Source organism: Pyrus communis, chromosome 3 (assembly GCF_963583255.1).
Source record: "Pyrus communis chromosome 3, drPyrComm1.1, whole genome shotgun sequence".
Classification (NCBI taxonomy): Eukaryota; Viridiplantae; Streptophyta; class Magnoliopsida; order Rosales; family Rosaceae; genus Pyrus; species Pyrus communis.
Genome location: NC_084805.1, coordinates 21,481,199 through 21,625,377, shown reverse-complemented (window position 1 = coordinate 21,625,377; position 144,179 = coordinate 21,481,199). Strand labels below are relative to the sequence as shown.

General features: G+C 37.4%; 7 protein-coding genes, 1 long non-coding RNA gene and 5 pseudogenes across 8 annotated transcripts; 10 read left to right on the top strand and 3 right to left on the bottom strand.

Moving 5' to 3' along the window:
- Positions 1–342, top strand: part of LOC137728429 (stemmadenine O-acetyltransferase-like) — a 6,793-nt pseudogene extending 6,451 nt beyond the window's left edge.
- Positions 343–21,462: 21,120 nt separating this feature from the next.
- LOC137727492 (BAHD acyltransferase At5g47980-like) lies at positions 21,463–23,164 on the top strand. Its single transcript, XM_068466344.1, has 2 exons — positions 21,463–21,685; positions 21,804–23,164. The coding sequence occupies exons 1-2, from the start codon at positions 21,463–21,465 to the stop codon at positions 23,162–23,164; spliced, it is 1,584 nt and encodes a 527-aa protein (XP_068322445.1).
- A 655-nt stretch (positions 23,165–23,819) lies between these two features.
- On the top strand, positions 23,820–25,152 carry LOC137728426 (stemmadenine O-acetyltransferase-like; annotated as a pseudogene).
- A 569-nt stretch (positions 25,153–25,721) lies between these two features.
- Positions 25,722–36,193, top strand: LOC137728425 (phenylacetaldehyde reductase-like; annotated as a pseudogene).
- A 19,644-nt stretch (positions 36,194–55,837) lies between these two features.
- Positions 55,838–60,391, bottom strand: LOC137727766 (stemmadenine O-acetyltransferase-like; annotated as a pseudogene).
- A 12,486-nt stretch (positions 60,392–72,877) lies between these two features.
- LOC137728424 (stemmadenine O-acetyltransferase-like) lies at positions 72,878–77,284 on the top strand. Its single transcript, XM_068467215.1, has 2 exons — positions 72,878–72,883; positions 75,884–77,284. The coding sequence occupies exons 1-2, from the start codon at positions 72,878–72,880 to the stop codon at positions 77,282–77,284; spliced, it is 1,407 nt and encodes a 468-aa protein (XP_068323316.1).
- Positions 77,285–93,292: 16,008 nt separating this feature from the next.
- Positions 93,293–98,681, top strand: LOC137728422 (stemmadenine O-acetyltransferase-like). The gene is made up of 2 exons (XM_068467214.1): positions 93,293–93,367; positions 97,281–98,681. Exons 1-2 carry the CDS (start codon positions 93,293–93,295, stop codon positions 98,679–98,681), a joined length of 1,476 nt encoding a protein of 491 aa, XP_068323315.1.
- Positions 98,682–103,273: 4,592 nt separating this feature from the next.
- LOC137728421 (stemmadenine O-acetyltransferase-like) lies at positions 103,274–112,945 on the top strand (annotated as a pseudogene).
- Positions 112,946–114,871: 1,926 nt separating this feature from the next.
- LOC137730089 (pentatricopeptide repeat-containing protein At4g33990-like) lies at positions 114,872–117,155 on the top strand. The gene has a single exon (XM_068469153.1). The coding sequence runs from the start codon at positions 114,999–115,001 to the stop codon at positions 117,057–117,059; it is 2,061 nt and encodes a 686-aa protein (XP_068325254.1). The 5' UTR covers positions 114,872–114,998; the 3' UTR covers positions 117,060–117,155.
- A 1,405-nt stretch (positions 117,156–118,560) lies between these two features.
- LOC137728884 (pentatricopeptide repeat-containing protein At1g79080, chloroplastic-like) lies at positions 118,561–121,727 on the top strand. The gene is made up of 2 exons (XM_068467679.1): positions 118,561–118,606; positions 118,900–121,727. The coding sequence occupies exon 2, from the start codon at positions 118,933–118,935 to the stop codon at positions 120,634–120,636; it is 1,704 nt and encodes a 567-aa protein (XP_068323780.1). The 5' UTR covers positions 118,561–118,606; positions 118,900–118,932; the 3' UTR covers positions 120,637–121,727.
- A 120-nt stretch (positions 121,728–121,847) lies between these two features.
- Positions 121,848–122,488, bottom strand: LOC137728885 (uncharacterized). Its single transcript, XR_011067946.1, has 2 exons — positions 122,304–122,488; positions 121,848–122,126 (listed from the first exon to the last, which is right to left on the bottom strand). It is a non-coding gene; the product is annotated as an uncharacterized lncRNA (long non-coding RNA).
- Positions 122,489–122,604: 116 nt separating this feature from the next.
- LOC137727518 (uncharacterized) lies at positions 122,605–123,515 on the top strand. Its single transcript, XM_068466365.1, has 2 exons — positions 122,605–122,849; positions 122,952–123,515. The coding sequence occupies exons 1-2, from the start codon at positions 122,627–122,629 to the stop codon at positions 123,155–123,157; spliced, it is 429 nt and encodes a 142-aa protein (XP_068322466.1). The 5' UTR covers positions 122,605–122,626; the 3' UTR covers positions 123,158–123,515.
- Positions 123,516–139,570: 16,055 nt separating this feature from the next.
- On the bottom strand, positions 139,571–141,452 carry LOC137727884 (uncharacterized). Its single transcript, XM_068466720.1, has one exon. The coding sequence runs from the start codon at positions 141,269–141,271 to the stop codon at positions 139,982–139,984; it is 1,290 nt and encodes a 429-aa protein (XP_068322821.1). The 5' UTR covers positions 141,272–141,452; the 3' UTR covers positions 139,571–139,981.
- Positions 141,453–144,179: the final 2,727 nt, after the last annotated feature.

Genomic DNA, 144,179 nt, shown 5'->3' with positions numbered 1-144,179 from the left:
AAGAGCTTTGAGGAATTTAAGGTAAGCTATGCTAATGGAATCACCGTGAAGGATTTATTTCAACTTTTCAATGATTTTGCTAAGCTCATTCAAAACGATGATATGACAAATAATTTTCCACCAATTGGGGCAGGTTTCCTTTCTACTCAACCAACTATGGATGGGGAAGGCCGTCATGGGCAGTTATCGATGGTATTGTAGACATAAAAAACATGATCTTGTTGATGGATGCAAGATATGGCACTACCATTGAAGGGAAATTGACATTGAAAGAAGACCTTGTTTGAAACCAACAAGGAGCTTCTCGCATATGCTTCTCCGGATCCCAGAATCGTCCTATAATGAATAGTACCAAAAAACCACTCTCATGCTTCTAGAATTGGGAAATTTTTTATATGTGATTGTCACACTTCGAAATTTCTCCTTTGTCTCCTTGAAGTGATACTAATATATTTGAACATGTATTAACTACTCAGATATATTTGTTAGAGAATAGGATCCCACATCGGTAATGTGACAAAATAATACACCATTAATATATGAGAATTTCCATCACTAATATTTTCGAGACATTTTGTGATAAAACTCAACTTCTAGCAATAGGTGGTTACCTGCATGAGCCTATAAAGTTCATCAATATTCACCTACTATATATGCCTCTTAACTATTGGGCTGCATTTCATGAAGCCATAGTCAACTGTCCTTTATCAAAGTTTTTGGATAACCAGATCACGGGACGCAGATACAATTGCTTCATACATATTTTGATAAAGGTTTATGTGAAGCAATTTTTGAGATGCATAATTGAGAGTCCCATTACATGTTGGGTGATCTGCATTTCTTTAAATCCAAGTATCGTCTTGTAATTAGTAGTGTACCAAAATAAGTACATTTTCCCACAAGAAGCTCTGTACACTTGTTCATGATGGAATCAGCGGACGACCATGATGAACGGTCATAATAAGATTTGGGGTGTGATATCCACACACCATTTTTTACTTCTCACACACCCTTCTAATTTTCGACCGTCGAATCAAATGAATTGAAGAAGATCAACAGACGGAAATTAACAAAGGGTGTGTGAGAAGTAAAAAGGGGTGTGTGGATAGCACACCCCTAAGATTTTACTAGTTCACCAATTCAGACTAGATAATTAACGAATCTCCTTTTCTTTTTCATACTTCCTACTATTCGGACGGTCATATAAGGTTTGATGTGAAAATTACTTGACACTCAAATTAAACCCTCTTTTTGTCAAATTGTAGTATAGGTGCAAGTAGGGATCGTTCTGGACCGGGGATTATGAGGGATTGCAAAACTCTTGGAAACTGACTCAAAAACGTAAAATAAAGTTTAAAACACTAAACTAGACTCAAAGAATGTAAAACTAAACTTTAAAACACTAAAACAAATCAAAAGACTCAAAATGCTTTAAAAACACAAACTAAATTGAATTCTAACTAAAATGAACATTAAAGCAAAAGGGGGATTGAGGTTTTTACGAAAATTGAAATAACGAAACAAGTTAATAAACTAGACAGAATGTAAATATGGAATTGATGAAATGGAATGAATGGATGATAGAATAGCTAAGGGGTTCATCTCCATACATGTTACACTTGCATACAAGATTGATTCTCAGTTGGTCTTTCGATAAATTATGAAACTCAACGCCCCGGGTTAATTAGGTCCGCTTAAATTAACCGTCAAGTTCTCCTTAAGTTAATGAATTGGATGGGTTAGCGCAACGCAATTCACCACATTCTCCAAAAGTCCTTTACGTGAAAAGCACAATAAAGATACAATCAAAGATCATTAAGCATTATGAAAACTATAAGTGTTGACGAGGCATTCGTTACTATGGAATACGCATGAAACTTATGCCAAGAATTCGTTTAACGCGATTGTTTATGAGCAACCTCCACTACTTGTGAATATAAGTTCGTAACGTTTAGGTGAAACTCACTTATATTCTAGCGTCATATTCATGCATGAAAATTAAGCTTGCAATCTCAATGAACATACATAAATAAGTTATCAATCAAACAATTAAACGAATTGAATCCACAACTTATGAAATTCCAACGAAAGTTTAATCAATTCATATGCAAGCATAAACATTTATTTCGAATCACCCCCTAGCTAAAGGGGGTTTTAGTTTCTCATTACGTTGAAATCAAAGAAACACCTAAACATTCCAACAACTCAAACTTGAATTGTATGAACGTTTAGGCACTCTTCTCTTTCATTCCTTATACGTACAAAACAAAGAGAATTAAAATGAAACATTGAAATCAAAGAATCACCTAAACATTCCAACAACTCAAACTTGAATTGTATGAACGTTTAGGTCCTCTTCTCTTCCTCTTTATTATGGCACAAGGTCTAAGGTGAGGTTTGGGGGATTATGGAAATGGTAGAGGAGTGGTTTGGAGGGTTGGGAAGTGGTGGAAATGGAAAGATGGTGAATTGCATGTGGAATGGCTGCAATGATGAAGAATGAAAGCTGGAAATCTGAAAATGCAAATGGGAATCCTGAAATGCAAAGGTGGCCACGGTTTTGAGTGTGTTTTGTGTTGGAAATGCATGTGAATGCATGTGAATGTTGTTTGTGTGAAGTGTGTGTGGGTTAAAGAGTGAATGGTGGTGTAATGATGAAGTGTGATGGCTGAAAATGTCAAGGGAAATGCATGTGATTGCAAGGCAAAGAATTTCAGGATGCATGTGTGTTGGTGTGTTGTGTGATTTGTTTTGTGGTTAATGGGAATGTGGTTGAATGATTAAATGGACATGTGGGGTGTAATTGCAAAGGGAATGCAAAGTGAATGAATCATGAATCATTGTGGATGAAAGGTGGTTGAATGATGAAAGAATAAGTGAATGATTATGATAAGTGATAAGTGAATGATTATGATAAGTGTATGATATGTTAAGTGATAAATGAATGATATGTTAAGTGATAAATGAATGATATGTGGTGAGTGATAAGTGAATGGAAGTGATAAGTGAATGGTTTGATAATTGATAAATGAATGATATGCTAAGTGATAAATGAATGATATGTTAAGTGATAAATGAATGATATGTGGTGAGTGATAAGTGAATGGTTTGATAAGTGATAAATGAACTAGTTTAAAGGGCTAGGGTTTAAGTACATAGAATGGGCCTAAAATAGGTTGGTTTGTATGGCATAATGTGTTAAGCTCATAGCAAGGTGTTATGTGATTGGGTTAGGGCCATTGTTTTGTGTCTTCAAGTGCATACAAGGCCTTCAAATTCGTCCATCCTCTTGGCTCCATGGATAAGCTATCCAATCCATGCCCAAAAATGCTCCAAATGGCCTCAAAATGCACTTTCTTGCTCCCTAGGCCCTTAGAACCTGAAAACACACAAAAGAAGCATAAAGGACTAAAATAACGAGAGAAACATAACGTAAATGCACGAGAACAAGCCATTTAAGTCGCATGAATATGCTCCTATCAAATACCCCCACACTTAGCTTTTGCTAGTCCTCGAGCAAAACAGAATAAAAACAAATAAACAAAACGACACTAAACACGTAAAACACAACCTAAACCTTCCAACAACCGTCTTTAGGGATTTCCAATGCACATGACAAGTTAAAAATCATCATTCTCACAGATTTTAGTCATCTTCACACTTAAGTACATTCTTAATCATAGTCACCATATACTAGTTCACAATTAAGCATTTAAAACCATGTTTTGAATGTAGTAACATGCCTTAGAGAATTTGCTCAATTCCTTACAAGATATGCACTCGATTTTCACTCAGAATTTCTAACTACACACCCTAATCTAGTTATATGTGAGAAGATTGATGTAAACATGTAGACGAACACTCACATATGTTATAACAAGGAAAGCATTTTCTGGATTTACGATAATGACATGAATATGATCTCATGAATGGAATGCTACTACTTAGAATGAGAACCAGTGATTCCATAAGCTCATATCAATTTCAAACTCCACATTATTGAACACATAACGATCAAGAAAGAAGTCAAAGGGGTGTAACGGGGCTAAAGGTGTTTGGCTAACAAAGAAGGTATATGGAAAACAAAGGTTCTTAAAGAAATAGCGAGCAAAGCATTTGAATTAACGTAGAATTCACTTTTGAATGAAAACTCAACTTTTGAACAACAAGGGGGAACAAGCTCTTTTTTCTTTCTTTCTTTCTTTTCTTTTCTGTTTTTCTTTTTCATATGTTTTTCACAATTTTTTTCTTTTCTTTTGACTCTCAAAACATACATAAACGCTTAAGAACAAAACATTCTCTCCCCCACACTTATTTTCTTTCATAATGTAACTAAAAAGGAATTCAATTAAGTCATGCTCACTATCTTTTAAGAACAAGGGTGGGGATTGTCCTAAACTAGGCTAGGTGAGGAAAATGTGGGTAAACAAAGAATAAAGGCTAAACAAGGCTCAACGGGTTAAAACTTACAACAATACGAAGTATGGGAAGTAAGGCTATTTGGCTATGGTGGTGGTCACTACACAACTTCTTCTTGAATATGTGTTATGCAAATCAATAACATGCTTTGAATGAAATGGGCATGAGTTCTAGCATTTGGAACTATATGATGAAACGCCTTCTAAGTAGTAACCAAGCAAAGAATAATGAGATCATGCAACGACTTTAGAAAACAAGAAATCACAGATTATACTCTCCAAAGAACGTTATAGGCTCAAGTCTCTCAGGGATGTAGCGTTATTATGAGTTCCTTCCTTCAAGCATGTTACAAAAACGAATTTTTCTTTTATGATTGCATGTGAAGTCATACATTATAACCATAACCAAGCATATACCAAGAGTAAATCAAACTTTTCTCTATGTTCATAACTCTTTTTAACAGTCATGCAATTAGAAACCAAATCCTTATCATTGTGTTGGAAGGTAACCTACGACACAAAAACAACTCAAAACACTCTTTTTAGGCTTTTCAAAACATTTTTTTCAAATTTTTATGTGTTTTTCGGAGTTATAAAACAAAACACGCTAAAACAGTTTAAAAACACCTTCAAAACATTTAAAACAGCAAGGAACAACACTTGAAGTTATGGGTGATAAAATTCAACGAATTTGCATCAACATACTTAGTTACCCCCCCCACACTTAAATCAAACATTGTCCTCAATGTTTGAAGCATAGATTCACACAAAGCATAAGTAAATACACAAAAAGCACTTAAACATACTAAACATGGCAAAATGTAATTAACAAAGAGAAGAGTTTAGGGACGCAAATCTGGTTATGGAGTGTAAATTCCATCTTCTCCTTGGTAATTGCATTGAGGCTTTTGATCTTTGTGATTCCACAGGCTTACTCTTGAACTGGTTTCTGCCCATCGTTGATTTTCCTTTGTGCTACTTTTTGAACTGGGCAGCAGGATGGTTCTTTTGGTCTCCCCCGAAGGTCTGAGCATACCCTTTTGGTCTGTTTCTTTGTTCAATCTTTCCAATTCGTATTGAAAAGGGTTGGAGGATAACTCAGCCTATGTTTGTCTCCACATGCTTCAATGTATCATTTTCACTTGCCTTACTCGCTCCCCTTTGCAGAAGTGGTCCCTTCTCCGGAAGTGTATCAACCGTTGAAGATGACTACTCGAGAGCAACGCTAGGTAAGCAATCAGGAATAGATTCGAGGCAGTTGGCTCCAGATCGGAAGACTGACTCCAAGTGCCGGCTGATTGCTTCTTTTACTTTGCCATGCGAGTAAGAACAAGGACAAAGAAAAAGACAGGGAAAGAGCATGATATGAGATACTTTTGCTTTAGACCTTGATGATATGAGATACCTTTGCTTTTGAAGAAGCGGTGAATGAATCAGCACATTTATTTGTTGTGCTGCTTCCTCCTGGGTCATCTGTACTCCAGGCATCTGGTATCATCTTTGGGGAAGAAGAAAGAATTGAGTATTTCGAAAGGCCTTGCTGGGAGTGCACCCTCAGAGGTAAGGGAGAGTTGGGCATTTTCTTCAGGTTTGCCCTGCCATAAAAGACGAAGGTCGACATATATAGAGATAATATCATGTGGTGGTACTTTTTACCTTTGTCGACAAACGTTTTGATCCCGCAAATCCGGCTTTTTGAAATAGTGGCGCCTCTTCGATCTCTGAACACGCCTCTTCGATTTCTGAGCAGGCGCCCCTTCGATTTCTGAACGACGCCCCTCCGCTTTCTGAACGACACGTGGTAGTGCAGATGCGGCTCCTTTTGACAAAGCTGCACGCGTCTTGTGAAAAGCTGAGAAAGCGTCGCCGAACTTTGCGCTTGTCGGCTAAAGATGTGTAGTTGCGATGATGGCCTCCACGTGTTGTCTGAAAAGAAGAACTCTTTTGACAAAGTTGAACACGTCTTCTGAAAAGCTGAGAAAGCGTCGCCTAAATTACGCCGGAAATTCCGGCTTTTTGAATTGGTGGACGCGTCGCCTTGGCTTTTTTATTGAGCTATCGATCACCACAACAAACACACTCTGAAGATTTCCCATTCTTGAAAACCGACTCCGGCCCTTTGAAAATTTACTCCATCCACCCATTCTCTTTGAACACTTTTGAAAAAAATGGCAAACTCATCGAACCTTAGCTTAGATTTGAGTCTCAGCAGCGATCCGGTTGCGCCCCGTCAAGGTAATGTATGGCGCCCTTCTTTTTTTTCTTCTAACGGTCCTCTTTCAGGTGAAGACTCTGTGATGCAGGACGCCACAACAGCTACAATAGTAGCTAGGAACCTCCTCACACCAAAAGATAGTAGGCTGCTGTCAGGACGGTCCGATGAGTTGGCCGTTCAAGAGTCCCTCGCACTTAGTGTTCAGTGTGCGAGCTCTGTGTCCAACATGGGCCTACGCCTGCTTGCTCGGTCCCGCCAAGTGGAATCGTTGATGGCAGAGGTGGAAAGTCTTAAGCAGGAAATCAAACAGCTTAAGTACGAGAATAGAAGTTTGCATGTGCTTGCAAATAACTATTCGGCGGGCATGAAGAGGAAGCTTGATGAGCTGCAAGAATCTGAGGGTCGAATTCACAATGACCGCCAAAGGCTTGCGTCTTATCTCCAGAGGCACCTTTTTCCTGGGTCATCCAGCTCTTGGCCAAGTATTGAGGCCTGGAATGCTCTAGCTCCGATGCCTCCCGCTCCGATGGCTTCCGCTCCGATGCCTCCCGCTTCTATGCCTCCCGCTTCTGCGCCTTCCGCTTCTGCGCCTCGTAGTGGGGCTTCACGTAAACAACCTTTGTGAAGCTCCACCTTTCTCCATGTTTAGTATCTTTTTTTTTTTTTTTTTTTTTTTTTTTTTTTTTTTTTTACATAAATAAAATCAAACGGCATGGAATTTATCTTTGAATGGGCGGTGATACTTGAAATGATCCGGTAATAGTTTAAATTCCAGATTGGGTGCCTGAATCATTAACCACATGTTAGTATAAAAGAAAATTGAAATTCGGGGAGGTGGCTTACCTGTGTGCTCCAAAATGAACTCCAGAATAAACACCCATTCGAAAGTTATGACTTGTCCCGTGTCATAAAATCCAACTTCCTTGGGAATTGTGGTTTCAAATATGTCCTCTTTGATGCCTTCTACATCTTCTCCAGCCACTACCTTCTCTTGAATCATTCTTCTTGGTGTACAAAGTCCTTTGAAGAATTCAACACCATCTAAAACTTGCTGTGTTGCACCAAGAATTTGAATAGCATTTTGCTCCTTTGGGAAGGCTTCCACGATGTCCTTTTTACTCTCTTCTTGGTTGGGAATCAAAAACCTGCTAGGAAAAGGGACATTGGGTGGAATAACATCAGAATAACATGAAATTGGGACGTCCTTACTGGTGGTGGGTGGTTTAGAGGGCTTAGGGGGCTGCGGCAAGGGTTGTTCTACCCTTGCCGTGTGCATGTTTTCTTCCTCCTCCTCAATTAGCAGCTCTTCATCCACTTCTAGGCTATGTTTGGACATTTTTAGGTCAGCTCCAACCTCCATAGCACTTCCCAAAGTGATAGCATTATGGATTTCAAAATCTTCCTTCGAGTTTTCAATAGTTGAGTTGGAAAGTTCACTTTGCTCTTGAATTTGTTTCATGAACTCCATAATCTGCCCAAATTGCTCGTCCAATTTACCCAACTTCTTGTCTTGATTTTGTTCGTCCTGCGTCAAAGAGGTTAGTAATTGAAAATTTTTATCATTATCCATGGACATACTTGAACTTGATTGGAATTGTTGTGGGGGAGGTTGTGGTGGCTGCATAGGTGTTGTATTGAACTCCTCATATGGTTGCCAATATGCTTCTTGTTGAGCCTCCTTGGCTTGATTTTGTGACCCCTGCGCCAAAGAATTTATTTCATTAAGAATTTGAATATAATCTATTGGCGAACTTGAATTTAATTGAGCATATTGCATATGAAGTTGTGGTGGCTGCATAGGTCTTGAACAAAACTCCTCATATGGTTGCCAATATGCTTCACGTTGAACTTGTTGATCTTCCCACCATATAGAGTTTGAATGATCCCTCCAATCTCTTTGTGGACATTGATTGGCTTGAAATCCTTGCCTATATGAAGCACCAAATGTAGGGACACTCTGCATTGTGGTCCTTTCGGCATACGGCGACAATTTAGAAGTAAGATTTGCCAATTGAGCTTGAATGCTAGCAAAATCCATATCTTACTTCTCTAGTACCTAAAATCAAAGAAAGAGAACTAAATCAAATATCAAAAGTAACAACAAACAAAGAAAACAACACTAAGTTTAGAAACTAAAACGAAAACAACTAAACAAAAAAAAAAAGAAAAGAACCAAGGGATTAGCAAAGTTGCTAATCCCCGGCAACGGCGCCAAAATTTTATGTGAAAATTACTTGACACTCAAATTAAACCCTCTTTTTGTCAAATTGTAGTATAGGTGCAAGTAGGGATCGTTCTGGACCGGGGATTATGAGGGATTGCAAAACTCTTGGAAACTGACTCAAAAACGTAAAATAAAGTTTAAAACACTAAACTAGACTCAAAGAATGTAAAACTAAACTTTAAAACACTAAAACAAATCAAAAGACTCAAAATGCTTTAAAAACACAAACTAAATTGAATTCTAACTAAAATGAACATTAAAGCAAAAGGGGGATTGAGGTTTTTACGAAAATTGAAATAACGAAACAAGTTAATAAACTAGACAGAATGTAAATATGGAATTGATGAAATGGAATGAATGGATGATAGAATAGCTAAGGGGTTCATCTCCATACATGTTACACTTGCATACAAGATTGATTCTCAGTTGGTCTTTCGATAAATTATGAAACTCAACGCCCCGGGTTAATTAGGTCCGCTTAAATTAACCGTCAAGTTCTCCTTAAGTTAATGAATTGGATGGGTTAGCGCAACGCAATTCACCACATTCTCCAAAAGTCCTTTACGTGAAAAGCACAATAAAGATACAATCAAAGATCATTAAGCATTATGAAAACTATAAGTGTTGACGAGGCATTCGTTACTATGGAATACGCATGAAACTTATGCCAAGAATTCGTTTAACGCGATTGTTTATGAGCAACCTCCACTACTTGTGAATATAAGTTCGTAACGTTTAGGTGAAACTCACTTATATTCTAGCGTCATATTCATGCATGAAAATTAAGCTTGCAATCTCAATGAACATACATAAATAAGTTATCAATCAAACAATTAAACGAATTGAATCCACAACTTATGAAATTCCAACGAAAGTTTAATCAATTCATATGCAAGCATAAACATTTATTTCGAATCACCCCCTAGCTAAAGGGGGTTTTAGTTTCTCATTACGTTGAAATCAAAGAAACACCTAAACATTCCAACAACTCAAACTTGAATTGTATGAACGTTTAGGCACTCTTCTCTTTCATTCCTTATACGTACAAAACAAAGAGAATTAAAATGAAACATTGAAATCAAAGAATCACCTAAACATTCCAACAACTCAAACTTGAATTGTATGAACGTTTAGGTCCTCTTCTCTTCCTCTTTATTATGGCACAAGGTCTAAGGTGAGGTTTGGGGGATTATGGAAATGGTAGAGGAGTGGTTTGGAGGGTTGGGAAGTGGTGGAAATGGAAAGATGGTGAATTGCATGTGGAATGGCTGCAATGATGAAGAATGAAAGCTGGAAATCTGAAAATGCAAATGGGAATCCTGAAATGCAAAGGTGGCCACGGTTTTGAGTGTGTTTTGTGTTGGAAATGCATGTGAATGCATGTGAATGTTGTTTGTGTGAAGTGTGTGTGGGTTAAAGAGTGAATGGTGGTGTAATGATGAAGTGTGATGGCTGAAAATGTCAAGGGAAATGCATGTGATTGCAAGGCAAAGAATTTCAGGATGCATGTGTGTTGGTGTGTTGTGTGATTTGTTTTGTGGTTAATGGGAATGTGGTTGAATGATTAAATGGACATGTGGGGTGTAATTGCAAAGGGAATGCAAAGTGAATGAATCATGAATCATTGTGGATGAAAGGTGGTTGAATGATGAAAGAATAAGTGAATGATTATGATAAGTGATAAGTGAATGATTATGATAAGTGTATGATATGTTAAGTGATAAATGAATGATATGTTAAGTGATAAATGAATGATATGTGGTGAGTGATAAGTGAATGGAAGTGATAAGTGAATGGTTTGATAATTGATAAATGAATGATATGCTAAGTGATAAATGAATGATATGTTAAGTGATAAATGAATGATATGTGGTGAGTGATAAGTGAATGGTTTGATAAGTGATAAATGAACTAGTTTAAAGGGCTAGGGTTTAAGTACATAGAATGGGCCTAAAATAGGTTGGTTTGTATGGCATAATGTGTTAAGCTCATAGCAAGGTGTTATGTGATTGGGTTAGGGCCATTGTTTTGTGTCTTCAAGTGCATACAAGGCCTTCAAATTCGTCCATCCTCTTGGCTCCATGGATAAGCTATCCAATCCATGCCCAAAAATGCTCCAAATGGCCTCAAAATGCACTTTCTTGCTCCCTAGGCCCTTAGAACCTGAAAACACACAAAAGAAGCATAAAGGACTAAAATAACGAGAGAAACATAACGTAAATGCACGAGAACAAGCCATTTAAGTCGCATGAATATGCTCCTATCAAGGTTCAAAATTATTTGTACAAAGTATGGAGAACAAATTTCGTGATTGATATAAAGCAATGTTTTAAAAAACGCAGCCTGAGGCTACTTATGTGGCTTTGGAGGCGGGGCAGGGGTGAAAACGCCATGCCCAATGAAAGTAGGCAAAAACTCGCCTAGACATGATCGAGGTGCACCTGGGTGAGTGAGGTGCACCTGGGTGAGTGAGGCGCACCTTAGGGCATTATGGACGGGTTTCGTCAAATTAAAAACCCAAAACAACATTGTTTTGGACAAGTTTTTTTTTAATTTTATAAAACTTCTTCTGTCTTCTTCATTCGACATTTAAGTCCTTGACATCCTCATGTTCTTCTTCTTCTCAGTGGAACATTAAAACTGTCCCTTCTCTTCTTCGTGCGACACCACCAACCGAGCAGCACTGCCACCACCCAGCAAAAAGCACCACGACCACCCCCAGTGTCACGCCCACAAATTTCAACTTTAAGGTTAGGATTTATGAGTTTCTCACCTGATTAATTTGATTTCAACTCTATTTGATTGTTGATTAATTTGATTTTTTTTATAATGAATTTGTTTTACAAGATTTTTCTATAATGTATTTGTTTTACAAAATATTATATTATATGTAATTATATATATATATATATAATATCGTTGTTCAAAAAAAAAATATATATATATTAAAAAATTTAGCTTACCTCATGCCTAAGTTTTCGCTTAGGTGGAGATATCTATGAAACGCCTCACCCACGCCTTTTCAGAGGGAGTGTTAGGGGTGTGCAAAAGGTGCGGTGGCATAGGGCTCTGAATTTTTGAGGGTCCCAAAAGTTTTGATCCTGCTATATATTACACATGAGTATAATCTAATAAAAAAATATAGAAAATTCCATTGTAATCTTTGCCTAAGATTACTTTCTGAATAAAACCTTGTCTACGATTAAAAACTAATTCTAATCATTGGCATTTGATTGTAATTTTTTAATATTACATAGGTTGTAATAATTATTGAGTTTTTTGTTTGTGGGTTATATATTGATTTCCATAAATAATAAAAATGTTATTCATCATTGATAGTTATTATTAGGGTAAATTACATAGAACTACCTCAACTATTGGATCATTAACAGTTTCATACATCGTCTTTAAAAGGTTTCAATGTCATACCTATCCACGAATTTGTTACAATTTCATACCTTCCGTAAGTTGTCTGTTAATTCCTCCGTTAAATGCTGACATGGCTTAAGGCGGGACCCAAGCCACTTCAACATATTAAAAAAATAATTAAATATTAACTAAATATTAAAAAAATTAAAACAAAAAACCACAAAATTCCAAACCCAAACCCAGATCCCCCCCTCGGGAAACTCCCCATCGACCCAGATCCATCAACTACCTCTTCAAGGAACAACGCCTCCTCTTCATCCTCGTCGGCATTCTCATCGGCACCACCTTCTTCATCCTCCAGCCCACCTTCTCCCGCCTCGGCCCCTCTGGTCCCAACTATGCCGCCAACTTCGTCTCTAGAACCATCTCACCGTCCACGACCTTGTCTCTAAGCCCACCCATGCCAAGGTGGGTCGCGTCCCTATTGTGCTCGGCTAGTAAAGGCTACAAATCGTCATCACCAGCGGAGTTGGGTTCATTGAGTCCCACCTCGTTGACAAACTCATTGACAGAGGTAATGGGAACCCTCTTATTGTTTTTTATTTATTTTTTATTTTTTAAGTTTTGAATGGGATGGGAGGTGAAGATAATGGAGGAAAGAGAGGTGGTTGGGAGCCTTTGAAGGGAGAAGAGGGGTGGGGGGTTGCAGGGGAGGTGGGTGTGGGGTTCTGGGTTTGGAAGAAAGGTTTTGGGGGGCGGAGGGGATCGATAAGGAAGATGAGAAAGGGATGGGGTTTCCCTGGGGGAGGGAATTTGGGTTTGGTTTGGTGTTTTTTTTTTTTTTTTTTTTTTTTTTTTTTTAATTTTTTTTTAATTTTAATTTTAATATTTAGTTAATATTTAATTAATTTTTTATAATATTATAATATTTTTTAATAGAAAGTAAGCCCCGCCTCAAGCCACCTCAACATTTAACAGAGGAATTGACAGGCAACTGATGGAAAGTATGACATTGCAACAAATTCGAAGATAAGGTAATGACATTGAAACTTTTTAAAGACGAGGTATGAAACTGTTAATGACCCAATAATTGAGGTAGTTCTGTGTAATTTACCCTTATTATTAAGTTCCTATAATAAGAAAAGTTATATATTATCATATATTTTTCATATTATACGTGAATTTCTCCATATGTTATATGCATATTACGTACATATGTATGTTTAGATATTATAGTTACGTACCAATACATTTGTACCTGTCACATCCCGACCCGGGCTCCACCACATCCAGGGTCCGACTCCGCCGTAGCACGATATTGTCCGTTTTGGGACCCGACCACGGCTTCACGATTTTGTTTCTAGAAACTCACACGAGAACTTCCCATTGGGTCACCCATCTTGGAATTGCCCTTGCACGAACTCACTTAACTTTGGAGTTCCGATAGAACTCGAAGCCAGTGAGCTCCCAAAAGGCCTTGTGCTATATAGAGGTGGGCATGTACATATAAGGCATAGAGGATCCACTCCCTTGGGCGATGTGGGATCTAACAATACCGATACATTCGTACCGAAAGTTATGTACTGATACATTCGTACCGAAACTTACGAATTGATACTTTTGTACCTATGAGTAAACTAAGGTACCTAAAGTTATGTATCGATACATTCGTACCGAAACTTATGTACTGATACTTCCATACTTATGAATAAAATAAGGTACCCAAAGTTATGTATAAATTGTTTTTGTTTTGTTGTTGAATTTTTTTAATAATAAGAATTTGAATTTTGAATAAATTTTTATCTATTAATATGATTGGAGCACGATAAATAAATAAATAAATAAATAAACATTAATTATGGATGGGTAAAGAATTTGGAATGGTAAGTTTAAAAATAATATGGTAAGTTTTAAAAATGAGGACTTATATTAGATTTTGAAAACCATTCAGGTTAAAATCTAAAAACAATCTTATTGAAGCCCTAAAATCTAAAAGCCCCTAAATATGGTAAGTTTTAAAAATGGGGACTTATATTAGATTTTAACTTTAATCCTTCAAGAAGATTGAAAATTAAAATAAACCTAGTGTTAGATTACATATTGATTATAGTCCCTTGATATGTCCTTAATTCAAAATAATTAATGTGCATTTTATTTAATCTCTCTCATTAAATATTTAAATTTATTAATATACAAATTTTAATTTATTTTTTGACCAAAAAAAAGTTTTTTTTTTAATTTATTAATTTTATTTAACATTCTTCAAACTTGAAAGACTCAATTAATGTTTGAAAGACTCAATTAATGTACCTAAATGTTAGTACTGAAATGTATGTACTAAAATATATGCACTGATGTCACATCTCGACCCGGGCTCCATCACATCACGAGCTCAACTCCGCCGTAACACGATATTGTCCGCTTTGGGCCCCGACCACACCCTCACGGTTTTGTTTTTGGGAACTCACACGAAAACTTCCCAGAGGGTCACCTATCTTGGGATTGCTCTCGTGCGAACTCGCTTAACTTCAGAGTTCCGATGAACTCCGAAGCCAGTGAGCTCCCAAAAGGCCTCGTGCTATAAGAGGTGGGCATGTACATATAAGGTATAGAGGATCCACTCACATATGCGATGTGGGATCTAAGGCGATGTGGGATCTAACAATCCATCCCCCTTAGGAGCTCGACGTCCTTGTCAGCACACTTCCAGGCAAGGATTGGCTCTGATACCAAATTGTTATATCGCGACCTGAGCTTCACCACATCCCGGGCTCGACTCCGCCGTAGCATAATATTATCCGCTTTGGACCCCAGCCACGCCCTCACGGTTTTGTTTCTAGGAATTCACATAAAAACTTCTCAGTGGGTCACCCATCCTGGGATTGCCCTCGCGCGAACTTTCTTAACTTCAGAGATTCAATGAACTCCGAAGCAAGTGAGCTCCCAAAATGCCTTGTGCTATAAGAGATGGGTATGTACATATAAGGCATAGGGGATCCACTTCCCTGGGCGATGTGGGATCTAACAACCGAAATGTATTATATTAAATTAATGTACCTAAATGTGTGTACCGAAATGTATGTACTAAAAGGTATTATATTGAATTAATGTACCTAAATGTTTGTATCGAAATATATGTACCGAAATAAGTGTATCTAAATGTAAGCGCTGAAATGTATTATAATGAATTTAATGTACCTAAATAAAGAAGACAAAGTACTTCGAAGTATATTGTATAACAAAAATTAGTTTATCTAAATGTTTACAACAAAATATATTACGATAAATGAAATGAAAATTATAATTATAATGAAATAAAATTAATACACTAAAATGTATCAATGAACCAAAATTATATTTTGATCTTCATCATGATTTTAGTTTAAAAGTCATCTTTGCCAAGAATTAGAATGAAGTTTTCTATTTTCCCTTCACAAGTGTTCTAATAATATTGAGAATGTTGTAAAATCGACGGTGTGTACACAGTGGAATAAATAAAACACAAAATTTATAAGGTTCCTCTATAGTAAGTGTGACTAGAGTACGTCCTCGAGGTAGCAGTGGTGCTTTCCTTTATAATCTGGAATCATAAAAATACAAAGATGACTCTCCCTATTTTCTCTCTATTCCTCCTTTCTTCTCAGCCGTTTGGCTTCTCTCCTCAATCGTACCTCTCATTTATTTTATAAGCAAAGAGAACATTATTCACTTTAAAAATTTTCCACAAATGAATAGTGAAAATACTATGCATAAATAGTAACAAACTATTCATGTGGCCCATCCACATATTATTCAAAACACCTCTTGGATGGCCACAAGTCTTCGATTGACTCGTTAAAATCTTGATCTGTTTTGGATGCTCCTTCTGATGAGTATCTCCCCCTGATTTTAAATCATTTAGGCCGATCATTGATCATTCTGTTTCAGTCTCTTAGCAAGAAGAGTTGTCGAAAGAGGTGCTTTACTTGTTGTTAACTTTCCACAGGCCTGTTCTTGAACTGGGCTGGAAGGTCTTCTAATTTCCTCCTAAAGTTTGAATTTACTTCATTTATTTAGAGCTAAATTTGATTCAAGGGTGGTGAATACTTGATCTTGAATCAGACTTGTGATTTCTTTAAGGACCGTCGAGGCTTGATCTTGAATGAAATTGGACCACGAGGAGCTTCATGTGGCAAGTGATCTTCGGCTCTATCGGGGATAAATCAACACATGTTTGTTGCGCTTGTTGATTCTCCACGAGCTTTGATGTATCATTTTCAATTGCTTTATCTGTTTCCCTTGCATAAGTGGTATTTCCCTAGTTTTCACATGCAGGAGTGGAATGCAACCTTTGCATTTGAATGGTTTTTTAGAACATCACTTCTCAGCGACTCATCATGCTTGGCAGCTTCAGTGTAAATAGCCAACATCATATGAATAGTTGAAGATATGTACTCGAGAGCAATTCAAGGTAAGCAACCAGGGAAAGGTTTCGTGCAATCAGTTCCAGATCGAGAGCTTGATTCCAAGTGGCGACTGATTGCTCTATTTCTCATTGTCTTTCAATTAAGAACAAGGACAAAGGAAATGATAAGGAGAAAGCATGATATGAAATACCCTTACTTTCGACCTTGATGATATAAGATACCCTTACATTCGACCCTAATGATATGTGACTTGTTTTGAAGAGGTATTCTCGGAGAGAAAGAAAACTGAGTATTTCGAGATGCTTTGTTGAAGATGCATTCTCAGAAAGGAGGAAAAGTTAGACATTTTACAGGTCAGCCTTGCCATAGAGAACGGAGGTCGACATATATAGGGATTTAAGTAAATAGTGATGATGTTCCTTTACTATTGTCAACAACTGTTGGGTAATTGAAACAGTAAGATTTACGCGTTTTAACATATGTCAGAGATCTTTGACAAAACCGCATTTGTAATTCGAAAAAGCTGAGATCGCATGTGAGAAATGTTGACGAACTTTGATCCAGGAAATCCGGCTTTTGAAATTCAAAGAGCGATGCCTCTTTGATCTTTGAACAAGTGGATTTGCTGCTTCTTCTTTTTATAGAGGCATTAATTGTGCTCAAAATGTATGCTTGAAAAACTGCTGCATGTAGACTTTTCCCCTTCTTGCCTTTTTGAGATTTTATCTGACCTCATTTTTTCTTCATCATTTCTGAAAATGACTTGCCCATCTAACCTTTGTTTAGATTTGAGTCTGAAGGGATACATACCAGTCGCGTTAGGATAATATATGGCACCCGTCATTCTTATCTTCTAATGGTCCTCTTACAGTTAGAAACTCTGTGATGAGAGATAATACAACTGCTATAGTAGTAGCTAGGAACCTTCTCACTCCAAAGGATAATAGAATCCATTCAAATCGGTCTGATGAGTCGGCTGTTCATAACTATTTGTCTCTTAATGTTCAGTGTGCTGGCTTCGTTTCCGATATAGGTCAACTCTTATTTGCTCGAACTCACCAAGTTGAATCATTAATGACTGAGGTGGTAAGTCTTAAACAAGAGATCAGAGGACTCAAGCACGAGAATAGAGTGTTACACATGCTTACAAATAATTACTCAACGAGCATGAAAAAAAAGCTTGACCAGTTGCTGGAATCCAAAAGTCAGACTCAAAGTGACAATCAGAGGTTTTAAGGCTTTATTCCAAGGGCATCTATTGCCTTCGTCATCCGGAGTTTTACCAAGTATTGAGACTCCAAATAATTAACCTTCGGTGCCTTTTTGAGTATTCAACTCATAATCTTCAATCCATATGATTATTATCATAAACATCATGGATAAGATTCATGTTGGCATGTTGTTCAATCTATAGTTCGAGACAAAATTTCTCTCGACACATTATAATCTTTCTTGACTTTTTAGGAGTCCTAATTTAATATCGTCGACTTCTTGTAAGAGATTTTATATGTTGCAACAATATAATAATGATAGTACTCACTAAGGCAATTTATACCATCCATTGATATTGAGTACATAATTTATGCTTTACCCTTTTGGGGCTTCCTTCAAGCAATCTGAATCCTTCAGGGATTTTTTACACTTTATGACACATTTTCATTTGGAGTTTATACAGAGCAATTTTCTGCCATGTATACTTGAGGGATTTACTTATGGAGATATGATGTGGGCGACTCACAACCCTTCGTATATAATTCTCCATTCATATGAACTCGTTTACAAAAGTATAACTTCAGGTTTCAATTAGTAACCTTGTGTCATATCATGTGAGTGTATTTAACTGTATTACAAATGCCCATATGTAAATTCTTTGGTTCAACGTCTTTTGGTTATTTGTATTGTATTCAAGTATATAGATCCATTTTACCACGTTCTTACAAAATTGTAATGGAATTGCCTTCCTCCATTCTTGGTCAATAATTTTTGTTGACGAAAAAAAAACGGGACTCAATATCAACACAGCTCATTGATGAATTTAGTAACAACTTGCAAAAACCAAAATTACCATTGGTTATCATCAATCCGTGATCCTATATTCTCATGTGCATGCGCATGCATTAAAAATTTTCATTTCTTTGGATATCCTGTGCCTCTTCAAGGGCATTACATTGTCTCTTCCAGGACAGTCATAGTTTAGAGAATGTGGATCATAACCTCTTCTGAAGCGTTATAGAGCTTGGATTTTATTCTCCACTTCCGAGAGTTGAGTCATTGGGACCTATACATCTATCATGCTTCATGCATAAGACATCAACATTCCCATGTCTGCAGATTGTTCTTTCTGGGATGTGTATCCATGCGGCAACTGTCATGCTTTCGACATGCAACAGTTATGCTTCAGGAATGCAATAGTTTAGTAGTGTCATATTCTTCTTCTTTCGAAGGACTAAACCTGTCACATCCCGGCCCGGGACGAATCACTTCCCGGGCCCGCTCCACCACCGTAGCACGATATTGTCCGCTTTGGGCTTACCATTCCCTCACGGTTTTGTTTTTGGGAACTCATGAGCAATTTCCCAGTGGGTCACCCATCATGGGATTGCTCTAGCCTCCTTCTCGCTTAACTTCGGAGTTCCTACGGAACCCGAAGCCAGTGAGCTCCCAAAAGGCCTCGTGCTAGGTAAGGATGAGAATAAACATACAAAGATCACTCCCCTGGGCGATGTACGGAACCCGAAACCAGTGAGCTCCCAAAAGGCCTCGTGCTAGGTAAGAATGAGAATATACATACAAGGATCACTCCCCTGGGCGATGTGGGATGTCACAATCCACCCCCCTTAGGGGCCCGACGTCCTCGTCGGCACACACGCGGCCAGGGTTAGGCTCTGATACCAAATTGTCACATCCCCGCCCTGCTCCACCACTGTAGCACGATATTGTCCGCTTTGGGCCCCGACCACGCCCTCACGGTTTTGTTTCTGGGAACTCACACGAGAACTTCCCGATGGGTCACCCATCCTAGGAATGCTCTCACGTGCTACTCACTTAACTTCGGAGTTCCTACGGAACCCGAAGCCAGTGAGCTCCCAAAAGGCCTCGTGCTAGGTAAGGATGAGAATATACATACAAGGATCACTCCCCTGGGCGATGTGGGATGTCACAAAACCTTTTCGAGTCTGAAGGTCTGCCATGCTTCAGGCGTGCAACAGATAAATCATTTATTGCCACATTATCTTGTCCAACAGGGACATCAATTCTTGTAAGCATATTTGCAGCAAGTATATGTGATTTTATCACTTTCGTTGCATCATTCAATTATTCTTACTTCATTTTCTCATTGATTTCTTCGTGAATCAAAATAAGACAAATTCTCTACGTTCTTCTGGAAGTGTCTTTTCTCATCATTCTTGTGGAATGATATTTTCTCTTTGTTCTTCTGGAACGATGTTATTTTCTCCCCTTAACGGCGAGAAAATTGTCTTATCAAAATGACAGTCTGTAAACCATGCAGTAAACATATACCCAGTCAAGGGTTCTAAATATTGAATGATAGATGTTGAATCCAACGTAAATTCTCAGTTTGCGTTGATGCCCTATTTTAGTATATTGTGGTAGTGCAATAGGCACATAGATAACACAACCAAAAACTCGTAAATGTATAATGTTTGGCTAGTAGTCAAACATGAGTTGTACTGAGAAGTCTTGATGGTTGGTAATAGGTCTTAACCAAACTTATAATGCATCATGTAAAATTTACATGTCCCTATGTAGAAAACAGACAATTTCGTTTTCATGAGTAGAGAGCGGGTAATCAATTTCATCGGCTTAAGAGGCCTATGTGGAGTCAGTCCTGCCATCACCATCTCAGACAACCGAGTATTCATGGGAGTTCTAGAGATCCATTGAAAACGATGCGATCTGAGTTTCCAAGTCTGATGAGATTTTTCTGGATCTCTAGAAACTAGTTGTCAGGCATGAGTTTTCTTATCTCATGACGACTACAAGTTGTTGTAAATTTCAATTCTCACCGGAATTCGATGGGACGCTTCTAGTGCGATGGGAGAGACAGAAAATGGACATACCTTTTATTCTGTGAGATTTTGGCTGGCAGAGGTGAAAGGTAGGTAATGCTTCACCGGATTTATGGCGTTGTGCTTTCCACTGACATAAAAGCTTCTCGTGCTAATAACGTGTTGTAAAATCGACGGTGTGTGTGCAGTGGAATAAACAAGACACAAAATTTACCCAGTTCCTCTACAATCAATGTGATTGGAGTACGTCCTTGGGACAACAGTGGTGCTTTCATTTATAATCTAGAATCATAAAAATACAAAGACGACTCTCCCTATTATCTCTCTATTCCTCCTCTCTTCTCAGCCGTTTGGCTTCTTTCCTCATTCGTATCCCTCCTCCTTCTTCACCTCTCATTTATTTTATAAGCAAAGAGAATGCTATTCACTTTACAAATTTTCCACAAATAAATAGTGAAAATACTGTGCATAAATAGTAACAAACCATTCATGTGGGCCATCCACATATTATTCACAACAAATAATGAATTTGGTGATTGCTACAAAAAAGAATCAAGAGACAGGATTTAGTGGCTGGGTCGATGAGTGTACAAGGTCAAAAGGGATTTCAAAAAGGCAATCACTTTCCCCATCTTTTTTGACACATCAATCATGTACGTATATATAATATTTAGGAAATATAAATAAAATGAATAAAACAAAATAATGAACTTGAATTTCATCGCACAGGAACTGCAGCCGTCTAAATCTGTGTATATATGCAGGGTCTTTGTTATGAAATTTAAGTGTGAAGCAAAAGATGCCTTCAGAAATGAAGGTTGAAGTCCTCCACAAAGAAACAATTAAACCATTTCTTCACGCGTCCACGCGCAGCTGCGGGGCTCAGACTGCCAAGATGCTGGCCTATTTCTTGCTTATTATTTATTTTTTTCATCCTGGACGTATGTTTAAGCCTACCATCGGAAGCAAAGATGTTACGGCGCCTAAGGCCAATAACTTTTGGCCATTGGCCAATGGTTGGGGTTGATTATCACCTAAACCCTTCTAGTAATTGTTGATGAATACAATAAGCTGAATAAAATAAATAACTTTGATTTCATCCCCCAGGTACTGACTTTTTGTGTTGAATTATATATGGAGGAACTCTGTTATGCAACTCAGGTGTAGAGCAAAAGATGGCTTCAGACATCAAGGTTGAAATCCTCCACAAGGAAACAATTAAGCCTTCCTCTCCAACTTCTCACCACCTTAAAACTTGCAGCCTCTCTGGTTATGATCAGCTTACTCCTGAAATTTATGTCCCACTAATTCTCTTCTATCCCAACGGCGGTGATGAGGCCAGTATTGATCACCATGCTTTGTTTGCTGATAGATTCGGCCTTCTAAAAAGATCGTTATCTGAAGCCCTCACTCACTTCTACCCCTTTGCAGGAGAGTTCGTATTTAATGTTTCGATCAGCTGCAGTGACCATGGAGCTGGATTGATTGAAGCCCAAGTCAACTGTCCCATATCGAAGATTTTGGACAAACCTGATTTCCAGATCTTAGGACAGTTGATTCCAACTTCAATAGATTCCAAACAAGCAGAGACAGGCCATCTTCTGCTAGTGCAGGTCAGCTCATTTAAATGTGGTGGATTGGCAATTGGGATGAGTATTTCACATAAGGTCGCTGATGCTTCTACACTCAGCGCATTCATCAAAAGCTGGGCCGCAATGGCCCTTGGCTCGGCAGGTGCTACTGACCATGCAGTGCCTTCTCCAGAATTTGGCATTGCAGCTACTCTCTTCCCACCGCAAGATATCTTAAATTCGCAGCAAGGAACCATGGAATTTCCTCCAGATAAGGGTATAGGAAAAAGATTTGTGTTTGATGCCTCAAAGATTGCTGCCCTCAAGTCCAAAGCTGCCAGTGCCACCGTGCCAAATCCTACGCGAGTTGAAGTTGTTTCAGCGCTCATTTGGAAATGCGCAATGGAAGCTTCAAGATCAAACTTGAGTTTTACAAAACCATCTGTGTGGTCTCAAGTGGTGAACATGAGAAAAAGATCAGGGAAAACCTTGGTGGAAAACATATTGGGGAACTTTTTGTGGTACTTTGCAGCAATGAGTACGGAGAGTGAGGTGGATCTGGAAATCTTGGTTGCAAAATTCAGGAAAGGCATCGAGGAATATAAAGAAAAGTATCCTAACAGTGTTGGTTGTGAGGATGCACTTCAAAGTGTCAAAGAGCACGGGAATATCCTGATAAATGACAGTATAGTGACCTATAGTTGTAGCAGTTGGTGCAGGTTTCCCTTCTATGAAACAAATTTTGGATGGGGGCAGCCGTCATGGGTGAGTATTCCTAGTAGTGAATTCAAGAATACGATTATATTGATGGACACAAGTGATGGTTTTGGCGTGGAAGCGTTGTTGACTTTCACAGAAGAAGACATGGCCATAATTGAAAGACATGAAGACCTGCTTGCATATGCTTCTGTGAATCCGCCTGTCATTTAATTAACATCCTCTTGCGGTTCTTAGATGGATGTGATTGTATAGGTTTAAATTGTTGTCTCGATGCTTCTACTGTCTCTGCGTTTTCATTACTTTTTGCTCCTTATCGGTTCTGTAGTGTATCTTCAATAAAATTGATATGTTTTCAGCTTTATATTAGAACAATTAATGAATGAAGGAGATATGTTTCACCCTCTGTGTATTTCAATTATTATCTAATACATGAACCGTGATCTTCGAAGATGGCAATGGCATACCAGTTCAGTTGGCTTCAAAAGTATTCACGGCCATAACTAAAAGTAGTCAGGAGCCGCTTGCTTGCAGATGCTTCTCTATATGACTGTAATTAATTAGTATCCTCTTGTCTCTTTCAATTATTGGGGTGATGTCGTTCCCTTTGTGGAGTGGTTAACATTGTGTTGCTTTTAGCCATTGACTTTTCTTAATAAAAGACCGGATTTGTTTTTTAATTATTATGCATACCATAGTAGAGTTTGGCACTACGCGTAGCATCGCTATATGTACAAACATGTCTAGTGCCGTAAACAGTAGCTGAGCGCTCTTGGTAAATACTAAGGAGAGTCTATACATATTTTATGATCAGTTCACAAGTGTTTACATGATCTAGCAAGGCATCAGCTACCTAGATCTAGGTAAGATGGCCACAGAAATCTAGGTAGAAATTATTGAGTGGCAAACAATTAAACCATCCACCTCAACTCCTCATCACTTGAGAAGTCATAAACTCTCTGTTTTTGGTCAGATGGCTATTGTAATTTACACCCCACTCCTCTTCTATTCTATTACCTGTACTACCACTACTACTAGTAAGGTCAGTACTCGCCACCATGCCATGCCGTCGATGAAAGATGGCAGCATCTAATAGAATCATTAGCTAAAACTCTCACTCACTTTTACCCTTTAGCAGGAAAGATTTTGGAAGGTAATTCCATAGTTGAGTGATGGAACTGCATTCAGCAAAGTGTGAATCAGCTGTTGCTTGTTGGATATTTTGGAAAACCCTGGTGGCCAGATATTGAAACGATTCCTTCCAATTGGAATTGAATCCAAAGAAGCAGGCACAGGCTGGTTGCTTTTTGTCCGAGTTAACTTGTTTGAGTGTGGTGGAATGGCAATTGGGTTGAGCATTTCACATAGGATTGCTGATGCATCCATACTACGCACATTCATCAATTGTTGGGCCACAATAGCCCTTGAGTCAAGTGACAGTGATCAGGTACTAAACTTTTTTGGTGCTGCATCTGTTTTTCCACCAATAGGATTTTCAAACTCATCACAACCACCAGCAATGGAAGTCATCAAAGAAAAATGCATAACACAAAGGTATGTATTTGATTCCTCACAGATTGCCACTCTCCAATCTGAAGTAGCCAGTTCAGTTGTTCCCAAACCTACATGCGGAGAAGCGGTTTCAGCACTCATTTGGAAGTTTGCAACCAAAGCATCGAGAGCAAACTTGGGGAAGCAAGGGCCTTCATTTTTTCTGTCAAGATGTGAACTTGCGCAAAAGGGTTGTGCCTCCCTTTCCAGATAACTTGGCTGGGAATGTTTTGGGTTCCTTTACATAAAGGCTGATGAAGAGACTAGTGTGATAAATCCAAAAGACTTGCTTGCTAAATTGAGAGAAAGCATTGAAGGAATGAAAAAAAAATATGCTGCAAAACTTGTCTGATTCTGATGAGGCATGGCAAGAAATCAAAGATAAGCACAATATGCCAAAAAATATTGACAAAATGGAGATCTATAGCTGCACAAATTGGTTTAGGTTTCCTTTCTACGAAGCCAATTTCGGATGGGGAAAACCGTCATGGGTGAGCGTAGCTTGTATTGCAATTAAGAACATAATTGTATTGACGGACAAAAGAAATTGCAGTGGAATTGAAGAATGGGTGACTGTGAGTGAAGAAAGCATGGCCTTATTTGAAAGCAATGTGGAACTGCTTGGATGTGCTTATGTAATTCCAAGGTAATTCCAAGTGTGATCAACACCTAGTAGTGACCAAATTAAGAGGCTACTCCTCCATTTCTAATGTGACTTAAAACATAAATTGATAGGTTTTTAATTTGTTAACAGCTTAATTATTTTTCTTACTCGACGGAGAAGTTTTCAATTTGCAAATACTTTTTTGCTTTAAAAAATACACACCACTTTTTAATCATCATGCCAAACTCCAACCACTTCGTTTCATTTGTCTTTGTATTACAATTCAAACTTTTATTGTGGTTACATCATGATAATTTGATTTCTTAATCACAACCTTCTTTTCTATAATTTGATTCCTTGATCACAAACTTCTTTTCTCCTTTTGACAACGACTTGGTCATAAACTTTATTTGCGGGTTTTGGCATATTCTCTTTTAATTAATTGAATACTCTACTGTTTTTTTCTACATTCATAAAAGATGATGGCGAAAAGACAGTGTGACAATTATTGGCATAAACTATATTAAGTTTTGCGTGTGAGTGATGTGGTCATATTTTATATATTTTTGTCATATATATTTTTTTCGATTTTGTATACCTGGCTAAATCGGATAAATGATCTTTGTTGTCATAAGGTATTTAGAAGATAAAAAAATTCGAATTTAAACCAATTTATGATAAAATCAGTTAAAATTTATGTCAAGAATTAAAACTTCCGCCCTTCCTTCATTAGTAAGCCTCACGTGTGAGGCTAAAATAGTAGCCTGCCCCTTACTCATTGGTTTCCGATTTCAAGGGTTTAAATGGGACATTATTGACCAGGTTCAGCAAGTCTGCGTTATCGAATGGATGGGTGAAGTCCTCCTATGGGAATATGACAACTGCCATTACAGTCATGAGAAATAACCGTGCTCTTCCAAAGGAGCAGTTCAATCGAAGAATGAGAGCGACTATAGAATGGATGAAATTTTCAGCCTCAAGCGTGAGGCTCACTTGCAAGTTACTAACAGAGGGACGCTAAATTAATTTTGGGCATAAATTTTAACAGACTTTATCATGAGGTTTATATCCGAATGTTTTTACTACTTAGGCTATCTTTCAAATGCCCATGACCACGAGAACCATTTATCCAATTCTGCTTGTATATTTGAATAGTTTAAATGCACTAATTATATTGTTTTGATCTTTAGGCATTCGATAATGGAACTATAGGAAAAAGGAGAACAAAAAGATGATTTCGAGTGTCTAGAGTAATTCTAATGGAGTAAGAGTCTAATTAATTGCATCAATATACTTGCATTACAATAAGAAGAGACTATATCGATTTTAGAGATCAAATTGACATGAAAATGCTATTCAATTCTTGGAGAAACTTAATTACAAGTTTAATTCTTGGAGATCAAATTGACATGAAAATACTATTCAATTATTGGAGAAACTTGTAAGTGAGAGGAGGTGGGTTAAGCCTCAGAATGGGCTAGTAATAATATGGTTCAAATTAGCATTTAATGAAAATCAAACCTAAGACCTCTTATTTACAAGTGAAGAGAACCTGAGTCTATTAACGTTAGGATATTAGTGGACTTCTAATTCGCCTTTAATACCCTTTAGTGCCGTGGGGTTTTATAAGGAGATATCTTCTCCTTATTAAGGTGAGGGATGATAACAGTTCGGTTTGGGAAGAAAATGACATATCCATCTCCATAACCATGAAAATTAACCATATTCATAACTGCAAATTAACCATCGAGTATTATCCATAACTATACCTACCGGCTAACGGATTTCTCATCCGTTAACGGTTATATCAATCTTCATCAATGAAAAAATATTATTTGTTTACGTATTATAATTGAATAGATACTAATCTCGTCATCAAATATCCACATCCAAATCATAAAAATAACAATACTCTATGTAAGTGTTCATGATAAGCCAAATATGATACCAAATTAGTCCTATGAAAAAAAAAGGAAAGGGATGACGAAAGCATATAAAGCAATCACGAGAAAGACTAAACAAATTATCAAATAACTTCAATCCTTGAAAATATATATACACAATATATTATTTGGGGTGGTTTCGGGGATGGATATGGATCAGAGACCCCTATAACCATATCTGAAACCGTAACCAAATCATATTCCTAGTTTTTCCCCATAACCAAAAAGTAACCGAATTTTCATACCCAAATCCGCTCCATTCTGACGGTTATCCACAACTATCGGGTTTAACGGATTGAATCGTCATCCCTAATTAAGGTCCATCACTACTAGACAAAAAGTTGTGGCAATGAAGGATAGGAGGGAGAGTGATTTTAGAGTTTTTCTTTTCTAGGGCTACGATGTAGTATGATCATAATTTTTTTTTTTTTTAATCTTTTTTTTTTTTTTTTAGCATTGTTCTCCAACAACAGCATCAAAAACTTGTCATGAAAATTAGATAATTAAAATTAACCTCATTTTTTGTCTCAAGTTTTAGTGCTCACAAGTGTAGTAAATAAGCACAATCATCGTCCCACAAAGATCGAAGAGCTTTACTAACTAAATTGAAACATACTATGATTGAGAACTTTTAACGAAAAAATATATAAGATTTTGAATAAACTAAAAATTAAATAAAGCTTGAAAATTAAATGCATGGAAACATAGATTAAGAACATAAACAAACAAGACCTAGGGCATCTAAATTCACCACAACTAATTTTACTTAATCTCCTTAATATGTTATGAACAAGTAATTCCCCGCTATCGATGGTCTATTTTCTCTAAATTATTTAATAGCCACGACATCTGGTTGCATCAAAAGCATCCTCTTAGTGGCATCTAGACGAATTTAAACAAGTAAGAATCCATTAAGAATCTATTGAAACATAGAAAAATCACACAAATCCTAATTGCATGACATCTACAAATAGAAATTCATGGTATCACTGTAAGAAGCCAAAACTCAAGTTAAACAATACATATGACATCTACTCTTACTTGCATCAAATCAACTTAATCAAGCATCTAAATAAAAATTAAGCGCATTACGAATAACAAAAGATACTCAATAAAAAAGAAAAACTTGTTAATAACAAGAGAATTAAATATTCATATTCAGGATATATCGTAGACCTGGCATTCGTGTCATATTTTTCGTTTTCGTGTCATACCTAATATCTTAATGGGTCGTGTCTTTTAACATCCGTTAAAGTAAACGGGTAATATGACCCGACCCGAAATCGACCCATTAATATTATCAGGTAATATGACCCGACCTGTTGCTCGTCAAAGAAATATGTTTTAAACCAATAAATAATGAAAATAAAAAACATAATTTGACCCCAAAAAATAGAAAACATAACACTAAATTAGTATATACATATCATATTGTCACATAAATATTACTTCAAAACGTGTAAAAAAACAAAAACAAAAAAAAACTAATACTTGTCTTTCAAATATTATATACTCCAAAATAAGAGCCTAATGAAAAAACATTAGTACATTACTATAAAATACCAAATGTTCAAAGATATGCAAAAATGAAAGAGTTGCCTTTCAAGGTTGAGGAACCTTGCACATTTATATGTGCTTTCACATTTTTTAGACTTGTACATTAATGATCATGAATTTTATTTATTTTGAACTCCCTTAAAAATACTATTCATGAGGGTTTTTATGGTTTTAAAATTCAAACGACGATGTACCCATACTCATAGCGTAAAGGATGCGATCATGAGCCTTTGCATATTTTTTTTACTTTTTTCACACTTGTAAATTAATTATTATAATTTTTTTAATGTGTTTGATATTTTTAAATTACTTTATACTTTTATTTTAACGTGTTTTATAATTTTTTTTAATCTCATTCTTTTCCTATAGTATACTAAAAATAAATAAATAAATAAAACATATATTTTTAATTTATATGTAATAATAGTACAATTATACATATTTAATATACAATATATTCATATACTTTAATGTAAAAATATCGATGTACTAAAAAAAAAATATAATTTTATTGTTTAACTCATTCGAATACATATAATTTAAAAGAAATTGTAGACATCAAAATTTCGATGAAATGAATGTTGACCAATAATTAAAATTTCAACACTCACGTGTCACATAAATTTTACATGTAGCGTGTGACTCAACGAAAAAACGAAATAAATTGGAAAAGTCATCAAATAGGACACGTGTCAATACCTGGCATAAATGATTTATTTCATCTGATTATTTAAATCCAAAAATCAAGTTTTGGAATTCTATAAATAGGAAGCCCAGGCATTCATTTGAGGGGGGGAAGAAAAAGGAAGGAAGAAAGAAAAAGAAAAAAGAAGAGAAAGAAAGAAGGGAATTCACATCACACCAAAACCTTGAAGCCTTGAAACTCTAAAGCTCTCAAGCAAATCCCGAAGGATCAAGAAAACACTCTTCGTTCTTCGTCAAATCCTCCTTCAAGGTCAAGCCCCAACGGCCCTTGAAGAACTTCCATCGACTCAAGATCAAGCCCCGACGGCCCCTTGAAGAAAGTGTTCATCATCCGTTCATCCTAAGATCAAGCCCCAACGGCCCTTGAAGAACTTCCACCGACTCAAGATCAAGCCCCGACGGCCCCTTGAAGAAAGTGTTCATCATCCGTTCATCCTAAGATCAAGCCCCAACGGCCCTTTGGATCAACAACCTCAACAAATTCACACATCCAATCATTCTTCAAGATTAAGCCCAAAAGCCTTGAAGATCCGTTCATCCATCAACCTTCAAGATCAAGCCCAAAAGCCCTTGAAGAAATCCACACAACCATTATTCAAGATCAAGCCCCGACGGCCCTTGAAGAAAGTGTTCATCATTCATCATCCGTTCATTCAAGATCAAGCCCAAAAGCCCTTGAAGAAATCCACATAACCATTATTCAAGATCAAGCCCCGACGGCCCTTGAAGAAAGTGTTCATCGTTCATCATCCGTTCATCCTAAGATCAAGCCCCAACGGCCCTTGAAGAACTTCCACCGACTCAAGATCAAGCCCCGACGGCCCCTTGAAGAAAGTGTTCATCATCCGTTCATCCTAAGATCAAGCCCTAACGGCCCTTTGGATCAACAACCTCAACAAATTCACACATCCAATCGTTCTTCAAGATTAAGCCCAAAAGCCTTGAAGATCCGTTCATCCATCAACCTTCAAGATCAAGCCCAAAAGCCCTTGAAGAAATCCACACAACCATTATTCAAGATCAAGCCCCGACGGCCCTTGAAGAAAGTGTTCATCATTCATCATCCGTTCATTCAAGATCAAGCCCAAAAGCCCTTGAAGAAATCCACACAACCATTATTCAAGATCAAGCCCCGACGGCCCTTGAAGAAAGTGTTCATCGTTCATCATCCGTTCATCCTAAGATCAAGCCCCAACGGCCCTTGAAGAACTTCCACCGACTCAAGATCAAGCCTCGACGGCCCCTTGAAGAAAGTGTTCATCATCCGTTCATCCTAAGATCAAGCCCTAACGGCCCTTTGGATCAACAACCTCAACAAATTCACACATCCAATCGTTCTTCAAGATTAAGCCCAAAAGCCTTGAAGATCCGTTCATCCATCAACCTTCAAGATCAAGCCCAAAAGCCCTTGAAGAAATCCACACAACCATTATTCAAGATCAAGCCCCGACGGCCCTTGAAGAAAGTGTTCATCATTCATCATCCGTTCATTCAAGATCAAGCCCAAAAGCCCTTGAAGAAATCCACACAACCATTATTCAAGATCAAGCCCCGACGGCCCTTGAAGAAAGTGTTCATCGTTCATCATCCGTTCATCCTAAGATCAAGCCCCAACGGCCCTTTGGATCAACAACCTCAACAAACTCATACACCCATTCTTCAAGATCAAGCCCAACGCCCCTTGAAGATCCATTCATCAACTGTTCATCCTTATATCAAGCCTCGACGGCCCTTTGGATCAACAGCTCATCCACAAACCTACACCCTACGAAGATAGAATCAGAGGATCAAATTACAAAGAGATTGTAACCCCAAAATCATTAACACAAAAATATATTTTGTACACGTATTCTTGTTTCTTGTTGTAGGAATTTTTCGTGTTTACAAACTTGGCACGCCCGGTGGGACTATCTCTACCTCTCATCTCTGTCTCCGTTCAAGATATTCAAGCACAGTCCATGGCTTCAAACAAAGAACAAGTCATGACTATCGGCACTACCTCCATTGAAAGACAGCTGGTTCAGATGAAGGAAACAATTGCAAGGCTGATAAAGACTGCAGAGGAGAAAACTTGCAAACCGATGGACTCATCAACCGTCTAGAGGCACAGCATGGCGTCAAAGTGAAACCAAGCTCTCTTCCAACTAAGAGGACCGAAGAAGGCTTCAACCCAAATGCCTACGAACTCATGTCAAAGGCTAGGCATGACTTTGCTTCCTCTTCAAATCTTGGAAAGAAGGTTTCAAACACCGTCAACGACAAAGATCGCGACCTCACCGAGACTCAAAAGAAGTTGAAGGAGCATGATTATGGAGTTGACAACAAAAAGGCTGGACTTGGCTTCACACCAAATGCACCCGTGAAGATTTCAAGCAAAGTGAAGAAAGCTAGCGCTCAACACATCAGCGTGAGCATTGAACAAGACCAAGAAGAGCCTAAACCCTCCCCTCGGACGTCGGTCTTCAATAGGATGAGCCATTTAAGCTCCAGAACTTCAGTGCTTAATCGCATTGGTGGTCAAGACCGAACCTCTGTCTTCAAGAGGCTTAACACGCCGACATCCCAAAGCTCTGTTTTTGAAAGGTTGTTAAAGCCTAAGAAACAAAGCAACACAGCTATCTCTCCTCTGCGACGATCAGCTTCAGAAATATTTGAAGATAATGGTAAGCCTTTTGGAAAGAGGAAGACAACCCCAAAGGGAGAAAAGCTCGATGGGTTAGGAGAAAAAGACGACGCTCGAAGCTTGATTCCTTCAAGGATGGAGCGCCAAGCAATCCTAGAGGTCGATACAAAAGGACCACTGAAGGTAAGGAGGCGCATCATCGTCCACACTGGCAAATCTTCATGCCAACAAACTCAAGAGAACGGCACTGAAGAGGAGATCCAAGATGTTTTCTACATCACGGTTCAAGAAGGTAAAGAAGACGAAAGCCCGACGAAATACTCAGAGTCCCTACTCTCCGACCTTGATCCAAGCGGCAGTACAACCATGCAAGTCATGACCACTGGAGCAACTTCAATCGAGGAGCAGCTAGCTCAGATGAATGAAGCAATCGCAAAGCTCACACGGACTGTAGAAGAGAAGGACTTGCAGATTGCCGCACTTGTCAACCAACTAGATGCGCTGCCCGACGTGAAAGTCGACCCAAATATTGGCCTATTAAAGAAAGAAGACGACGAAGAAGAGGAGCCACCAGCGGAGAAAGTTGAAGAGAAGCCGAAGCTAGACCAAGCAACGGCATCCATGAGATCTCTCTCTATCCAGCAGCTACAGGAGATGATCGCAAACACTATCAAGACACAGTACGAAGGAAGCTCGCATGACTCCGTACTGTACTCAAAGCCTTACTCCAAGAAGATTGATGCTTTGAAGATGCCAAGGGGTTATCAGCCCCCAAAATTCATGCAGTTCGATGGAAAAGGCAACCCGAAGCAACATGTCGCCCATTTCGTTGAAACTTGCAACAATGCTGGGACAGAGGGAGACTACCTCGTCAAACAGTTCGTGCGTTCGCTGAAAAGTAACGCTTTTGACTGGTACACTGACCTCGAACCTGAGTCTATCAACAGTTGGGACCAGCTAGAAAGGGAATTCCTCAACCGTTTCTACAGCACTCGTCGTACTGTAAGCATGCTAGAGCTGACCGGTACGAAATAGTGGAGAGATGAACCTGTCATCGACTACATAAATAGATGGCGTTCATTAAGCCTGGATTGCAAAGATCGGCTTTCTGAAACCTCCGCCATCGAGATATGCGTTCAAGGCATGCAGTGGGGACTACACTACATCCTTCAAGGCATCAAACCACGAACATTTGAGGAGTTAGCCACCCGTGCCCATGATATGGAGTTAAGCATCACCCGTCATGGGAAGAAAGAACAGATCGCCGACTACAAGAATGACAAAGTTTTGGGGCCCAAGGTGGATAAGGCTGCGTGGAAACCCACCAAGGAAGCAATGACGCTCAACACAACTCCAGTCAAAACCCATACACGAGGCAAGGCGATTCAAACCGAAGCTTTTCGTGATCAAGAGATACGTAGACACACTTTGAAGGAGCTTGAGGAGAAGACTTATCCATTCCCCGACTCTGACGTGGTTGCCATGTTGAAAGACTTGCTTGACAAAAAGGTGATCGACCTACCTGAGTGCAAACGGCCGGAAGATATGAACCGTACTGACAGTCCAAGGTACTGTAAATTCCACCGCTTCATTAGTCATCCGATGGAAAAGTGCTTTGTGCTAAAAGATCTCATCATGAAGTTGGCTCAGAAAGGGATCATCGAGCTAGATCTTAATGATGTGGTGAAATCAAACTATACCTCCGTCACTTCTGGCTCTTTAAACTCAAAATCTTCACCTCAACCGCTGGGGGCATGCTCCAAAACCATGTCAGTCAAGTCAAGTGAAGTTGAAGGATGGACTTATGTCACTCCAAAGAAAATGCACAAGAAACATAGGTCTCCTCCACAAGTTCACCAATCGGAAAGGGGGCAAAGCAGCTACCGTCAACCTTCAAAGCTACATGAAAATGTTGAGGATGATGAAATTATGACACAAAGATCGCCCGTTTCCATCAAGATGCGCGATTTCTTCCCAAAAGACTTCTTCAATCACTCAGTCAAGACTCCTTGCTATGAAGATTGCAAGGAATGCCTCTCTAAGATCGTTTGACAAATTCAAAACGCTCCTCGTTCGCACAAGCCTAAAAGGCGATAACCAAAAGCTCCTCGTTCGCACGAGCCTAAAAGGCGACAATCAAAAGCTCCTCGTTCGCACGAGCCTAAAAGGCGACAATCAAAAGCTCCTCATTCGCACGAGCCTAAAAGGCGACAATCAAAAGCTCCTCGTTCGCACGAGCCTAAAAGGCGACAATCAAACGCTCCTCGTTCGCACGAGCCTAAAAGGCGACAACCAACGCTCCTCGTTCGCACGAGCCTAAAAGGCGACAACCAACGCTCCTTGCCTGCATGAGCTGAAACTGCAAACGGCAACCAAAAGCTCCTTGTCTGCATGAGCTGAAACTGCAAATGGCACCAAACGCTCCTGGCCCGCAAGAGCATAAACTGTGTACGGCAAAATCATCATCAAAACCATCACTCATTTGAACTACGTTATGACTTGATCTCTTCTTTGGAAGAGTACGTAGGCAACTTGAAACTTCAAAACTTCAAGTACAGTCACATCAAAATAAATAAATAAATGTTTCATTAAAGAAAGTCAATTTTATTACAAAAAAAAAAAAAAAAAAAAAAAAAAAAAACGAAAAAAAATATATATATATATATATAATATATATATTTCTATATTATATATATGTTGAAGTGTCCACTTAAAAGCCGCATGGATGGAGCAAAACAATCTTAGTCGAATTCTACAGCAGGCCTAGGTCCAGCTCTCGCCACACGCCACAGGCCGGCCCAGTGCCGTCATCATCCCCACAAACTCCCCAAAGTCTTTGCCTTTACTCTCTTCTCCCTCTCCGCCCTGTTCTCTCTCTCTGTCTCTCTCTCTTCCGTCTGCAATTTTCGATTTCTTCAAAGCTCCAAAACAACCAAGAAACTACCAATTAGGGTTTCGTCTTCGGAGCTCCGATTTTGTATGCGGGATTGTATGAGCGTTTTGTATAGCATTCGGTGGATTCATTGTGTTGCAATTCAATGGCAGAGCGGAGGTTCGGTATAGGCTATGGTTTGGCGCCCAAGAAGCAGCAAAGCTTCATCCAAGAGTCGCTGGTCATTACACCGTCCACACCACCGTCAAGGATCTTAAGGACGAGGGCGAGACGAAGCATCTAGAAGCGTTAGTAGAGGGAGCAGAGTCGCGCCTCCGTCTCTTCCAGATTGACCTCCTCGACTACAACTCCATACTCGCCGCCGTCAATGGCTGCTCCGGCGTCTTCCACCTCCCATCTCCCTGCATCGTCGATCAAGTCCACGACCCCGAGAAGGAGCTTCTGGACCCGGCGATCAAAGGAACGCTCAATGTTCTGACGGCAGCGAAGCACGCTGGGGTCAGCCGTGTGGTGCTGACGTCATCCATTTACGCCATCACTCCCAGCCGAAGCTGGCCGTCTGATAAGATTAAGGGCGAGGATTGCTAGACAGACATTGACTACTGCAAGCAGAAGGGATTTTGGTAACCATTATCAAAAACGCTGGCGGAGAAAGCTGCGTGGGAATTTGCCAAGGAGAAGGGGCTGGATGTGGTTGTGGTGAATCCAGGCACGGTGATGGGCCCTGTTATCTCGCCCAGGCTCAATGCTAGCATGTTGATGCTCGTTCGCCTTCTTGAGGGTTGCACTGAAACATATGAGGACTTCTTTATGGGATCTGTGCATTTTAAAGATGTAGCTCAAGGGCACATTTTAGTGTATGAGAACAAATCAGCAGCAGGTAGGCACTTGTGTGTGGAAGCTATATCACATTATGGTGACTTTGTGGCAAAGGTTGCTGAACTTTACCCTGAGTACAAGGTTCCCAGTTTGCCAAAGGACACCCAACCGGGCTTGCTGAGGGAAAAGAACGGAGCGAAGAAGCTAATGAACTTGGGTTTAGAATTCATTCCCATGGATCAAATTATCAAGGATGGTGTTGAGAGCCTAAAGACCAAGGGATTTATTTCATAAATAAAACTGCAGGGATATGAAACTGATCAGGGATCTAGTACTGTGGAAGCAAAAGCAGCAGCAACAGCTCCTCCATCTTCGGTGTTTGATATAATGCACCACCTTGGCGGGGACGTTAGCAAAGTGGATTCCAATCTTCTCGAGAAAATCCTACCAGATTAAATGTACGGTCGAGCAGTCGAGGTGCGTGGAGAAGAGTACCAGAGGCAGAGATTTGAGTCCAGTCACTGATTAAGTTGTGGCGGAATTTCTACATGGAGGAGTTCGGTGCTTCAAGGGCTTATCAGGCGGTCAAAAACACCAAGAAGTCGAATGTCGCATTCAAATGGAATGAGCTCTACAAGACAAAGCTGGAGGACGCCAACAAGAAAGAAAAGAAGGCAGCTGAGAGGTTGAAGTCGGTATCAAATGGAAGCTGCTCGGAAACAAAGCCGGCAAGTTGTTGTTTGCACGGAGGCAGAGGTTGCGTCATCATCAAGGACCAGCAAAAGAAGTAGAAGCAGAAGAAGCTGCAGAGGCTGAGCCGAAACGTGTCTGAGGTCATCTCGTCGCTCAAGAACTCGCTGAGTCTAGACTGGGCGAGTGACTTAGTTACGGCATCATTGGATGGGCATCCTGCAACGTTGATTCAAGATGTGTCTGAACAGGAGCCTCAAGGTCGCCAAGTCTGGTGTGAAGAAGAGGGAATCTCTGGCCTGAGAGAGGAACTTCCTGATAGAGTCGCACATCGCCTCTTTCTTCAACCTCAACAGTGTGGACTTTGCTGCTTGCCTTGCACGGTGACGCTTCATCAAGACCCTGCCACGCTTGCCATGCACACTCTCATTTTTCCTCATCCTTCACTCTGGCCACCGTGGTCAAAATCGGCGAGGAACTTCAGTGACCGCTGTCAAACGACTAGCCGATCGTGAAGCTCTACGCTTTGCACTACTTCAAGCTTTGGCTGCTTCTGCACCTCCGCCATGGCTGCTGCCTTTGAATGTGATCAACAAAACCAAAGTTTGTCAACTCACATCTGCTTGCCTCTGCTGCTGCCTTTGAAGGTGATTGACAAAAGCAAAGTTTGTCAACTCACACCCAAAGATCTCATCCGTCTGCTTGCCTCTGCTGCTGCCTTTGAATGTGATTGACAAAAGCAAAGTTTGTCAACTCACACCCAAAGATCTCATCCGTCTGCTTGCCTCTGCTGCTGCCTTTGAATGTGATTGACAAAATCAAAGTTTGTCAACTCACACCCAAAGATCTCATCCGTCTTCTCTCGGACTCGGCCTGGGTTTTCACCCACAAACTCAGCCTTGCAGATCACCATATAAAAGAAAAAAAAAATGATGGAATCTGGGTGGACAGCACCATGCACAAAAAAAAAAAAAAAAAAAAAAAAATATATATATATATATATATATATATATATATATATATAATAAAAACAATGATGGTGCTTCTGGAACCATGTGCAAAAAGAAAAAAATATATATATAATAAAGAAAAAAACAATGGTGGTGCTTCTGGCACCATCTGAAATATATATATATATATATATATATATATATATATATATATATATATATATAAATGAATGGTGGATCAGTGCCACCGAAAGCAAAGAAAAGTAAAAAAAAAAAATAATAAATAATAAAATAAAATGAAAAGGAATGATGATGGACGGTGATGTATATGTTTTATCTGTATTTAGCACAATACACTGAATAAAATAAAGCATGTCCATTAATCTCCAAGAAATTACAAGTGCGTACAAAAAAAAAAAAAAAAAAAAATGGAGCTTTCACAAAGGATGTTCACTTGAAGCCCCATTACTTGGCAAAACTCTCGGAGCGGGAGGCATCGGAGCAGGAGGCATCGGAGCGGAAGACATCGGAGCTAGAGCATTCCAGGCCTCAATACTTGGTGGAACGCTGGATGACCCAGGAAAAAGGTGCCTCTGGAGATAAGCCGCAAACCTTTGACGGTCACTTTGAATCTGACCTTCAGATTCTTGCAGCTCATCAAGCTTCCTCTTCATGCCCGACGAATAGTTATTTGCAAGCACGTGCAAACTTCTATTCTCGTACTTAAGCTGTTTGATCTCCTGCTTAAGATTTTCCATCTCTGCCATCAATGATTCCACCTGACGGGACCGAGCAAGCAGGCGTTGGCCCATGTTGGACACAGAGCTCGCACACTGAACACTAAGAGCGAGGGACTCTTGAACGGTCAACTCATCGGACCGTCCTGACAGCAGCCTACTATCTTTCGGAGTGAGGAGGTTCCTAGCTACTATTGTAGCTGTTGTGGCGTCCTGCATCACGGAGTCTTCACCTGTAAGAGGACCGTTAGAAGATAAGAAAAAAGGGCGCCATACGTTACCTTGACGCGACGCGCCCGTATCACTGCTGAGACTCAATTCTAAGCTAAGGTTCGATGGGTTTGCCATTTTTCAAAAGTGTTCAAAGAGATGGGGTGGATGGAGTTAAATTTCAAAGGGCCGGAGACGATTTTCACAAATGGGCAGTCTTCAAAGTGTGCATGTTGGAGGTGATCGATACCTCTATAAAAAGCCAAAGCGACACGACCACCGATTCAAAAATTCGGATTTTCCAACGTGAAGTTCGGCGACGCGTTCGCGGCTTTTCAGAAAACGCGTTCAACTTTGTCAAAAGATATCTGACAAAGTCGAAAACACGTGGAGGCCATCATCGCAACTACACGTCTTTAGCCGACAAGCGCAAAGTTCGGCGACGCTTTCTCTGCTTTTCAGAAAACGCGTGCAACTTTGTCAAAAGTGGCGCTCGTTCAGAAATCGAAGAGGCGTCGTTCAGAAATCAAAGAGGCGTCATTCAGATATCGAAGAGACGTTTGTCGACAAGGGTAAAAGAACAGTACCACCACTTGCTATTAAGAAATCCCTGTATACGTCGACCTTCATCTCTTATGGCAAGGCAGACCTGAAGAAAATGCCCAACTCTTCCTCACCTCTGAGGGCGCACTCCCAGCAAAGCCTCTCGAAATACTCAATTTTTTCTTCTTCCCCAAAGAAGATACCAGATACCTGGAGTACATATGAGCCAGGAGGAAACGGTAGATCGAAGCATGTGGAGACAAACACAACAAATACATGTGCTGATTCATTCGCCGCTTCTTCCAAAGCAAAGGTATCTCATATCATCAAGGGCGAAAGCAAAGGTATCTCATATCATGCTTTTTCCCTATCTTTTCCTTTGCCCTTGTTCTCACCTGCCAGGACAAGGACAGAGAAAGCAATATGTCGGAACCTCCACTCAAACTTGCGCTGCCACCAAGAAGTGATGGTCTATTCAAATGCGAGGTTTGCATTCAACTCCTGCATCAGAGGACAAATACTACAAGAGTAGATGCCAAACCTGCATAAGGAAATACCACTTCTGCAAAGGGAGCAAGTAAGGCAAGTGAAAATGATACATCGAAGCATGTGGAGACAAGCACAACAAATATATGTCCTGATTCATTCGCTGCTTCTTTGAAAGCAAAGGTATCTCATATCATGTTTTTTCCCTGTCTTTTTCTTTGTCCTTGTTCTTACTCGCATGGTAAAGTGAAAGAAGCAATCAGCCGGCACTTGGAGTCAGTCTTCCGATCTGGAACCGACTGCCTGGAATCTATTCCCTGGTTGCTTACCTAGCGTTGCTCTCGAGTAGTCATCTTCAACGGTTGATACACTTCCAGAGAAGGGACCACTTCTGCAAAGGGGAGCAAGTAAGGCAAGTGAAAATGATACATTGAGGCATGTGGAGACAAGCAACAATTGCATATGCTGAGCTATCCTCTAACCCTCTTCAATACGAATTGGAGAGATTGAACAAAGAAACAGATAAAAGGAGTAAGCTCAGACGATTGGAGGAAACCAGAAAATCTTCCAATCGAACTCAAGATCAAGCCTCGATGGCCCTTGAAGAATCCTGCTGCCCAGTTCAAGAGTAGCACAAAGGAAAATCAACGATTGGAGGAAACCAGAAAATCTTCCAGTCGAACTCAAGATCAAGCCTCGATGGCCCTTGAAGAAATCACAAGTCCGATTCAAAATCAAGTGTTCACCACCCTTGAATCAAATTCAACTCCAGATAAAAGGAGTAAGTTCAGACCTTCGGAGGAGACCAAAAGAATCTTCCAGCCCAGTTCAAGGTTAAGCCTGTGGAAAATCAACGATTAGGGGAAACCAGAAAATCTTCCAGTCGAACTCAAGATCCAGCCTCGATGGCCCTTGAAGAAATTTCCAGCCCAACTCAAGATCAAGCCCCGACGGCCCTTGGGTTGACATCTACATTAAGGGACTTCAAAACGCATCTTCTGAACGTGACAAGCACATGTCTACGACGCGCCTTGAAGTGGTGGCATTTGTAGACATCAAAATTTCGGTGAAATGAATGTTGACCAATAATTAAAATTTCAACACTCACGTGTCACATAAATTTTACATGTAGCGTGTGACTCAACGAAAAATCGAAATAAATTGGAAAAGTCATCAAATAGGACACATGTCAATACCCGGCATAAATGATTTATTTCATCTGATTATTTAAATCCAAAAATCAAGTTTTGAAATTCTATAAATAGGAAGCCAAGGCATTCATTTGAGGGGGGAAAGAAAAAGGAAGGAAGAAAGAAAAAGAAAAAAGAAGAGAAAGAAAGAAGGGAATTCACATCACACCAAAACCTTGAAGCCTTGAAACTCTAAAGCTCTCAAGCAAATCCCGAAGGATCAAGAAAACACTCTTCGTTCTTCGTCAAATCCTCCTTCAAGGTCAAGCCCCAACGGCCCTTGAAGAACTTCCACCGACTCAAGATCAAGCCCCGACGGCCCCTTGAAGAAAGTGTTCATCATCCGTTCATCCTAAGATCAAGCCCCAACGGCCCTTGAAGAACTTCCACCGACTCAAGATCAAGCCCCGATGGCCCCTTGAAGAAAGTGTTCATCATCCGTTCATCCTAAGATCAAGCCCCAATGGCCCTTTGGATCAACAACCTCAACAAATTCACACATCCAATCGTTCTTCAAGATTAAGCCCAAAAGCCTTGAAGATCCGTTCATCCATCAACCTTCAAGATCAAGCCCAAAAGCCCTTGAAGAAATCCACACAACCATTATTCAAGATCAAGCCCCGACGGCCCTTGAAGAAAGTGTTCATCATTCATCATCCGTTCATTCAAGATCAAGCCCAAAAGCCCTTGAAGAAATCCACACAACCATTATTCAAGATCAAGCCCCGACGGCCCTTGAAGAAAGTGTTCATCGTTCATCATCCGTTCATCCTAAGATCAAGCCCCAACGGCCCTTTGGATCAACAACCTCAACAAACTCATACACCCATTCTTCAAGATCAAGCCCAACTCCCCTTGAAGATCCATTCATCAACTGTTCATCCTTAGATCAAGCCTCGACGGCCCTTTGGATCAACAGCTCATCCACAAACCTACACCCTACGAAGATAGAATCAGAGGATCAAATTACAAAGAGATTGTAACCCCAAAATCATTAACACAAAAATATATTTTGTACACGTATTCTTGTTTCTTGTTGCAGGAATTTTTCGTGTTTACAGAAATATATGATAAAAATATAGAAAATATGAACACATCAGTGAGCCAAGTCTTTCCACCCCACGATGTTGAAAAGTTGGGCGCTAGCTTATATATGTGAAAATGTTACATTGGATAAAGGATACCTTTGTGCATGGTGGCTTTCCTTGAGGTATACCTCAATTAAACTCTTTTTCTTCGCTCGACCTCAAATAAGTTTTTTTAAAGGGTAATAAAAGTGATTCAGCTTATATTGTAGTTAATATGGGACATTTTGGATGCTCCCTAACTACCAATGTTCTTTAACTAAAATCTTTGTGATTTTTAGTTTTTTATCGAAGTCTCTGGCATTAATGTAATAATATATTTCTATATACGTTATTATATTTTTAAATTAAAAATGAAATTTGTAGTTATTTATATTAATGAGATTTTAAATAAAACCCATAATTATGGGATTAAAAATATTAAAGATGAATTATACTCTCCAATATATTGTGTGTATATGACACACCCCAACCCAGAATGTCCACCTGTACTTCGAATCGAGTTGTACTGGTCGACACTGGGAGGTGATGAAGTCATGAAGTGCAGTGATGTAGAAATTGTGAGTAAATTTAAACCTAAAAGTGCCCAAGTATAAGAGTGCGCTTGTGAGCAGGAATGAACCCATTTCACACGTGATGTCAGAGCATAAGTACAGTACAGTAAGATAGGGTGAGAATTATACCATCGGGGGTAATCATCTACACCAAAGTTTGCCAAGAATCCTCGTCGATACGAAAGCTGAGCTGCTAAAACCTGGACAGGCACAAAACAAGGGTGAGTGGGCCTGAAAATAAAGTTTTAATAAAAACATTTTGAAAACGTTATAACCCATCGCCGTAAAACAAGTATAGTTTCAAAAATATACATACTACATATAGTATAAAAATGCTTACCATAACCAGCAATATTTCAAGGATGCCATACGTTACAACTTTCGTAAATAAGTACATGACGTTCGTAATCACATATTTTCGCCTAAATAAACATATCACATTGAATGCTCATCGACAAATGCTGACACAAGAGTTCATGCAGAGGTATTTTAACATGAATAAGACTGGGTGTAATAATGATATACACTCTAGTACTACAATCACGTGAAGATTGGCACTATGCACAGCACATACGAGTCGGAGTTGCCTATTGCAACCTGTACGACAGGACTGGCACCTACAATGGATCCAAAGTAAGTGTACGGTACGATGTGCACATACACGTGAAAGTCTGGCCCTGGCCCGGGTGAGTACTAACACAGTTGCAACAATGATGAGCAAATAACTTAAATATAATCATGCCACAATAATTCAACAATTCTAGTCAATATAATTATATTCATGACCATAGATATAATTAAGGCATCCCCTTTATAGTAAGCTTACCTATGCATCCCGTAGGATTATTTCATCATTTCCCAACAATAAGGCATTTCTTACGAACCTTAATTTAACTACGGCAATCACGTAGGAAATTCATTAAGAAATGTATATATGGAAACTAACCGATATATATATACAAAGAAAAGACCCACTCACATTTCATGTCGTCAAGTCGACCCGCCTCATAGCATTGAGAGTCTTTGCGATGCGTTTCACCTAGAAACGAAACCATTAATATAAATACGTAACGTACTAACGTATAAACGTGTTTTCGTACAAAGTATGGCTAATAAAGAAACTATTTTAAAACGGTTGAATTTCGAAAAACGGAGGGTGGATTTGGGTCCAGCACGTCGAGAAACCTTGTGAAACCCTACCCCAAATTAAATTGTATTTTCATTTTGTCCCTGAAACTTTATAAAAATGTGCAATTAGGTCCCTTATCCTAATCTAATCTAGACCCTCCATCAAGATTGTCTTTTTCCCCCACGCTGCCACGTGGCAGGCCACTAGTCCACTTGTTCTCTCTCTTTCTTCGGTCTCTCTCTCTCAGCACTCACTCTCTTCCCTATCTCAGATCTTACTCATCTCTCTCGCTCTCACTCACCCCAAGCTAACCACACACATGTCGAGACAACACCACCCCAATGGCCTCACCACCACCACCATCAACCTCATGGGAACCTTCTCACTCTCTCCATCGCTTTCATGGAGCTTCAGGACACCCAGAAGGTACCCAAAACCAGGTCTGGTGAACCCATGTGGGTTTCGAGCAAGATCTGACCACATCCGATCATTTCTCGGTGAAACAAAGGTAACAAACCTCCCCCTCTCGACTTCAGCTTCAATTTAGTACCTAATTTATGCCCTAGGTTGCTAGCTTAACGGTGACCAAAGCTAGAAAGCTCCGGCTTTCTTCCTCGGCGAGAAACCCAAGGCCAACGCGCCACAGGCCTTCAAGCCGAATGTGTAGCACAGGCCATTGGCCCAATTCTTGGGTCAAGCTTCAAGCCCTAAACCCTAGAACCCAACCCAATCTTTTAAAACCCAAAACCCACTTAACTAAGGCCCAATACCCCTAATCCCAAACCTTAGGCCCGTTAACCCTAAACCCAAAACCCAGCAACCCTTAAGCCCAACCCGTTAAGCCTCAAAGCCCAAAAGCCTAAAGGCCCAACCCGGTTCTAGACCCAAGCCCAAACCCTTGACCCGGTCCAACCTTAAATGATCTAGCCCGGTTGACTTTAACCGACTTGACCCGCTGACCCAATTGACTTTGGCTTTTTGACCCTTTTTTGGGTTTTCGTCTGGGACCCCTCCTAGGCTAATTTCGACGTTCTGGACCCATTTATGACGTCCGTTTTCCCAAATTCAATTTTTTAAGTATAGTTTTGCTAATTGTACTCTTTATGTGTCTAGGTGAAATTAATATCAGCGATTCCGTCATTCTTATTTCATACGGCTCTACGACGACAGCGTATATGTGAGTGGACCCTTTCTAAAATGATGTTTTAATATTAGAAATGCATACATGAAAAGCATGATTTAATGATTACGTTTTATGAAATGTTTTATGAGATATTACGCTTACTTAGAATATTTTGGAATACCATATTTTCTATTGAACCCATGTTCTTGTAGGGTATCTGATGGATGACAATATACTATTTAGAACATGTTTTCCACACTTTTTTATAGTATAGATGATGAATGACTTTATACTATGAAGATGCTTTTGAGATATATGTACCTATGTTTGGAAAGATTATGTTCAATGTTTTTGTGCGTATCTAGTGGTCACTATTCCGCCAGGGGCAAGGATGGTGCTGGCATGTAGACCAGGAGAAATAATCCCTGGCTTCGGGTCAAGGGACATGAAGCTGGCAAGGGGCCTAGAGAAATAATCTCTGGCTTCGGGTCGAGAAACATGGAGCTGGCAATGGGCCAAGTGATATTATTATTTGATACCACTATTTAGCACTATATACGACTTATGCTTTATGAAAGATTTTATGGCATGCTAGGGTTTCGGAAACCTATTATATATTATGCCATTAATGTTTTCGGAAAACTTTGGGGGTTAGTATGTTGATAATTGTTTCAATATTATACATACATACATATATATATATATATATATCAACTTGGTCCACTCATTTTTGTTTTGCGTCCCCTCAAGACCTAGGTACGAGGAATACAACCCGAGCTACAAGGCATTCCCATACCGATGACATCGTGTTACCTCCTCTGCTTTGACCACTCTTGTAATAACACCTTCTATTGTAATCTATTTTATAATATGCTCTAAACATGTCATACATTATCATAACAATTCATTGTTGGCAGTTGAATATTAGTATTGTGATAATACTCTACTATTGCATGAATAGTCACATTCTTTTATCTTGTTACAATTTAGGTGTATGTTCGCAGCATTTGCATTCTTAAATGGCTTACATCACCTTCGGATGTCGGCCAGCATGTGGCCATCTCGATGTTCCCCGGACATCAGGATTGGGGCATGTCAAACCTAAGGAGGGACCTCAGCCAATTTTGTAAAAAGTCAACGGAAAGGTCAACGGTCAACCTTAAAAAGTCAATAGAGAGACTCGGGAGCAGTGGCGGATCTACAGAGGGACTTGGAGGTCCCAGGACCCCTCGGGGACCTCTTGTACTCAAACACGAGGTCTGTTCAATGTGCTATGTAATTTCTGGGTTTCGTGGTTTTGTTCTTGCGAAGACGAAAATTTCAAAAAATCAACATAAGGAATATTCTTTGGAATATTCCTAGAATATTCTCAGCCCATTTTGGAAATTGGGCTGGGCTGGGCTGGAGCAGTGACCCAAAGGTTTGGGCCAAGTTTGGACTTCGGCCCTTTTTTTTTTTTTTTTTCCCTTTTCTTCTTCTTCAGCCGGTTGCCACTACAATCGTCGGATTCCACCCAGTTTCGACCACATCAAAAACTTAACTAAGCATAGTCTTCCACTATATCAAATGAAAGCTCAAATAATAAGGAATCGAAACATATCTTTGGTTTCCTTGACCGTGGCCGGAGGTGGCCAAAAAATGGCTCGAAATGGCCGGATATTCGCCAAAAAACTGGGAAATTTCCCCCCACACCATTTTTGTAGCAAAACGTCACCAAAACATCTCAAAGTTACCCTAATCGTATTCTAAAACGTGATCCAATAGGGTTTAAAGAGTTTTCGAAACATACCCTCGCTGAAAATGGCGAGAAATCACCAGAGAGATTTTTAAATAGTGGCGGTGCCACTGTGCAGAGAGGAAAAATGGGGAGAGAGTGGCCAGGTGCGTGACTCCATCATCATTCATCAGTGGAGAGTTCATGAAGGATGTGTACACCAGCAAAGATGGTGTGCGGTGGCCGTGTTGCCGTCAATGTTATGGTAGAGAAGAGACTCGGGAGCAGTGGCGGATCTACAGAAGGACTTAGAGGTCCCATGACCCCTTAGCGACCCTAAATCATTGCTAGAAATTTTTCGGGGACCTCTCGTACTCGAACACGGGTATGTTCAGTGTGTTCTGTAATTTCTGGGATTGATGGTTTTGTTCTTGCGAAGACAAAAGGAGGAAGAAGATGATTAAATGAGTCTTTCTCATCCTTTCATTCACATGACCACCCTCAAAGTTTCCCATTTAATGTATTTTTTAATTGGTCCAATCACATTTGGACAGCTAACATCAAGTTGATCTTTTCGAAAAAGAAAATGGGTTGTCACTTGTCAGACCCTATGTGTTTTTGCTAATTGGTGTGGTTGCCTCTTTATGCGTCCAGTGCCTCATTTTACCTTCTACACCCACATATTTAACACACTTATTTGTCTTAAAATTCAATATAAATCAATATGATCTCTAAAAATATTATGTAAATTACTATGAACTTGTAATTATTTGAACTTTTATCTTATACCTTAAATTCACCAAAATACTAAAGGTATATAATAAATTTACTTAAATTCACCTAATCCGCCTAGATCGCACACGGAGAAGAAAGAAAATAGGACCCTTTTTAACAATTGGTATATGTTTTGTATTTTTTTTTTTGTTAAATGTGTGGTTATTTATATTGAGAAATATGTTTTTTTATGTATTGGTAATGAAGCTATCATAGAACATTTTTAGACTATGAAACCCCCTAGTGTACTCTTAAATTAGGATTTTATAGCTTGTAATGTTGTTTTGCGTATGATTTTTGAATGAAATGTATTATATTTAACTTTTCAATGTTAATTTTGTCTATAAATTTTTTTACCTTTATTAATGGGACCCCCCAAATTTAAAATCTTGGATCTGCCACTGCTCGGGAGAGGTGAGAGAAGAGTGAGGGAGAAGGGAGAGAGCATGAGAGTTTGAGTGAGAGGGAAAAGAGGGAAAGAAAGAGAGTGCCCGAGATTGGGGGAAGGGACATGCGGGAAAGATTGAGAGGTGAGTGTGGCCCCCACGGGCCACAAAATAAATTAATAAAATATTAAAATATCCTTTTAAAAAAAATAAAATAAAGAGATAAAATATAAAAATTTGAAATAAATATATAAAATATAAAATAGTAATTTTTACAAAAGTATTTTCAAATTCGTAGTTCTGTAAAATCTTCATCGTAACTCTGATTTCGATTTCACTTTCACCTACGCATTCGTACCATCAAGTACTTTGAGACTACGGTAAAATAGTAGCTCGCACACGTCACAAAATGATGGTCAACAAAAGTCAACAATCTTGTCTCTAAGGCATTTTTGTCAATTCACTTTTTAAAATTAATACAATCGTAAAAGTAGGGACGGGTTGTCACAATACACACACAGATGGGTACATTCATCAAAACTAACCAAAAATTATTGTACCAAAACATGGGTACATTTTTCAAAAGCAAAAAAGTAGATATTAGGCTTAATAACATTATTAAATTTCTTCTAATAAACTTGACATAGATACATTCTCGAATCAAAGAAATAGAATGTAATCGTATAAGTTTAAAAAATGGATTAGTGAAAAGATTGAATGAAATTGTATATAAAAAAATGGGTACATTTTATATTAAAAAAGGGTACATTTTTAACAATTGGTATATTTAAGAATGGATACATATAAGATTGAAAAATTGAAAAATTTTTATAAAAATTTTATGGGTACAAACTTATTCTAATTTTATTTTTTATATTTAGAAAATGTTTGAATTGAAAATTAATTAGGAGTTTCATAAGGGTGTGAGTATTAAAACTCTAAATCAATTACTAATTTTTTTATATAAAAATTATGTAACTTACATGTAATTCATTAATATATTAATGCTAGGGACTGTGATCAAAATTTTAAAACTAATAAGGTCTTAATCAATGAACATTAGAAACTAGGGACCAAATACTAATTGAATGTCCACTGTTTGGAAGTGTATCCTTTGCCAGATTCTATTGGTCACTACACATGCTTGTAGCCGTCAACTCTTAATTTCAGGTGCAAAGGTGAATGAAACATTAAGACTTGATTAGAAAACAATTCTAAGATTCAGAATCAATTCTTGAAGAAATCACATATCATAATCACTTTAAATGGAACACCAGCTGAACTACAAGGGTGCGTTTGTTACATCAGACTGGACTAGCTTCAGGGACTAAGCTGGACTGGCTTAAACTAGACTAAGTTGGACTAGCTTAGTGAAACATTTGGTGCAGTGTTGGACTAAGTAACAGACTATATTTTTTTTGGCATTTTTAATTCACTTTTGGCTTAAAAATTAAACAAAAATTAATAATTAAAGGGCAGTGAAGTCTAGAAATGAATGGACCCAAGCAAATTTTCTTTCCCCTCCCTTCCTTTACCCTTCCTTGTTTCTCTGCTCCATCATTTTCTCTCTATCAAATTATGCATCAATCTCTTACTTTTCTTATTTAATTAAGAGAATTTGTTGGTTAACCATTCGCCAAGCCTTCAGAGATTCCAAAAAGAAAGGCAAGCCTTCTAGTAACCAATTAAACCTGCAAATCCCAAAAAAAAAAAAAAAAAAAAAAAAAAAAAAAAAAAAAAAAAACCTAGAAACCAGAACAAAAAAAAAAAAAACCAGAACAAAAATCGATTTACTGAGATTGCGAAGCAGTCATGGTAGAAATGACCCAGTCGATGAGGAGGCAAAGCCAAAATTAGTAGCTTCAAAGCCACAACCATGGTAATAACAAAGCAGCGAAGGAGAAGAAGATGGCAGAGATGACCTAGTCGACGAGGTCATCGTCGCAGATGAAGAAGTTGACGAGTTCGTCATCAAAGATGAAGCAGCGCACGAAGCTTGTGCTGTCGAAATCGACGTCCAGGAGGTGATTCGAGTAAGACAAAGAAGTTCTTAGCTAGTCCAATGGTTTTCGAGGGAACACGCTACATCTAGTGAGGTTGTTAGTGAAAGCGAGTCCTGGCTAATCTCATTAAAACTAGTCCAGCCAGGAAACAAACATGGGACTGGACTAATCTTTAGTCTAGTCCAGTCCAATGAACTTTAGTGAGGGGAAACAAACACCCCCCAAGCTCGTTGCAACTCTTATATGTAAACTGATATTTCTATTTTATTTTAATTTTGGAAGAACCTCGTGGTATGACGGAATTTTATTAATAAGAAAATAAGAACTTACACTTATGGCATAAATGTTTTACTAAAGAGGAATGGAGGGGACCTAATGGAATTGCACGCTCTTCGATGGATTCATGTGTTTACTAGTTGTCTAGGAAACAGCTTACGTGTAGGACCCGCACCCAATTCTGGAATTGAACTCCTGAAATTGGCGGAGCGAGATTCTCTAGATTAAGCTAGTATTTGAGTTCCACATACTGGAGGCCATCTGTAATACAACTTTTCTTATGAGATTGCCTTCCTATAATTTTTCTTATTACAAAATAATCTACAACTTAACCATCAGCAGACATACCCTATATCTGTCTTCTCCAATCCCACCAATTTCCATTGGAGGATTCAGGCTCAGGGCTCAAGCCACCAGTCCAATCCCACCAATTTCCATTGGAGGATTCAGGCTCAGGGCTCAAGCCACCAGACCTTGTTCTCCTGATTGCTTGCAGAACCTATTGATGAAAACGATAATTGATTGAGGATGATAGGAGGCGTTGTGAAGGTTTATGCATCTAGGCAAGTGGAAGGGCTGTTGGAAAAGAAAAGACGAGAAAGAGAAGTGATCAAAGTGAAAGGGGAAGGCATGGGGTCTATGCATATGAACAAGTGAGAGGGTAGTTGGAAAAGAAAAGGTTAAGGATGCATCTGGACAAAGGGTGGAATGAGGCTGATGAAGATCAGGAAGAAGAAAGAGTTTTTATCAAATAACAAATGGGTGGGAATGGCTGAGGATGCATCTGGGCAAAAGGGTGGGATAAGGATGGTATAATATTTTTATTTTTTTATTAAATAACTATACTTTTCATTAACACAAAACCTTATGTGATAAAATTTATTAATAAGCTTAAATGTCCAAATGGTCCCTATGTTATAGTCATATTACCAATTTAGCCCTCGTGTTCTTGATGTGGCTAATTTAGTCCTCGTGTTTGTCTCTTTTAGCCAACTAAGGATATTTCATTTAATCTCTTTAAAATAAAATAAAAATTATAAGAAAAATTACATGAGATATAATTACCCTTTCTCTTTGCATAAAAATGAAAATCAATGAGAAATAACACATATAAGAGATAAAACTTCCAATCTGAAAAACGATTGAGGTTGCGACATAGAAAAGAGAGGGGATAATGTTAGGGAGGAGGTCAGGGAGTTTGGAGGAGAACAATTTTTCTTTTAATTTTCAAAATATTTTAAATCAAATAAATAATTTATAAATTTTTCTACAGAAATTAGATGAAAATGTCATTAATTGGCAAACAAAGATAAACACAAAGACCAAATTGGCCAAATTTAAAACACAGGAACTAAATTGACCCCATGAATAAAACACATGGACCATTTTAACATTTAAGCCTTATCAATATGTAATGGCCAATCAGATTCAATATCAGTCAATTCACAGAAGCTCAAAATCTTAACCAGACAAATTCATTATCATTCTTTGACAAAAAAATAAAAAATTTATTATAGTTCAGTTCGGTGCTTAAATCATTTAACATTCTCTTTGCTCGAAACCAAACTAAACCGACAATTAAAATTCAAATTGGCCGGTTTGGTTGGACTAAAATATCCCTATTTTCCACAGTCTATTCAACCCTATAAATAAATAAGTTCGATTCTTTATTCGACCATTTTTCTTTCCTCTTTTTATTTTATTTTTTTTATTTTATATTTTTTTTAAGAACACAACCATTTTTAATGAGTGTTGTCATGCTTATCCTTATCATATTTTTCATCGCTTTATAACTAATATATAAATAAAAAATAACATAAGGTAGGTGAAAAAATATATAAAAGAAAACTATTTTACGAAATGTTACCGAACACACTCTGAATTAAAGTCATTTCAGAGATTTTCCAAATCCCCGTATTGTCTATCTTCAAGATCCAACAGTCTGTAGATTACGAACAAAAAGACAAGGCAAGCTACATGTTTATTTTTTATTTATTTATTTTTTTGGTCTACCCCCTTTAACTGAGGTTGGGCTCCAAGAAATTAGGCCTTGGATTGGTGATACCCACCATTCCTACGATGTCTGGCTAATGCCAAGAGTGCAATGCCTTAAACCAATATAAACTAGCATAGCTTACATATGCACTTATCGGGATAGTAAAAAAAAGGGGCTCTTATTTTGCTTAAATGAATAAACTTGAATCCATTGAAAAGATTATAGTCCAAAAACCATACGAGGAAACTGTTGGAATAAATATAAGAAATACTTTTATTGCAAATGATTAATTGTATGTAGGCCTTTGAAGAATATATGACATTGTATGATTGTATTTAATTAGTTCAAAACACACTATACTTAGATTAACACTAGAACTTTCTTCTCAATTTTGAAACAGATATCTATTTCAAATCTCATCTCTTTTATATAGAAATAGAGGGAAAAAAAAAATTTAAGGCAGGATAACTATCTAACTTTTAGGGGTGATTCTAAATTGATCACAACATTTCAAACATTCCAAATAACTACCTAATATTTTGAAAAGTGGACATTTGGTAGGTTCACTAGTCTTAAGTGATGATGGACATTTATTACAGCAAGTTTTTGCTCTCATATCATCTACAAAGCTTTAAATTTTCAATCGACGTAGTTTCACTAAGCAAATTTACGGTTTGGCTAAAGGAAGTCAACTTGGAGAATTAGAGCTCCATAACCCACTTTAGTATTTGTCTACATCATCATTTAATGCTTGAAACATTAATTCCCCAACCTCCTCCCTAACATTACCCCCTCTCTTTTCTATGTCACAACCTCAATCATTTTTTAGATTGGAAGTTTTATCTCTTATATGTGTTATTTTTCATTGATTTTCATTTGGCTTAAATGTCAAAATGATCCCTGTGTTATAGTCATATGGCCAATTTAGCCCTCGTGTTTTCGATTTGGCTAATTTAGTCCTCGTGTTTGTCTCTTTTAGCCAATTAAGGATATTTCATTCAATCTCTTTTAAAAATAATTCATAAGAAAAATTACATGAGATATAATTACCCTTTCTCTTTACATAAAAATGAAAATCGATCAGAAATAACACATATAAGAGATAAAACTTCCAATCTGAAAAATGATTGAAGTTGCGACATAGAAAAGAGAGGGGGTAATGTTAGGAAGGAGGTCGGGGATCAGTTGGGAGAAGCACAATTTTTCTTTTAATTTTTAATTTTATTTCATATTTAAATATTTTAAATCAAATAAATAATTTTATAATAATTTATAAATGTTTCTACAGAAATTAGATGAAAATGTCCTTAATTGGCAAACGAAGATAAACACAAGGACCAAATTGGCCAAATTGAAAACTTAGGGACTAAATTGACCCAATGACTAAAACACATAGACCATTTTAACAATTAAGCCTTATTAATATGATATAAAATTAGGGAATTGTTATTAGCACTTCAAAAATCTCATTCTACACTCCAAAACTTTCTATATTAGGAAAGAAAAATACACTTATGAAGAGTATAGAATGAGATTTTTGAAGTGTCAATAACGCTTCCCTAAAATTAAATTTCATTAACTAGCATGAAAAAAAAAATTATGTTATACAAGGGTAGTTTAGTAATCAAGCTAGTTTTAATTCCAATTCAGGTGAACTAGCAAACAAGTTATATGAAATTAATATTATTTTTACTCCGATTCCAGCTAGTATAATAAACAACTTTAATAGGAATCTAATTCTCTTTCATCCTCAATCTAATTCCTCTTTAATCCAATTCCTTCTCAATTCAGTTTCCCTCAATCAGATTACGAATCAGTAAACGAGTCATTAGTCCGATGGGATGTAAACCTTATTTCTCATAAAGCAAGAAAAATAGAATATAATAAAAGAGGGGAATATAAACCAACTGTATTACAAGCTCGTTGCAACTCTTATATGTAAACTAATGTTTCTAATTTCTACATATTTCTTATTACAAAAAAAGTAATAATATAATACATATAAAAAGTCAAGCTAGCTAGGTACGTAGCTGGCGGATACAATGCTTAAACGATAATCTTATCTATTCAGAAAGCCAATGACAATTATAGAATTTTGGTTTGATTTATCATTATCTAGAAGCACGACGTCGTCTGAACTTGACATAGTCAGTTGTATGAGGAAAGATTCATACAATGCTTCAAACCTAATGTGTTATATGCCGCCGAGTTATTAACTGTTTTGTAGTCAATAAATTATCTAACATAGTGGTACACGATTGGATTGTTACTTAAATATTGATTAATGTACTTATATTTTTAATTAGTAACACATCCATAATTTATAAATTTAATCTAAAAATCTAGTTTACCTAGCATTCCTCTTATTATCAATTTTCTTTTATAAATTGGCGCATGTTTTCATCCATATCCATAGTTATGCAAGTAAAACTAGGAAGGAGACAAGGATCCTCAACTAAGATGCGTCTCTTCCTCAACTAATCTCTTCCTTTAAAGACCTCCCTTTTATATAGAAGTTTTAAAGAAATGAACTTTGTTTCTGAACCTTATGTATGTGTGTTGTATATACATGTTCAAAAACTTTATATGCATTTTTCTGAAACAAAAAGTTTAAATGCATTTTTTAGAACGAAAATTTTAAATGCACTTTTTTTTCAACGAAAATTCTAAATGCATTCGAGTCTTATAATCACCTCAGTCAACGAACCGCACCAATCCGACCCACTTGATCCCTGCTCTAGCAAGTCGCAGTCGCAGGCATCGGTTCGAAGTTAAGGTAGATTTTAAACATATCATCAAGTAGTGTTTGCCCTACAGGTAGGGTTGGAAAAAATTCCCAAAAATCCCGAACCAAACCAAAAAAATCTCGATCCCAAATCAAAAAAGTCCCAAACTAAAATTCTCGAAATTTTGGGGATGAAATACCAAACCGATCCCAAAATTTTGGTATGAGATTCGGTATTGTCTACTCAATTTTTTGGTAATCCCATACTGAATTGAAAACAAATATTTTATATATATATAAGCAGCCTGCAACATAAATAAAATAGCAAAAGGTTAGCTTCTTTATGGTTGCAGATTGTATTAAAGTGCAAATTCCAGATTAGAAGGAAAAGGGGCGTGGCCACTTAAAGAAAAGGGCTGCAATCAGAAACATATCAAAATTTTGTTCGAGCAATGCAACTAGACTCCATGTTATGCCTAGGTTAAGATTCAACAAATAAACACTATGCTTTATGGTTTCATATTTTAATTTATAACTTGTGTTGTAGTTAGTTTTGGAAGTGGGATCCCGAATATATAACTTGTGTTCATCTTCAAACTACATGTCCATATTTTCGACAACAAAATGGGGTGCGGAGCACAAGAATCGTCAGCTTCTACAAGTTATTTGTGCTTCCTTGCTTGAGCGGCGTCTTCCGTTATCCTATTGGAGAGAGCTCTCACCTCAGCTATCTTATATATTAATTGTCTTCTATCTTGATCAGTTGATTTTCAGTCACCACTTCAAGTTCTCTCTTGGACATGTTGATGCTCTTGTAATCCCCATATTCTACCTCAAGTGTTTGTCTATGTGGCATTCATTCATCTTCATAAGCTGCAAAGGAGTAAGTTGGAACCTCGGGCCTTTGTGATGTGTGTTTGTAAAATATGCCTCAAATAAAAAAGGATATTGATGTTATCATCCTCTGACGAAAAAGTAGTTTGTCACTATGAATGTTGCATTTCATGAGAGAGATTGTTGACTTTTGTGTACATTCTTGTAATCTCGAGATTCTTACCTTAGTATGATTTTATGTAAATTAGTTCTTTCCTTATCAATATGATTGTAACATCTTATAAATTCATTCTTGAGAGGTGAATAGAATTAGCACAATACCATTCTAATCGAGCATTCTCTTCTCGGCTAAGTCATTAAATTGTTTAAGTTAAATGTGATCAGGCTGCATTTACCATATCAGGTTTATTACACATCCTTGTAAAATCTGAGCTAAATGGCGCTTTAAGTTTGAAAGGAAAAAAAATATTAACCTAATTAATTAGTTTTCTATGCAGATGACGTTTTGCAGTAGTGGTGGAAAAGTAATTATGTGTATGCACTCAGGTGTGAGTTTGATCTTTACTAATCCCCTCCTTCTAATAATTAACAATTTAACCTATAAAATAAAATAAAACTTGTTTATTCAAAGTAAAACAGTAAAACACAGTAAGTAGTACATAAATTTAGTATACAGTCGTCCGCCCTTATTATACACTTGGACTAACAACAACATATAGCGGAGTTAATAGAATGAGAATAATAAAAAGAAAATAACTTTCATGTGGACCCTAATTGTATGGCCATTTACTTTTCCAAAACCTTGAGAAGCAATCGTAATGAAACCGAACCCGACCAGAGGATTTTCATCGGTTTGGTTTGGATTGGTCTCTCGCAGCCTAAACTTGGGCGGCTTTGGGTGTGATACTTTGTGACCTGACTAAATCGGGCTTATTGGCGGGTTAAGCTTGAAGTTGGCGAACTAACTCGACTCGTGCCCAGCCTTGGTCGGAGGAAGACGTCAGTTTCAAATTTAGCCATAACTTGCTTTTCCAGGCTAACGTATGCCTCTATTCCACTACCACCACCACCAGCCTCTTTGGTGTCGAGGAAAACTATTAGGTTCTTGAAGGTGAGTGCCGGTAAGCCCACCCATGTAGGTCTCCCCCAACCAAAATCATTGTCATAGAGATGATATCTGCACAAACTAGTGAAGTTATATGTAACCAAGTGTTCTCTGGTAAAACTGTCAGCATTTTTCTTAATGGAACTCAAGTGCTCATCTCCCTCTTGCAGTCGCTTCACGTACTCATTGTCAATCTTGCTCATTGCTTCTCGTATATGCCTAACCATGCCATAACAAGGATCATTATCCAAAATAGTATTACTAATTGTGAAGGGACCAGTCATGGAAATACGATAAATATTTCCAAAAGAAGACCGCGGCAAGGGGGATCCATCCCCGGGCGCAAGTTCACAGCAGATCAGCATGCAACTTATTCTCAACATCAGTATGATCACCATCGTTGGCAGCTTCCACAATTCGCCTCCATATGAAGGCCGATAAGGTCTCAATACGTGATGGCCGTATTTTGTTGCTTTCTAAGCCTGTATATTTTTTCCTGAGCTCCTCTATCGTTGACGCATCGAACACAAACCTTTTTGTTACCTTATTTCTTGTGATACCAACGTGTTCGTCATACCCAGTGATCTCCATAGGTGGGAAGAGTGAGGCTGAAACAATTTCCGGTCGCTCTATTTTCGCTTGATTATCATCATGGTCATGACCACCACGGCAATTGTAGCCCAAGTTTCTGCATCAATAGATCCATGTTCATCAATTTGTACACCATGTTTAGAGGGAAAATTTACCAAGTTACCATTTGTTTTTCCTGTAAACAAATATGTAATACCATTAGAGGGGACCTGCCCCCTTACTTTCATATGAAGGATTTAGGTATTATGTAACCTTCATAGATGATTGTACTCGATACACATGGATTTTTCCATTAAGAAATAAATCAGAAGTGTTTGCAACTTTAGTTCATTTTCATGCCTATCTGTGTACACAGTTTTCTGCTATAGTTAAAGTCTTCCAATCTGATGGGGGTGGTGAATTTACGAGCACTAAGTTTCAACAATTTCTATCACATCATGGTATTTTACATCAAAAATCATGCCCCTACACACCTGAACAGAATGGCTTCGCATAAAGAAAACATAGACATCTTGTAGAAACATCAATTACACTTTTTCAAACTGCAAAATTGTCAAATCAATTATGGTTTCATGCATGTGCTACTGCTTCTTATTTGATTAATAGGATGCCCTATGCTTCTTTACATATGCAGTCACCCTTTTAAAAACTATACAACACAGTTCCTGAAATTAAACATCTCAGAGTCTTTGGGTGTGCATGTTTTCCACTTTTAAAACCTTATAACACTTCTAAACTTCAGCCTAAAACTGCAACTTGTGTGTTTCTGGGGTATGCAGGTCAATATAAGGGGTTTATCTGTCTCAACATTGCAACTGGTAAAATTCATGTGTCTAGGCATGTATTATTTGATGAAACTAGCTTTCCATATTCCACTTCAAGTATGTTTCAACAGTCAAAATTGGTTTCTGCATCATCTCCATTGAATGTATCACATACTCCAATCCATTCCTCATCTTTCACTCCAGTCATTACATTAACCAATCAAACATCTATACCTTCATCTCATTCATTGTCATCTCAAACTACAGACTCATTGACTATGCATTCATCTAGTGCCTTAGATTCATTGTCTGCATCCAGAGCCTCAAATTCTTTGGAAACAGTTGCATCTAGTGCTCCAGAGCTTGTTTCTTTCCCCACAAATAATATCAATACATCACATATATCTTGTGATCCTGCAATACATCAGTTGCCTCCAACCAGCTCCACAACATAGCACTTTATCCCTATGGATCCTGATTTTCAACAGAAGCAACTAAGTGTTGTTTTGCCAATACCAATGAATATACATCCTATGCAAACCCGATCTAAGAATGGGGTGTTCAAAAATAGAGCTTTTATTGCTACTGTTGTTTCAAAACCTAAACCATTCAAAGCTGCATCTCAAGTTTCAGAATGGCAAGTTGCAATGCTAGAGGAAATAGTTGTTCTTCACTCTCAAAAGAATTGGTCTTTAGTTCCCTTGCCACCTGATAAGAACTTAGTTGGATGCAAATGGATTTACAAAATAAAGAAAAATGCAGATGGGTATGTGGCAAGGTATAAGGCAAGACTTGTGGCACAAGGGTATAGCCAAGAGGAGGGTGTTAATTATCTGGAGACATTCAGTCCTGTTGTCAAACCTACAACTATAAGTCTATATGGCACAACCTCCAGGATTTGAGAGTGCAACACATCCTTCAAACCATGTGTACAAGCTCCAAAAGTCATTATATAGGTTAAAACAGACTCCCAGAGCCTGGAACGAGAGATTTACCAGTTTTTTTACCGAGTCTTGGTTTTCAAGTTTCTCCAGCAGATTCTTCTTTGTTTGTGCAACAGTCTTCAAAAGGGACTGTGTTATTGCTCTTGTATGTTTATGATGTTATTCTCATCGGTAGTAGTTCACAATTAATCAGTCAAGTTATACAAGCTCTTACTTAAGAATTTGAAATGAAAGACTTGGGACAGTTGAATTTCTTTCTGGGATTGCAGATTAATTATACATCAGAAGGCTTGTTTGTATCACAGACAAAGTATATCACTGAGTTGGTTGATAAGGTGGATTTACAAGACTCTAAACCGTGTAGCATAGCATGTCTACCCTATCACAAGTTACTCAAGGATGATGGACAACCTTATCACAGTCCTGCACAATATAGGAGTGTTGTTGGTGCACTTCAATATCTCACTTTTACGAGACCTGACACAGCTTTTGCAATTAATCAAGCTTGCCAGTTTATGCATAATCCTATGGTCTCTCATGTCATTGCCGTCAAGAAAATCATTCGATATCTCAAAGGAACATCTACATATGGTATTCATTTCAAACTAGGACCACTGCATCTGCACTCTTATAGTAATGCAGATTGGGCAGGTGATCCAAATGATAAAAGATCAACTTCAGGTTTTGTTGTGTTTCTTGGTTCAAACCCTATTTCGTGGGCATCTAAGAAACAACACATTGTGTCTCGATCTTCCACAAAAGCTAAGTATTGCGCACTAGCAATTACTGTTGCTGAACTTGCCTGGATTCAACAACTATGCTGTGATATGCATATACCTTTACATTCATCTCCCATGATATATTGTGATAATATATCAGCTATTGCACTATCTACAAATCATGTGTTCCATGCTAAGTCCAAACGTATTGAAATAGACTATCATTTTGTACAGGAGAGAGTCACTCGCGGATATCTTCAAGTTCAACATGTGTCCTCAGCAAATCAGTCCGTAGACATACTTACCAAGGGCTTATCTGCACCTTTGTTTCAACAGCATTGTGCCAATCTAATGCTCAGTACCTTCAAGCATCAGATTGATGAGGGATATAAGAAGAATGAAGTTGAAAATAATGGTCCAAGTAAGAAAGATATCAATGGTTAAAACAATGCCACTTGTCAAGAGATTACAAAGGCTGGTATATTAGTTGGAATCTTAGTTGCTAGAGATATAGTTAGTTGGGATAAGGAGATAGTTGGTTGACATAAGGAGTTAGTTAAAAGGAGGATTACTTACTCTGTAAGATTGGGATTGAAAACACCTATATAAGTGAGGATTGTAAATCAATACGAACAATGAAGGAAAACATTTAAATCTGAAAATCTCTCTCAATATTTCGCATTATTCTTCTTTCTTTTAGTTCTTCGGTTCTGCTATCTTTACAAACATGAGCATGGATAGTCCATCTACAATCTTATGAGAAATACATAGACCAATGGCGAAGCCTCCACATTCAAACATATTGAGCTAGACACCCAGTAGAAATTCACCAGCGACATCATCCAGTTCAAACGGGCAAGTTTGTTGAGTTCATCAGGGATTGGATTGTTGAGAACCCACCCCAGAAAGTTGACAGTTATTGACTTGGGCTTCAAGGTAGGGAACACCTTCGTCATTGCAGTCTACAAAATGGTTTTTGAGTCTAGCTCGTCCAGCTAGTGGATAGTAAAGGGTTAAGACATATGCTAATGACTTCTTAAGGTGTTGGGATATTTCATTAATTATGGGTTGTCTCTCGCCATTGAATTCAAAGAAGTATACACTGGGGGATTTATTTGATCAAGAAAGGAGAACTGGTAATGGGAAATGTGGTTTAGGGTTGGAGAAGATGGCTTGATAATCTCCTTGGAGATTACTTCCACCTTGATGTCCTCCATATGGATCAAGAAATGAGAATTGGTAATGGCAAAGAAGTTTGGGGTTGGAGAAGATGGCTTGATAATCGCATAAAGTTCTATAATAAGTTAACTTGACTAAGTTGTGTGATCTATATTCTCCTATGTGTACATACACATATAGACTATGTCGCAACTCCCTTCTTCGTGATCCTGGTGGTTTTGGATTATTCTCTCACTGGTGTTACTGTAAACATGAAATTTCCTGCAACGAATGAAACAAGAAACACGTGTACAAAATAAATTTGTATTGATGAATGTTTAGGGTTAATATCTGTGTAGCAATTCTTTTACAAGAATCTTCCTTTGATTTGATCTCTAATCTTGAGTTTGATGAGTTTGATCCAAGGGTAGCAATCACTTGATCTTGAACCAAGATATGCTTTGGTCAAGGGTTGTTGAGGCTTGATCTTGAACAAATTGGGACAGCGGGTAGTGTTATGTGGTGGTGGATGAATCGGCACGTCTCGGCACGTGTGTTTGTTGTGCTTATTGATTCACCGCGAGCTCCGGGAAGAACACGAGTGTTTGAGTATTTTGGTGTTAGCCTTGGTCAGAGAACTTTTGAATTTCTCTGAGGCTTGGGCTTGCTTCATTTTCTTTCTTGAAGTATTTCTCTTAAAAATGAGACTAGTATTTCTAGGCAAGGGATTGAGTCTTAGTTTTGAATTTCCAATCTGAATCTCGTAATTGTGGGATTGATTTTCTGATTTGATTTAATTTAGCTGTTAGTTAAATTAGAATCTTTAAGCTAGGAAATTAAACCCCAATTGGTATAATTTGATCAAATTTGAGTTAATTTGTCCCATTTTATATTTGATTTGTTTTGTTTGACAGAGGTTTCATATAGGAGCAGGCATCGGGTTGGTCGAGTTGGACTTCAACCCGAGCATGTTGGATTGTCAATGGATTAAAGTCCAACTCTCACTTACAAGTGATCACTACATATTACTAACACATATTCAAATCAAGAAATAATTAATAAACAAGCACGTTTAAAAGTTACTAAATCCTTTGTGTATATTTATCTAATATATATGTATGCTTAAGAACTAATGTTTTCGGGTGGGTCGGTTTCAATCGGGTTAATAATAATTCAACCCAACCTAACCTACTTATTGAACAAGTGGTAGGGTTTTATCCATTGATAGATTGTTAATATTTAGAACCCAACCCAACCCAACCTTTATCGAGTGGGTTGGTCGGTAGACCCACTAAACTACCCAAACCTAGTTTCATATGTTGATGTGCCTCTCTTGATAATTCATCCAGTTTCGACGAATCACATACTATGTATGCAATTTGGTGGGATCCATAGTGTGCATCACATGTGTTCTGGCAAGTTTGGGTTTCTTCATTTTAATCCTTGATAAAGACTGAAATTCAATTAAAACCTTATGTTAGATTATATATTCATTATAGTCCTTTGACTAAATTTCCACGTCATCATAAATATTAAAACTCATATTTTTTTTTGTTTTTAAATATTTAATGCGTTTTTTTGGTTCCTATAATGCCCCTATTAAATATATGATTTTAATTTGCTCCATATTTTTTGGCATTGATTATTGTTTGACTTTCTAAAACGATAAGCACAGTCCAAAAAAATATTAGTGATACGTTACAAGAATTAAAAAAATACCTAATTCAAATTATTCATTATCACCATCCAAAGCATAGAGGAAATGCAAATAGCCAAATCATATATTATACAAAATCGAATGCACTTAAACCATGTCCTAATGTGCTTAAATCATAGTACCTAGTCAAATGCACATAAATCATAGTACCAAGTCAAATGCACCGAAACCATGGTACCTACTACAATGCACCTAAATCACAATATCTAGTCAAATGCACCTAAGTATGTAATCATAGTATCTATTTGCATGCACCTAAATCATAGTACCTATACAAATGCACTTAAGTCATAGTATCTAGTCAAATGCGCATAAATATTCGTACCTTAGGTCCCATGATTAAAAAAAAAAAAAAAAAAAAAAAGTTGATGCTATTACAAGATACTACATACATAGTCCTCTTAATTTTAGAAAATGAATTACTAATTTCTCGAATATGAACTAAAATCAGTTTGAAATTTGAATAAGAATAAAAAAAAAATTACTACAAAATATCATATTCATCCTAAAAATAAGATATAATAAATGACGTCCTATATGATTGTTAATCAAACAAAAAAAAAAAAAAAAAAAAAGGTCTTCATTACAAACATTGACAAAAAGGTATAATTAGAAGAATAACAAAGAAATAAATGACAACTAATGTTGAATGACGTCGGCCAGGAACTTAATTCAATTGTTAATCTAGCATACGGTATTTGTCTAGACTAAATCTTTTTCAAGGATTAATATGTAGTGGGGTTTCTCTATTTTAATCCTTGATAAAGATTGAAAATATTAAGATTCATATTTTCTTGTTTTTAAATATTTAATGCGTTTTTTTGTTCCTATAATGCCCTTATTAAATATTTGATTTTAATTTGCTCCATATTTTTTGGGATTGATTATTATTTGACTTTCTAAAACGATAAGCACAGTCCAAAAAAATATTAGTGATACGTTACAAGAATTAACAAATACATAATTCAAATTATTCATTATCACCTTTGGAGATGGTCTACATCAGGCAGGTTGGGATTTTTTTTTCTTTCTTTCTTTCTTTCTTTGTCTAGAATTCGCAACATGGGTGCCTGACTTCAGAAATTAGTTAGTCATTATAAATTTATATTGAAGTTGTTATTCATAAGATTAATTTAATTAAAATATTCTAATTCAAAATAGAGAAAAATAGCAATTATACTATTACCACGAATAATTAGAAACTAAAGAGAATGGTGGACCTTAAAAGATTCGTTAGACTTTGACAAAAAAGAAAAAAAAAAAAAAAAAGAAAGATACGTTAGACAATTAGTTGAGAAAATTATACAATAAATATATAAGAGCATCTCCAATAATACTAGCTAAATTTTTATTATTGTAGCTAACCAAATGACTCAATTTGGTTAGTCATCACATCGAGAAATATTAGTTATTTTAGCTTAAGTTAAAATATTTTAATATTTTTTTTTTTGCTGAATTTAAAACCCAAACCCTTTCTTGTCTCTTGAAGCCCATAAACAATATAATTTTATAGTTTTCAACGTTCAACAAAAATTGAATTTTTCTCTCCTAGCTAAAGTTAGATAGCTATTGTTCGTACAAAGTTAATATAGATAGTCCGTTAGGTAGCATGTTGAATTTTAATTTTTCTATATTTTATGTGAAAGTAGTAAAAAAAGTCTTATTTAGCTAGGCTATTGGATATGCTTTAACTTTTGTTGGAAACGTCATGGCTCCGAGCTGCTACCATGTTAACAAACTACAGAATGGACCTCGTTTTATCAAAATTTGTAGAATTATGTGTTTTATTAATTTAAATATCGATGTAGAAGGGGTTGATTTATACACAAAGTTATAAGCTATTTCAAGTAAACAGAAGCTATAATCAAGCTAATTTACTCTAGCCCAAGAGTTGACGAATCCCCAAATATTGGAATTGCTTACAAACAGATCGTGGGTTTTTGTTTCTTTAACAGCCAGGATCATACAAGTCAACTGGACAGTTAAGATGACTCTATCATCCCAAAATAATATGTTACTCTATGAAATTAGTATTTAGTTTAACAACTTATAATTGTAATGACGACTTCATAAAATCATATTCTCCATCAAATATGGCCCGTCCATTAGATTAAAACTTATAGCAACGATTAAGATGGCTGAAAATGCATCACAACATGTTCTAATACGGGAAAAAGGTGATATTGGGGGTAGAAAGCCGTAAATGGTTGCAGCTGTGAAATAAAGCAGCAGAGTGTTTGGTAAACTTTTTTTGTAAAAGTGCTTTTGAAAAAAAAAAAAAAAACAGTATTATAGTGTTTGGTAAACTTTTATGTAAAACAAACGTGAAAAAAAGCCAGTTTTTCAAAGCTGGGTTTTGCAGCTTCTTGTTTTTGGCTTTTTTTCATCAAAAACTGTGAAAAAAAAATGAAGCTGAATGTTTACCAAACACAAAAACATCTCCCAGCTTTTTTTTATACCTGTTTTTTTCAGAATCACCTCAGTACCAAACCAGACCTAAGAGTGTTCTATACAGAGGTTTGAAATTCAATTTTTCTCTTCCTCTATATTCCTTTTAATAAAACAAATTAAAAAATTGTCATTAGCACTATGTTATGTCATATCTCGATTTCGAGATATGCCCCAAATCGATACACCACAATATAACAATAGCGTGCAGTAATATATAAAACATCTTACTAAATTCAATACTTCAATAAAACACATACTAGATGGGTCTCTCCCACATAAGTATGCAAAGTATCGAATACACAATGCCCATATCCTCTCAAATGAAGTACTGAAATGAAAGAAACCTTGGTCGTCTTGCCCTTCAAGAGTTGTGCAACTCATGTAACAAAGCGCCTCTGAGCTAGTTAATCGTAAGCTTTGAATCATAATCGCGAGGACAAATGAATTCAATATCAGATTTTCAAGAAACCTTTGCTGTAGCTTGCATGGCCGTCTAAGGGGGTATGGCTGCGGCATCGATCTGTTAATTATCAGATCTTCATCCTTAAGTTTTGGCAAATTAAGACTGCGAAAATCAATGCAAATTCAAATTGTGCGATTCTTCTTTATGATTGGCACAGAGTCTACTAGGCTAAGTATCTCTTGATAACTCCAAGTAAAACAATCTTTGTATTCAATAGGTAATATACAAATTTCGGTCCTTAACTAAGGGCCGAGGTAACAAGGATCTAATAAAAAAAATCGGGGATCATCGACCTCCGGTACATAAATTTCTTCCAACGGGTTCTTAACTTCAGGCTGGTTGTCCTCAAATTCGGGCAGTCGTTGCTTTCAACTGCTCAAAGGAAAAAGATGCCTCGTCATCCCCTTAGGCTAGAAACTCAATCAAGTTGGCGCTAGAATGAGGTTCTTGAAAAATCGCGTACCAATGGGCCTGCAAACCTTCTATTGGAAGAAGCACATGGGTGTACAGACAGCACAGCACAGCAAGCATACAGCAAGGGTGTGCACTCAAAGCACATGGGTGTACAGACAGCACAGCACAGCAAGACAGCAAGGGTGTAAAGGACAGCAAGGGTGTAAAGCTTTTAGCTTTCTTTGTTGCTGACTCATGGACAGCAGGGAAAGGAATTGCATATGCATGTGTGCTGTTGCATCCGAAGCTTTCTTTGTATTATGTATAAATATGCCTTCCCATAAGGCTTTCTAGATATGAGAAGTATTACAATTCAAATCAGAAAAATTCAATATGGTATCAGAGCAAGAAAAATAACCTACTTCTGCATCATCTTATCCATGATGGATCCGGATGGCACCGACCTGTTATCCTTCCACTGCCAAGAGATGGTGGTGATCGTTGCTCTGTGAAGCCAGCCTGACGCAGTGCCCTCCGCTTTAGGAAAAGTGAAGCCCGAGCCTTCGCCCAGACCACCAAGTCGACCACGAACACGACGTCCAACGGCCAAGGGACATGGCAGCGATGTAATTTCCGCTCCCCAAGTGGCCAAAACGACGTCGCAGAACCTGGTGACCTTTCCTCCAAAGCAAACGAGGCCCACCTCGCCGACAACCCAGAAATCGTCGAAGCGGCCGAGGTTGTCGAAGAGGAAGGAGATGGAGACTGAGAGCAGCTCAGTGAAGGCGAGCAGTAGCAGCAGCTCCATTCTTCAAAGCCGACCTCTCCATTCTGTCTGCCCTTTGGGGAATTGATGTTGTTGCCGTGGGGTTTGATGGGTTTGCTGGTGGATTGGTTTTAAAAGGATCGGCAGCATCAGACAGCAGCTACGTTTTTTTTTATATATTAAAAAAAAAAAAAAAAGGAAGAAAAATTCTTTCTTTATTCTTATAGGTCTTTACATGGCGGAAGAGAATTCTTATTCGTTTGGAGATTCCCAGATACCTTCCTCCTCAACCGTGTCTGAGGTGGATGTCAATCCAAATCAAAGATTAAGCTCGGTCTTGTTAAATGAGTTTAATTACTTACCTTGGTCGAGAGCAGTGAGTCTTGCCCTAGGTGGAAGGTCCAAGCTAGGGTTCATAAATGGAAGCATCGAAGTTCCTGATGTTTCTTCACCAACTTATGAAATCTGGCTTTGCAAGGATCAGCTAGTTATGTCATGGCTCCTAAATTCCATGGAACGTAAACTAGCTGAAATATTCAATTATTCTGAATCATCATTCAAACTATGGCAGACAGTCAAGGAAATGTATGGCAGCCAGAACAATGCTGCACGTGTGTTTCAATTGAAGAAGAACATTTCCAACATACAACAAGAAGGAAAGCCCTTTGTTCAACTTCTAGGCAGCATGAAGAGCATGTGGAATGAGCTGGAAATGTATCGGCCTCACACAACTGAGGCGTCTTTACTACTGAAAAGGGCAGAAGAAGACAAGATATTCCAACTCTTGTCAAGTCTCGATCCAGGATACGAAGACCTACGAAGCCACATACTCATGAACCCCGAACTGCCTTCCTTGACCAGCGTATGTGCAACAATCCAACGTGAAGAAGTACGAAGGAAAGTCATGAACACTGGCACAAAGACCAGTGTAATTGAAGCAAGGGCTTATCTAGCCAACGAAAGAAAATACAAAGTGAAGAATCCACACTTAAAGTGCCAACACTGCAACTATACTGGTCACGTTAAGGAGACATGCTGGATTTTACATCCAGAATTAAAGCCAGAGTTCATGAAGGATAACAAGGGCTCACAAAGACTGAACCGTGCACCACATAGAGCCAACAATGCAACTACCTCAACCTCTCATAGGTCTGATGCACTCAAGAGCTTCACTGCAAATCCAGCTGCACTCATAAATGAGTTTGCAGTGTATCTTCAAAGCAAGAAAGAAAGGATTAAGAGTGACCAAACGGTCGGCTTTGAAGATGGAAATTCAATAGCTTTGCTAGGCAAGTTTGCTGGATTTCTGACAGAAACACAACACATGGCCCAAGATGACATGCAAGGTATCATGACTGCTTTTAAAACTGCTCTTAATGTAAATATGATGCATGATTTGTGGATTGTTGATTCGGGTGCCACAGATCATATGACCAACCATGTTTCTAAGTTTCACAAGTTTGAAAAATTTTCAAAACCGTCTCAAGTCTCAACTGCCAATGGTGAGAGTTCTAAGGTTTTAGGGAAGGGAAATATCAACTTAATATCGGACAAAATTGAGTCAGTAGCCTTATTTGTTCCTTCTTTTCCATTTCAACTTCTATCTGTGGGAAAAATCACCAATACCTTAAATTGTTTGGCCATTTTCTCTCCTCACAATGTCATTTTTCAGGATTGCCTCACCAAGAAGACGATTGGTGAAGGGTTTTACCTTGATGGCCTCTATTACATATCAAAAAACAGTCCCAGAGGATTTCAAGCCAAGTCCAGTCCATCCCAAGATAGTCAATTGTGGCATCAACGTTTAGCTCATCCTTCCCAACCTGTTTTTTCTTCCTTGTTTCCAAACTTAGGTAATGATTTAATTTCGTGTGAAACATGTCATTTGTCTAAAGCCACCAGATTGCCTTTTACCTCATCCTTATCTAGGACTAGTAAAGTTTTCAAACTAGTTCACTCAGATGTATGGGGACCAGCGTTTAAATCTTTTGATGGTTATAAGTATTATGTAACTTTTGTCGATGATTTCTCTAGAGCCACATGGTTGTACCTTTTAAAGTCTAAGAGTGAAGTGATTGAAGTTTTTAAGGATTTTCACAATCTTGTTAAGAACCATTTTTCCTCTCAAATTCAAACCTTAAGATCTGACAATGGCACCGAATATATGTCCCATATCATGTCATTATATTTAAGCAAGCATGGTATCATGCATCAAACAAGTTGTGTCGGCACACCTCAACAAAATGGTGTAGTTGAAAGGAAAAATCGTGACATTCTGGAAAAAACGAGAGCATTAATGTTACAAATGAACGTACCAAAGAGATTTTGGTCACAAGGAGTCATGGCGGCTGTGTACATCATCAATAGACTTCCTAGCCGAGTCTTGGGGTTTAAATCTCCACTTGAAGTCATGAAAGGAAGAAAAATCGACCTTTCACATCTTAGAGTCTTTGGCTGTGTCTGTTTTGTTCATATACAGTCACACCATCGAGATAAGTTGGACCCTAGAGCTCTTAAATGTATTTTTCTTGGTTATTCATCAACACAAAAAGGATATAAGTGCTATGATCCTCAACTAAGAAAAATAATTGTATCTAAAGATGTACGATTCCATGAAGCTAACCTTTTTTTCAGCAAATCACATGAAGCCACAAGTCAGGGGGAGTGCATCTTAGACCTAATTCCTCTACCAAGAATCTGTACTTCTACACCTCCCATTGAAGTCAATAATGAAGGTACTCATCCTGATAATTCTGTGCATGATGATGACTCGGTGCATGATGATGACAACGGCAACATAGAAAATCCTCAAGGTGTGGATGACAATTTGAACGAGGATGAGACAAACCTCCTAGTACCTCGACGCAATCCTCGGCGTGATAGACAACCTCCCACAAGGTTTCAAGATTTTGTCACATATAAACCGAGGCATCCAATTTCAAATTGCGTGTCGTATCAAAAGGTAACTCCATCTCATGCTGCCTTTCTTAACAACATTTCAAGTCACAGTGAGCCTCAAAACTTTTATGAGGCTAATAATCAAGTTGTGTGGAAAGAAGCAATGAGAGATGAACTCAAAGCACTAGACCAACACAAAACCTGGAGCATCACCAAACTTCCACAAGGAAAAAAGGCAGTGGGCTGTAAGTGGATCTATAAGATCAAGTTTAATTCTGATGGTTCGATTGAGAGTCATAAAGCCAGACTGGTGGCTCGAGGATTCACTCAAACATTTGAGGTGGATTACAAGGAAACATTTGCTCCTGTTGCAAAAATGAACTCAGTAAGGGTTCTATTGTCTGTTGCCGTCAATAAAGGTTGGTCTATGTATCAAATGGACGTGAAGAACGCTTTTCTACATGGTGATCTTGAAGAAGAAGTCTATATGAGATTGCCACCAGGACACCCACAAAGCCAAGAGCCTAATTTGGTGTGTAAGTTACATAAGTCAATTTATGGACTGAAGCAATCACCACGTGCTTGGTATGCAAAACTAAGTACCGTTCTTCATAACATTGGTTTTAAAAGGAGTAATGCAGATTCATCATTATTTGTTCGCACGAGAGCTGCAAGCAAATTAGTTGTGTTGATATATGTGGATGACTTAATAATAACAGGTGATAATGCTGCTGAAATCACCACACTCAAACAGTCACTTCAACAACAATTTGCGGTTAAAGATCTTGGGGTGTTGAAGTATTTTCTTGGAATCGAAATGGCATCTTCTTACAAGGGACTATTTCTTAATCAACGAAAGTACGTCATGGACCTACTTAAAGATGCCAATATGAGTGATGCCAAGCCTGCACTTACCCCTCTTGATAGCAAGCTCAAGCTTGACTTGGGAGGCACGCCACTCTCGGATATCAGCTTATATCAGAGGCACCAGACCAGACATCTCACATTCAGTAAGTATTGCCAGTCAGTTCATGCACTCTCCCACCATCGAGCATCTGAACCTTGTCAAAAGAATCTTACGGTACTTAAAAGGGTCTGTTGGTCGTGGCATCCTCATGGCAAAGAATGACAACACTCAAATCATGGGGTACTATGATGCTGATTGGGCAGGAAATGCAATCGATCGCAAGTCCACCACTGGTTATTGTACCTTTGTTGGTGGAAACTTGGTCACGTGGAAGAGCAAGAAACAAACTGTCATCGCAAGATCAAGTGCCGAAGCTGAATATCGTGCAATGGCCTCAACCGCGTGTGAGCTGATATGGCTAAAAGGACTTTTATGTGACTTAGGTGTGTTCACAGCTCAACCAATGACCTTATTTTGTGACAACCAGGCTGCCATGCACATAGCATCAAACCCCGTCTTTCACGAGAGGACGAAGCATATTGAAGTTGACTGTCACTATGTCCGTGAACAAGTACAGTCGCAGGTGATTCAGACACATTATGTAAAAAGCTTCGATCAGCTGGCTGATATATTCACCAAACCTCTGGCTTCTCATCAGTTTCAAAGACTCCTCTCCAAGCTTGGATCCATCAACCTACTGGATCCAGCTTGAGGGGGAGTATTGGAAGAAGCACATGGGTGTACAGACAGCACAGCACAGCAAGCATACAGCAAGGGTGTGCACTCAAAGCACATGGGTGTACAGACAGCACAGCACAGCAAGACAGCAAGGGTGTAAAGGACAGCAAGGGTGTAAAGCTTTCAGCTTTCTTTGTTGCTGACTCATGGACAGCAGGGAAAGGAATTGCATGTGCATGTGTGCTGTTGCATCCGAAGCTTTCTTTGTATTATGTATAAATATGCCTTCCCATAAGGCTTTCTAGATATGAGAAGTATTACAATTCAAATCAGAAAAATTCAATACCTTCCATTATAGATGAAACGGCAGCCTTTCATTCAACGTCGATGGCGTGATTATGCATTGAAAAGGTCAATGAGATTAGTCAGACCAAGTCATGCCAAATTATGTTGAATGGTTTCGGCGCCTACATCAACGACTTTATGTATAATGATCTTGGTAAGTTGACTGTCCTCGTTGAAACCTTAACATGTGATGTAGTCAAGTTGATCATCATGATATCGAGCCTGAACCATGTTAGTTTCAAACGGCTGGCTATTGACCAGGTGAACTACGTCTGATTTTCCATCCTAGAAGATCAAAACTTGATACAAAGATGATGAAATACAACCAGTCGGATGAATCCAATCTCGACTGAGCAAAGCATTATACTTGATCTTTGAATCTACAACAAAGAATATCGTAATGTGTGGTCTTCCTAAAATAGTAACTTCTAAAGGCAGGACGCCTTTAGTTGAGACTTGTTGCTGACAAAATTACTCATGATTATGCCGGATAGTATGCGCTCGTCCTTCGATCTCTTTAAAGCCTTCATCACCGAGAGTGGCATGATATTCACTGTGGCTTCAAAGTCTACAAACACTTTAGAAACTAGGAGACCTTCGATGTAGGCCGTCGCGTACAAAGGCTTAAGGTGTCGTAGGTTGGTGGTCGCATCGCGAGGGAATATTTCAAATAATGCAGCCTTCAGCCTCTCATTCTGGTTAAGCATGTCGACCGAATCGGTGGTCACAAAGTCGACATGAGCCATGTCTTCCACTTCAACATCTCCATCAAGCGATTTAGCTTACCAGAATCTGATTGGAATTCGAGAGAAAGGACATGTACTGATGAGTCGATATTAATTTATATTTTTACTCTATTCTTAGTTATAATTTAGTTGTTATTTTGAGAGAATTTGATACTTTGCTTTATAATTTGATTGTAGGACACGTGAGTCTACTTTGGACAAAAGTGACGAAACGAAGGAATTTTGAAGTAATTCCAATTGAAGTGGATTCAAGCTTTTTAAGATGATTTAGGGTGATGGTTCATTTACTGTAGTTTTATCTTTATTGTAATAATTGCATGATTGCACTTTTGATTATGCACAGTACTACACTTTTATGTGTTTACTGTTATGTGACACTTCTAGTTGCTCTGATATGATGTAATAATAACATGAATGAATCCCAAGATAATTTGTGTTCCGAACTATGGAGAGGGCTGATAATGTGTTGCGGCCTATTTTATATGAGGGAGAAAGTTAGGGAAACCAAATTTTTTAAACCAAATTTGCAAACCTAATGATGTGGTTGTTAATGAATGGATTATTAGTTAAACGTTAATTAACATGATTATTTTTTATTAGTGACATGTCATTTGGTTTGTAAATTTGGTTAAATTTTTTTTTAACTCCCTAACGTTATCCTATAGAGATGAGGGTTAACTTGTCCTCCAATTAAACCAAAGAGAATGACGTAGCTTATAAGATTCAGACAATTAGCATGAAAAAAATAATACGATAAGCATGCAACACTATACCTAATGGACCTCATTTCATAACAAAACCAATTTCTTGGAAGTTAGAATCTTAAGTCAGCTGGTCCGTTAACATCATGACTCTATCATCTAAATGAATGTTCGTTAGTATGTTACTGGAGGAAATTATTCTTTAATTTATAATTGTAATGACGATTTCATTAAATGAAGAAAAAATTATGCGGGGTTCAACGTGCCACTAGGCAATGTTTAATGGCACTACAATTCAATCAACATTTAACAAGTGGTAAGATTTTTAATTGTGATTTCAAAGTTACGTTACCTTTTAAAGATTTCATAACTACATGAAAATTGAAAATATATTATAAAGATTAGTAAAATTAAAAGTAAACTCCAATCACCCAACCGGAGCTCTCCTCCATCATCTGAGAATTCACGCCTCCAGCGCGGATGTCGGTATCGTTTGACTAAACTTCGAGGGAATAAGCTTTATATTTTCCATTCTCATAGATTTTCCTGTCATGGTTAGCCTAATTCTTTGAACAATAAAGGAGAAATATTTTGTGTTTGCAGAAAATGGTTCATCATTGGGAAAAAAAAAAAACAAAACAAAAACAAAATAAAACGAATCTGGATTCAATTATACGTAATCGCTTTTCATGACCAAAGTCTATACAATATACTCCAATTAATCCATTGAGAGAAAATATGAGGAGGTGGGATTTCAATTCTTTAAAGACAAGGGAGATTTAACACATAAACTGGCCAACATGGTGAATGCAACAAGCATCCCTTACTTAGGAAACTGATCAACATCAACCCATATTAAAGTTTATCTCCCATGCTTTTCCGGTGGATGAAGTCTGGGTGGGTGTTTTTGTTTTATTTGTTTTAATGTTGGAAATAATATTTTTTTAGTTTTTATGTAAATAGAAATTTGTAGTTAAATTCAACCGTATGTTAAATTTTGATTGAATCGTAGTGTCACTAGGCATTGTCTAGTGGCACGTTGAGCCCCACACAAGTTTTTCTCCATAAAATGATATATATATTCTCCATCGCCCATCCATTATATTAAAACTCTTTAGAAACGCTGGTGCCATCCCCAGCTCGTTCTTTGTATTGTGTTACTTTTCTAAACCTTATCTAAAGAATCGATGACGTTGCTTTACAAAAATAAAAAATAAAAACCATAAACGAATGTAAAGGTTTGTAGATCAATTGGTTAAAAAATTTCATTTTCTATACTGAGGTTTGAAATTGAATTATATCTCCCTTAATATCCCTTTTCTTAAAAAAACAACAACAAAAAAACTCCGTACAATCTAGTGGTCTCTTGTCGGCGGTTCAACTACTCCTATGAATACATTGAATGTATAGCAAGTTTAACAGCACCTATGAATAGAAATTTAATATCAAATATTGTTGGTTCAAATCTCTCATGTTTGATCAGCTCTTAGTCGAGAAATCCCCAAAACCTATTATGATTATATATGCTTGTGATTCTTTTGAACTTCTGAATTATTATTATTCATAAGTAATGTGATAAATGATATATAATAGGGGTGAAATAGGTTCGGTCAACGACAAATATGAAATACGTCTTAACTAAGAGCAAATAGGGATGACAATTATAACCGTTAAATTCGATAACCGTGGATAACCACCCGAATGGATTGGATTTGGATATGAAAATTCAGGTATATTTTGGGTATGGGAAAAAACCATGAATATTATTCGTTTATGGTTTTGGATATGGTTATAGGAGTCCCAATCCATATCCGTACTCGAATCCGAATCAAATAATATATAATATAATTATATATAATATTAAAGTATTATATAATATATGTATGTGTGTGTGTATATATATATTCATTATTCACCGAATCTATTACCTTGAGAATACAAAAATTGCATTGTGTGAGTTGCATTTTATGGCCAAGTTCAATAGTTTTGATATGAATCAAAATCTATGAGAATTTAATGGTATTTATGAGCGATATCAAAGATCAACCAACATTATCAATGTTTAGCTTTAATTTTCATGGTCCACAAGATCCATTAATTAAATCATTTTATACATTAAATATTTAATAACGAAATTAATATTTACTAAATTGTCATGCGTCAATTGGACGAATATATTTTTTGTACTAATGAAGATGGATATAACCGTTAACCAATGAGGAATCCGTTATCCAGTGGGTATAGTTATGAATAATACCCGATGGTTAATTTGCGACTATGGATATGGTTAATTTTCATGGTTATGGAGATGGATATAGCATTTCCGTCCCCAAACCGATCCGTTGCCATCCCTAAGAGCAAACAACTATTTAACAAATTAAAAAGAGTGGGAGGTAGAAGGGTAATGTTACGAAAATCATCAATTTAAATTATTTTTTGTAGTTATATGACATTGTTGTTGACGATCTGATTAGTAGTATTAGTATTGATTAACGTGTTTATTTCATATTGGTGATACATCACATAGTTTGCAAATATAGTCTAAAAAATTGGTCTACGTAGCATTACTCGGAGGTAAAATGAGGTGACCATCTTTTTAGACTATAATTTGTAGACCACGTGATCTGGTGGTTGATGATTAAATTCCTTCTTTAAATTATTAAAAATAAAATTCAACCATTAACTATCACATCACATAATTTACAAAATATGCTCTGACAGATTACCACCCCTAACATTTATCTTATTTATTTCAGGTTGTTTATAAATTTCCATACTTTTTAGCATTTTGATAGTATTACTACCTTATTTATTTCAGGTTGTTTATAAATTTCCGTACTTTTTAGCATTTTGATAGGGGAAGAGATCATCTCTCCCACCAAAGCCCACCAATCAATTAATCCGGGTCCTTGAAATTTGATCCAACGACTACAAATAAGGGGCTTCTTTAAAGTTATAATAATTTTAGCTGTTTGATCAAATTTCAAGGGTCTGGATTAATTGATTGGTGGGCTTTGGTGGGAGAGATCCGTAGGGAATCTCTTCCCTTTTGATAGTATTACTAATCATTACTAGTATTATGCGCTTTGTCCAGCTGTTATAATAAACCAATTCAATTGATTCCGAAATCATGAAGATAAGAATTGGGTGACGTGGAACACGTGTAGTCGTTGGGCTTCACACATAGGCCAACTTGCTTTGATATCATGAAAATTTTGAGTTTCCACCATAAAATCAATTGGCAATATAAGAAGCAGCCCGACCTCTTATAAGCCCTTTAGGTTTCTCTTTTCACCAATGTGAAACTCTTTTACCTTCACATTTTCACATTATCAATGCTTAAATAATAATTCAATCAACTTTCATATTTAATTTACAAAATTTTGTTTGCAAATTTAGTCTCAATAGCATTCTCTCTAGATCTGTTGTGTTGTGGGTTATATATATTCGATGCCAAAGCGAAATGAGAATCACACAAGCAATTAGCTAAAGATGGTGAGCGTCGAAGTAATCTCCAAGGAGATTGTCAAACCATCTTCTCCAACCCCAAACCACCTTTACCATTACCAGTTCTCCTTTCTCGATCAAATAACTCCTCCGATTTATACCTCTTTGGTCCTTTTCTATGAATTCAATGACAACATCCAACCCGAACCTGCGGCCGCTGTAATATCCATAATATCCAAACACCTAAAGAAGTCCTTATCTGAGGTGTTAACACTTTTCTACCCACTAGCCGGGCGAGTAAAAATCGACAACCATTTAGTACAGTGCAACGACGAGGGTATACCCTACCTTGAAGCTCAAGTAACCAACTGCCGACTTCGTGATTTTCAACAAAATTCAATGCCTGGTGAACTCTGTAAACTCATCCCGTTTGAACTACGCGACCATGAGAATAGTGAATTTGCCCTAGGCGTCCAGCTCAATATCTTTGAATGTGGAGGATATGCCATTGGCCTATGCATTTCCCACAAGCTGGCAGATGGGTTATCTATGATCATGTTCGCCAAAACTTGGGCTGCAATAAACCGTGGAGAAAATGAAACCAAAATAGAGCGTCCAGAGTTTGTTTCCGCCGCAGTCTTCCCACCTGCCGATGATGTCAGTGGCTATCGTATGTTCGGTGTTATCCCAAACAATAACGTAACAAAGAGGTTTGTATTCAATGCCCCTACTATAGAGCATCTCAGAGAAAAATATACAGGCTTAGCTGAAGATGATCGTGTAAAACGTCCATCGCGTGTTGAAGCCTTATCAGCTTTCCTATGGAGGCGATTCGTGGAAGCTAGCAAGGATGATCATTCTATTGATGAGAATATATTTCATGCGGCAGTCCATACTGTGAACCTGCGTCCCAGAACTGATCCACCAATTCCACGCTGTTCATTTGGAAATTTTTATCAAATTTTCCTTACAACTCCCTTCGTCAGTAGTAGCAGCAGCAGCAGCGGAATCGATGATCAAGAATCTTGTCATGACATGGTAAAGAAGGTACGAGAAGAACTAAGCAAGATTGACAAGGACCATGTGAAAAGGCTACAAAAGGGTGGCCACGGGAGTTACATCAACCGATTTATTCAAAGGCTTGCCAAACCAGGAAAGCTGGTTACATTGTCCTACAGTAGTCTGTGCAGTTTTCCTCTCTATGATATTGATTTCGGTTGGGGGAGACCTACATGGGTGGCCGTACCGCCGGCTCCCTTTAAGAACCTAATAGTTTTAGCTGACACCGAAGAGGCTGGCGGAATAGAGGCATACGTTAGCCTGGCAGATGATGATGCCATGACTAAATTCGAAAGTCATGCCTTCATCCAAAGACCGGTGGGCATGAATCAGGATGGTTCTGTAGGATCAAACGTAACAGGCCACCGACCCAAACTCTAATGAAGCTGAAGATTTTAACACCGGAATTGGAAGGTGTTTGATTTCAGGGGCTCGTTATCACTAGTACAACTACTACGATCTGTTGCAGCTAAACATGAAACTCAGGTCAGGTTCGGTTTTATTCGGTATACACCGAAAGCTTTTGAAAAAATAAAAGCCTTTGTAATCGTAAGTTGTAGAGGATTGTAGCTCAAGTCGTCAATGGAACACTTACACATGCATCAGCGTATCGTGTTCGACAACAATAATCTGTCGCAGCTCCCTTCTGCTTCATGATCCTGGTGGTTGTGGGATTCTTTTCCTTTTTTGTTATTATTATTTTTTTTTTTGGGTCCAATTCTCCTTTTTGTTATGTACGTTCAGTTTGTATTTGTTGTATTACAAATTTACAATTTCCTTTAATTAATTAGTTTTCCGGTTATATTTGTTTTCTCGTGTATATTGACACTTCTTGTGCGGGAAAGTTAAGTTTAATTAATTTTGTATTTGTTTCTGTACCGCTTGCCTTCAGCTTTAGGAAAGGTTTATATGAACTGTATGTTTCTTGTTCCATTCATTAGTTCTCTTTTCTTTTTTTCTTTTTCTTTTTATCTTAATTAATGTGTGATCACCACTAGGATTGCTAACCGATTATACATCCTGCCATTTATTCTCTTTAGTTATTGAAGTTTTCTTGCATGTCTTGGATTCTTCATCGGTAATCTAATTAAGCTGAACATCATATCAACTAGGTTGAAAATTGGGTACTTGATCAAAACCACACATCACATGACTGATCATATAAATGCAAAACCAACTTTGGAAACAAATTAGCAGTTGAATCTAGCTATAATTCGTCTTTACGTTCTCTTGCATTTTCAAGTAACTTTAGTTTTCATCTCAAAAACCAAATTTAATTTGTTATTTTCATTGTTTAGGTAGGGTTTACATAAGGTTAGTAATTTGTAGAGGTTTAATCAGCACCATTAGTCAGGAACAAATTCAAGAATTCATTGTTAGGCGGGCTAAATTAACCTTACGAAATATTTTTAACAGTACGAGTGAATTTTACAGACCATGTAGCCCTCTTCTATGTTTCGTCCTTGCCATTAGCTGCCATGGTGGGTGGTCGTTGATCTGGTGAGTTTTGTTAGACAGATGGGTTTATCTGTGATTTTATTTTAGGCTAAACCGGATTAATAGTCCTTGTGGTGATAAGATGTTCGAAAGATAGTTTTTATTGTGATAAAAAAAATTAGGATTTAAATCCTTGTGGTGAAAACCGCTAACAAACTTAACCCAAAAATGGTATTTCCGTTTAATCACCGTTAACTACAAGGATAAATACGGATTTTTGTCCAACCCAAACTTTCTGCTGTTCACTTCACACTCCCTTTTCATTGATCTTCTCTCTCGAGGGCCATGTAAATATTTGTGCGCGCTATACAGCACACACTCCACACTCCATCCATCGACCGATGGTGAAATCCACACTCCACACTCCATTCAAATTCCGTCAAGTAGTTTAGCCACCGACCCTCGCTTTGACAAGGGTCGATGACAGTCCCTTTTCTTTCTCATTTTCCTTTCCTTCCGTCTTTTGTCCGCCTGCTTTTCCCCATATTTTTCAACCCAATTTTCATTGTTCCCCAAACCTCCTTGCCTTTGATTTAACCGCCCCTAGCCCCAGACCGGAAAGCCCCATTTCTCATCCCTCCATTCCACAACTGTCCCAATTTGCAACCACCTATTTCCGTGCTTCACTTGTATTTGGACTTCTTTTTGTATAAATTTGTTGCGTTGGTAATAAATTTTACCTTTGACAATAAAAATAAATAAATAAATAAGTAAAGTCACATTAGTTCTTCGGACATTGGTTCTTATTAGACAATTACCCTGAATTTTTTTCTTTGATTGCATTGTAGCAAACATTTATCAAACATTTGAATGAAATGGAATTACACGCAACTGGAAAGAAAATTGTAAAAGTTATGTAGGGGCAATAATTGTAGTTTTGTAAAATATGTGAGGGTATACTTATCATTGAAAATTTTATTAACTAGCGCTGATTACTATGCTTTGAAACAAAAAACATTTTTTTTAGAAGTACGGTGGATCTTGTTTTTGCTTTTTTATACATTTTTTTACTATCATTGACAACATCTTTTTAAAAAAAAAAAGAACTTTTTTTTGTTTTACCAAACATATTTGATGTTTCAGATTTTTTAATAAGTTGCTTTTTTTAAAAGCCCCATGATTCCAAACCAGCCTTATAATAAAGGAATTGTTGGAAACCAAATTTTTTAATCAAATTTGCAAACCAAACAATGTGCCACCAATATAAAATAAGCACGTTAATGAATATTTAAGTAATAATCCAATTATCAATCGCCATGTCATTTGGTTTACCAATTTGGTTTAAAAATTTGATCTCCCTAGTATTACCTTATATAGTTGAGGTATTTATCAATTCCCCCCCTGAACTTGTGACCATTGGCCAATTTCCCCCCTCAACTTTAATTTTGGCCAATTTGCCCCCTCAACTCTCATAATTAGTCAATTTCCCCCTTCAACTTTAATTTGGCCAATTTCCCCCCTCACCTCTCAAAATTAGCCAATTTGCACCCTACTGTTAATTTTTTTTATTTTAATTTTCCATCTATTCTTTTCTTAATTTTCAATCTTTCTAATAACTTCCAACAAAGTACTAAAATTAACATAAACTCACTTGCATAATATAGGGTAAAATATACAAAAACATAATACAATTAGTATGTGATATGGGTTGATTATAAGAAAAAGTTATGAATCGGGTTTAAAGCATGTAGAAGAAGAAATAATAACAAAAAGAAATAATAATCCTAAACTTATGGATCATACCTATTTCAATAAAATGCGTTTTTCTTAATAAGGAGTCGAAAATTATGAATAGACTAGCCATTTTTTTCACTAAAGCTCGATTCTCTGCAATTTATTTGAACTTAGCTTTCACTTTTATAAAGAAAATTGTATTCACATACAAAAATTTACACTTCAATCCTTTTCGTTATCAATTTTGTTTAGTCAAAAATCAAATAAAATTACTCCATACTGATTTATTATGACTAATAATATTATCTATGATAAATTGTAAAATTCTAAATTTTAATCTATTTGTAATAGGATAAAGATATAGGAACATGATTAACATACATCTTATTTAGTTTCTTACACAAACTTGTTTAATTATGATCAAATTAAAAAATTAACAGTATGGTGCAAATTGACTAATTATAAAAGTTGAGGGGGGAAATTGGCTACATTAAAGTTGAGGGGGGAAATTGACTAATTATGAGAGTTGAGGGGGGAAATTGGCTAAAATTAAAGTTGAGGGGGGAAATTGGCTAACGGTCACAAGTTAAGGGGGAATTTGATGAATACCTCTATATAGTTAGCCATTTAGCTAGCACTTTGAAGTTTGATTTTTCTATATTTTTGTAAAACTAATATAAAGGGTTTCATTTGGCTAGGTTGTTGAAGATGCTCTAATAATTGTTAGAAACCTACGTCAGGGCTCCAAGCTGCTACCATAGCAACACACTACATAATGGAGTAAAATTCTCTCCCATCATATTCCCCTGCTCTTCCTTCCCTTATCCTCACACTTTCTAGTTTGTCTTTCTTTCTTTATAATATAAGATGTTGACATGATTTAATCGTAACAGTTCAAATATGAGGAGAAAGAAATGAAGGAAAAAAAAAATAAGAGAGAGAATCCTACTCCTATAAACCTCATTTTATTAGTTTAACAGCCAGGACCCCTATCTTGGAATCATACAAGTCAACTGGACAGTTAACATGACTCTGTCATGTAAAACCAATATGTTACTCTATGAAATTATTCTTTAATTTACTAATATAATTGTAATGACAATTTCATAAAGTCATATATATTCTCCATCAATTATGGCCCATCCATTAGATTAAAACTTACAGAAACAGTTAAGATGGGTGAAATTGCATTACAACATCTTTATATATAAAACCAAGGGTTCAATGAACAGTGTTTTTTTAGTGTCATAAGCTGAACCAAAAATAATTGGACAAAAATGCCCCCTCAAACAAAAAACTTTAAAAGCAACTCAAAATAATGCATCAAATGTGGCAAAGGTATTTTCGTCATTTTAATAGTGTTTTTTAATAATTAAGTTTTTTTGTACAATTTTTTTTTTTTTAATAATTAGTACCTCACAATAGGCAAGCAATAATGCGATTCAATCAGTTGTTGATTGAATATTATTTTCTCTATTTTTAAACATGTTCAAAACATCTTAAGAGGCGTATAATGCCTGTTATAAAGAATGGTATTTCGCACTCAGGTAATAATGTGATTAAATTAGTTGTTAAATGATTGTTTTTTTTTTTTTAACAAACAATATTACCTACCCTAAGGGGGAGGGGGGTGGGTTTAGCCTCACAATGGGCTAGCAATAATGTGATTCAATAAGTTATTTATTAAATATTATCTTCTTTATTCTTAATATAAATTCAATAAAGACCTATTTTATTATGTGGATTCAGCTACTTTAATTAGTTTATAAGAGGTTTCTTCTAGCATGATCTAAGATTATTAATTTACTTCAAATATTTGACTTTCCTTTTGTCAATTTACGCATATAAATACATTTAAAATGTGTAAGTCATGCGTAGCACGTTGTGATTCAAAAGGAGTAGAGGGATATTGTGGTACAAGGTTTGTGCTAAACCATAAACTGTTGCAACGGTTTGTAACTCAACTGATTAAGATCATTCTTACTGAGGTCTGAAATTCGAATCTCCTCTCCCTCGTGATATCCCTTTTATTAAAATAAAGGATGAACTGTGAATTTAGTTCTTGAATTGTCACCTAAGTGAAAATTAGGTCTCTAAACTATTTTTTTTCAGAAAAATCAATCATCTTGAATTATAAAAATTTGCCAATTACATCCCTAATATTATATTCGAAGCTACTATATTCAGTTTTCCGTCAATTTAAGTCACGTTACTTGCATGTGATACACATTGGAGGGTAGATTGAAAATTTTTCATAAAGAAATATTGTATGAAGTTAACTTTTGAGGGTAAATTAGACGTTAGATTCGCAACCTATATAAAATGTTAAGGGCTTACAGGCAAGAAAAAGAACGGTATTACACTCTAAAATGTGTCAAGTGACTTAAGTTGACGAAAATTGGATAAAATAACTTTGAATGTAATCGTAGGTATGAAATTAGCAAATTTTAATGAATTTTTAGGGACCTAATTTCATTGAGGTGATAGTTCGCAGACTAAATCGGCACTTCATCCTAAAATAAATAAATAAATTACCATTAGCATTATGTATGATCTGGTGGTATCCCATGAATCGCAAGTTTTTCGTATTAAACTATTGTTGGTTTGACTTTCCCATATGTGATTGGGTATATTGCCGTTTGACCCCCTGAACTATTTGAAATAAGCCAATTAACCTTTTGTCAATAAGTTTTGTCCACTATTTTGTCAAATTCAAGGGCAAATCAGTCTTTTTATTATCACTTCTTACATGTCAATTATAACTACCAATAAAATTATGACATGTGGACACATAATAATGTGTATGACAATGTGAAATGGTCAATTATGTAAACGTATGGTTTCTTTATGTTTCTTAGTATGCTATAAGTTTTTGAATTATTTCATGTCCACGTGTCAATATTTTATTGGTGGTTATAATAGACAAGTAAGATTTGATTATGAAAAAACTAATTTGCCCTTGAATTTGACGGAATAGTGGACGAAATCTAACGGCAATGGGTTAATTGGTTGATTTTAAATAGTTCATGGGGTTAATTTACCAAAAAAATAGTTCATGGGGTCAATTTCAACTAGGGTAATAGTTTAGGAGATCAAACCGCAATTTACCCTATGTGATCAACCTATTATTCGAGACAACCCCAAAACCTATTATGATTGTATGTTTATGCTTTTCATAACTGTATTATTTTTAAGCTAGGAAATTAAACCCCAATTGGTATAATTTGATCAAATTTGAGTTAATTTGTCCCATTTTATATTTGATTTGTTTTGTTTGACAGAGGTTTCATATAGGAGTAGGCATTGGGTTGGTCGAGTTGGACTTCAACCCGAGCATGTTGGATTGTCAATGGATTAAAGTCCAACTCTCACTTACAAGTGATCACTACATATTACTAACACATAAATTTGATATTCAAATCAAGAAATAATTAATAAACAAGCACGTTTAAAAGTTACTAAATCCTTTGTGTATATTTATCTAATATATATGTATGCTTAAGAATTAATGTTTTCGGATGGGTCGGTTTCAATCAGGTTAATAATAATTCAACCCAACCTAACCTACTTATTGAACAAGTGGTAGGGTTTTATCCATTGATAGATTGTTAATATTTAGAACCCAACCCAACCCAACCTTTATCGGGTGGGTTGGTTGGTAGACCCACTAAACTACCCAAACCTAGTTTCATATGTTGATGTGCCTCTCTTGATAATTCATCCAGTTTCGACGAATCACGTACCATGTATGCAATTTGGTGGGATCCATAGTGAGCATCACATGTGTTCTAGCAAGTTAGGGTTTCTTCATTTTAATCCTTGATAAAGATTGAAATTCAATTAAAACCTTATGTTAGATTATATATTCATTATAGTCCTTTGACTAAATTTCCACGTCATCATAAATATTAAAACTCATATTTTTTTTGTTTTTAAATATTTAATGCGTTTTTTTTGTTCCTATAATGCCCCTATTAAATATATGATTTTAATTTGCTCCATATTTTTTGGCATTGATTATTGTTTGACTTTCTAAAACGATAAGCACAGTCCAAAAAAATATTAGTGATACGTTACAAGAATTAAAAAATACCTAATTCAAATTATTCATTATCACCATCCAAAGCATAGAGGAAATGAAAATAGCCAAATCATATATTATACATAATCGAATGCACTTAAACCATGTCCTAATGTGCTTAAATCATAGTACCTAGTCAAATGCACATAAATCATAGTACCAAGTCAAATGCACCGAAACCATGGTACCTACCACAATGCACCTAAATCACAATATCTAGTCAAATGCACCTAAGTATGTAATCATAGTACCTAAATGCATGCACCTAAATCATAGTACCTAAATGCATCTAAATCATAGTACCTATACAAATGCACCTAAGTCATAGTATCTAGTCAAATGCGCCTAAATATTCGTACCTTAGGTCCCATGATTTAAAAAAAAAAAAAAAAAAAAAAAAGTTGATGCTATTACAAGATACTACACACATAGCCCTCTTAATTTTAGAAAATGAATTACTAATTTCTCGAATATGAACTAAAATCAGTTTGAAATTTGAATAAGAATAAAAAAAAATTACTACAAAATATCATATTCATCCTAAAAATAAGATATAATAAATGACGTCCTATATGATTGTTAATCAAACAAAAAAAAAAAAAAAAAAAAAAAGGTCTTCATTACAAACATTGACAAAAAGGTATAATTGGAAGAATAACAAAGAAATAAATGACAACTAATGTTGAATGACGTCGGCCAGGAACTTAATTCAATTGTTAATCTAGCATACGGTATTTGTCTAAACTAAATCTTTTTCAAGGATTAATATGTAGTGGGGTTTCTCTATTTTAATCCTTGATAAAGATTGAAAATATTAAGATTCATATTTTCTTGTTTTTAAATATTTAATGCGTTTTTTTGTTCCTATAATGCCCTTATTAAATATTTGATTTTAATTTGCTCCATATTTTTTGGCATTGATTATTATTTGACTTTCTAAAACGATAAGCACAGTCCAACAAAATATTAGTGATACGTTACAAGAATTAACAAATACATAATTCAAATTATTCATTATCACCTTTGGAGATGGTCTACATCAGGCAGGTTGGGATTTCTTTTTCTTTCTTTCTTTCTTTGTCTAGAATTCGCAACACGGGTGCCTGACTTCAGAAATTAGTTAGTCATTATAAATTTATATTGAAGTTGTTATTCATAAGATTAATTTAATTACAATATTCTAATTAAAAATAGAGAAAAATAGCAATTATACTATTACCACGAATAATTAGAAACTAAAGAGAATGGTGGACCTTAAAAGATTCGTTAGACTTTGACAAAAAAAAAGAAAAAAAAAAGAAAGATACGTTAGACAATTAGTAGAGAAAATTATACAATAAATATATAAGAGCATCTCCAATAATACTAGCTAAATTTTTATTATTGTAGCTAACCAAATGACTCAATTTGGTTAGTCACCACATCGAGAAATATTAGTTATTTTAGCTTAAGTTAAAATATTTTAATATTTTTTTTTTAGCTGAATTTAAAACCCAAACCCTTTCTCGTCTCTTGAAGCCCATAAACAATATAATTTTATAGTTTTCAACGTTCAACAAAAATTGAATTTTTCTCTCCTTCTAGCTAAAGTTAGATAGCTATTGTTCGTACAAAGTTAATATAGATAGTCGGTTAGGTAGCATGTTGAATTTTAATTTTTCTATATTTTATGTGAAAGTAGTAAAAAAAGTCTTATTTATAGGCTATTGGATATGCTTTAACTTTTGTTGGAAACGTCATGGCTCCGAGTTGCTATCATGTTAACAAACTACAGAATGGACCTCGTTTTATCAAAATTTGTAGAATTATGTGTTTTATTAATTTAAATATCGATGTAGAAGGGGTTGATTTATACACAAAATTATAAACTATTTCAGGTAAACAGAAGCTATAATCAAGCTAATTTACTCTAGCCCAAGAGTTGACGAATCCCCAAGTATTGGAATTGCTCACAAACAGATCGTGGGTTTTTGTTTCCTTTGACAGCCAGGATCATACAAGTCAACTGGACAGTTAAGATGACTCTGTCATCCCAAAATAATATGTTACTCTATGAAATTATTATTTAGTTTAGTAACTTATCATTGTAATGACGACTTCATAAAATCATATTCTCCATCAAATATGGCCCGTCCATTAGATTAAAACTTATAGCTACGGTTAAGATGGCTGAAAATGCATCACAACATGCTATAATACGGGAAAAAGGTGATATCGGGGGTAGAAAGCCGTAAATGGTTGCAGCTGTGAAATAAAGTAGCAAAGTGTTTAGTTAACTTTTTTTGTAAAAGTGCTTTTGGAAAAAAAAAAAAAAAAAAAACATTATTATAGTGTTTGGTAAACTTTTATGTAAAACAGACGTGAAAAAAAGCCAGTTTTTCAAAGCTGGGTTTTGCAGCTTCTTGTTTTTGGCTTTTTTTCACCCACAACTATGAAAAAAAGCTGAAGCTGAATGTTTACCAAACACAAAAACAACTCCCAGCTTTTTTCAAAATCACTTCAGTACCAAATCAGGCCTAAAAGTGTTCTATACAGAGGTTTGAAATTCAATTTTTCTCTTCCTCAATATTCCTTCTAATAAAACAAATAAAAAAATTGTCATTAGCACTATGTTATGTCATATCTCGATTTCGAGATATGCCCCAAATCGATACACCACAATATAACAATAGCGTGCAGTAATATATAAAACATCTTACTAAATTCAATACTTCAATAAAACACATACTAGATGGGTCTCTCCCACATAAGTATGCAAAGTATCGAATACACAATGCCCATATCCTCTCAAATGAAGTACTGAAATGAAAGAAACCTTGGTCGTTTTGCCCTTCAAGAGTTGTGCAACTCGTGTAACAAAGCGCCTCTGAGCTAGTTAATCGTAAGCTTTGAATCATAATCGCGAGGACAAATGAATTCAATATCAGATTTTCAAGAAACCTTTGCCGTAGCTTGCATGGCCGTCTAAAGGGGTATGGCTGCGGCATCGATCTGTTAATTATCAGATCTTCATCCTTAAGTTTTGGCAAATTAAGACTGCGAAAATCAATGCAAATTCGAATTGTGCGATTCTTCTTTATGATTGGCACAGAGTCTACTAGGCTAAGTATCTCTTGATAACTCCAAGTAAAACAATCTTTGTATTCAATAGGTAATATACAAATTTCGGTCCTTAATTAAGGGCCGAGGTAACAAGGAGCTAATAAAAAAATCGGGGATCATCGACCTTCCGTACATAAATTTCTTCCAACGGGTTCTGAACTTCAGGCTGGTTGTCCTCAAATTCGGGCAGTCGCTGCTTTCAACTGCTCAAAGGAAAAAGATGCCTCGTCATCCCCTTAGGCTAGAAACTCAATCAAGTTGGCGCTAGAATGAGGTTCTTGAAAAATCGCGTACCAATGGGCCAGCAAACCTTCCATTATAGATGAAACGGCAGCCTTTCATTCAACGTCGATGGCGTGATTATGTTGGAAATTCAAATCAAAAAAAGGGTGCTACTAGCTATTGTTGAAAATCAATGTCAAAGTTAGGCATGGAAAGTTAGGCAATGTTAGGTATGGTTGAATAAAAATTATTAGGTGCATTTAATGTGTTTTGTGTGGTAATAAATAATCTTAGTTTAATCATTTGGTTTGCTATAAATACCCAAGTTCTCAAGCATTGTAAATAATCTCATCCAAATCCCACTTTCAATTGTGAAGAAGCTTGTAAGCTTTCTTATTCCAATAGTTTGTAAACCTTTTCATATATCAAAGTCCAAGTGTTTAGCCAAAGCTTGTTGCTTCCCTCCTTTCTCTATTTCTTTCTTTGTCCAATTTTATTTGAGAGTGGAAAGTGAAAGAGGTGTGATAGAGTTTGTAAACTTATCACCCACATATTTTGGTATTGAGTTAGTAAACTGTAAAATACCAACAATTGGTATCAGAGCCAGAATACCATTCTGGCAGGTGCAGCAGTTATGGCGTCCAACTTAGTGCAACTCCAAGTTCCCACATTGAAGAAAGAAAATTATGAAAGATGGTGCATCCAATTCAAAGCATTGTTTGGAGCACAGGAGCTATGGGAAGTTGTCAGTAGTGGGTATGTTGTACCCACTGCCGAGCAAGAAGCCGTATATACTGCGGATCAAAGGAACACTCTCAAGGACTTACGAAAGAAGGACCAAAAGGCGCTGTATCTTCTATACCAGGGTTTGGAAGATTCAACGTTCGAGAAGGTTGCAGAAGCAACAACGAGCAAGCAAGTATGGGATACACTCAGTACAATCTACAAAGGAGTAGATCGAGTCAAGAAAGTGAGGTTACAATCACTTCGAGCAGATTTTGAAACTGCTCATATGAATGAAGGGGAGAGCATCTCCGACTATCACTCAAGGCTCATTGTGATAGTAAATCAGATGAGGAGAAATGGCGAGAGACTCGATGAAGTACGAGTTGTGGAGAAGATACTCCGGTCACTTACATCTAAGTTTGAGCATGTGGTGACTGCCATTGAGGAATCCAAGGATTTGGAGGTGATGAGCGCAGAAGAGCTACTAGGATCCCTCCTAGTTCACGAGCAACGCATTCAGAAGAATGCAAGCCCCACAATGCTAGAGCAAGCTTTGGAGTCAAAGTTGAATATTGACAAACCAAATAAAGGTCGTGGGCAGTGGAACTCACGTCGTGGGAGCTCATCCAACCGTAGCCGAGGACGAGCCCGAGGAAGAGGTCGAGGCTATGCACAAAATCAAGGTCAGTCTCAGGAGTGGAGATCTACTCGAGGAAAGGCGCATATCCAGTGTCACAATTGTAAGCAATATGGACATTATGCCAATGAATGTTCACATAAAAATGGTGAGCATGTCAACATGGCAGAATCAAGTGGAAATACTGATGAAGAACTTACAGTCTTACTAGCACACCATGATTCCAGTAGCCAACAAGATGTTTGGTATTTGGACTCTGGTGCAAGCAATCACATGTGTGGAAAGAAGGAGTTTTTTGCCGAACTCAAAAAAGGGGCCTATGGATCTGTAAGTCTTGGTGACTCCTCAAAGTTGCCAGTTGAAGGCAAAGGGAAGATCAAGATCATCCAGAAGGATGGAAGAGAAGAATACATCTCCGATACCTACTACATACCAGGTATGAAGAGCAACATTCTGAGCATTGGTCAACTGCTCCAGAAAGGGTACATTATACATATGGAGAACATGCTTCTCACTCTCAGGAATGCAAGGAGAAAGCTTATTGCACGTGTTCGAATGTTAAAGAACCGGATCTTTCCGTTGAATTTGAACACAAAGATTGGAAGCTGCAACATCGGTGTAATGGAAGATGAGTCATGGAAATGGCATCTTCGATTTGGCCATCTTAATTTCAATGGCCTAAAGTTGCTGTCAAGTGGAGGAATGGTTCGTGGTCTACCCCAGATTGAAGCCACACGCCAAGTATGTGAAGGTTGTGTGCTTGGCAAGCAAGCACGACTATCGTTCCCTGTTGGTGATACATGGAGAGCAAAGGCACCACTGCAGTTGGTGCACACAGATATATGTGGTCCATTGGATCCCATGTCTTATGGAGGTAATAGGTATTTTATTACCTTCATTGATGATTTCAGTAGAAAGACTTGGGTCTATTTTCTCAAGGAGAAGTCAGCTGCCCTAAAAATTTTCAAGGAGTTCAAGGCACTCACAGAGGCAGAAAGTAACCACAAGCTTGTGGCTGTGAGATCAGATAGAGGTGGAGAGTACACCTCCAATGCTTTCCAAGCATACTGCAAGGAGCAAGGAATTAGGCATCAACTTACTGCTGCCTATACCCCACAGCAAAATGGGATAGCCGAAAGAAAGAATCGAACCATCCTTGACATGACAAGGTCCATGCTTAAGGAGAAGAATTTGCCAAAAGAGTTATGGGCAGAAGCTGTAGCTTGTTCGATTTATTTGTTGAATCGATGTCCAACAAAGAGTGTCAAGAGGATGACACCACAAGAGGCTTGGAGTGGATACAAGCCGAATGTTACACACCTAAGAATTTTTGGGTGTGTTGCATATGCTCAAGTTCCAGAAGCCAAGAGGAGGAAACTTGATGATAGAGGTGAGAAGTGTGTGTTTGTGGGCTATAGTGAAGAGTCTAAGGCATACAAGCTCTACAACCCACTAACTGGCAAACTAGTGGTTAGTAGAGATGTCATCTTCAGTGAGGAAGAGACATGGACGTGGAACAACAAAGAAGTCAGTAAAGAGAAGATCGTCTCCACTGATTTTGAAGAACCAGAAGTTGTACCACCGATTGAGCAACAGCCTGCTCAAACAATCACAACAACTCCAGTGCACAGAATTGCAAGGAGTGGTCCTACATCTAGTGAGGAAAGCAGCTCCTCAACTCCAGTGAGGTTAAGGAGTCTCACAGAGATTTATGGACAAGAAGAAGAAGAAGAAACCAACCTTTTCTGCTTGTATGCAGACCACGAGCCTTTCTCATTCAATGAAGCTGTGGAAGAAGATTGTTGGAAGAAAGCCATGGAAAAAGAGATCCATGCCATCGAGAAGAATGACACTTGGGAGCTGACAAAGCTCCCACCAAATCAGAAGGCTATTGGTGTCAAGTGGGTTTACAAGATCAAACGCACTGCAGATGGGAGTGTGGATCGATACAAATCAAGGCTTGTAGCAAAGGGCTACAAACAGAAGTATGGAGTGGACTATGATGAAGTCTATGCTCCAGTTGCGAGACTTGACACGGTAAGATTGCTAATCTCTCTTGCCGCACATCATAAATGGAAAATTTATCAACTAGATGTCAAGTCAGCCTTCCTTAATGGAGTACTTGAGGAAGAAGTGTACGTGGAACAACCGGAAGGCTTCCAAGTACAAGGAGAAGAAGATAAGGTGTATCGTTTGAAGAAGGCTTTGTACGGCCTCAAGCAAGCACCACGAGCTTGGAACTCAAGGATCGACAACTACCTTCACCAAAATGGATTTCAGAAATGTCCATACGAGCATTCAGTTTACATGAAGAATGGTGAAAAAGGGGAGTTCTTAATTATTTGTCTCTATGTAGATGATTTATTGTTTACAGGAAACAATGAGGCAATGTTCCATGAGTTCAAGCAATCCATGTTCAGTGAATTCGAGATGACTGACAATGGATTAATGTCATACTTTCTTGGCATAGAAGAGAAGCAAGAAAGTGATGGTATCTACATCTCTCAACAAAGGTACATGAGAGACATATTGAAGAAGTTCAATATGGACAAGTGCAACACTGTCAATACCCCAGTCGCAACTGGATTGAAGCTGTCCAAAGGAGGAGAGGGTGAGTTTGTAAACTCAACAGTGTACAAAAGCCTCGTTGGAAGCCTAAGGTACCTTACAATCACAAGACCTGATATAGTTTATGGTGTTGGACTCGTGAGTCGATACATGGAAACACCAAGGGAGTCTCATTGGTTGGCCGCCAAGAGAATTTTAAGGTACATAAGAGGTACTCTAAACTATGGTCTATGTTATAATTTTGGTGAAGATGCAAAATTATTTGGTTATTCAGATAGTGATTGGGGAGGTGACCAAGATGAAAGGAAAAGCACAACTGGCTATGTGTTTTTTCTAGGATCAACAGCTTTCTCATGGACTTCAAAGAAGCAATCAATTGTTGCTTTGTCATCATGTGAAGCCGAGTATGTTGCTGTAGCCTCAACCGTGTGTGAGGCAATTTGGTTAAGAAATCTGTTGAAGTCAGTGTGTCATCCACAAGTGGAATCGACTGTGATTCACGTAGATAACGTGTCTGCAATCAAACTTGCAAAGAATCCTGTTCAACATGGAAGGAGCAAGCACATTGATACCAGGTTCCATTTTCTAAGGGACCATGTGAAGCAAAAGACAATTGAACTTGTCTACTGTCACACCAAGGAACAAGTGGCAGACATCTTCACAAAGCCATTGCCAATTGAAACATTCCGGCTACTGCGTGAAATGCTAGGAATGAAGGCGTTTTGATTTGAGGAGGTGTGTTGGAAATTCAAATCAAAAAAAGGGTGCTACTAGCTATTGTTGAAAATCAATGTCAAAGTTAGGCATGGAAAGTTAGGCAATGTTAGGTATGGTTGAATAAAAATTATTAGGTGCATTTAATGTGTTTTGTGTGGTAATAAATAATCTTAGTTTAATCATTTGGTTTGCTATAAATACCCAAGTTCTCAAGCATTGTAAATAATCCCATCCAAATCCCACTTTCAATTGTGAAGAAGCTTGTAAGCTTTCTTATTCCAATAGTTTGTAAACCTTTTCATATATCAAAGTCCAAGTGTTTAGCCAAAGCTTGTTGCTTCCCTCCTTTCTCTATTTCTTTCTTTGTCCAATTTTATTTGAGAGTGGAAAGTGAAAGAGGTGTGATAGAGTTTGTAAACTTATCACCCACATATTTTGGTATTGAGTTAGTAAACTGTAAAATACCAACAGATTATGCATTGAAAAGGTCAATGAGATTAGTCAGACCAAGTCATGCCAAATTATGTTGAATGGTTTCGGCGCCTACATCAACAACTTTATGGATAGTGATCTTGGTAAGTTGACTGTCCTCGTTGAAACCTTAAAGTGTGATGTAGTCAAGTTGATCATCATGATATCGAGCCTGAACCATGCTAGTTTCAAACGGCTGGCTATTGACCAGGTGAACTACGTCTGATTTTCCATCCTAGAAGATCAAAACTTGATACAAAGATGATGAAATACAACCAGTCGGATGAATCCAATCTCGACTGAGCAAAGCATTATACTTGATCTTTGAATCTACAACAAAGAATATCGTAATGTGTGGTCTTTCTGAAATAGTAACTTCTAAAGGCAGGACGCCTTTAGTTGAGACTTGTCGCTGACAAAATTACTCATGGTTATGCCGGATAGTATGCGCTCGTCCTTCGATCTCTTTAAAGCCTTCATCACCGAGAGTGGCATGATATTCACTGTGGCTTCAAAGTCTACAAACACTTTAGAAACTAGGAGACCTTCGATGTAGGCAGTCGCGTACAAAGGCTTAAGGTGTCGTAGGTTGGTGGTCGCATCGCGAGGGAATATTTCAAATAATGCAGCCTTCAGCCTCTCATTCTGGTTAAGCATGTCGACCGAATCGGTGGTCACAAAGTCGACATGAGCCATGTCTTCCACTTCAACATCTCCATCAAGCGATTTAGCTTACCAGAATCTGATTGGAATTCCAGAGAAAGGACATGTACTGATGAGTCAATATTAATTTATATTTTTACTCTATTCTTAGTTATAATTTAGTTGTTATTTTGAGAGAATTTGATACTTTGCTTTATAATTTGATTGTAGGACACGTGAGTCTACTTTGGACAAAAGTGATGAAACGAAGGAATTTTGAAGTAATTCCAATTGAAGTGGATTCAAGCTTTTTAAGATGATTTAGGGTGATGGTTCATTTACTGTAGTTTTATCTTTATTGTAATAATTGCATGATTGCACTTTTGATTATGCACAATACTACACTTTTATGTGTTTACTGTTGTGTGACACTTCTAGTTGCTCTGATATGATGTAATAATAACAGGATTGAATCCCAAGATAATTTGTGTTCTGAACTATGGAGAGAGCTGATAATGTGTTGCGGCCTATTTTATATGAGGGAGAAAGTTAGGGAGACCAAATTTTTTAAACCAAATTTGCAAACCTAATGATGTGGTTGTTGATGAATGGATTATTAGTTAAACCTTAATTAACATGATTATTTTTTATTAGTGACATGTCATTTGGTTTGCAAATTTGGTTAAATTTTTTTTATCTCCCTAACATTATCCTATAGAGATGAGGGTTAACTTGTCCTCCAATTAAACCAAAGAGAATGACGTAGCTTATAAGATTCAGACAATTAGCATGAAGAAAATTATACGATAAGCATGCAACACTATACCTAATGGACCTCATTTTATAACAAAACCAATTTCTTGGAAGTTAGAATCTTAAGTCAGCTGGTCCGTTAACATCATGACTCTATCATCTAAATGAATGTTCGTTAGTATGTTACTGTAGGAAATTATTCTTTAATTTATTATTGTAATGACGATTTCATTAAATGAAGAAAAAATTATGCGGGGTTCAACGTGCCACTAGGCAATGTTTAATGGCACTACAATTCAATCAACATTTAACAAGTGGTTAGATTTTTAATTGTGATTTCAAAGTTATGTTACCTTTTAAAGATTTCATAATTACATGAAAATTGAAAATATATTATAAAGATTAGTAAATTTAAAAGTAAACTCCAATCACCCAATCGGAGCTCTCCTCCATCATGTGAGAATTCACGCCTCCAGCGCGGATGTCGGTATCGTTTGACTAAACTTCGAGGGAATAAGCTTTATATTTTCTATTCTCATAGATTTTCCTGTCATGGTTAGCCTAATTCTTTGAACAATAAAGGAGAAATACTTTGTGTTTGCAGAAAATGGTTCATCATTGGGGAAAAAAAAAAAAAAAAAAGAACACAAAAACAAAATAAAACGAATCTGGTTTCAATTATACGTAATCGCTTTTCATGACCAAAGTCTATACAATATATTCCAATTAATCCATTGAGAGAAAATATGAGGAGGTGGGATTTCAATTCTTTAAAGACAAGGGAGATTTAACACATAAACTGGCCAACATGGTGAATGCAACAAGCATCCCTTACTTAGGAAACTGATCAACATCAACCCATATTAAAGTTTATCTCCCATGCTTTTCCGGTGGATGAAGTCTGGGTGGGTGTTTTTGTTTTATTTGTTTTAATGTTGGAAATAATATTTTTTAGTTTTTATGTAAATAGGAAATTGTAGTTAAATTTAACCATATGTCAAATTTTGATTGAATCGTAGTGTCACTAGGCATTGTCTAGTGGCATGTTGAGCCCCACACAAGTTTTTCTCTATAAAATGATATATATTCTCCATCGCCCATCCATTATATTAAAACTCTTTAGAAACGCTGGTGCCATCCCCAGCTCGTTCTTTGTATTGTTTTTGCTTTACAAAAATAAAAAATAAAAACCATAAACGAATGTAAAGGTTTGTAGATCAATTGGTTAAAAATTTTCATTTTCTATACTGAGGTTTGAAATTGAATTATATCTCCCTTAATATCCCTTTTCTTAAAATAAACAACAACAAAAAAACTCCGTACAATCTAGTGGTCTCTTGTCGGAGGTTCAACTACTCCTATGAATACATTGAATGTATAGCAAGTTTAACATCAAAGCACCTATGAACAGAAATTTAATATCAAATATTGTTGGTTCAACTCTCTCATGTTTGATCAGCTCTTAGTCGAGACATCCCCAAAACCTATTATGATTATATATGCTTGTGATTCTTTTGAACTTCTGAATTATTATTATTCATAAGTAATGTGATAAATGATATATAATAGGGGTGAAATAGGTTCGGTCAACGATAAATATAAAATACGTCTTGACTAAGAGCAAATAGGGATAACAATTCTAACCGTTAAACTCGATAACCGAGGATAACCACCCGAATGGATTGGATTTGGGTATGAAAATTCCGGTATATTTTGGGTATGGGAAAAAACCGTGAATATTATTCTTTTATGGTTTTGGATATGTTTATAGGGGTCCCCAATCCATATCCATACTCGAATCCGAACCAAATAATATATAATATTAAAGTATTATATAATATATGTGTGTGTGTGTGTGTGTTCATTATTCACCGAATCTATTACCTTGAGAATACAAAAATTGCATTGTGTGAGTTGCATTTTATGGCCAAGTTCAATAGTTTTGATATGAATCAAAATCTATGAGAATTTAATAGTATTTATGAACGATATCAAAGATCAACCAACATTATCAATGTTTAGCTTTAATTTTCATGGTCCACAAGATCCATTAATTAAATCATTTTATACATTAAATATTTAATAATGAAATTAATATTTACTAAATTATCATGCGTCAATTGGGCGAATATATTTTTTGTATTAACGAAGATGGATATAACCGTTAACCAATGAGGAATCCGTTATCCAGTAGGTATAGTTATGGATAATACCCGATGGTTAATTTGCGACTATGGATATGGTTAATTTTCGTGGTTATGGAGATGGATATAGCATTTCCGTCCCCAAACCGATCCGTTGCCATCCCTAAGAGCAAACAACTATTTAACAAATTAAAAAGAGTGGGAGGTAGAAGGGTAATGTTACGAAAATCATCAATTTAAATTATTTTTTGTAGTTATATGACATTGTTGTTGACGATTTGATTAGTAGTATTAGTATTGATTAACGTGTTTATTTCATATTGGTGATACATCACATAGTTTGCAAATATAGTCTAAAAAATTGGTCTACGTAGCATTACTCGGAGGTAAAATGAGGTGACCATCTTTTTAGACTATAATTTGTAGATCACATGATCTGGTGGTTGATGATTAAATTCCTTCTTTAAATTATTAAAAATAAAATTCAACCATCAACCATCACATCACATAATTTACAAAATATGCTCTAACAGATTACCACCCCTAACATTTATCTCATTTATTTCAGGTTGTTTATAAATTTCCATACAAATAGGGGGCTTCTTTAAAGTTATAATAATTTTAGTTGTTTGATCAAATTTCAAGGGTTTGGATTAATTGATTGGTGGGCTTTGGTGGGAGAGATCCGTAGGGAATCTCTTCCCTTTTGATAGTATTACTAATCATTACTAGTATTATGCGCTTTGTCCAGCTGTTATAATAAACCAATTCAAATGATTCCGAAATCAGGAAGATAAGAATTGGATGACGTGGAACACGTGTAGTCGTTGGGCTTCACACATAGGCCAACTTACTTTGATATCATAAAAATTTTGAGTTTCCACCATAAAATCAATTAGCAATATAAGGAGCAACCCGACCTCTTATAAGCCCTTTAGGTTTCTCTTTTCACCAATGTGAAACTCTTTTAACTTCACATTTTTACATTATCAATGCTTAAATAATAATTCAATCAACTTTCATATTTAATTTACAAAATTTTGTTTACAAATTTAGTTTCAGTAGCATTCTCTCTAGATCTGTTGTGTTGTGGGTTATATATATTCGATGCCAAAGCGAATTGAGAATCACACAAGCAATTAGCTAAAGATGGTGAGCGTCAAAGTAATCTCCAAGGAGATTGTCAAACCATCTTCTCCAACCCCAAACCATCTTTACCATTACCAGTTCTCCTTTCTCGATCAAATAACTCCTCCGATTTATACCTCTTTGGTCCTTTTCTATGAATTCAATGACAACATCCAACCCGAACCTGCGGCCGCTGTAATATCCATAATATCCAAACACCTAAAGAAGTCCTTATCTGAGGTGTTAACACTTTTCTACCCACTAGCCGGGCGAGTAAAAATCGACAACCATTTAGTACAGTGCAACGACGAGGGTATACCCTACCTTGAAGCTCAAGTAACCAACTGCCGACTTCGTGATTTTCAACAAAATTCAATGCCTGGTGAACTCTGTAAACTCATCCCGTTTGAACTACGCGACCATGAGAATAGTGAATTTGCCCTAGGCGTCCAGCTCAATATCTTTGAATGTGGAGGATATGCCATTGGCCTATGCATTTCCCACAAGTTGGCAGATGGGTTATCTATGATCATGTTCACCAAAACTTGGGCTGCCATAAACCGTGGAGAAAATGAAACCAAAATAGAGTGTCCAGAGTTTGTTTCCGCCGCAGTCTTCCCACCTGCCGATGATGTCAGTGGCTATCGTATGTTCGGTGTTATCCCAAAGAATAAAGTAACAAAGAGGTTTGTATTCAATGCCCGTACTATAGAGCATCTCAGAGAAAAATATACAGGCTTAGCTGAAGATGATCGTGAAAAACGTCCATCGCGTGTTGAAGCCTTATCAGCTTTCCTATGGAGGCGATTCGTGGAAGCTAGCAAGGATGATCATTCTATTGATGAGAATATATTTCATGCGGCAGTCCATACTGTGAACCTGCGTCCCAGAACTGATCCACCAATTCCACGCTGTTCATTTGGAAATTTTTATCAAATTTTCCTTACAACTCCCTTCGTCAGTAGTAGCAGCAGCAGCAGCGGAATCGATGATCAAGAATCTTGTCATGACATGGTAAAGCAGGTACGAGAAGAACTAAGCAAGATTGACAAGGACCATGTGAAAAGGCTACAAAAGGGTGGCCACGGGAGTTACATCAACCGATTTATTCAAGGGCTTGCCAAACCAGGAAAGCCGGTTACATTGTCCTACAGTAGTCTGTGCAGTTTTCCTCTCTATGATATTGATTTCGGTTGGGGGAGACCTACATGGGTGGCCGTACCGCCGCTTCCCTTTAAGAACCTAATAGTTTTAGCTGACACCGAAGAGGCTGGCGGAATAGAGGCATACGTTAGCCTGGCAGATGATGATGCAATGACTAAATTCGAAAGTCATGCCTTCATCCAAAGACGGGTGGGCATGAATCAGGATGGTTCTGTAGGATCAAACATAACAGGCCACCGACCCAAACTCTAATGAAGCTGAAGATTTTAACACCGGAATTGGAAGGTGTTTGATTTCAGGGGCTCGTTATCACTAGTACAACTACTACGATCTGTTGCAGCTAAACATGAAACTCAGGTCAGGTTCGGTTTTATTCGGCATACACCGAAAGCTTTTGAAAAAATAAAATCCTTTGTAATCATAAGTTGTAGAGGATTGTAGCTCAAGTCGTCAATGGAACACTTACACATGCATCGGCGTATCGTGTTCGACAACAATAATCTGTCGCAGCTCCCTTCTGCTTCATGATCCTGGTGGTTGTGGGATTCTTTTCCTTTTTTGTTATTATTATTTATTTTTTTTGGGTCCAATTCTCCTTTTTGTTATGTACGTTCAGTTTGTATTTGTTGTATTACAAATTTACAATTTCCTTCAATTAATTAGTTTTCCGGTTATATTTGTTTTCTCGTGTATATTGACACTTCTTGTGCAGGAAAGTTAAGTTTAATTAATTTTGTATTTGTTTCTGTACCGCTTGCCTTCAGCTTTAGGAAAGGTTTATATGAACTGTATGTTTCTTGTTTCATTCATTAGTTCTATTTTTTTTTTTTTTTTTTATCTTAATTAATGTGTGATCACCATTAGGATTGTTAACCGATTATACATCCTGCCATTTATTCTCTTTAGTTATTGAAGTTTTCTTGCATGTCTTGGATTCTTCATCGGTAATCTAATTAAGCTGAACATCATATCAACTAGGTTGAAAATTAGGTACTTGATCAAAACCACACATCACATGACTGATCATATAAATGCAAAACCAACTTTGGAAACAAATTAGCAGTTGAATCTAGCTATAATTCGTCTTTACGTTCTCTTGCATTTTTAAGTAACTTTAGTTTTCATCTCAGAAACCAAATTTAATTTGTTATTTTCATTGTTTAGGTAGGGTTTACATAAGGTTAGTAATTTGTAGAGGTTTAATCAGCACCATTAGTCAGGAACAAATTCAAGAATTCATTGTTAGGTGGGCTAAATTAACCTTACGAAATATTTTTAACAGTACGAGTGAATTTTACAGACCATGTAGCCCTCTTCTATGTTTCGTCCTTGCCATTAGCTGCCATGGTGGGTGGTCGTTGATCCGGTGAGTTTTGTTAGACAGACGGGTTTATCTGTGATTTTATTTTAGGCTAAACCGGATTAATAGTCCTTGTGATGATAAGATGTTCGAAAGATAGTTTTTATTGTGATAAAAAAAAATTAGGATTTAAACCCTTGTGGTGAAAATCGCTAACGAATTTAACCCAAAAATGGTATTTCCGTTTAATCACCGTTAACTACAAGGATAAATATGGATTTTTGTCCAACCCAAACTTTCTGCTGTTCACTTCACACTCCCTTTTCATCGATCTCTCTCTCGAGGGCCATGTAAATATTTGTGCGCGCTATACAGCACACACTCCACACTCCATCCATCGACCGATGGTGAAATCTAGAAACACAAACATCCATCTGATTCTGATAATTTGAACTATACTTGTCAAGTTCTTTAGCCATTTCTCTCCGTAGAACCACAAACCCTTGTACCCTCCACCACCAGTTCCATGAACAACCCCTAAGCCTCCCTACCACCAGAAGCTGCCCATATACTATTCATTTCTAGTCAAACGTCACACAGTACCTATGTGCAGATCTCATACTCGCAAGTGTGATTAATTTTACGAATGCAGATTGAATTTAATAAATTGGATTGACTTGGGTACTGAAATCAATCAGATGGAGCAGGAGAAGGTGCGAGCACATTTGAAAGAATGGAATTTGAAATTTTTGGATTTTGGATTGTCAATCCGTGATAAATTTGAATAGTGAATTTGAACTTCTGGAAAAAGATGAATGGTTTGTGTCGTTGTGAAACTGGGGGACGATGAAGATGAAGGATGGAGAAAAAAAGAAGAGAAGGATTCAATCTCAGGAAATCGGATCACGAACACGAAGACAGAAAGACGAAGACAAACTCGTTCAATTTATGAGAGAGACGAGAAGCAGTAGAAGAAGGTAAACAGATAAAAAGTATGACTGGACATTTTTATCCTTGCATCTAACAATGGTTTGACGGAAGTTTTATTTTGGATTGAATTTGCTAACAATTTTTACCACGAGGGTTTAACTTTTAATTTTTTAACACATGAACAATCTTTCGAATACCTTGTTACTATGAGGATCATTAATCCGATTTAGCCTTTATTTTAGGTTATATATACAAAACTGTAATTCTATATATTTGAGGGGGCAAAGCAGGAAGCTTGTCTGATAAAAAATTGGTATTTGGTGTAGAAAGGTGATAATGAATTCAAATAATTTTTTTCTCATAATTTTAGTGAAAATTGCAATTCAAAATGTACACGCATAGGAATAGGATGCGTTGAAAAATATGAAAGAGAGAAGTTAGAGATACGGAATAATTTAAATTTATGATTTTTGCATTTCAAATTGCATCTCCTCATGAGAGAAGCTTTTATCAACAATAATCCTATTTGGGAGACGTAATCACTGTTAAAGAACTTCAAAATGAGACACAAGTTAGAGATTCACAATGCTAAGTGATAAAATTTAAGTTCCAAAGAGTTAAGTAAGACTCAAATTGAGTTTTGCATTTGAGAGAATGACACATTTGGTTGCATTAAAAAGTCACATAAAAAACCTTAGTAAACTTTTCTCTCCTCGTGAGAGTCTTTCTCTTCGTTTCGTGAGAGTCTTTCTCACTACTTGTGTGAACTTTCAAATTCCGTCAAGCAGTTTAGCCGCCGACCCTCGCTTTGACAAGGGTCGATGACAGTCCCTTTTCTTTCTCATTTTCCTTTCCTTCCGTCTTTTGTCCGCCTGCTTTTCCCCATATTTTTCTACCCAGTTTTCATTGTTCCCCAAACCTCCTTGCCTTTGATTTAACCGCCCCTAGCCCCAGATCGGAAAGCCCCATTTCTCATCCCTCCATTCCACAACTGTCCCAATTTGCAACCACCTATTTCCGTGCTTCACTTGTATTTGGACTTCTTTTTGTATAAATTTGTTGCGTTGGTAATAAATTTTACCTTTGACAATAAAAATAAATAAATAAAGTCACATTAGTTCTTCGGACATTGGTTCTTATTAGACAATTACCCTGAATTTTTTTCTTTGATTGCATTGTAGCAAACATTTATCAAACATTTGAATGAAATGGAATTACACGCAACTGGAAAGAAAATTGTAAAAGTTATGTAGGGGCAATAATTGTAATTTTGTAAAATATGTGAGGGTATACTTGTTATTGAAAATTTCATTAACTAGCGCTGATTACTATGCTTTGAAACAAAAAAACATTTTTTTTAGAAGTACGGTAGATCTTGTTTTCGTTTTTTTATACATTTTGTTACTATCATTGACAACATCTTTTTAAAAAAAAGAACTTTTTTTTTTTGTTTTACCAAACATACTTGATATTTCAGATTTTTTAATAAGTTGCTTTTTTTAAAAGCCCCATAATTCCAAACCAACCTTATAATAAAGGAATTGTTGGAAACCAAATTTTTTAATCAAATTTGCGAACCAAATAATGTGTCACCAATATGAAATAAGCACGTTAATCAATATTTAAGTAATAATCCAATTATCAATCGCCACGTCATTTAGTTTACCAATTTGGTTTAAAATTTTGACCTCCCTAGTATTACCTTATATAGTTAGCCATTTAGCTAGCACTTTGAAGTTTGATTTTTCTATATTTTTGTAAAACCAAAATAAAAGGTTTCATTTGGCTAGGTTGTTGAAGATGCTCTAATAATTGTTAGAAACCTACGTCAGGGCTCCAAGCTGCTACCATAGCAACACACTACGTAATGGAGTAAAATTCTCTCCCGTCATATTCCCCTGCTCTTTCTTCCCTTATCCTCACACTTTCTAGTTTGTCTTTCTTTCTTTATAATATAAGATATTAACGTGCTTTAATCGTAACAGTTCAAATATAAGGAGAGAGAAATGAAGGAAAAAAAAAGAAGAGAATCCTACTCCTATAAACCTCATTTTATTAGTTTAACAGCCAGGACCCCTATCTTGGAATCATACAAGTCAACTGGACAGTTAACATGACTCTTTCATGTAAAACCAATATGTTACTCTATGAAATTATTCTTTAATTTACTAATATAATTGTAATGACAATTTCATAGAGTCATATATATTCTCCATCAATTATGGCCCATCCATTAGATTAAAACTTATAGAAACAGTCAAGGTGGGTGAAATTGCATTACAACATCTTTATATATAAAACCAAGGGCTCAATGAACAGTGTTTTTTTAGTGTCATAAGCTGCACCAAAAATAATTGGACAAAAATGCCCCCTCAAACAAAAATTTTTAAAAGCAACTCAAAATAATGCATCAAATGTGGCAAAAGTATTTTCGTCATTTTAATAGTGTTTTTTAATAATTAATTTTTTTTGTACAATTTTTTCTGTTAATAATTAGTACCTCACAATAAGCAAGCAATAATGTGATTCAATCAGTTGTTGATTGAATATTATTTTCTCTATTTTTAAACATGTTCAAAACATCTTAAGAGGCGTGTAATGCCTGTTATAAAAAATGGTATTTCGCACTCAGGTAATAATGTGATTAAATTAGTTGTCAAATGATTGTTTTTTTTTTTTTAACAAACAATATTACCTACCCTAAGGGGGAGGGGGTGGGTTTAGCCTCACAATGGGCTAGCAATAATGTGATTCAATAAGTTATTTATTAAATATTATCTTCTTTATTCTTAATATAAATTCAATAGAGACTGATTTTATTATGTGGATTCAGCTACTTTAATTGGTTTATAAGAGGTTTCTTCTAGTATGATCTAAGATTATTCATTTACTTCAAATATTTGACTTTCCTTTTGTCAATTTACACATATAAATACATTTAAAATGTGTAAGTCATGCGTAGCACGTTGTGATTCAAAAGGAGTAGAGGGATATTGTGGTACAAGGTTTGTGCTAAACCAGAAACTATTGCAACGGTTTGTAACTCAACTGGTTAAGATCATTCTTACTGAGGTCTGAAATTCGAATCTCCTCTCCCTCGTGATATCCCTTTTATTAAAATAAAGGATGAACTGTGAATTTAGTTCTTGAATTGTCACCTAAGTGAAAATTAGGTCTCTAAACTATTTTTTTTCAGAAAAATCAGTCATCTTGAATTATAAAAATTTGCCAATTACATCCCTAGTATTATATTCGAAGCTACTATATTCAATTTTCCGTCAATTTAAGTCACGTTACTTGCATGTGATACACATTGGAGGGTAGATTGAAAATTTTTCGTAAAGAAATATTGTATGAAGTTAAATTTTGAGGGTAAATTAGAAGTTAGATTCGCAACCTATATAAAATGTTAAGGGCTTATAGGCAAGAAAAAGAACGGTATTACACTCTAAAATGTGTCAAGTGACTTAAGTTGACGAAAAATTGGATAAAATAACTTTGAATGTAATAGTATGGATGAAATTAGCAAATTTTAATGAATTTAGGGACCTAATTTCACTGAGGTGATAGTTCGCGGACTAAATCGGCACTTCATCCTAAAATAAATAAATAAATTACCATTAGCATTATGTATGACCTGGTGGTATCCCATGAATCGCAAGTTTTTCGTATTAAACTATTGTTGGTTTGACTTTCCCATATGTGATCGGGTATATTGCCGTTTGACCCCCTGAACTATTTGAAATAAGCCAATTAACCTTTTGTCAATAAGTTTTGTCCACTATTCTGTCAAATTCAAGGGCAAATTAGTCTTTTTATTATCACTTCTTACATGTCAATTATAACCACCAATAAAATTATGACATGTGGACACATAATAATGTGTATGACAATGTGAAATGGTCAGTTATGTAAACGTGTGGTTTCTTTATGTTTCTTAGTATGCTATAAGTTTTTGAATTATTTCATGTCCACGTGTCAATATTTTATTGGTGGTTATAACGGACAAGTAAGATTTGATTATGAAAAGACTAATTTGCCCTTGAATTTGACAGAATAGTGGACGAAATCTAACAGCAATGGGTTAATTGGTTGATTTTAAATAGTTCATGGGGTTAATTTACCAAAAAAATAGTTCATGGGGTCAATTTCAACTGGGGTAATAGTTTAGGAGTTCAAACCGCAATTTACCCTATGTGATCAACCTGTTATTCGAACAACCCCAAAGCCTATTATGATTGTATGTTTATGCTTTTCATAACTGTATTATTTTTAAGGCTTAAATGTCAAAATGGTCCATGTGTTATAGCCATATGACCAATTTAGTCTTCATGTTTTCAATTTGGCTAATTTAGTCTTCGTGTTTGTCTCTGTTAGCCAATTAAGGACATTTCATTCATTCTCTTTTAAAAAGTTCATAAGAAAAATTATATGAGATATAATTACCCTTCTTTTTAAAGAAAAATGCAAATCAATGAGGAATAACACATATAAGAGATAAAGCTTCCAATCTGAAAAATGATTAGGGTTGTGACATAGAAAAGAGAGGGTAATGTTAAGGAGGAGGTAGGAGAGTTGGGAGGAGAATAATTTTTCTTTTAGTTTTTAATTTTATTTCATATATTTAAATATTTTAAATCAAATAAATAAGTTTATAATAATTTATAAGGTTTTTTACAAAAATTAGATGGAAATTCCTTAATTAGCTAACGAAGATAAACACAATGATTAAATTGGCTAAATTGAAAATATAGGGACTAAATTGACCCAATAACTAAAACATAGGGACCATTTTAACATTTAAGTTGATTTATGATTTATTTAAGTAATGTGAAAAATGATAGGAGTGGAATCGGTTTGGTTAACGTCACATATTAGAAATGAGCCTTGAAGAAGAGCAAACAAATATTATAAATCTCCATACTTTTATCATTTTGCCCGTATTATAGAAATCATTACCCAATATTTTAATGGTTAGCAATATTGGTCAACTTAGTAGGTACTTTGTTCAGCTGTTATAATTTACCAATTCAATTGATTCAGAAATCAGGAAGAAAATGTGTATATATTATCTTTGAGTGTATTGTGTTGTGTGTACATATTCGATGACACAGCGAAGTGAGAAGCAAACGAACAATTAGCTAAAGATAATGAACATTGAAGTAATCTCCTCCAAGGAGATTATCAAACCATCTTCTCCAACCCAAACCATCTTCGCCATTACCAGTTTTCCATTTTGATCAAATAAGTCCCCCAATTTATACCTCTTTGATCCTCTTAGATCCTCATTAGTACGTAAACCGATTGTATAACACCACTGATAAACACCAGAATAAGCGATATTCACTGGGCTAAGAGCACCTCAATGAGTAAAGGCTTCTACAACCGGTTGACCAAAATGAGAATCCCAAATTGCATGAGCATAGCTCTTACATGTAAAGGATCTTGTACCTATGCCTCAAAATTTCCTTGCCAAGCTACATGAAATAGATTTTCGGAAGTCCACAGAAAAATTATTGCCAATTGCCCAAAATGAGAAGCAAAAATATTTTGATAAAGACATTCCTCAGTAATATCATGATCAAGCAGCTCAACAAACTCTTGAAACAGCAGAAGCTAATTTGAGGAACGTTGAAGGCAAGAGACAAACAATTGAGGAAAATTTAGCTCTCAGACGAGCTAGGACACGAGTAGAGGCTATCAATGCGATGTCGTAGCTAGTTTAGTTAGTCCATCTGAATAAGCAAAATAAAGTATATAAACAAAACTTCTGTCTATATACCTTATTTTGCTTATTTTATCTATGAATTCAATGGTGAGACCAGACCCCACGTAGTGGCTGAAATATCCAAACACCTAAAGAAATTGTAACAACTCGTCCCAGGATTTACGAAACAAAGAGGGTATTTTTGTATTTTCACTAAGTTTGGCTATATTTTCCTTTTAAAAATGGTTTTTGGGTTAAATGGTGTGCCCAAGAGGGCCCACCCCTGATTTGTGTCCCCGATCTCTCTCTCCCTTTTCTCAGTTCTCTCTTCTCCCTCACTTTCCCTTATCACTCTCTCTCGGCTCTTTCTATCTTAGCCCCCTCCGAGGGTTTTTCTCACCAACAAACAACACCACAACAACATCAATATCTTCATTAACACCCTAGTCAGCTTAAAATCGAAAGAAAACACCCGGAACCCCTCCCTTTCTCTCGGCCTACACTATTCACCGAAGTTCTCCGGCGAGTTTCCTTCTCTTCCAGCGAAGGTAAGCCTTGAACCTCATCCAAAAGTTGTAGATCATGCCTTAATGTATGTTGGGAAGTGGTTTTAAGAAGTGTTATCGATGTTTCGACGTAGGAACCTCACGGGGGAAAACTTCCCCAGTTTTTCGATGAGCACCGCCCCTTTCGAGGAAATTTTCGGCCAAATCACGACTAGTTGGTAGGCATGCGAGGTATCAATCTCTTCATCTCGCTGAGTACTACAACTTTCCTTTTTGAATCACCCAATTTCATTGAGTATTAAAGAAGTTATATCCATTTGAATCTTACCCAGTTTTCGGCCAAACCACGGCGAGTTAGACATCATGTGAGGTACCATTCTCTTCGTCTCGTCGAGAGTTATGATTCTCGTTTTTTGAATCACTCGATTTGGTTAAGTATTGACAAAGTTATTAACGTTTAAAGTTTGTTCAATTTTCCAGCCGAAATCCAGCCGTCTTTTTCTTGAGGTCCGGCGACCCACCAAACCCAAGCCCTTCGGGCCGTTCCTACCAAGCCCAGAAACCCAAGGAACTTAGGCCTTTCAGGCCACCTCAAAGACCATCGGGCCTTAGGCCTATTTTAGACCCAAGCCCAAGCCCCTTTTTATTATTTTGTTTTGTTTTAAATTATTTGTTAAAGGCCTTTGGGCCGTGAGCTGTTAGGGGCCCTGAGCCCAAGCCCTAAACCCAATTTTCCCTTAGCCCTTTTCTTTTAAAACCTAAAGCCTCAGCCTTTGGGCCTCCCACCTAGGCCCGAGTAACCCAAAACCTAATCCTAAACCCATTAAATCCCAGCCCACCAAAATAGCTAAACCCTTAACCCATTAACCCATTAACCCATTATCCTAAGCCCAACCTACATAAACCTAAACCTAACCTAAGTCCTAACCCTTTTGGCCCCAACCCGGTCCAACCCAAAACCCTTGACATGGATTTGTTGACTTTGACCCGGTCTGACAGTTGACCCGTTCAACGGTCAGCATTGACTTTAACTTTGACCGATCAACGTTTACTTTGATTGTTGACTTTTCGGGTTTTCGTCCGGGACCCCTCCTACGCTAATTTCGACGTCCTGAACCCGTTTTTGAAGTCCGTTTTCTCAAATTCAATCATTTGAGTAAAGTTGGACTAAATGTACCCTTTATGTGCTTAGGGGCAATTAATTGTGGCGTTTCCATCTTCGCTAGTTGCGTGGCTCTTTGGTAACTAAGTACTATGAGTGGACCCCCTTCTAAAAATGCATGTTTTGATAGTCGAAATGCATACATGAAAAGCATGATTTGATGACTATGTTTTATGAGATAACATGTTTACTGAGGCTAGATTGAATTATTACTATTTTTTCTACAACTCGTATTCTTATAAAATATCTGATGGATGATGATATGATATTTAGAACATGTTTAGAACACCTCTTTATAATATAGATGATGGATGACTTTATACTATGAAGTTGTTTTTCAATATATGTATGTTCAATGGTTTTGTACTTACCTAGTGGTCCTTATTCCGCTATGCGACGTAGGGATAGATTTCGGTCCGTCTTGGGCGACGATTTGGTGTTAGCATAGGGCCTGGAGTGTGTTTCCTCTGGCTATTAGCACAGGGAGGAGGAGCCGGCATGGGGCCTGGGGGTTATCGAATATTCACTAGTGATTATTATATATACAAGTTATGATTTAAGACATTGCACGGCATGCTAGGTTTCGGAAAACCTATGTTTATCATGATATATATGTGTTTTCATAAAACCTGGGATTTAGTACGTTGATAACTGTTTTAATATATATATATATATATATATATATATATATATATATCAACTTGGTCCACTCATGTTTGTTTTGCGCCCCCTTTAGGACTTAGAATCGAGGCATACAATCCCAGCGTCAAAGCACTTCCGCATTGGTATCTTCGAGTCCTCTCGGTGTAGGATTCATCCTTTGTTTCATTCAATTTTATATTATTTCTTTTAGTGTTCTAGTTAGTTGTATGCTTTGAACACGTTCCTTAAATGCATATTCATTATTCTTTTATATTTATAAGCCTTATCTACCCCTTGTTTTTGGCATTTGCACTTAATAAATGGCTTTCGTCACCCTCAGGTGTCGGACAAGACGTGCCTATCCTGGTATTCGGGGAATATTGGGATCGGGGCATGTCAGATTGGTATCACAGAGTGGTTTTGTTCAAAGCATACTTAGGACCTTCTGTTACTATAGTAGTGTGTCTGTCATAACGTCATTTGGATGTCACAACTTCCGAATTTGGTGTCATTCGGCGCAGTTGTGCAAACCTTTCTCTGTTTGAATTGTCACCTTCTGGTTGAAATACAAGAATTCATGTCCGGATTGTGCCTTAGTAGTGATGAAGTAGATTGTTGGATGACTTTCGACATCGAATCGATACTTTGCAACATGCATTCCCTAGGAATGGCGAGCAGAGTCGGTGTTACTTGGAAGCGACGTGTGTTAGAAATCTCAGTTTGAGGAAGTCTGGTCAAGACCAGCTGTAGATCCGAAATGGCGATGCCACTCTGCAATATGCGTTCCCTGGGAATTGTGGGCGGAGTCATCTCTATATCGAAATCTTGGGAAACGGAAAAATCTTAACTGTACGAATTGGCTAAGACCAACTGGAGTTCTGAAACGGTGATATCACTCTGTAACATACGTTTCCTAGGAATGGCGGGCAGAGTTATATCTCTTTGGAAATTGCTCGAACATTCAAAGTGTGTGTTGGAGAAAGCTAGTAAGCGATAGTTGTTACGAAGCTTAGTGAGTGGTGATTTGGTGGGATCGAATCAATGTTCTCAAACTCGTTCCTGCTGAGGAAATTCGTGTGGATCTTTAGAATAAGTTCTCAGTGATTGTTCTATTGATTACCTCATTGCTTACCTCAACAGTGAAGTCAAGTCCCCCTAACCTTTGACCGTAAGCTTCACACCAAATTCTTCGAGTGTTGACTTTGTTTACATTAATTGCTTTTCTTGGGAAACTCCTCAGTAGCAGACGTTATTCTCACTAATTTCCAAAAGGAGTTGCGATTATTGTTGTTGTTATAGTTGGATTTGGATGATGAAGATCCAATCTTGTTTGGATAAACAGACTCCTTGAACTTCACTTGGGTCTGGTACTCGACGATAAACCCTAGCACCTTGTCCACGTACTTTTCGGTGGAGGTGAACTTAGCCTCTTGCGTGTAGCTCAACTGACCAATGCTTTTGTCCGTTAACTGTTCGGCCTTGTAATTTTCAGTGTAATGACTTGAGATTCCACCATATTCATCATTGTACGAAGATTGAGCTTTACTCTGAACTTTTCTGGACTCATTGAGCTTTGGTTTGCTCAAGGGCATCACTTTAAGGTAGCCAATCGTGTCACTGCATGCATACGCAGACTGCTTCGTATCTTTCTTCCTTGTCATTATGTTGATTCAGAGGTTCTATGTTTAATTTTTGAACTTTGATTTAGCTCTCACAAAGTATTGTGAATTTCGAAATGCCTTTGGCCTTGTCAAATCTTAAGCAGTTCTTAACTACTCTTGAGCTTAGATCTATTTCTTTTTTGGCTAAGAAGCCAGTCAACCTTACTGTGATGATTGACCAAATAATCATAAACAGTGACTACTATTTCTGCATCTTCACCTTCCTTCGCTGGTTTGTTTCTTAATGTGAACTGGATCATGCCAGAACATTTTACTAAGGGTTAAAAAAAATAAAAAATAAAAAATAAAAAATAAAAAATAAAATAAAAATAAAAAGAAAAAAAAACATTTGTTCTCGACATGATTTCTCACTCATCCAGATATCTTGTACTCTAGATTTAATGGAATGTTTTGATCCTCAAATTCTTTAGTGTTATTTTAGTCTTCTCGACATGGTTTCTCACTCAATCAGTGAAGAATTCACGATCAATCAATTCGGCGGAAGTATGCACCTAATTCGTATCATTTTAGACAGAAATGTTGGGAGTATAATCTTTTCACAAGCTTACCAGACTTACCAGAAAGAGTTCCACATGGGTGTAAGGTTTAAGTTGTATTTTGGTAAGAGACTAATGAAGATTGTGGTGTAGCTGAGCAGTATATTGCATCACTATCTTCACGCTGAATTGAATGGTCACCACTCATTATCTTGCTACAATTCATAACCATCATATCGTACTCTGGTAGACCTTTTCGATGATGCGATGTGTTCGCCTCAACACAGCTTTCCACTACCTCATACCAGGATCCTTCGATTCGCGAGCACGTGGGCGTGAGGTTTATGTGGTCTTTTAGTAAGAGTTGGTTGAAGGTTTTAGTACAGAAGGTTAGCGGATTGTATCACTATCTTACTATAATTCATAAGCATCATATCGATCCTTTTCCAACGTTATGTGCCATCTCAATGCATCTTTTCACTGCTTCACTCGAGGACTCTTTTGTTTGTGAGTATGTGGTTGTCGAAACACTTCCAGCAGATCTGTTTGGTGCACTCTGGGATGGCACCACAGCGCGGTCGAGGCGAGAATCGGATAATGTTTACACTTCTCTCGAAAGGTATGTACTCTCTTTTGTTTTTAGGTTGATCACTTGAAAGTCATTCTTTCCATCAACTTTGACCTTGTTTGACTAGAAATATGTTACTAAACAAAAGTGGAGAGGTGAATTGAGCACTACAACAGCTCCCAAGAGATATTGTTTCTTAAGGAAGATGACTTCTCGTTCTTTTACTATAGTTTGCTATTAACATGGTAGCCACTTCTCTTAAATCCCAAGGTACAGTTTTCAAATGGGTTATGTGTTGGCAAACACTGGGTTCTAGTTAGTTATATGCTCTGAACACGTTCCTTAAATGCATATTCATTATTCTTTTATATTTATAAGTCTTATCTACCCCTTGTTTTCAGCATTTGCATGCAATAAATGGCTTTCGTCACCCTCGGGTGTCAGCAAGCACGTGCCTATCCTGGTATTCGGGGAATATTGGGATCGGGGCGTGTCAAAAATCCTTATATGAGGTGTTGGCCCTTTTCTACCCACTAGCCGGGCGAGTCAAAATCGACAACCATTTGTAGAATGCAACGACGAGGGTATAGTGGTATACCCTACCTTGAAGCTCAAGTAACCAACTGCCGACTTTGTGATTTTGTCAAAAATCCAATGCCCGGTGAACTCTATAAACTCGTCCTATTTAAGCTACATGATCATAACAATAGTGAATTTGCCCTAGGCGTCTAGCTCAATATCTTTGAATGTGGAGCGGCTTTGCCATTGGTCTATGCACTTCCCACAAGTTGGCAGGTGGGTTATCTATGCTCATGTTCACAAAAACCTGGGCTGCCATTGGCCGGGGAGAAAAAGATGAAGCAAAAATCGAGCGTCCAGAGTTTGTTTCCGCCGCAGTCTTCCCACCTGCCAATGATGTTACTGGCTATGATACGCTCGGCAGTATCACAACAAATAAATTAAAAAAGAGCTTTGTGTTCAATACCCCTACTATAGAGGATCTCAGAGAAAAATATACCGGTTTAGCGGAAGATGATCGTGAAAAACGTCCATCGCGTGTTGAAACTTTTTCCGCTTACATATGGAGGCGATTCACAGAAGCTACCAAGGATGATCATCCTATTGATGAGAATATGTTTCATGGGGCATTCTATACTGTGAACCTACGTCCCAGGACTGATCCACCATTGCCACGCTGTTCATTTAGAAATATTTATCAAATTTTTCTTACAACTCCCTTGATCAGTAGCAGCAGCAGCGGAGTCTATGATCAAGAATCTTGTCATGACATGGTAAAGCAGGTACGAGAAGAACTAAGAAAGATTGAGAAGGACCGTGTGAAAAGGCTACAACAGGGGAGCACAGGAGTTACCTCAACCGATTTGTTCAAAGGCTTGCCAGACCAGGAAGGATGGTTATGTCTACCTACAGTAGCATGCGCAGATTTCCTCTCTATGATATTGATTTCGGTTGGGGGAGACCTACATGGGTGGTCGTACCGCCTCCGCCCATGAAGATTGAAGAACCTAACAGTTTTAGCTGACACCAAAGAGGCTGGCGGAATAGAGGCATATGATGATGCCATGACTAAATTCGAAAGTGATGCCTTCATCCAAAGACCGATGGGCATGAATCGGGTTGGTTCTGCAGGATCAAACGAAACAGGCCGCCCGTCCTGCCGGCCACACTCTTATCAAGCTGAAAACTTTAAAACCCGAATCCTTCCAAGTGTTATTGAGAAACCATTCCCAACTAAACCAATGAAATTCAGGTCAGGTTCGGTTGTATTCGGTTTACTTCGAAACCTTATGAAAATATAAAAGGCTTTGCAATCATAAGTTATAGAGGCTTGTAGCTCAAGTATTCAATATAACATTTACACATGCACCAGCCGTATCGTGTTTGACAACAACGATCTGCTTCAGCTCCCATCCTCTTCATGATCCTGGTGGTGTGGGATTCTTCTCCTTTTTGCTATGTTTGTGCTCTGTTTGTATTCGTTGTATCATTTTAATTAACTTGTAATGGTGAAGTAGAAATCCCTAGTCCTATTCACATCATCTCTGAATCTCGCTATAATTCATCTTTACATTTTCCTACATTTTTAAGTAACTTTAGTTTTCATCTCAAAAACCAAATTTAATTTGTACTAACTCTATGTAAACCCTAGTTTACATAGAGTTATTAATTTGAAGAGGTCTAATAAGTCCATATGGTTCGACATCCTTACTTGTGATATTATACTAAGAATATATTCGCTCTTAGAAAGAACACAACAAAATTTTAGTGCCGTTACCAAGATCAAAAAATAAAAACTCTATCACATTATTCAACAGCAGCTTAATCCCCTTCTTTCTAAGCGTTGTTGAGTCGCCGGCACAACTTCTCACTCCTCTCTCTCTCCCCCTCTGCTCCTTCCATTCTTTGTCTCAAAGAACAAGAAATCAAATGAACATCGAATTGGGCTTTGATTAATTTACACTTGCACATACACCTCAAATCTCTAGGTTTTATACCAGGGTAGTAGAAAAAGGTATCATGCTGGAGACATGTTCGTTCCGGTGATTTACGAAGTGCCCGCCCCTTGTTTTAGAAAGATAAATCCTGCCTTGCGTAGAATGGAAAGCTCGGGCAATAGAATGCAAAGGTGTGGTTGGTACAGGACCTTTAACAAATGACCTAAAAGGTCCTATTTATACGATTGAAATTTCAATCAACGTTCGTATAACCAGTCATCATTATTTCATGCGAAATAATATATTACATGTGATAATATAAGTGGATAAAATATATATTTTTCAGTGTCCATCCATTTTTCATTTGTATTATGACAAGTGTTTAACGAGCTCCCTTTCCAGGCTCACTAGAAAAATCTCTCCATAATTTGAAGAGACTAATTATAAATTTTTCATCCATTCCTCAAACAATTGACATGTCAAAACTTAGCAGCGTTTGTTGTGCTTTAGGAACTGCTCCTAGCAAACTTGTAATCCAAAAATATATTTCTTGCAAACTTATAATCTCATGTCACTGTTTCCCAATTAAGACTACAAGCTTCATGTCAGCATACGGATCAACTGCCGTGGACAGTTGCTGTATAAAAATCTGAACCGAGGTCCTTCGCACCTTCCTGTGCATAAGCTAGGAAGAAAATGTTAGTTGATCGAATTGTAGAGCAATATTTAAAAATCAATTCAGCTAGACATCAACAAAATATGAAATCGTTTAATCATTTAATAGTTACCTAATAAATAGACGAATCGTGTTATTTAAATAAACACTGAAATTTTATCAACATTAATTAAACAGTTAAACTATTTTTCTATTGGATTAATTTACAAAGTTGATCTTCCAAAAAAAAAAAAAAATACACAGAAATATAATGCAATCGGACGGAATGTCGTTGCATGCCTAAAATAAAGGTAATAAGCACAAGGGGGATGTCGTTTCATGCCTAGACACGGTCATCGTCCGCTTATTACCTGTCCTGGCGCGAAGAAACTGAACTTCTCAACTGCTTTTCAAAAGCACTTGCAAACTTGAAGATTCTCCGTGGAGATTACAAGATGCAAAATTCATTAAAACAATAATATCACATGCTTTCAAAACTACCCACCAACGTCCCGCCTCACCTGAGCCTTAGGTTCTTGAAAATCTATTGTAATTCCGGCGATCTACAACGTGCACGCCACCTGTTCGACCAAATTCCCGAACCAGACCTGCGTGCGTGGACCGTGCTCATATCAGGTTACACGCGACATGGGCTCCTCAAGGAATCTTTAAGTCTTTACACTTCACTCAGAGCTCGGCGAATAGCGCCCGATAGCCTTCTGCTTTTATCAGTTGCTAAGGCGTGTGCTGCTCTTGGTGATGTTAGAAATGCGAAAGAGCTTCACGATGAAACAATTCGATTTGGGTTTCATTCGGATGTCGCTTTGGGTAATGCAATGGTCGCTATGTTTGGAAAATGTAGATATGTTGATGGGGCGAGACGGGTTTTCAACGGCATGGCGGTGAAAGATGTGGTGTCTTGGACCTCTTTGTGTTCTTGTTATGTTAACTGCGGGCTGCCTGGACAAGGTTTGGCGGCATTTCGAGAGATGGGGTTGAATGGAGTGAGACCCAATGCTGTGACAGTGTCTTCAATCCTACCTGCTTGCTCAGAACTGAAAGATTTGAAATTGGGAAGAGAGATTCATGGGTTTGTTCTCAAACATGGAATGGAAGAGAATGTTTTCGTTAGCAGCGCCCTTGTAAATATCTATGCTAGTTGTCTGAGCATTAAACAAGCTCAGTTGGTATTTGATATGATGTCTAAACGAGATGTCGTATCCTGGAATGTACTTCTAACTGCATATTTCTCAAACAGAGATTGCGAAAAGGGCGTAGCTTTATTTTGTAGAATGAGAAGGGAAGGTGTTAAATTGGATGGTGCGTCATGGAATGCTGTTATTGGTGGGTGCTTGAATAATGGGCAGACAATACAGGCTCTGAAAATGCTCGGACAGATGCAAGAATCAGGAATTAAGCCCAATCAGATCACAATTACTAGTTTGTTACCAGCTTGCAAAGATTTGGAGAGCTTAAGGGCAGGCAAAGAGGTACATAGTTACATGTTTAGGACTTGTTTAATGGAGGACTTGGCTACCACAACAGCTTTGGTTTTCATGTATGCAAAATGTGGTGAGTTGGAACTTTCTCGGAGGGTCTTTGATATGATGCCAAGAAGGGATACAGTTGCTTGGAATACAATGATCATTGCAAACTCGATGCATGGAGATGGAGAAGAAGCCTTGTTGCTGTTCAGAAAAATGTTAGACTCCAAGGTGAAGCCCAATTCTGTTACTTTCACTGGTGTTTTGTGCGGTTGTAGCCATTCTCGGCTGGTTGATGAAGGCATCGTGGTTTTTGATTCAATGAGGATGGATCACTCAATAGAACCTGATGCAGATCATTACTCATGCATGGTTGATGTGCTTAGCCGTGCTGGCCGTCTAGTTGAGGCATATCAGTTCATACAAAGAATGCCAATGGAACCTGCTCCCGGTGCTTGGGGAGCATTGCTTGGTGCGTGTAGAGTGCACAAAAATGTGGACTTAGCAAAAATTGCAGCAAACAAGCTGTTCGAAATTGAACCAGATAACCCCGGCAACTATGTACTGTTGTCCAACATTTTAGTCACTGCCAATCGATGGGAAGAAGCTTCGGAAACCAGGAAGTTGATGAGAGACAGAGGAATCACAAAAACACCGGGTTGTTCTTGGGTTCAGGTTAGAAATAGAGTCTACTCTTTTGTTTCCGGTGATAGGAGTAACGAGCGTAGTGAGGAGATATACAAGTTTATGGTTGACATGGGTGAGAAGATGAGATTGGCAGGGTATGTTCCCAACACTGATTTTGTTCTGCAAGATGTGGATCAAGAGGAGAAAGTGGGGATCCTTTGCAACCACAGTGAGAAACTTGCTGTAGCTTTTGGGATACTCAATATGAATGGCGAATCGACGATTCGGGTATTTAAGAATTTGAGGATATGTGGGGACTGCCATAATGCCATCAAGTTCATGGCCAAGATTGTTGGTGTGCAGATTATTGTTAGAGATTCCTTGAGGTTTCACCATTTCAAAAATGGAGATTGTTCTTGTAGAGATTTCTGGTGATTTTCAGTATCCAGGTTATTGAATGTCGGGCTTGTAACTGATGCCGTTAAGAGTATTTACTCATGCCCTCGAGGTTATGTGTTTGATTCTATCCAACCAATATCACTTTGTTTCCCCAAAGACAAATATTGGAATATTAAATGTCGTAAATCTATTGGCAATGTCATCCTAAAGGGTGCATACGGATGCTCTGAGAATATGTTGATAGGACGAATGAAAAATAAACGAGCTGGATTGGTGTCGAACACAAATAGCTCGGTTCTAACAAGATCTTGTAGCAAATTCGTAGATGAAATTTGTCGATATTTTCGGTGAACGAGATTTTCGGTGGGTAGCGACCGAACAAGCTCGGTAATGTCGTTTATGATCAATTTATTCAAAGATAAACTGGAAGTATAAATTCATTACCAATGAACAATATGGTCTTGACATATCATTTGTACAATTTTGTCGATCTGATAATTAGTTCACTCTTTTACAGTTCACTTGTTGAACACTCGTACAAAACATCCACTCCTTTAGAAAACAAAAGGGATGGATGATTGGAAATCCCACTTGGGGATCACAAAAATAGTCAAGAGTAGGAGTTCCCATCTATCTTCTTCCTCATTTTATCTTCAAATTACGGTTGATTCATCAAATTGAAACCCTCGTAGATCCGGCAACCAAGGACGAGTTATCGTAGGCTTTTATGTCCCAAATATTCCCTTTAATAAGGTTGCATTAATCGGTCTCTTCACCGTATAACCTTTACTTAGAAAACAAGAGATAAATTTACCTTCATCACTTCCACTAAGGATATGCTTACTTACAAGGAATAAAAATTAAAATCGTTTTGATTCTTGATTTCCTACTCATGCAAGGAAATTGGTATCAAATAAAGGCACTCAATTTTTATAATAAAATCAACAAACTTGGGAGTCAAGAACAGGGACGGATCCATTCATGAATCCGAGTGATCACGGGACCACCCAGAAGTCCGAAGAAGCACTTGTGAGGACCTGCGAGGACCACCCAATGGTTTGGGCAGGTGGTGGGAGAGAGAAAACCACCATGGTTGTGCAGATGATGTGCAATAGAAGTTTTGAACCAAGAAGAAATATCTAATTTCAGACGAAGAGAAACACAGAGCAGACCACCAAAGCTCTGCTGTTCTTGGAGCTTGGTTCCAATGAAGAAGAAAGTACTCCCCATTTTTCCTTTTCTTTTTTTTTTCTTTAATTGTTGTCCAATTAGGTACTTATATATTTGATGTACAATAAATTTACTTAAATCTGTTTAGTTTGTTTAGACCTCTGTCTAAGCTCTGTCGAGAAGCGTAGACGCTAGGTCCTAATCTGCTGCTCAACTAACACCTAGCAAACCTTAATTAGGTCTACTTAATTTTAAAATTCTGAATCCACCACATGAACAAGAGAGAGCGTGCCTGACAAGCTGGTCAAAAAGCGTGTGGATGTGAAGTCACCCCCTTAACTTATTTGGATAACAAAGTGACGGGACGGGAATGGACAGCGGAAGAAACGGAGCAATGTGAAACATAAGCAAATGTAAGTTCTAACTCTACATATATTACCAGTTACCAGATTACAAATGGAAAAGGCTCAAACTTTTAGCAGTGAGATAGCAAATGGACCAACCAATCATTCCTGAAAAAAGCCAGCAGCTGGTTGATTCGTTCCCCTTTCTCCATTTCTTATTCATCTCTCGGTTTTTTTTATTAATTCATGTTAAAATTATCCGTGCTCATCCTGAAAAAACATTCGGTAATCCATTTGTTTATGTTCATCTGATGAGAATTTAACCAACCCAGAATTTTAATTTTTGTTATCTGTTGCAAAAGTTTCGATCTTTGTAGCATATTTTAGCTCTGTCAATGGCGGTTCTTGTAAATTCAGTGTCTCCAATTGCATACCCATCGCCAGAAGCCACCAGAAAGACTTGTGGGTTCTTCTCCCACATCAGGAATCTCCAACCCCTTTCACTCAGCAAGGGCTTTTCCAGAGTTTTGGCGACTACCCAGATCACGATTTCTCCGAAAGACACGGTTTTCACCTTGCCCAACTGGAGGCATGCCAAGAATGACAGAAGAAGTAGGGAGCTCAGACTCATTGATGCCTTTCTGCACTTGGAGTCTATGGTGGGGAAGGGCCAGAAGCCTGATGTGGCTCAGGCAACTCAGCTCTTGTATGACCTCTGCAAGGCGAATAAGATGCGAAAGGCGGTCAGAGTCATCGAAATGATGGTTGTTTCCGGCATTATACCTGATGCAGCTTCTTATACTTTCTTGGTGAATTACTTGTGTAAAAGAGGGAACATTGGGTATGCAATGCAGCTGGTAGAGAAGATGGAGGAGTATGGATATCCGACGAATACTGTGACCTACAATTCGCTCGTTAGAGGGCTTTGCGTGCGCGGAAACTTGAATCAGAGCTTGCAGCTTTTGGATAGACTGATACAGAAGGGGTTGGTTCCGAATGTTTATACGTACTCTTTCTTGCTGGAAGCTGCTTATAAGGAAAGAGGTGTCAATGAAGCCATGAAGCTCCTGCAGGAGATAATTGCTAAAGGTGGAAAGCCTAATTTGGTAAGTTACAATGTCTTGTTAACTGGCTTGTGTAAGGAAGGTAGGACTGATGAGGCGTTGCGGTTCTTTAGGAGTTTGCCTTCAATGGGGTTCGATCCAAATGTTGTGAGCTATAACATCGTGTTGAGGAGCTTGTGTTACGAGGGAAGGTGGGAAGAGGCGAATGTGCTTCTGTCTGAGATGGAAGGCGAGGACCGGGCCCCTTCCATAGTTACGTATAACATCTTAATCGGTTCACTTGCACTTCATGGTAGAACTGAGCATGCTCTTGGAGTTTTGGACGAAATGCTGAGAGGTCGTTTCAAACCTACAGCTGCCAGCTACAATCCGATCATTGCTCGTCTCTGCAAAGAGGGGAATGTAGATGGTGCGGTGAAGTGTCTAGACCAAATGATTCATCGGCGGTGCAATCCTAATGAGGGAACATTCAATGCCATTGCTGTGCTCTGTGAGAGAGGTTTGGTGCCAGAGGCATTCTCTATCATTCAAAGCCTCTGTAATAAACAAAAGTTCTCCAGTTTCGAGTTCTACAAAAACGTAATCTCCAGTTTGTGTCGCAAAGGAAACACGTTTCCAGCGTTTCAGATATTGTACGAAATGACCAAGCATGGTTTCACGCCGGATTCTTATACGTATTCATCTCTGATCAGAGGGTTGTGTTTGGAGGGTATGCTTGATGAGGCGATGGAGATTTTCAAGGTAATGGAAGAAAACAACGTTAGGCCTGATACTGACAATTTCAATGCTCTTATACTCGGTTTTTGCAAATCGCGAAGAACAAACTTGTCCTTCCAGGTTTTTGAGATGATGATCGAGAAAGGGAGTATGCCTAATGAGATGACCTACACAATTCTGGTGGAAGGAATTGCGCACGAAGGAGAACTAGAACTGGCAGCCAGAGTCTTAAAAGAGTTGCATCTGCGACATGTTATGAGTTCGAATACAGTGGAAAGATTGATCATGCAGTATGATTTTGAGGATTTACCGGGATAGAAACTTGAAGGAAAACGAAAAGGAAACACTGTTAAAGGAAAGGAGCAAGAAGTTTGGGAAACTCGGAGGGCGGTTTGAATCTTTTGTTGTGAATATCCATCGATACAGGATTTGGAAATGGGCGTAGAACGAGTTCAGACAAGAAGTTTTTGCCCTACACTCTGTATCCTCATTTGCTAGAAGCTAATTATTTTATGAAGGGCTGTAACTCCGGTTTCCTTTTGTAAATTGAGTCTAACTGTTCCTCTGAGATCTGTTTCAAACCACACGCATGATTCTGTTTTTTTTTTTTTTCTGAAAGAGCATTGCTCTGTAGATTGTGTATCGGGTTTTCTCGTGTTGGAACTCAGCGCAGAGGCAAATATATTCATCGTCAAAGAGCTGTAATGCATATAGTTATTTCAGCAAAGAAGTAATTGTATGGCAGAAACTCTCATATCATGAATGCTTACGCAGTTGTGAACTTCAAAGGCCTAGTACGAGAGACTGGCATTCAAACTTAGGACCTCTTTCACCGGGGTGAAGAAATGCGAATCCATGCACAACGGAACCAATATAAGTTGGACCATAGTTCAAGATCAACTCGGATAAATCAGATACATGAGATAACCCAAACATCCCCACTTACCTGATACCTACAACTTGTTAGCAACGAAACTGGGTTTTTGCAAATCTAAAATTTTGAAAAACTCTCGGAGGCCTTGAGACGATTATGCATGAATGGTGAAAGAAAAAATCCATTTGCTGCTGTGAAAGGTATGATTGGATAAGTTAAGGAGCAGATAGCCAAATGGTGATGGCCGGGAATGGTGACAGAGGAAAGCAGTTGCGAGACTAAAATACCAAACGCCTAGGATTTTTTATTCAGCTTGACACCGGAAAACATAAACAACCAATAGAGAGAAGAAACCAGGACCAAGGAACCTGCTGATGGTGTCCGGGGACAAGTCCTGGTTTTGCAGGTTGGCCAATGAATCGTAGAGACCTTGTTTATTTGTTCTAAAATCTAAAGAACTGAATCTAATGGGCACAAAACAATGCATCATATACGATCCCAGGTCGAGCAGAGGATACAAAAGCTCTAAACTTTGACATCTAATACGACCCAGGATCCACATTGCATCATAACAACACAATCATTCAACTTAGAACAAAAAATAACAGAGGAAATCAAGGTCGAAAAACATCAAAGCAAGTAGAAGCCATTGCAATTTAACGAAATCGATACTTAATTATGTAATTAGAAGCAGAGTTAAACCAGTCATAAGAACATTAACATCCACATAGTTATAATCCCGAAACTACTAAAACCGAAATTCAGAGTAATAAACCCTCACGAGCAACCTCCAGTCTACAAAACAACCTCACACGGGTTAGCTCACCGCATGAGAAGGCGGCGATGCGGACGACGGAGCAAAAGGCGGCTACTTGGATCTCTGCCTCATCTTTCGGCGCTTCCTCTTCAGTCTCCTCATGCGCTTCTTCTTCCACTGAAACAACCATGTCAATAAAAACAATACAGTTTAATCACAACCACCGCACGCAATTCATTCAACCATCACCGGCAGATTTGATAGATTTTTCGATTCGAACACGGAAACAAAGAGAACCCATCGAATTCAAGGTTGAAAATAGAAAGATTTAAGAAGAGGGTGTTGATGATTTACCTTGGCCCTCATGATCGATGGGAAATGCTGCTACTGTGATACCAGAACGATGGCCGCGACGTCTCCAGAAGAAAACTACAGGGTTTCTGATGAGTCTGAAGACTCTATGAACCCTAATCTCTGTGCTGATTCTTGTGGATGTGGTCATGGGCCACGAAGCCCAGAATGGGGAAAATACTGTTTAACTTAGGCCCAAAATGGAAAAAGACGGGTAACCAATAACCCCAACTTTTAAATTTAATTTTCTGTTTGGCTGCCGAGAAAACTAATAGGAAAATAAGTGAGAAAATCTATCAATCAAACTCATTGGTGAAGCTGAGAAAATGGAAAGCCAGAAAACCGAGCTGGAGTCATCAGAGGAGACGAGTGTGACTGTGAACCAGAACGAGAACGCGAAGAACAGATTACAGTCGACGGAGGCAAAGGCGCTGGCAAAGGCGCTTTCGTCGACGCTCACCGCCGTCATCAAAGACTTCGATTACAAAGCTCAGCAGACCTTCGCCAGCCAGGACCACCTCTCTCAGTCGCTCCATCGCCTCACCAGCGGTAAAAAAAAAAAAAGTTGAAAAAATCCCTCCTTTTTCTTCTGAAATATAGAATTTTGTTGGTAATTTTGATATTTACTCTTTGTTTTGCTCTTGTGGGCAGAGCTGGATAAGTTGTTGGGCGCTGCGCCGTTTCCGTTCATCATGCAACACGCCGCCAAGATTTCCGCCGTTAGGAAGAGAGTTTCGTCGTTGAATTCGGTTCTCAAGTCCGTACAGCGCCGGCTTGATAACATCGACAGAATGCTGTTTGTCGGTGTTCCAAATCAGCATCAGCAGCAACAGCAACATGGTATTTGCAAAAAGTAACGTTTTGGTTAATGTTGTCATCTGTGGTACCAAAATTTTACGCCTTTCCGAGACATTTTGGTTTCTCTGAAATGAGCATGCTGAGATGATTGAGTGGTAATGGGAGTAGGAAGATTAACTTGTGTGATCGAGGTAATCGTAATTCCTAAGTATAAATCAATGGATTAGAGATGTTGATTCATTGGTTTTGCGTTCACATTATGATTAGTACACCTTCGAAAGTATGAGGATTTCTTGCAGACCTCCAATTTCGAAACATTTCGAAGCAAATTAATGTTGACATATGTCATGGAAGGTGCTTGTCAAGAAGAAGAAATGAGTCATAGGTTGTCCGATCTGTGCTTCTTTCAATTTATAGTTCGTCGACTAATGGTGATTAAGATTAACGTGCTATTTTCCGTTAGCTATTTACAAGACATGGGAGCATGTCGTGTTAGAAGAAAAAAGTTGATTTCTCGTTTTCTCACTTTGAAGTCTTACGCATTTGGACGAGCATTTGCGTAACTTTTGATGCAAGCACATACAGTTAACCTTTTTAGTTATTCTGATTGTATTGCTGTTTTCGTAAAACATCTTAGATGCCTTGATGTAGTTCTCATACTTGAACTTCAAAGTGATAGATGATAATTCAGCAACAGTAAATCTGAATCGTTTACTGGCTTGAAAACGAGAACACACAAGGCAGTTGCACGATGGAAAAGGAACAAAGCGTTTTTGTAATTTTAGTCAAAGATTAGTTTGCTGTTGTTTTGTACACACATGTTAACCTTTATCTTGGTATATGAAGTGTTTTATGGATTTCATAGTTATCTGCAGAAATATAAAGCATAGTAATGGTACTGCACGGGACAACCTTCGCGTTTTGCCTGCGTCGAATACTTGACTAAGAATTTGGCCATCTTGGGCAGACACTGGATGAGGTGTTTTAGTAGCCAAGCCACATGGATGATCTATCCTTCCCAACATACTCATACCTGAGAGAAAAAATTGAATTCGGCATCGCGGTATGAAGGTGATTATTTGGTGATTATTAGGTCGGAGGTCTAGAATCAAAATAAATAGCATGTCACGTCATATCACATCATGTGGTGTAAAAAATATGTGCGTGAATGAAAAGCCTCAAATATTTTTATTCAGAAGTTAATGTTCTTCTGTAAATGTATCACCTAGCAGAATGTATGACACAATCTCGGGTTAACGCAATACGTTCTTCGCCATTTCCGTCGTTGTTATTAGTACTGCCATCTCAGGACGCAGTAATACTTTTGCAGTACTCACTCACTGTAAAGTTATTGGCTTTCGAGTCTCGACACAACCGCTGTCTTGCCGGAACCAGCCATTCCATAAACATGTGTCGTCCCTGCCTCCTTTGCCATCACATGCTTGTTAACCTCTTCAACGATACTCGCTGTCCTGCCGAGCAGTCTTGTGGTGTCTTTGACGTATACCACCACATCGGATTCCCCACTGCGCTAGTGAACACTCTGCCCTCCGCTCCGCATGCAGTCCGTTCAACTTTGCGATTCTCTCTTCGATTTCTCTCAAAGTTTTATACCGTGACCAGCATCATCCTCTATTACTTGGGTCGCCCTTTGCAACCAACCCGGAATTTTGACCACCTTGCAGTCCCCTTCTACTGCACTCACCAGCTGTTTCAAACTATTCACGGTCCTTCTAAACGTCTCAAGATTTGGTTGCGCTTTCAGAACAATTATAATCCTCCAAAAAGGGTTCAAGTATACAAGGTGATACCAGGGTAATTAACAACTATTGTTAGACAACCAAAGATGCTGGAAACAAGTGCAACCGTTTCTGCAAGAAAAGAGCATGCCAAAGTGAGCCAGCATCAGATCAGCACTGTACTTGCAAGTTTTGTGATAATCTTTTTTGTAATGTAATTTTTCGACGCACGTCTAAAGTTCTAAAAGATTCTAGGAACATGCATACTGAGTGTAAGATCGTGCAGATGTACTGAATGAAATAAAGAAAAACTTCACGGTGCCACTCCGAACTGTAACACGTTTAGTTACTAACATCATGTGTTGCTATGACAATCGTATTTAAAAATTTCTCCAAAGCTATAGTCGCACCTGCCATTGCTATGGACTTCACATCTAATTTCCAATCTCAGGTCTCCTCCATTTCCTGTAATTTACCATTCAGAAAGCGCAAGCATCCTTGTGTTTCCTATTAACTCGGGATAATGGAACAAGTACATGACATAGTAAAATAATTCTAGTCGTGTGCCAATTAACGGTCAGCCCTATACATGCTAAACTCGAGTTAAAATTCTATTGGGCCGAAAACGATAGCAGGAGCCCAAAATTGGTAGGCCCAAGCCTATCTAATTAAAATTCTGTAATCTTCATTTTGGTCTAGTGGAAAGCGAGCAAAAATTTGGAACTTCCAATTCGAGTTTCAACTCCTACATATGCATTTTTGAAGGCCAACTGCTCTGTTTTAGTATACAATTTGATTCAAGGACTAAAATTCCGATACCGCTTCATGTAGTTCCAAGACTACATGGATAAAGAGAATAGTATGTCATCAAGTCCAGATTTTAGTAACATATCAGACCAAAAACATGTGGATTTTGACTTCCATAACCACCGTCTTGCTGTCTTAATCGATCAACACCCTTTGTGGTTCTAAGTTAACGCGCAATTGAGCACCGTAACCTGGCCTTATAGGAACAAGAAGGAAAAAAATGTAATGTAAATTCTAAACAGAAATATCAGACACAAATTTGTCTTGATAGGAACAAGAAGGGGCCAAAAACATATGTTCAAATACCATTGCATTTGCATGTCTTACCATATATTCCAAAGACAGTAGGCCTTCATACGCGTCTGTCTGACATTATATAGTAGTAAAAACAAACGTCGTATTTTTTTCACCATTTAAAATCTCTTTTACCCTTCAAAGTTCCAACTCTTTCCAGATTATTTTTGCAAAGAACAATAATAACTGGGTGAAAAAAGTAAAAGCAGAATACGGAAGGGGGAGAAGAGGACAGGAGCTTGCCTTATATGGCAAAGACGGTAGGCCCTCATTCTTTTCCAGTCTGGTTCTTGTAATACTGTAACTGTTTAGAGAGAGAGAGAGAGAGAGAGAGAGAGAGAGAGAGATATACACACAATCATGCAGTGGTAAAAAAACTCACGTGATAAATCAGAGGAAAATGACAACAAACAGTGAAATTACAGTGGGCTGAGCAGCTGATGATTTACAGTGCGCTCTCTCTCTCTCTCTCTCTCTCTCTCTCTCTCAACAGGTACAGTCTCACCAGAACCAGAGTGGAAAACAAAAGGGTTTCAAATCAATCTTCTCTCAAGCCACAAGGGGGACCCTACCTTTATCTGGAGGCATCTGTGAGGCCTGAGACACCTGAGCTTTAAACCCCGCCCACTATCTCTCTCTCTCTCTCTCTCTCTCTCTGAGTTACTGCTCTTACTCTTCCCCCCAATACAGTCAAAGCAGCTACTGCAGCTTTCCTTACTCTGTTGTCCAGATTACAGAAACAGAAAAATCCAACACAGATAACTAAATGCAATGCATCAACACCATCAAGGCACTCATCACCCATCACTCTCCAGTCTCCCCCATCATGCAACCAATTATACACAATACACAGTTCGGGGGAATGCCTACTGGGATATTAGGGTTCAATCAATGGATGACTACATTTGATTCATCCTTTTTCAATGTCGCTTGTATTAAAATATTAATTTCTTCATATATATTATTTCATATCAATTCAATGGTTAAATGATTCCTGATTTGGTTGTTTACAAAGACGGATGAGTAGCAGAAAATATAGACAGTTTCAATAATTAAATCGCATTGCATGATGAAAACAAAACGTACAAAGAGAAAAATAGCTAGTATTTCTTCACAATTTGGAGAGTTGCTATTGATGTAACCCTCTACAGTTATCGTCATCATCACGTGCATTCATTGTATGATGAGAACGCCGAAAGGTAGATGCAACACGTACAAGACATGTAGATACAAAGCGATATCTATCTATGCTCTCGTTCTCCCCAATTTAAACCTAATTTCTAGCTGGGTAGTGAGGTCAATGAGGCGAGCTTCAAGTACAAAACAGTGCACCTCTGATTTGTGGGTACCTTAGGGTGTTTACGTTCTCCACAATTTAAACCTAATTTCTAATTGGGTAGTGAGGTCAGTGAGGTGAGCTTCAAGTACTAAACAGTGCACCCCCTGATTTGTGGGTACCCTAGCCTTGGATGTAGTCCCTGCTTACTTTGGTCAAACACATTTTAATGGAGTTTAGCCTTTTAGGCTTTGGAGTTGCTAAAAAAAACCTTTAGGGAATGAGTAAATGAATTTGCCCTACATAAAATATAATGGGGACCTTTTTTTGGTCTGAAAATAATTGAGGACTGTGCCTAAAACCCTAAAGTTTTGATCCCTCTTCTCCCCCAAAACATTGCAGTGTAGCACATTCATAGGGGTGGAGGGCATCATGATCAAAAATGGAGCTCATTATTATTTTCTTTCTTTCTGAAAAATTAATGGGACTTCTACAATTCAGGGATTCTTCCAAGATATGATATATAAGATATTAAAAAGTTTTCGAAAATCAATGATGAACTTTGATCAGGAAATCTGGAAACGCTGAAACTACTGACTTCAGGCATCGTGCCAGGAAAGGAACACATAGCTGATAGCTCTTAGTTTTGAAGAAAACTTACGCCGTCAAGATATCCGTTATCTTTAACGATTCACATCATGACACCTGAACAAGTTAAAATACTTGATCTTTAAAGGTAGTATTGAATATTTATCAACAATCAATGACAAATATATACATATAAGTAAATTCAAATAAGCTAATTAATAAACATAAATTGCAAATAAGTATATTGACATAGTATGAAAAAACAAAACAAATATCAAACGGATCATTAATTAAATAATGATCGATCCTTGCTTACCGTAATATTCTTGAATCGGATTTTCTTTCCTAGTCTATGCTTGCAGTTTGGTGGACGTCTGCTTCACTAGGATTCAACGATCTAAAGACAAGGATCCCAACACCGGAAAACTTGAGTTTTGTTGAATGTCCTTGTGGTTCTCTCAAATAAAAGGATTTGGTAAAATTCGTAGGAAGAATGATTTCTATGTGTTTAATTGATATGCAGATGCATGTATATATAGTAATCATATACATACTCGCAAAAAATATGATTTTGGGAGGCAACTGTTCAATGTAAAGGGTGTGTGGCTTCATCATTTACTCAGACTCCAAAGCTTAAACCCAAGGTTCAAGCCCAATTTTGCTTTCCATGGTCCATCTTTCAGTCACTTTTAAGATGGACGTGATGGTATAAGGTATGTGAAACTTTCCAACTTGACAAACGTGTGACAAATTAGATGGAAGAAAATTTCCACTCTAGATTCAACAGATGGTTTGATATATCGCAGTTTTGAACTTTACAAATACATGTAAGTTTCTCTTCCCTTTTGTTCCTTTTAGGGCAACATCTTCACTCACCATCTCAAAGTTGCAATGACCCAACTTACTTGACAACAAGGGTGATCTCTGAGTTTCTAGAAATTTTTTATTGTACTCGGAATAAGGGTGATACATCATATATTTTTATATAAATAATATAAAATTTTATATTTTAACATAAATATCTCACTATTTGTATAGTAAAACATAGTACACCACCTTATATTTTAAGCATAATAAAAAATCTCCCCGGAGTTTCACCCTCCTCCCCTCTCTCCCCTATTCACTTTATCAGTACAACTCCCTGACTTCATCAAAGGCTCCTTATTGAACCCAATTTTTTATTTTTTATACTAGAGAGAAAAAAAAGCAACAATAAAAGTTAGTGGGGGTGCTTTTTGTTTGTTGGAGAAAATAAAATATAAACTAACACTTTGAGGCACACCTTTTGTTGGACATGTGTAAGGTTCCTGCCCCCTTTGGAGTGTGATCAGACTCACAATTACAAATCATTACTACAAATCCTGTTTCAAGAATTTGAACACAAAAAAAGCTTAATGCATAATTTTAATACAAACAACACTTTTATATATTTCTTTTGTTCTTTTGAATGCCGCCATATTTTTGTAGTTAGAGTGCATGTGACATTTTTTTCTATCAGACAAGCATGACAGAATGATAATGTTTACTTTGGTTAACAAATTACATAACTAGAATGATAATATTGATAAGTTGGCTGGATATCGAACATAAAAAACAAAAATCATAAACCAAAGGACTTGTTTGCAAATAAAATATATGAATGGCAGTTGGAATAGATTCTTTCTTTCTTTTTTCTTCTTTGGTTTGTCTCTCAAACCAATTAGCCAATAGCCGACCTATTTCAATCGAGAGTTTCAAGAAGTCAAAACCTCGTGAAGCAAACTGGTTGGTAGCTATGGAACAAGATAACAACTTTGAATCAAACAAATTGGCTTTTTATTAGGATTATGTTACATGATATAACAATTGTTAAGCGGTTTCTTAGATAAAAAGTTGAACCATTTTTTGTTATGCATTTTTACGGTTTAATTACTGGGGCGAAAGTGATATCGTCGTTGAAAAAGAAATGACCTACATGTGAAATGACAATAATATACATCTCAGAGTTTTTCTATTTATACTTTGGTGCATGTCATAGTAGAAAAACTCAAGAAATCATACAATGGACGCAACTAATCATATGAAAACAAATCATACAATAGACGCAACTAATCATATGATAACAAGCCAACCATCCATCCATTTCAAGTGTGAAGTGGAGGAGATAACTAGATACGATGATGTGACCTCAAGTAGTTCACATGCCCCCACAGTGTACCAAACCAAACTGAGTGATGAACAGAAAATATATGGTTGTCAATCTTAATGTCGTGTTAAGACCAACGCTAAGGACAGGAATATTTCCAAGTCAGCCACCACCAAATTTTGGCCCTCCCTCCCGTCTGGGCCACATCATGCCCAAACCCTACCCTACACTTTCCCCACCTTACCCTACACATTTGTACGCAAACTTCCCTTCTCTCGTCCTCTCTTTCTAATCAACATAACTTATATGAAACGAGTTTAATGTTATTTGTACAATATTGTATTACTTTGTGTAAATTTTTCTATAAGTGACAATACGATAGTCGATGAAAACATTATAGTAACAATAAAGCCGTTGCATATAAATTGCTGTCAATTCTAAAGGAATATCAGTATTCAGCTCAGCTGCATATGAAACAGAAGAGGATGAATTGGATTGGGAGATGGGGAATCTATTCAGAGGTATGACTATCCATTAGCACGTTCTTTCCTTGATTCTCCATTTCCAGCCTTTTTTCCTTCATCTGCCACTGCAGCCTTATTATTCATTTTCTTATCCCACCCAACTTTTAACTTTCGGGTATTTGTCAATTTTAAGAATTTAAAGAAAATTTTGGATATATTTTAATATTTCACTGAAAGGGTGAATGATAGGTCTGTCGGGTTGTAGCCAGAAAGTTAATTTATTTGGTAAACATGCACTTTCAAGTTGTTCATAAAATTAAATCACCAAAACGTTAACCTATCCTATCCTGTCCGAATTAAATGGGCATGAGTGAAAGACTTGTTGCTCAATTCAAATTTTCCTATATATGGATGGGCCATCGGTTCGAACCCTAGAAAGTTATGGATATATATCGTTAACTTTGTTTTTTTTTAATACATCAATATTTTTACACTAAGATGAGAGGGAGTTTGGCTAAGCCACACAATGGGAAATCTAATTTGGTATCAAATTCGCCATCCCCGAGTTTCGAACTTAAGACCTTTCACTTCAAAGTGAAAAGGAATATCATCAAACTGTAGTACTAAGTGGCACCTGGTTATTAGATCATTAAAATGAAACACAATCTCCCATTCTCTTGTCTTTTTATCAATGGAAATGAAAGATTTGAAAGTACATTTTCTCAGCATTAAGAAAAAAATATGAGTGTGTTTGGAAGTTCTTTTAAAATAATTAAAAACGCTTTTAATGAATGTGCTTTTGAGTTTCAAAAGCAATTGAAGTGCATTTTGGAAGAAACATCAATTATGTACTTCTTGCAAAAGACACTTCAAGTTCTTTAAAAAGTATTTCTTGCCAAAAAACAAAAAAAAACAAAACAAAAACAAAACAAAAAAAAAAAAAAAAACGCTTTAAGTACTTTGAAAAAGTTACTGCTACGATCTTATTTGGTTAGTTAAGATTTGAGGATGCAAAAAATCATCGCTTTCTATGTTAATCTTGTATATGCTTAAAATGTGTATTCCGAACATCTTTCTAATTATTTATTGAATATAAGTTAACTACAAACTTAAATTTCGTAACCTTATTTTCTCTATATATAATGATATTTTGCTCTAAGGTGGGTTCGTCAACCAGCTAACCAACTAACCATAATAATTAAGCATCGAACACGGCATTAATAATAATTAAATCTAAAACTTTCTACTTACAAGTAAAAAAGAAATGCTAAAAATCTTCTCTTTTGAACCTTTTTCTTCTACCATCTCATTTCCTTTTACTGCCTTGCAATATTGCTTAATAAACGTAACCTTTGTTTTCTAAGTCATCCTTTAAAAACAAACTTTAAAAATAAAAAATAAAAAAAATCAACCAAATGAGACTTTGCTTGACTTGTTCGATTAGCATTGTCATCATTTTAGCATTTAACTAGAAATATATGATTCGTCTATTTATCGAGTGACTATTAGGTGACCAAACAATTTTAGGTTTAATTAATTGTTGGTACTGAGGATCTCTAAAACTTGACCTAACCTAAACAATAAACGATTCAAATTGTTTTGCAACGTTACAAAATGAGAAGAGAAATTTAAGAAAAAAAATTGAATTAAAAGGTCCAATACAAAGTTGATACCATTTCTCGACTTTACTTGGCAAATGGTCATATTTATGTAGTTTTCGTGTCAAATCTATCATTTTAACAGGTCATGTTGTGATACCTAAATTATCTTAATGGATTTAAGAATTCAAACCCCAACCCAACCCGTTAAAATTAACGGGTTACACCCATTATGAACAATATATACTTTAACAAATAATCAAATAAAATATTTCATACGAAATTACTAAATATTAATGAACAATGCATACTTTAACAAATAATTAAATAAAAACATTTCATCCGAAATTACCAAATATTAACATTGAAATTCGTAAGTTCGTTTTGATTCAACAATAGGTTTACAACAATTTCATTAAGCACTACAAGTTTACATCTGCATGCCACATAAACATTATTTTCAAAACATGTCATATTACTACAAATATCAAATGTTTAATGATACAACTTGTTCATAATTTTTCCTGTAATTTTGTCCTTATAAAGGTGAAATGAACAAAATATCATTAAAGGGTAAATGTTAATTTTTTTTGTTGACCTTCATATTTGTGACACATATTAATTACCTTTTAACATATCTTTTAGAGAGGTTATATTCATACATTTCAAATTACTTCTCTCACACCTTTTTACTTTTTTAATATTTTTTACACACTACTAACACTTCATAGAAAAATATTAAAAAATTAAAAGGATGTGAGAGAAGTAATTTGGGGTGTGTAAATATAATCTCTCATCTTTTATTAATGGTCGATACATACATATGAGCATAAGAAGAATAGAGTTTGAAATTAAAACGAAGATTCTAAGAGATTTTTAGATTTAGTGGCTTTAAGTTTAACACGTTAAAACGAGTTACTCGCAGGTAAACTTGAACCAACTCTTTAATAACGAGTGTTTAACAGGTTAACCTGATGACTCACCTAACCTATGATTCTTTATTTAAAATTTGTTATTTTTATGATGTTTTAAACTTTTAAGTAAAATTAACGAGTCACATATAAAATTGACAATTTGAATTCCCAAGGGAGATGTTGAATAATAAAATGCAAGACGGTTGTGTCACAGGAGGAAGAGCGAAGGACGGTAGTAGGAAGGAAGAGTCCGATCCCGACGGGACAGAAAAGATGGCAAATCTTGGTCAAATACCCACACCATTCGAAATCTTAAATTCCGAGAAACAACACCTAATAAAATATAATAAGAAATAATATAAAACAAAATAAAAGCTGGACTATTAGTGCTAGCTAGGTTTTTTATTTACTAGGGTTTAGGCCGTAGGGGTGTTGGCGTTTGGTGGGTGGATGGGTCGGTGGGTGGAGATCCAAAGTGCCGAGACAAGAACCACCCTCTGATGTGAAGCCAAAAAAGATTCCGAGGCGGCTCCACCCTCTACGTACCGCCCTGCTGTGGGAAGCAAGCTATGATGATTGATGAGTTTTTATGAGATGTGACTGCCCAGCCAAAAAGAGATGTGAAAACCAAAACCACATAAAAGCTCTCCCCTCCTCCACTCTACCCCTCCCTTTTGAACGAGAATCCTCTCGGATACTCTTCCTAAGATTTTTAGAAATTTTTTTATCGTGTTCGTTTATCGTATATTATGGTGTTAATTTTTGTCAACTACTATTTATGTTAAATTTTAAATAAAAATATCTAAAATAATTTTTAACTGCACGATATACAATCAACGAACACAATTAAAAAATAAGAGGATCCTCATTCCTCTCCTTTTGTTTCTCCCACCCTCTACCACTATCTCTGGACTAGAATTACACTTTAGAGCAACTCCAGCGTGTGCTGGAGCCCGAGGCACAAGCGAGTGGAAAAGGTTAGAGAACCCAAGCAATCAAGCCCAGCGTGTGCTGGTAAGCGAGCCCGAGCAAGAGGCCCATGGAGAGTTGCCAGCCCGAGAGCCCGGAGTGGGTTTGATGCAAGGCTGATGTCAGCCACATTTTTTCTTCTGTTTTGCCTTGGCGTCCGTTGGATCTCAACCCACAAACTTGCCAGAGTTTGCTCCGAGGAGGTGACCAAAAACTGGGCAAGGTTTCAGAGAAATTGCAGGGGGTTAAACCTCTGTTTTCGAACTAGAAAAACACCACAAATCTTGTCCCAAGCAACATTAAGACATAATGAAACAAGATTTGCATAGAGAACCTCATCTAGGTTCGAGTTTCAAATCTTGAAGCTCTCGACTTCAATGGTGGTTTACATCGTGATGGCCCGATGACGCATGCAACGGTATAGCTAGGATCCTTTAGTCCCAGAGATTAAGGTTTCATGGTTTTGGAGTTTGATTTGTTTAATTTTCGAAGAGGAAAGTGGGTGAGAGCTCTCGGAGCTCTAGAGAAAGTGAGAGTGTAGAGAGAGAGAGAGAAAGAGGAACTTTAGAAAAATGGAGAGAAGTGAGAAAAATGAGTGGAAAGAGAGGGAGTGAGCCTAGAGTCTCGGTTCTGGTCGTCGGACATCATCTCGTAGAGGGTTTGGGACTGGGTCAGTCCAGTCAGAGACTGATCTTGAAACTTTCGGCGAGTTGCGGCAGCGGCGGTTGGGGAGAAGGAGGGGAGGAGAGGGGCTTGGAGGGTGAGGAGGTGGGGGAATAGAGATTAGAAAGGGATCTTGACGGCTAGAATGAGAGGGTTTGACTGGAAATGAAGCTCGGGTTAAAAGATATGGGTTTTTTTTTATGGGAAACAGAAGACTGAAAGTTCTGAGAGCTCGGTGGGCGAATTAAGTGAATGGGAAATAAAAACCGGAAGTGGGATTTTTGTGGGCATGGAAGGATTGAAAGAAAGTAAAATATTTTCCGGGAAAATGAAGAAAGTAAAATATTTTGTATTATTTTATAAATAAAAAAAACTAATATTTTATTGCCTAATGCCAAGGCTATTGAAGTGCAACGGTGGAGATGCAAAAAGTGATTACTGTTCATTAAGGGCAGTTACTGTTTACTGGGTGCATAGCATAGTGTATTGCCTGGGAGACATTTCCCACGGTGGAACTGCTCTTAGACCACCTCATTTCTTAGGCTTTTGTTCTTGTACCAAAGTGTGACCAACCCTAGTCCTTAAAACTTTTATTTACAACAAAACGACATTTACAAACCTTCACATAACTAGTGTCGCGGCAAATTTACTGTGATTGGTTTTTGTTGGAACATATTATATGGTATCATTATTGTCGGTGCAAAATTTCACTGTTTCTTATGCACCTGCAGAGTTAATGAAGTGACCTCTTTTGGTGAATAAGTTAAAAACTCTTTACTAGCCAAGACTTGGATAGATAATCATCCAACTAAAAATAGTGATATTAGTCCAAATTGAATATGTTCCATTGGATAGATAATCATCCAATTAAAAACAGTGATGTTAGTCCAAACTGAATATGCTCCTTGATCGTTTGATTTTACGGCTCCAGTGCTGTTAGCCCAAGTTGAAGATGTGTTACAGGAGGCTTCTGATAATTAGTGTTCTGTCAGAAAAAGGGAGAAGGGTTTCTTGCAGAACGAGGGTTTTTACGTAGAGCAATTTGAGTTATTTGTTGTGTTGAAATGGCCTTCAATGTTGCTATTTATAGGCAATGCTTCCACGATAAACAAGTTTGCCGAGGTAGAGTAGAGTCCTAACGGGACTATGTTTGCTTGACATCTGCTTTGATATCTTTTATCCCCTCTTAGTCGAAACTTCATCTCCATCTAGTATCGGCCTCTTTGGTTCTCACCAGGACTTTGAACCTAGTCGCATTATGAGATTCATCCCTCTTTATCTAATCATATAGGCATTCTGATTCTTTGGATAATCCATGTTTATCCCGGGCTTATCCTAATCCTTAGAAATTTGAATTTGTGTGGGACTCGACCGGGTCACCCTTGTACTTAAATCTTTTCACAGTCTTACTTCCACTAGAACTCGGTCAATCTGATTCTATTCGTGGGCCAAAAACCCCCTAGCTTGAAGGATATTTACTAGGGCGAGAACCGTGATCTTTGAGTCAACCCGTGTCGGCCTACCATTATCCTTGAGTAACAACTTTGACTTAACTTTATTCGGATTACCCAAGTTAACGTCTCCTTAAGTGTCACAACTTGTTCAACAAAACTGGTGTTCAGGCTCTTCATATGTAAACCTTTGATTGCCTCACATTTAAAAGAAAAACCCTTCACGAAGCTGAAAATAATTAGAAACAATTTCTTAATAGGTTAATTTTCTCAGGTAAATTAAGCAAATGCATATCCCATAAGTCCATGACTTAACGTAGGAAGCCTCCCACAAAATTAAAAGACAATTTGTCCCGGTAATTCATAGGTCCATTGGGGTCCATGTAAACGAGTTTAAATAAATAAAGAAAACTAATGAAAATGATTTGAAAATTTTGAATTTTAATTAAAAGTGCAAAAAGATGTTGTAAATGAATAGTATCAGAAGTGATTTTTTAGAGTAAAAATATCATATTCGTTAAAAATGAATAATACCGAGACTGTTTCTTTAAAACTCCCAAATAAATAATATGGTTTTACATTTCAGTTTAGTTTCTAATAAAGCATAAGCTGCCCATCTGAAACTTGCCTAACCTCCTCTACCCTAATCTTCAATTGTTTAAGCCTATAATAAATAATTATAGGAAAATCTTAGATATCATGTGAACCATAACACTAATTAATTCCAATATTAATGTATTCAGATTATAAAGCCTAAAACAACACACACAAAAATGAGACTCTGACAAGCAAAAAATAAATAAAATTTTGATTCGTCAATTCAGATTTAGAGCTGGGGCCTGTTCTGAATCTTGGCATCATTTCCCAAATTCGGCAAATAATAACACTTTGAGAAATGGACACTCTTTTTGGAAAGTCCCCAAACACGCTCTCCAGAAAATCTTCGTAATTTGACATTCATTTTTATATTAATACTAACATATATGCATACAAAAAGTGCATGAGAAAATTTTATTTTTGTTTTTTAAATAGAAGGAGAGAGAAATAGACTGATAGAGAACGTGGGTGGGAATGGGAAGTTTTTTTTTTTTTTTTTTTTTTTAATTTGAGATATGTTATGATTACATATAAGCGAGGTTTTGAAAACAAAAAAAACAGTATAATTTGATTGTATGAAATTATATTTCTGCCCCATATTTCTTATTCATGTTCTATTTTAATTAAAGGGTTAAACTTGTAATTTCATAGGGTTTTGGCTAACAATAAGTATTTTATTAATTAGTAGAGATTATAACAAAATATAATGTGACAGTTCAAGTTTACAAGGTGACAGAGAGTTTTATTTTTAAAAAAGTCTTCCTAGTATTTTTCGCAGCATTTTTAGTAACAATTAGATATTAACAAAAATAAGAGTACTCTCGTAAGGTTCTTATTTTGAAAACTTGTCATCTGAGCTATTAGATTGATCTAAGAGTAAGAGTAGATTACCCTATAAGCTTAATTTATCCTATCCTTGTTTTATCTTAACAAAATATATACAGCAAATGAATTAAATTAACAAAAACTTAAAAAAATAATCTCTTCCACCAGGATTGCAATTCGTCTCGTCTTCTTCCCATGCCCTCTCTCCCCTTAGCAATCCTCCTAAAATTTGAATTCTCTTTCAAGATTTGTAATCAAATTGTGCCCTAATGGCTTTGTAATCATAAGAAGGAGAGGGCGATGCACATCAACTCCACATAATCAGCTTTTTGGCTATTTGAATTAGATCAAAGAGGCACACAACAAACGTGGTGGTGGCCACTGTTTGATGTGAATTCGCCGCAAAATGGATGCCAAAATACAGGATTGCCTCCAATGAACTTAGGGCTTTTGATAATGTCTGCAAGGCTGTTCGTTTGGACCTGTTGGCAATGGGGGTTCGAAATCTGAGGAAAGACCTCTCTGCCAATTGGAAGGAATTTTCACCTGTGAACCTTCTTTTTTTTTTTTTTTTTTTTTGTTCTTTATTTGATCTGTTTGATATATTATTATGATATAACAAAGATAATTTAAGCTTATAAGTTAATTTACCCTTAAATTAATCTAATGGCTCAAATGAAAAAGGACAGCACCACTGTAATAAAAAGGAGAAATTAGAATCCAACACTTTATTTTTACAATGTTTTGACTAAACATCTAGTGTATTTTAATTTTTATTAAAGTTTTTGAACTTTTGATTAAGGTGCTTTAATTCAGTATAATTGAATTTAAGCTATTTACATGTCATTTTTATATATTTAAACTCATGATGCTATATATTGGTTTCTCAATTTGCTCTCATGGAGCATTTATTTAGGCATTATCGAGATTAGCTTATTATCAAAACCCATTGCCTTTATTTTAGGAACTATCAAAACAAACTTTACACTTTTTTATATCTTTACTGATATGTTTAACTTTTGATGTGGTTATGGATTTCAAAATATGTTTTTTTTTTTTCAATTTTTTATTTATGTTTACACTTCCTAGTTTTTCTATTGTGTAGTGTGGGTACGTTCATGGCTATATTTGTGTGGGGAACTGCTAAAAGTTTACTAATGTTCGGTACATTTGACTAGTGAACACAGTATTAATTGGTACAATTAATTATATAGATATTATAGTTGATTTGTTCAGTTTTCTTTTTGCTATTTAGGTATGTTTGTTGGTATGTAGTTGGTACGCTTAATATGAAACTACACAAACTTAAAATTGTGGTACTACAAATTATTGGTACGTAAACATTGCATGGATAAGTTTATCTGTATATAGTTGATACATTTGTTCGTACATAATTGCTATGTTTAAAATGAATGTAAACAGTCCCAAACTGAATTTGATTCCAATGATGTATGATACCTTATATACAAACTATTGGTACATACCATTGGAGAGAAACATTTGCTTTTGCCGATTTTTTTTATTTTTTATTTTATTTATTTTACACACAAAGGCTTGTACAAGTTTGTCAAGTTGGTAACAATCACTTTGGGGAATTCATAACATACCATCATATTGATACGTATCAAAATAAACATTTCATAGCATACCAACATATGTTATAGCTTACTAACATACTAGCAAGTCCCAAAATAAGCAGTTTATATCGTACTCAAGTTGGAAATGTATAACATATGAGTAGTTTGTAATGCATCAAAATTAATGTTCTATAGCGTATCCAAATTGAAAGTATATAATATACCAATAGTTTATTACGCACCAAAATTAGCATTCTATAACGTAACTCTGGAATTATATAACGTACCAAATTAGCGTTCTATAGCGTACCTTGAAATTATATAATGTACCAGTGGTTTGTCATAATAGTTTGTTATGTACCAAAATTAGCATTCTATAGCACACCTAAGTTATATAACATACCAATTAAAGATTTTTTGCTGAAATTGAGTATGGAATATATATCTACTAAATTGTAGAAACTTTAGATAATAATTTAAGAATTAATTGGTCCATTAAATATGATAGATAATTATGTAATTTTGCAGTAAAAATTGACTAATTATAATATGCTTGGCCCCTAAATAGTAAGAAAAAGATTAAACAAAATTTAAAAAGTAATAGATGTTTAATCAAAGAAACAGTTCAACAAGGCACTTAAATCAAAGTGTCCCTAATAAAAATTCCAAAAAGAAAAAGAAAAACAGTACATGGATAAGTTCAACATGTTGATTGTAGCAGTCGCACAGCCTAGTTTGCAAGTCCTACGAGCATCCATCGCGCGTGCAACCACCCGCCAAGGTCAGAGAATAGTCTTACACAAATGATAATGGAAGAAGAAGGTGGATGGTGGACTGGTTAAACGACACCGTTAAAGTCTAAACGTAATGAACACAACAACGACATAGCTACATCAGGATCAGACCGTCAGAATCTGCCTCATATTTACATACAAAACACGGCGGAAAATATGAACGAAACGACGCCGTCAAATCGGAGTTCCCCGAATTCCGGATTCAGGCGGTTCGGTCTGTCCGGTTCTTACTTTGACTATGATGATGACTATAATGGATGTGCTGGCCGCGGTTGTGGCCGGAAACGCTGCCGTTTCCTTCTTTCTTCTGCGGGGCCGGACCCGAAAATAGCTGTCCGAACCCGAAAACCGACCCCGACTTGGACGAACCGCGGAGGGAGCAAACCGGAACGTTGAGAACCGGAGTCACTCTGACGTTGGCCGAGTAGGACCGCTCCATTCCTCGGTGCTTCAACCTGGGCCCACCGTTGAAGCTACTTGGACTACTCGAGCTACGCTCCAAGCTCTGGAAGACTACTTTCCCCGACGAGTTCATTCTCGGCGAGTCCACCGATACTCCCCTGCTCGCCACCGTACCCGATTCCCCCGCCGCCCTCCTTATCGGACTCCGTCCCACCCTCGACTGATCAGCCGCCGATCTCTGCTTCGTCGCCTCCCGAGTCTTGACCGTCCGCACCCGCGCCTGCCCCGGGTTAGTCCGGTGGATAGAAATTATCGGGTTCGGGTGATTCGGGTTCGGTTTGTCCGAATCGAGAGAGAGCCGTGGCAGGTCCTCGTGCTCGTGGCCAGAAGACGAGGAGGAGAGCGAGAGGCGCGACGAAATCGAGACCGATTCGCAGTCCAAGTCTCTAAGCAACGGCAAGCTCAGGGTGGCGTCTGAGGCAGAGGGGGAGGAGGACAGAGACTTCGAGCTCCTGTGAAGGAAATGCTTCAGAGATTTAGGCGCGTTTGAGCTCACAAACGCCGGCGTTTTGTGGCTCTCGCTCTTCGCGTTACCGTTGGTGGTGGCGGTGCTGTTCTGGTGCTTCTTTAGGCCTAAGAGCTCCCTCCACCGACTCGAACACCTCGGGGCCTTGGGAGAAAATAGGTACGGGTCCGCACCGATTAATTCTGGTCCCCGGAGGTATTTGGCCGTGTCTGGCGATCTGATATCCTCCGTCGAAGTCGGATCGTTGACCGCAGGTTTGACTGAGGAGAACTGAAGCGGCATGAGCTTCCCGCCTGAAAAGAGCTCGTCGGCGGGAAGCATAGCCACCGGATCTTCCAACCGGAACTCGAACTCGCCGCAGTAGATCTCCGGATCTGGACCTTCCGGCGGATTCTTTAACGGAGCCGAGGCTTTGGCCCCGCCGCCTAGCTTCGAAGCGCCGTCATCGCTGGGGGACTCGCGGCTGAAGGAGATTCTAGGACTCAGCCATCCGTATGACCGGAACGGCCCCGGAGGGAACTTCTCCGGCGACATCCCGATGTTGTTGACGCAAGCGGAGGCCATCTGTTAAACGACAATGTGGTAGTCCGTTTGGGGTCGGAATCACATTGCCGGAAAAGCGATGGTGGGAGGGAGAGATCTAGGGAGGCGTGAGCTGGCGGTTTAGGGTTTTGGGGAGTTATAAGTCGGGGAGAAAGGGTGAGTTGCTTGTTGTACTTGAATACGGAACATGAAAAAGATGTGGGCATATATATAGCACAAGTGGAAACGCTCCATTTTATTTGTGGCCACGTCGGCCTCCTATCATTTCATGTTTTTAGTGCTGCTGCTGCTTTCCGTGTCTTGTATTTTGGGTTTTTTTCGTTCATCTAATTAATTGGTCAAATCTTGTTAATTACTTTCTTCCGTTTTTTGCGGTTCTTAATTATTGAAGTTAAAAAGTTAGATTTGGTCATATGTTTGTTTTTCGTGCGGTCATAAATAATAGGCTTTGAATTTAGGATGTGACCTATGAAAGATAGGTTTAGAATTCGTATCCAGCTACTAAGTCATCCTGCACTTAGTTACCAAATAGATGCTGGGTTGATTGTGTTGATCTTGCAATCTCATTTTTTGAATCAAATTGCCCTTCATTGATCATGTTACTGAAGATACAAAGGTCATGTAATAGTTGGTGTATATCATAAAAGATGTTTTTTTCTAAAGATTTTAAAATTTCATATTCAAAAGATATTTATATAGATGTTCAAAATAATCGTGGCTTAGTCTGCTTGAATTTAATTTGGGTTACTCTATTTGATCAAAACTAAGAAAATAGTCGGAATATATTAACATCTTACGTATTATAGTTGAAATTGGATAAACAAGGCTAAATTATAGCAAATGTTCCTGATCTATACCACAAGTTTAGTTTTCGTCTCTGAACTCTTCTAATAGTTTATCCTATCCTCGAATTATGTCATTTGTTGCACTACTCTTTTCCGTTAACCCTGTCAACTTTTCCGTTAAGTTGAGTGATAAAATAGGAGCTTCATCGAAAAAATAAAAAATTGAATTTTAAAAAAGAAAGATTTGGCTCCTATAAGATTGAAGAGGAACTCCTTCTTAAAATATCTCATGATCTATTCACAGAATTTTACAATCGGAACTCCTTAAAATCGACTAAACAATCTTAGCTGAAAGAGCCAAGTTCTTCTCATTTTAAAATAAATTAGATTTTTTTTGGTATGAAAATACCATTGTATGCTTAAATTGGACGAAAAAGAAGACAAATTTGATGAAATGACCACTCATGCAACTCAGAATTAAGTTGAAAGGTGAGAGAAACTAATACAAAAATTTAGAGATAAAACTAAATATGGGGTAAAATTCAGAGATATTTGCTACCACGCACCTGACAAACAATGATAAAATTGTTCAACACACAATCATACAAAGAACACTAATTGGGTCTGGCTTAAGGGCAACGTCATGAGTATTTGTATCTTATACCAATTGAATGTATATAACTTACGCATCATGTAGTAATTGCCTCGTCCACTTTCAAGTAACCTTTTAATTCGCGCAGAGCTCACAACGAGAGAAAAATATAGGTGTTTTTGGGCTTGACACACTTAAACCTTGAAGCCCACTAAGTGCATCTCTTTTTGGGCTTGGAAGAACTTAAGCCCATTTTAAAATTTGCTCATCAACGCGACATGGCAATATTATTGTCTCTTTGAAGTTGATTGCTTTCCGTGTGAGGCCTTTCTGATAATGTTTTTGCTACATTATAACTAATGCTCGACGGCACAATTAAATTTAGTTTAGTTTGTTTATTGTTTAGCATTTCATTACGCTCTCAAGTTTTAGTAAACGTAATTCTCATCCCCAAGCCACTTAGTATTAAGGTTTAGTGGTATTCTTTTTGTAAGTGAGAGGTCTTAGGTTCGATTCTTGTCAAAGGCAAATTTGAACCACATTATTGTTAGCCCATTGTGAGGCTAAGTCCACACCCACCCCTTCCCTTTAGTATAGATAATATCGTTTGTTCAAAATAAAATAAAAATTCTTATCCCCAAGTCATTTAGGGACGAATGACGACAGTGCCTTTGATAAGGGTCATGTGCTCAACACGTAACGTGTTTTGATGAGATTCCTAACCGAAGTTGACGAAAGCGGTACCAAACGCGAGAGGAACAAATTCATCGGCAAATTTTTACTTTTTCAGAAATACTGCTTATCGGGGTTATGTCGGAAAGGTCTTGAGCCTCTGAAGGATATGGATGTCCATGGAATATGGAAGGAAGTTGAATCATCTGCTGTACGTTGCTTTCACGCCATATTACTACAAAATACAAATGCATTAATACTTTATGATACTTCCATTTTACATCAAAAGAAATAAGCCGTACTAAGACTTTGTTTGCTTATTCACATCCAAATGACACATAACCTATACGGCTATACGGCTTGCTCCAACTTGTTTTTAAATTTCTGTTTCCGAACCAATTTGACATCACTTCTGTTGACAAAGTTACACAGATGCTGATGCAATTAATTTGTATTTGACATGGATGATGCAAGATTAATGTAGCTTTATTTTTTCTGATGATATAAAATTAGGGTAGCTCTGATGCAGATATTGTTGGGGCCTCTGATTAAACAGAGAGGGCTAGGCTCCAAGAGAGGCTGTTAATACTGGCGTAGCAGGGTCGGAAGGGCTTTCGGCTTTTACGTTGTGTAGCAATAGGAAGGACCTATTGGCTTTAGGATAAGTTGTAGTTGTGGGAAGGAGAATCATATTTTAAACAGCGATTTCAAGCTGTTCGAGAGGCTTAGCATCACATTGTGATCAAAATTTCCATGACTCTACAAGTGTGCAGAAGTACCGATCACCTATTCTGACATGTATAAAATCAAATAGGAGAAATTCTTTTTATACATATACTTAAGTTACAACGACAAAAACAAACAAATGGGGATGGCCTTC

Bases quoted from the DNA above. Each gene is read 5' to 3' on its own strand.
- LOC137727518 (XM_068466365.1), top strand. From the start codon at position 122,627: ATGGAAAGCCAGAAAACCGAGCTGGAGTCATCAGAGGAGACGAGTGTG. The intron at 122,850-122,951 runs GTAAAAAAAAAA...TCTTGTGGGCAG, and splicing joins GCTCCATCGCCTCACCAGCG to AGCTGGATAAGTTGTTGGGC.
- LOC137728884 (XM_068467679.1), top strand. From the start codon at position 118,933: ATGGCGGTTCTTGTAAATTCAGTGTCTCCAATTGCATACCCATCGCCA.
- LOC137728422 (XM_068467214.1), top strand. From the start codon at position 93,293: ATGTCTTCCACTTCAACATCTCCATCAAGCGATTTAGCTTACCAGAAT. The intron at 93,368-97,280 runs GTACTGATGAGT...ACAAGCAATTAG, and splicing joins GAATTCCAGAGAAAGGACAT to CTAAAGATGGTGAGCGTCAA.
- LOC137730089 (XM_068469153.1), top strand. From the start codon at position 114,999: ATGCTTTCAAAACTACCCACCAACGTCCCGCCTCACCTGAGCCTTAGG.
- LOC137727492 (XM_068466344.1), top strand. From the start codon at position 21,463: ATGCCTTCAGAAATGAAGGTTGAAGTCCTCCACAAAGAAACAATTAAA. The intron at 21,686-21,803 runs GTTGATTATCAC...TTATATATGGAG, and splicing joins GCCATTGGCCAATGGTTGGG to GAACTCTGTTATGCAACTCA.
- LOC137727884 (XM_068466720.1), bottom strand. From the start codon at position 141,271: ATGGCCTCCGCTTGCGTCAACAACATCGGGATGTCGCCGGAGAAGTTC.